General features: G+C 42.0%; 6 protein-coding genes, 2 long non-coding RNA genes and 1 pseudogene across 22 annotated transcripts; 4 read left to right on the top strand and 5 right to left on the bottom strand.

Annotated features, from left to right (window-relative positions):
* Positions 1 to 34839: 34839 nt before the first annotated feature.
* On the top strand, positions 34840 to 37021 carry LOC142937802 (beta-1,4-galactosyltransferase 1 pseudogene; annotated as a pseudogene).
* A 7999-nt stretch (positions 37022 to 45020) lies between these two features.
* amer2 (APC membrane recruitment protein 2) lies at positions 45021 to 47114 on the bottom strand. The gene has a single exon (XM_076080177.1). The coding sequence runs from the start codon at positions 47112 to 47114 to the stop codon at positions 45021 to 45023; it is 2094 nt and encodes a 697-aa protein (XP_075936292.1).
* A 5527-nt stretch (positions 47115 to 52641) lies between these two features.
* LOC142937660 (uncharacterized) lies at positions 52642 to 55724 on the bottom strand. The gene is made up of 2 exons (XR_012949427.1): positions 53760 to 55724; positions 52642 to 53405 (listed from the first exon to the last, which is right to left on the bottom strand). It is a non-coding gene; the product is annotated as an uncharacterized LOC142937660 (long non-coding RNA).
* Positions 55725 to 57445: 1721 nt separating this feature from the next.
* On the bottom strand, positions 57446 to 67463 carry mtmr6 (myotubularin related protein 6). 3 transcript variants are annotated; one of them, XM_076080267.1, is made up of 15 exons: positions 67257 to 67463; positions 65154 to 65285; positions 63303 to 63465; positions 63050 to 63207; positions 62112 to 62240; positions 61149 to 61283; positions 60864 to 60996; positions 60628 to 60737; positions 60326 to 60451; positions 60133 to 60182; positions 59932 to 60025; positions 59732 to 59838; positions 59026 to 59160; positions 58802 to 58928; positions 57446 to 58112 (listed from the first exon to the last, which is right to left on the bottom strand). In XM_076080267.1, exons 1-15 carry the CDS (start codon positions 67278 to 67280, stop codon positions 57753 to 57755), a joined length of 1983 nt encoding a protein of 660 aa, XP_075936382.1. In that variant the 5' UTR covers positions 67281 to 67463; the 3' UTR covers positions 57446 to 57752. The 3 variants fall into 3 exon arrangements, with proteins under 3 accessions (XP_075936382.1, XP_075936383.1, XP_075936381.1); XM_076080268.1 differs by lacking the exon at positions 67257 to 67463 and having other exon boundaries at positions 63576 to 65280; XM_076080266.1 differs by lacking the exon at positions 67257 to 67463 and having other exon boundaries at positions 63303 to 65280.
* An 891-nt stretch (positions 67464 to 68354) lies between these two features.
* nup58 (nucleoporin 58) lies at positions 68355 to 80173 on the top strand. Of its 6 annotated transcripts, XM_076080929.1 has the most exons (15): positions 68379 to 68489; positions 68582 to 68814; positions 69111 to 69274; positions 69410 to 69442; positions 69545 to 69811; positions 69922 to 70084; positions 70250 to 70315; positions 70605 to 70779; positions 71377 to 71456; positions 71639 to 71757; positions 72071 to 72153; positions 72280 to 72481; positions 77183 to 77266; positions 78352 to 78447; positions 78899 to 80173. In XM_076080929.1, the coding sequence occupies exons 2-15, from the start codon at positions 68735 to 68737 to the stop codon at positions 79063 to 79065; spliced, it is 1779 nt and encodes a 592-aa protein (XP_075937044.1). In that variant the 5' UTR covers positions 68379 to 68489; positions 68582 to 68734; the 3' UTR covers positions 79066 to 80173. The 6 variants fall into 6 exon arrangements, with proteins under 6 accessions (XP_075937045.1, XP_075937043.1, XP_075937047.1 ...); XM_076080930.1 differs by having other exon boundaries at positions 68355 to 68814; positions 69111 to 69232; XM_076080928.1 differs by having other exon boundaries at positions 68356 to 68814.
* ropn1l (rhophilin associated tail protein 1-like) lies at positions 78988 to 87696 on the top strand. Of its 8 annotated transcripts, none has more exons than XR_012949449.1 (7): positions 80331 to 80943; positions 81679 to 81816; positions 82579 to 82699; positions 83426 to 83587; positions 84235 to 84410; positions 86413 to 86587; positions 86788 to 87696. XR_012949449.1 is itself a non-coding variant. In XM_076080939.1 (7 exons), exons 2-6 carry the CDS (start codon positions 81686 to 81688, stop codon positions 86574 to 86576), a joined length of 690 nt encoding a protein of 229 aa, XP_075937054.1. In that variant the 5' UTR covers positions 80331 to 80943; positions 81679 to 81685; the 3' UTR covers positions 86577 to 86587; positions 86788 to 87696. The 8 variants fall into 8 exon arrangements, 7 of the variants coding, with proteins under 7 accessions (XP_075937053.1, XP_075937054.1, XP_075937051.1 ...); XM_076080939.1 differs by having other exon boundaries at positions 86477 to 86587; XM_076080938.1 differs by lacking the exons at positions 80331 to 80943; positions 86413 to 86587 and adding an exon at positions 78988 to 79126.
* A 4418-nt stretch (positions 87697 to 92114) lies between these two features.
* Positions 92115 to 105425, top strand: LOC142937515 (ankyrin repeat domain-containing protein 33B-like). Its single transcript, XM_076080488.1, has 6 exons — positions 92115 to 92638; positions 101573 to 101702; positions 101870 to 102010; positions 102156 to 102297; positions 102508 to 102706; positions 103482 to 105425. Exons 1-6 carry the CDS (start codon positions 92219 to 92221, stop codon positions 104025 to 104027), a joined length of 1578 nt encoding a protein of 525 aa, XP_075936603.1. The 5' UTR covers positions 92115 to 92218; the 3' UTR covers positions 104028 to 105425.
* On the bottom strand, positions 101069 to 102669 carry LOC142937516 (uncharacterized). Its single transcript, XR_012949418.1, has 2 exons — positions 101540 to 102669; positions 101069 to 101406 (listed from the first exon to the last, which is right to left on the bottom strand). It is a non-coding gene; the product is annotated as an uncharacterized LOC142937516 (long non-coding RNA).
* A 3227-nt stretch (positions 105426 to 108652) lies between the features above and the next one.
* On the bottom strand, positions 108653 to 120581 carry dap (death-associated protein). Its single transcript, XM_076080524.1, has 4 exons — positions 120388 to 120581; positions 119282 to 119393; positions 113250 to 113292; positions 108653 to 110440 (listed from the first exon to the last, which is right to left on the bottom strand). Exons 1-4 carry the CDS (start codon positions 120440 to 120442, stop codon positions 110321 to 110323), a joined length of 330 nt encoding a protein of 109 aa, XP_075936639.1. The 5' UTR covers positions 120443 to 120581; the 3' UTR covers positions 108653 to 110320.
* Between the last annotated feature and the right edge of the window lie 1315 nt (positions 120582 to 121896).

Here is a 121896-nt window from a genome sequence, read left to right on the forward strand (position 1 = left end):
AGACGTCCGTCCAGCTCCTGCTGACCAGCTCAACTAATGAAGTAACACACAGACGGATAGGCAAAGATAAGGGCAGTCAGGAAGACAGGACAGACAAACAGATGGCAAGATATATGGATGGATACAGAAGAAGATAGTATCTGTGTACTTGTGCTATGGATGCTTTGTTTGCAGGCCTGTGTGTCTGCATATGCGCTTGTGAACGTGTGCATGTGCATTCATGTACGTCTTGCACATACCCATGTGCGCTTACTTTTGCCATGTAGCCTGTGGCAGCATAGGCCTGACTAGTGGATGAACAAGCCTCACAGCATGTAAGCAATCCCCGGCGTGAGTTTCCTTGACAAACCTATTGATTCTATGGATTTCCACCCAAAGTTGTGATAATGATACATCATGGACGGATTTGGCAGGACAGACTGCTGGGAGAGGAGGTGGCAAAGCAATTTGCAGCTGTAAAGTCTAAAGGGGGGACTCTGATTACTAATACCCCAACGAAAGAAAAAGAGGAGAAATATATCCCTTCATCTCTCTGTCCATCCCTCTATCCCGCTCTCCTTGGGTGTCTTGTTTCCTGGTGTGTCGATATGGATGTATGAATTTGTTACAGATGGTTCTGGCACAATGGATTGGCTTTGCTGCTTTGTTAAGGATAAGGGCTGCGCAGGCATCATAGACTTTGCTGTGTTTAGCGTGTGAGCAGCAAGAATAGAGCTCATAGATAAACCCATTGTACGTATGTGTGCCGTTTTTCTTTTCAAGGCTCAGAGCATCTTATCTTAGCGGCTCAATCCCGAGGTGTTTTGCAATATTAAAACTATATTTCACTTTCGGGCTGAAAGGTATTTTAAATAAATGTATGAGTTATTCTTTCCCCACTACACCGCTGTACAGTGTTGTACATCAGCTGTGAGATCTAACAGCACATACACTTTTTGGAGTTGTAGATTCCAGAAGTGATGCAATACGTTCAGTGTAGCAAATCACACTCCTTCAGGATATTAAGATGAAGGTTTCCAGGTATGACTCCAAGTTTAAGGTGCATGTCATGTAGTTTTTGTTTGTATCTTAGTCGTCTGGCATGTATGAAACAGAGGCAGTTGTGCTCCAGCCAGGGCAGGTTAATTCGAGTTTTTAATGTAATTCGGAGAAAAACCTTACAGTATTGGAACATAATCCCCATGAGTGAAAGTATACCCGAATGACTTTTAATTCAGAGCTCCTGAATAAAAATAACTATCTTTTTAAGCCTCTTAAAAAATGCAGAAAAATTACATTTGTGATGCGCCGGTGCAAAAACACAAGTTTGCATGAAAGGCAATAATTTATGGCCCATATTTCACTCTGATTAAAAACCTAAGCAGCGATTATAGCGTCTACTCAGCAATCTTCTCTGACATCAAGGCATGTTTTTTCCTCATTCTAATCCACTACATTATAATTATTCAGTCATTTCAACTTTCATAGGGGGAAAATAATCATCTTTTGGTTATGCAAATGATTGGGCCGTTGAAAAGGCCTTCCTTGGCAGATGGCTGGTATTTAAAATGGGGTATGTGGTCATTTGGGTATTTCTGTCATAAGATAGATCTTTGATTTAATGAAATAGGGGCTTAGGCTCATTCTGAAGAACAAACAATACAATTACTTTATAACCACCACCTCTGATTAGAGTAAGTATATTGTCTCTGTGTGTACATCCATGTGTGAATACTTCAGTTCTGCTGCATTTTATTCAACACTTGGGTGACCCACATACACATGCTTAATCACAATTTTGCTTCGTATCTGATTGCAATTATTGATGCACCTTGTTATTCGTTCATCCTAAATCACTTCTGCAGTGTCATCTGAAATTCATTGCGAAACAGATTGTAGAGCAGCACTTTTCTTTTTTTCATACTCTTTCCAAATTATGAAACAAAATGATATGGACAAAAGGTGCTGTTTTTTTACTCTTATATTTAGTCCTCAGTCCTAAAAGAACAAAGTCTCCAACCCCTTTGTCTTTAACAGAGAGTCGAGCTGCCAGTTGGTTATCCAATCCCCAGCTGTTACAGCCAAATCAGGATAATAACACCTCCCTTTATACCAAATGACCGCAGCGTGGGACTGCCAGCTAAAATTAATTCCACCTCTGACCAGAGGCGAGAATACCCCACTGCTTAACCCCCTCTACACACTCACACACACCCACAAACACACACGTAAGCTCTTACACACACACACACACACACTTAAGCACTTACACGCACACGCAGGCTGATGCATGCATGCACACAAGCACAAATACTGAATATGGAGCAGTCCTCATTTGCACTCGCTGCTCACTATTCAGTCTTGATCACAAGCCTGACAAGCAGACACCAAGCTGCAGCATTTGGCCGAGCTGCTGTGCAGTTAAGCAAATCGGTTTCTTTTCCTTATCCGTCTCTGTAATCTAACACTAAACTTTAAAATGATTAAATAACTAACATAAAGCTACAAATTGCATGCAAATTGGGGAGAGGAGCTAAATGTGGCCTTCTTGTGTCTTTTGAGTCAAACATCAAATGATCAAGACGAGTCACAAAGACGTCGCCTGTCATCGCAGACCTTGATTTGCTTTTAGATGGACTGCTCACCAGAATGGAAACTTTTAACTGTCCCAAAACGCCCATGTTTGAAAACTATTCACACAATGCATAAACTATATAAAAAGCACCAACACGATATTCTGTGAAGAGGTTACTGTATGCTGCTGCTGCTGCTGCTGCTGCTCAGCACAAAGCCTGTTAAAATGTGTACGTATTGAATGGAACACTTGATACCACAGCATTAGCTCCCCTCTCCAGCAATATTGATTTACAACATCGATATAGGCTGGCTCCCTCTTAATACATTTAAACTCTAAAAACAGCAATATGTCACAGCTACTTGACTGTGATTCTTCAAAATAAACACGATGTTCTAAAAACACTGCATGATGCGTGTCTCTTTAGACCCTTGGGTTTTGTTTTATTCTGGCTGGTTGTTAAGTGACCTTTTGTTAACTCATATTTAAGTGACATTCGTTCTCCTGTCTCGGGGCACACTTTGTCTTTGTTATCAAGTGTTTGCAACTATTCAAATTCCCATGTTCTTCATGCTTCGCACAATCATCGAACCAATAGAGGCTCTGCCTTCTGCGGCCTTTAAGGTGTTTATGCGCAGACAGAGGTAGCAAATGATCAAGATTCATTGCTGTTCATTTGTCTTCACAAAAGCAGAGGAAAGGAGTCCAGCTGCTGCCAAATTTGATTCAGGGCCCGGTGATTTTCTGATGAAGATTTAGAGGATGTGAGTAGTGGGAGGTGACTTTTAGGATTCTAACTTGTTTATATGCATAATTAGACGCAGGAAGCCACGAACAGAATTATTATACTATTATGTTGTGTGAGAGCATGACTCTACACTATGACATCAGTCAGGTTGGGAGAATGTGTGTGTGTGTGTGTGTGTGTGTGCGTGTGTGTGTTATTTCTAGGGCAAGTCTAAACTCTGTCATGTTGATTAGCTGTAGGTGTTAACACACTAGATACTGCCTCCTCTCATTCTCTTTCTGACTGATCAATGTCACTCTCTGTCTGGCTTCCTCTTGCTTTTCCTCGCTCCTCTCCATTCTCTCTTTGTCTCTCCACTTTGTATTTGATAAATAAAGCCATTTTATAATTATAATTTTTTATTTATTTTTTATTTTTATTTTTGTTGACCAAATACATTTTGTTAGAGACTCAGACCATGAAAACAAACTATTTAAATTCAAAGTGTGTATGTGTATAAAGATTTTGGGGCACAGTTTTGTGGTGATATTTCAGCTTGTTGCTAATTGTTCCTTTTCAGCTGCCAGAGGGTTACAACCATGCAGGCGTCAACAGATTGTATCCTCTCAGCTGACAGCCTCCCACCAACTGCCTTTGTGCCTCTGCCACTTGACATCTCCATCCGCTGTGTGTGATGATGTAAATAATTACACTCAATTAGCACTTAATTAACAATGCTGAAACAAAAGGACAAGTCCCTGGGCGCAGCTCGTCTTCTCTCTCTCCAGCTCACTGTGCATTGCTCTCTCTCTCTCTCTCTCTACGCACACACACACACACATCAGGGAAAACAAAACATGTCAGCTTTTGACAATGTGCCATCTGTCCTGGAGCCAACAGATAGGCTTAGACACACGCACACACAGATACAGCCCCTCAGCGCCCATAAGACATGCAGAAACACTAATCGGGTCCTTAGGCGAACATAATTACAGCTTGCCATGTTAATTACCTAACAATTAGCGGCCGTCTCTTCCAAGGGGCAATCAATGAATTAGCTTGTGATTCCCATGTTGAGTTGGCAGACAAGCCCTCCCCATTCACGCTCTCCTCACTTCTCCCAATTACTCTTTGTCACTTTTTCTACACTCCCACACATACTGTACATGTCCAATACATACGGTATTGGCACCTACATGGCGCAGCAAATAGGAATTAATTCACACTGTGCACAATTAGCTTATTTCATATCCCAAGGTGGATTGTAAAAATGTTTTGCACCTTCAGTAAGCAAAGTGGTCAAGAATTCCATTTCCCCTTCTGCACCTAACGCCTGAGGGCAGCAGTTTAAAATTCAATGTAGAAATAGGCTGAGGGAAGAAACGGTAAAAAAAATAATCACAATAGAGGAAATTGAACAAATTGGGTGTCTTGTATTGCTCTTTGTCTTTGTAATTCCCGCTCGTTATCGAATGAATAATGAGAAAATCTTGCTGCCGTGATGCGAAATATGAATCTCAATGCCAATTTTGATTGGAAACAAATTGGTGAAGCAGGTGCAGTCCTGAGACTAATGATCAATAAAAAAAACTCATATTTCATCATTTTTAGAGGACCCAAAATGCTATCAGTTTGAAAAATGTGCACCCTTTACCAGAGAAATCATCCATCAGTGCTCCTATTGAATTTCCCATATTAAAACTCCAATATGGAAGTCATATAGGCTGATAACGCTATCAGATTGAAAATTGAGAAAAATTCACCTCCTGCCGATAAATGCATACCAAGGATTACTGCACTTGGATGGTTGCTTCCTCAATAAAAGACAAAAGAAAACGGTTGACCTCTTAGAAGGTAAACAAACCTTTTGCTTTCTCTTGTTGCACTCAAGCCAAGTGGAGCAGTAACAGCATAACTAAAACACTCTCTATGCACCACCGAGCTCCTATATGTATACACGTATAGACCCACACATTATTTGATGTATATAATTTAATTGTGCCTCTTTCTCTCACCCTTATAGAATTTTTTATTACTCCCATTACTCTTCATATTGCACTGGATATTACTGTGGATATTAGAGCAGTACAGATTGGCCTTTAGCTTTTTTTATTACCGAAATCTGAGGCTGGCCACATGCGTTGGTAATTCATTCATCCTGATTGCCTTGTGTTATATTTATATGTTCGTGCAATACGTATCGGCCCTGCCTGTTGTAGCAGCTGCTGGTGACATATATTATATACCATGAAATCAAGAAATGAGTGGCATATACTTATTTATAAACATCCTGCTAAGTAGGGTTGAAAACATTCCAAACTGGACACACATTCTTTCTTTCTCTCACCCTCTTTCAGCACCACCATCACAGACCACAGTGGCCACGCTAGTCCAAGCCACAGACAGCTCTCTAATGGGCCCGGCTGTCTCCTTCTTAATTTGCTGAAATTGCAAAATCAATAGGTGTAGTCGTAGCCGCCCGCTCCCTGTTTTAGTGGGAAAAGATAAAGTCTATGGGAAGGCAATCTTCACTTTCAATTTGCTCCCTGTTCAGCATCGAGGCCGAAGTGCTTATCACTCTACTTAAAGAGACCGTATGCCTGTCTCGTGGTGGGAAGTACTGGTGGACAGGCAAGAGTTCCATTCAGTGTACTGGACAGCTTGAAAAACATCTGTAGTACAACCCAAATAATATCTGCATTATTAATTATTGTCTGCTATCCAAATTTGGACCAAAATACTTTGGAAGCAAAAGTAAGTTGTAAGTGAAATCCTGGTCGTTTTTTGCTTCCGTCTCATTTTATCTTTCAGTAGATTTTGGATCGGACTGTGGATTCAACTTATATCAATATAGATGCTCCACCTACAACTATTGCTCTCTGGATGTGAAAACTTGAATGCTTAGTATCTCAAGACTCTTCTGAACTCTAAGGCGGGAGGGGGGGGGGGGTCTTCTAATTCCAAGCTCACAGGGATTATGTGACAACATCTTGGCTAAATCCTTTACTGTAAGATCTGTTGCAATGTGTCACTGGAATTCTAGTTTTCCATGAGAGAGCAATCCCAAAATTCAGAGTCATCACCTGCGCTGGTGTTCAATGGTTGACTGTTTTAGTGCATGTCATTACATTAGAGCGGGCTTTCATGCATGTGTTTGAAGATATGGCTCTGAGGATAGATGCATGTGAATGCACATTTGCAAGAGAGAGTGTAGATGGTGCGCATTTACGTGTGTGTGTTTTCAGAGACGTGTGCTTTAAGCAGCTCTTGTCTGTAGGATCTTTTGTCTCAGCGAGCCTGGTCGTCCTTTCCTAATCTGCTCTTGATGCTGCATTTACCCATAATCCTTTCTTTCATTAACTGCCCTCCTCGTACAGCGCCACCTTTATTGCAGTCTTTCACTTTCTAATTGCAAAGAGACAAGAGCAGGGGGAGGTGTGTGTGTGTGTGTGTGTGTGTGTGTGTGTGTGTGTGTGTGTGTGTGTGTGTGTGTGTGTGTGTGTGTGTGTGTGTGTGTGTGTGTGTGTGTGTGTGTGTGTGTGTGTGTGTGTGTGTGTGTGTGTGTGTGTGTGTGTGTGTGTGTGTGTGTGTGTGTGTGTGCTGTAGAGAGAGGCTGGCTGGCTGGTGGATGCATTCAGAGCATCTGCATCAGAAGTTGTATTTGCGGAGGCCAGACCATAACTGAGGGAAAAGGGAAGGACAGAGGGTGTGGGTGGGGGTGGGGGGGGCTTTGTGGTTGATTGCAAAAATAATTTCAAATGTTGTAGAAAAGAGCTTAAAGAAATTTTAATCTTGATATTAAGAACATTATATGACGGAGTTAAGAGGGTCACCGCCATGGCTGCTCTTGGCAGGAAATCCATAGAAATTAGAAACAGGATTTTGATGATGAAGATGAGACAGGAGGGGGGGGGGGGGGGGGGGGCGGCAGTTAATGTGTGTGCTTGTAGTACCACCATTATAAGTACAATCGTACCAATTCGCAGAATTTTCTAATTACTTTGCGACTTCAAAACATTTTTCAAATCATCCCACATTATAATACAATAAGCAGATTTACCGGAAGAGAGGAGGAGAGACAGAGGGAGAGAGAGAAAGAGCAGCTACAAGAGAGGAGAGGAGAGGGGAGGGAATAGAAAATGTTTCCAAAACATCCACTGGTGGGATGCATTTAAAAAATTTTGTTTTTGTGTTGTTAGCACGAAGCAAAAAGAAGGGAGGGTGGAAAGGAAAAAGGGGGAGGGAGAGGAATAAGAGAGGAGAGAGGTTCAATTTTGAAAACACTCGTACTGATGCATATTTATGACCGTGTGTCATAAATGCACTTTATGATAAGGCAAATAATTCACACAGCGCATCACAGACATCACTTTAACATATTCTATAAGCAGAGTTAAAGAATGCCTTGTTTGCTGTTTCCCATTTCACAATAACCCTTCCAACAATAGCCCCCCTCTCTGTCCTCCCCACCTGCTCCCCCCCCCCCCCAGCCCGTCTCTCTCTTCCACCAATGAACAGCGGCTTCAGTGAGGCCTATACTTGGTTACACACTGGCCCCTATTGGTAGTCTTACCACTCGGCCAGATCTAAAGTGATGCATGCAAATGGGCAGAGTTGCATTTCTACAAATGGTCAAGCCATTTTTATTTTGTGTATTTTAGACTAAAAAGTAGCATCTGTCACATGATGCTATTTTTATTATGTTGTTATTTAATTTTTTTAATTAAATTCACAAACGAGCGGATATAAAGAAAGGGACTGCCGCATAAATGATACGGAAATGACACTTGAATTCGTATATATATGGTATGTTCTTTTTAATGTTATATCTCATCATGTATTGAAATGAATAGTTTTTATATTGATTTTCTTCCCCTCATACTGTCATTTTCTTTTTCTTTTTTTCACCCAGACATAAATATTTGTTCAGGTCTGAGGGAATGAATATCACTGTCAGAAACATGGAAATTGATCTCAACAGTAATATCCCTCAATTAATGTTGGGAGTTCTCTTTTTCCAGGGAGGAACAGTGCGTCAGTACATTTCTGCAGCTAAATACATGATTATACTTAAGCCCCTGTAGTTAGGTGTGCCCAATTTCCACACACTAACACAGAAGGAACACAAGGTCACACACAGAGAGAGTCGGGGAGAAATGGGCAGAAATGGAGGACAGAGTGAAAGACGAAGAAATGAAGACACGGGGAAGGTGTAGCATGACCACAGTTTTTTGTTACACCGTTTTGAAAGACATTCTAGATGAGTGATCACGAAATAATGAACTTGTTCCCCTTTCTTTGGTGATGGACTCATATTTGCGTTTACCCTAAACATCCGGATTTAGGAAGTAGAAGAAAAATACCAGAAATTTCACAAACTTCAAAACATTAAAAAAATGCAACTTTCTCATTATAGCCTTTATTATGGCAAATGTATATTTTTGCATGTTGGACCTTTAGCTGAACGAAACAAGACATTTGAAGATGTCACCTTCGAGCATGGGAAGATGCAATTGGCACATTTTAAATTTGTTTAAAAATCCCATTAAAATGATGAATTGAAATAATATTTGGCGATTGAGAAAGGAAATAAACGTGAGTTGCAGCTTCAAACTTAAATGGCAATTCAGTGCGAGATGATAACGCTTTTGCAGATGTCGTTTGTTTTAATTTCCAGGATTTTTGCATTAGTGGGAAGAAGCACCTTGATTTTCTATAAACTCAGCTCACTTGATTGGAAAAAAATCGACATTTCTGGCGAGATATTTAATCTGAATGGTTTGTCAATTGATTTTCCAGAAAATAAACTTACAACACCATGCATGTTAATATCATTAAATGAAATTGTATATACTGGGATTTAAGATTTGCTCCATATTGCCCCATCTTTGTAAAATAAATAGGTCTCTAAATCAAGAACACACGTATGCAACGTTTTTCTTTTCTTCAAAAATGCTAAAGAAATAAGATTGAGAGGATTTTCATGATTATTCTGTAAAGTTAAATCAGCCCTATTTAGTCCACAAAATACTTTCTCTGCTTTAGTTTTATTTCCACATTACTTTCAAATTACTACCACAATAATCTAAAAAGATCCAGAACAGTTTCTTAGTCATTATTTCTCCTCTTAAGACGTCTGTTATGAAACTGTTCCGACAATAATAAAGACTTCTGACTGTGGCATTGAAAGGCAGACGTAAAGCACCAAAGAAATGCAACAAAAGCAATGCAGAAGTTGTCAAAAAGGCCTCCTTTCATGCACGGCAGTGAGATTGCATTTGTCACCACACATGCAAACGGCACACACACACACACACACATTTATCCTCAGCTTCTCACACCGAACAAAAACACCAAATGTATACATCAATATAGCCATATATTTGGTTTGCTCTGACAGCTTTTCAACAGTTACTCTTCCCTATGCAAATGAGTCGAGTCTCTCCCACTCCCAATCGTGGTGAAGTGATATGAGCCGCTGAATATAAATGATTGGAAATGATTGATAGACCCTCCCACTTGCCGCCCTCCACAGACAGATAGAAATTCAGACAGACATATGCATCTCTCTCGCTCCTTCCTTGCTTTTTCTTTCTCCGTCTCTCGCTCACGCCGTCTCTGTTTCACCCACTCCCTTGCTAATCCACTCAGTCGCACAGTTTTACACGTAAAAACATGCTAATTGTCAACAAGTTAGAAACCATTAATCATGCTTTAACTCACCCCTGTGAGCCAGGATAACCAGTCAATAATAAAACTCATGCACTCAATATCAATCTCAGTTTAGCTTCCAACCAGTCTCAAAAACTACTATGTGCAATCTTTGCTATAATTAGTTTATTATTAAAATATTTCCCCCTGTCGTAATTTAAGAGAGAAGCCGACAGAAAGAACAACGGTATTTTGATGACTAGCTTAGTGAGAAGTTGAACATCAACTCTGCAGACTACAGGACATGACCGGTATACATGAATAAATCAACTCAATGGACCATGAGAGTTTTCAATAAGTCACTGCAGCCATTTTAAATCCCTCAAGGTGTCAACTTTCCTCCACGTTGAGCCTTAACGTGTGACAAGTAACTGCTGAAAAATCCATCCAACTGGTTCTGCACCATCCCGACTGACAGCACAACTCACCTGACTGTTCGCTGCATTACATTTGACTGCAGCTCTACCGTACCTGTGCATGCACTTGCTGGGATCTGTTCCTGACAAAAGCAGCAAAGCTATGAAGAAACAAGACCCCGTACTCAAGAGGGCCAAACTCGAGCAGGGGGCCTCTTTAAAACACACACAAGAATGAGAGCGTTTACAATGAGAAAGTAACAAAACCACACGGCTAAGACTGGGAATATACAATGCTGTGTTCAATGAAGAGTGAAAAAATAAGAGATAAGGCTATATGGTACACACGGCATGCCGACGCAGACAAACACCAAATATCTACAATAGAATGTATTTACCCGACTGTTTCCATCCGTTCCCTTTCCCAAATGCCCGACTGGCCAGGTGTGTGTATGTCAGTGTGTGTGTGAGCTACCGTTGGAGGGTCTGTGTGTGATTTCTTTCAGACAGGAGACTGGAAATGGGGTAGAAGCCATTACACTGAGAGAATCACCCAGAGCACCCCGAAATGAGGGGCAGGGGCCTGTCAGCACGCATGGATGTGTGTGTGTGTGCCTGTGTGTGCGCGTGTGTGTAGACGGGGTCCAGCCGGTGACCTTCTTCCAATGAGCCCCCCATGATTTATTTACTGTGCCCTTATCCAACCTCTGCCTGCACACACACACACACACACACACGGACAAACACATGATTTCTAGTATTTCAGCGATAAGCTAGAATCTGCAAATGTGGCTTTTTTTCACTCAGGACAGGACAGGCAGGAGAAAATGGTGTTTGGTGCGAGGAGAACAGATCTGTCACCCTATCTCTTACTGCAGTAGCATCTTATTTTCCCCTCCATTTCTCGTCTCTCTCTGTCCTCTCCTCGTTTTAGCTCCTTCTCCAGAGCCAACGTCTGCCTCTCACCCTTATTCTCCCATTCTCGCCCTCGCTGCGCCTTCCCCTCTCACATTTTGTACCGCCCCGCCCGGACGAGTCGAGATGCCATCTCCCGCTTTTCACCCTTTCCTTCTTCTTTTCTCTTTTTCTCCCTCATTCATTCGTCTCCTGTCTCCCTCATTTTCCCTCTCTCTGTCTCTCTCTGCGAGGGGGGTGGGGTTTAGCTGTCGTGGAGCGAGATGAATTTCAGATTGCTGTCGGGCAGCACAGAGCGCTCTCATTGGACAGAATAAGCCAGGGAGGAGAGGCAAAGGCTGCAGAAAAGAAGAAAAAAAAAAAAAAAATGACAATTTTTTTTTCATTGGCTGCATATGACCATAATTGCACCCCCCCCTCCCCCACTCTGTTTCCCTTCTCAGCAGAGCAGCAGCAGGCTATAATTTGAACCACCGGAGCCAATTATGCAGATTAGCTGGCCCCAGGTTGACCAATGACCTTCTCCCATCGTTTACATTTGTTTACAATATGCAAATCACGTCTGGGTTCAAAAACTTGCTAGAGGGTGTCAAAATACCTATAGACTAACGTTGTACTGCCACAAAAACACCTAACCAGCTCCCCCACGAGAATGAACAAGCGCAAATGAAACAGAAACAACTTAGCAGGAGATGCTGTTTGATGAAGTGTTTGGGGTGTTTTGTACAATGATGACTTCAATTAATATCGCAGGGTCTTGTTCTGAACTTCCGACACCGAGTTAATTCCGATATGTAAAAAAATACTCTTGTAATCTTGCTTTGTCTTCATTTCTCTTCACATCCTCTGCTCCTTCCTTCCTTCCTTCCACACACTATCCTTCTCTTCCTTCTCTTCCTCCCTCCCTCCCTCCCTCAATCCATGTCAACCTCTCTCCATTCATGCCCCTCCTTCCTTCAGCCCCCTCCACCACCCACCTCCCCCCGTTGGTACAGAGATGGAAGCTGGTCTGTCTAATTAGCTGTATGGTTTACCTTGGCTCAGTGGGGCCTGGCTGCCTTAGCCGGGTTTAAACAGGGAGATGGACGGGCTGAAACGCTGAAACCCTAGACTGTAATTAGAGACAGGCTCACTGAGGGCACACCACTGCTGACACAGAGCCTCTGTTCCACCGAGCGCACACACACACACACACACACTAGGGAAAGCTTGGGAGGCGGACACACACAAACTGGTCGCATACATACACACAAAATGCATGAAAACAAAAGGTGTGGGCATTAAGTGCACCCATCCATCCAGGCATGGTCACTGGCATAAAAACACACATCCATATGCAGAGAGCTGCCGTGCACTCCTGCCAACAAACAGGAGTGTTTCTGTGTCCCTGACACACACACTGCACCGTATGGTTCGAAATATACATGAGTGCTCTCATTTGGTTCCATCTTTCTTATTCCAACTCATATTTTTGTGGTTTATTTTACTGTGTTGCAGCAAGATGTCCCCAAAAAGCAGTGCCAATTATGTCTTTCCCCTCACCTCATCTATTCTAGCCTGCTCTCCACCACTCGTTCCTTTTTTGAACACTATCTTGCCACCCCCCCCCCCCCCCCATCTTGTCCGATGATTTATTACATTTTTTCTTCTGATTTTAATTGTCCCTCTCTCTGTTACGATTGCATGCTTTGTGGTAGGACCCGTTTCTATTTTCTCTCGCTAGGCAGATTAAAAAGACACACCATCGCAAAACGGCCAAAGACAACACACACACAGTCAATGTCACACACGAGCATGCATGCACGTCTGCAGCTGGAAGTGTTGTGTTTATTCCCCTCAAAGTTAACTTCATCAAAACAAGGAACAAAGAGACAGAGCCAATCAATGAAATTCCTTAATGAAAACTGAAATGCATTTTATTCTTTTCTAATTACACGCATTGTAGCTTATAATTGAAAGGGGTGTATCAGGACTTGAGATTACTTCACACTTGTGCATGTGTGGCTCTGTGTGTGTGTGTGTGTGTGTGTGTGTGTGTGTGTGTGTGTGTGTGTGTGTGTGTGTTGTTGCAGTGTATGTGTGTAAAAGGAGTCAGAGAAAGACAGGCATACAAAGACAAGGAGATGGAGCTGAATGTGGAGACAAAAGTGATATCAGGAGAGGACAGAGGGAAGAGGGTAAAATGAGAGACAAATAGAGAAATATGAAGCAATGGATTGTATCGAGATCTATTTTTCTCTGGTATTATACTGCCCCCCTCTGTTCATGCACAGAACAACATTTACTGTCAGTCTGAGGAGCGTGTGATGAGACCTTCTGTCCCACATCTTTGCAACTAACAGCATTCACACAAACTAAACAGTCGCACTGCATCAGGACTACATGGATAACTTTGATTTGAGTTCATAGTTTGACAGTATAAACTCGATTTGGTTGAGTTTATTGACTTCCCAAGGGAAAGATCTTAGCAGACAACTCAACAGCGAAGACAGAGTCATCACGGAGTGAAAAATGTGTGAAGCCAAAAGAAAAAAATTGATTCGACTTTATTTTTCTCAATACATTTTTTTTCCTTTTTATCTGTCTAAAAATGTGGTGTTTTGTCATGAATTCATGTCAGCACAACAAACCTGCTGTTACGTTTCATTGGCAAATTGTGATTGTTGTTCTTGAGATTAAAGTGGACGGTTATAAAGAGAGCATGTACTTACAGGTGTCATAGTGTTTTAATGTGTTGTGACAACTGCAAGGCACTGCCATCAACATTGTGCATACCGAAAGTACAGACAGACACCTCGTATTCTTTTAGGCGTCGTTCACCCCCAATCAAACAGAGGATGATTAAAGAAAGGTAGATCTGATAGGCTTGTGAGGGAGCGTGTGCGTGCGTGTGTGTGTGTGTGTGTGTGTGTGTGTGTGTGTGTGTGTGTGTGTGTGTATGTGTGTGTGTGTTTGAGAGTACTGTTTGCCATCTGGCCCTAACTGCCCCACAATAACAAATGTTCCAGCTTTCTGATTGGGCAATTAAAAGCAGCAGGGGCACTGTGTTGACGGGTGAGAGTGTGACATCCATCATCTGAAACAATCGGCCCCTACCAAGTAGAGGTGTATATATATATATATATATGTGTGTGTGTGTGTGTATGTGTGTGCATGAAATGGGTTCCTCAAACTAACCCAAGCCCCCTGTGTCTTTATAATAACTCCATGAAATCAAACACACAACTCCTTATTCCCAGGTGATGCACAGTAGCCAGTGGCATCAAAAAAGAAGAGGAAAAAAAAAGAAAATCAATAATGACCATGTGACCAAACCAGGAAATGCTTGGACCAAGGGCCAGGTATGGTAGAAATCTCACTCAAAAACCTCATGGAAACACATGACTGCGGTAGATTCTGCTGGTCGCTGAACATGAGGTACATCCGAGTTACTGTGTACTGTCATGTTCGCAGTTACTGCGAAAGAACTATTGGGAATTTTCAATGATTTTCCTGAGGATTTGAGCTGAGAGTTCTTGTTGCCAGCATCTAGAGGCCATTAGAGGAACTTCACCACTTCTATTCCCCATCAAAGATAAGAGTAAAGCAATTTGCCACAAAATCATTAATATGTATAACTGTCTACATATGTCACAGCTTAATACTGGTATGAATAAAATGATCCATGTACATGATGTGCACCTAAATATGTAGCTTATACTTCTCAAAGCAAACGTGCAGCTCACTTCTTTTTCTCACCATAGAATTAGACTAAACACACACTCTTGCTTTCAATATTCTTTTGTTTATCACTGTATATCCGAGAGTTCTCAATTTCAAATTAGTCACTGAAATATAAAAACAAAAGTGTCAGGGTTTATGGCTCAGAATCTCAGTTGTAAGTTTGAGATAAACTTGGCTTGAAGTTGAGACAGAAACTTAAGTGTGTCTCGTATATATTTATAAAAAATGATGAGCGCTGCTGCTAAAATTTCACAAAATCATATGCTGTCGTTTTTTGTCACTGAGGGAGGGTTACCCTCTCCACACACGGAGAGGACCAGAGAAGAGACAAAAACGTCGTCGGTACCGGTTACAAACAGGATTCAGTGTTTTTAGCTGAGCTAGACCGGAGAATATTTGGTTAAAACAGATCGGTGATGTTTTGCCTTCATTACTCTCCTTGGAGTTTGCTGGAAGTGCTCTGATTAATTGGCATGCAGTTAACACACTAGTCATAAATTAGTTTTAATGAAAACTCAACTCCTGACATTTGCTCCCAGTGTTCCTCAATACTGTTTTGAAAGAAATAAGCGGAGTAAAGCGGCAAACCAGCTTTAAAAGTGACGCAGCTTCTGTTTTAAGTGCTGTGTGGTGGATCTAATTTAGAGTAAAAAGTAACTGATGAACATTTAGAGATCCTTTAAAGTGTTAACTTTGAGAATGGAATTTGATGTGGTCGTAGGCAGTAGACTGATGCTATCATAATTGAAGTATAAATGATATAAATAGATCATTGTAAAGATCTGTTAGTTTGAAGATTTGCTATATACCTTCCAAAGCTCAAGAGATATGGAGCCGCAAATGAAGTCCACTTGATTACGCCGTCAACTATGATCTAAAAACAAACCATCATTGAGAGTTGATGTGTACTTATTATAGAAACTGTGTGAAGCAAAGTGCTCCCAGACAAAATGAACAGAAATAAGTCATATAAGCCAATATTACTAATTTGACAAGTTTCGAGTGCGTCTTTGGTATGCAAAATATATTTAAAAATAAAAAATAAGTTCTTAAGATTCAGCGCATATCCATGAAGGACTTATACTTTTCTGCAATGCAAAAATGAAGCTCAGTATCAAAGTGGAGCCTTAGTCTTAGCTGTTGATTGTCTAAGAGCATAATTAATACAGCAACTAATCCAATGTGCCATCTCGCCAACCCAGAAACGTCCAATCACATTTACTGCTTCAGCTGGGGTTTGAAGCTGCTCAAAGCCCGAGTCCTCAGCTGAGGAGCTCTGAGACCACTGAGTAAGGCACTAATCATGACACCATTAACTAAGAAAACACTGGGAATTAGTCAGATGAGAGAAAAGTTGTGCTTCTCCACAGAGCTTTTGTTTAGTTAATTCCCTGTTGACAGCCAAGTGCTCCACTTGCCTGGAGAAAACTTCCTTGAGAGGGAAAGATTACTTTTTATCCCTAATTAAGGCAGCTTATTTGCATAGCTCACCAAGTCATAATATATGTTAATGTGCATTTACATTGCAGAGCGCTGCGTAGGCAGTTAATGTGGCCTAAATATGTCCATAAATATTATTTTCGAATGTTATTTTAAGCCTTATCGTGCATCTTTTATATATATATATATATATATTATATGTTTACTGTTTCTCTTCATGGTGTTCTTAGTCTCTCAGGTCTTGCTCAATTACACTGAAGTATGGATTACTTACAGCAACTCACATGGCATCTGCAATCAGAATATAACTCAAAACATAACCCAAATCATTGAAGTTTTAGGTCTGTGGTAGATGTGGTTGGGGTAAAATGTAAATACTGTTCAGTGTTTGGGATGAGGACAAGATAGTCATTCCAATGCAATTTGCGTGTGTGTGTGTGTGTGTGTGTGTGAGTGTGTGTTTACTTTGCCAGCAGACCATCCTGCAGACCAATCAACCACTGAAGAGGAAAGTTTCAAATGATACTATTAAATGAGAGGAAGAATATCACAACTGTGTTTTCAGTGCATCTCTCACGGACTGCAAAAGGGAATGAACAAATCCTAATGCCTAACGAATGCAGCAACAGAATCGGAGGACCTGCGTCACGTCAGCAGGTTTCTGCACAACTGGGTTTGTTTGGAAAGAACACTCATCTTTACCAGCAGAAAAGGAAAACAATAACGCTTTTTATACCAGAGATGCATATGTTGCAAGAATCATAAGTGGCCACAACGTGGAATGTCCTAACTGGCCGCGAGCAATGCTTTGAGCATAACTTTTGTCAGACACAAAAAGTGCACTCAGTAGAGTGCAGATCTACTGCAGGTCTACTTTTTGACATTACGTGTGTAAACGTGTAGTTAATGCCCAATAAAAAAAAGGCACGGCAGATAAGTGTGAGTCCCCGCAACCACGGGAGGTTCTTGAGCATGCAGCCATAACTGACCACCCAAAATATTATGCAGTCCGCTGCAACAGCATGCAAGATTAGCCTTGGACAGACACGGAGGTGCACAACATGAGCGATCGCATGATTCTCCTGGCAAAGATAACAAACGCATCACATAGTTAACATAAAGCTGTCGACACCCTTCTAGAGCAGCCAAGTTAGCTGATAAAGACCAAAATGTAGAGTATATTGGGCAACCAAAAAGTAGAAAACACAAAAAGTAAAAAATAGATTAAATTGTATAAGAGGAGCACAGAATTGCGGGTTGTTGATACAAATTGACTCACCCTATTCATTCCTATGTCTCGATTCTGCTGAAGTAAAGTGGATGCAAGGTCTATGATCTTTCCCTTCTCTCTGGTCATTTGCAAGCCTCAATTATCTTCCCCTGAGTGATTTCATTTGGCTTTGAGTGGTTCTGAGAGGAGAATAACAGCAGATGAGGCCAACTTAAAAACCAGGTATCTCAGAGTTTCCTGTCCTCTTTATGGATATTAAGTTTAGTATTCTCCAGCGAGCAAGGCTCTTCTGAGCTACCGCAAATGGTAAAAAGCTGGGGCATTCTGTTTTTACACAAAGAAAGAGAAAAAGAGAGGCAGAGATGGGAAGAGCAGCAAATGCGGTACATGAAAACAATAAGCACTTCCCTCTCAATCTGGGGTAGTGTTAGAGCGGTTTTCTGGTAATTGGCTTTGCCTAAAAAGATGGGGAGATTGAAGAATGCAGCAAAGATGATAGAGAAAGAAGAGCAGGCCTTCATTTTACAGAACATGGGGACAGGAGCACTAGAACAACAGCCGACCATTTTCTCCTCAAGTGCTCTCTCGTTTGATTGCCCCTCCTGCCCTCCCCTCCACTTCTCTTCCTGCCTACGAGCAGTGATTTGTGTGCCTTTCTGTAGCATTTGGGTTTCAACACCGGGAAGTCTGAGCCACAAAGGGCAATGTGCACGCATCTGTGTATGCGCTTGTCCACATCTACAACAAAGAGGATATGCGTGCACTCGCTTCTGTGCAGCGTGACCGTGTGTCCACAAACTTTTCTGTTTTCACCCATGTGGCAGAGTTAGAGACCATATTCCATCTTCAAAACATTCGGCAGCACCGTCAAATGAGTCACCCCTTTCATCTGCTTCCACTGCTCTCGGTTACTCCAGCTTCCACGCCTTGCCTAATGGATTTTCAAATGCAGGTACATGATTTCTTTCAAGACTTGACAGGCATTTTCCTTTGTGTTTAGAGATGGGGATCAGGCCCTGAGTGGTTCGCTGGTGATGGTGTTGTCGAAAGATTCTGCATACAGAGTAGAAACATTTTCCCTGAACTTGTTTGGAAAGGCCAAATGTGAGCCTTCGTGCACATTTTTCACATCTGGCCAAACAAAGGTAATAAAAGCAACTCTGAAACACTTCTGTCTTTCTCATATGTACAGTTTTTGTTTGTTGTGGGCTATAATCTTGTATTGAACAGTGGACTACATATAAAAAGGTGTATCAGACAGAACTAGAAGTTGACTGTTCAGGATCTTCTCTCAGTATTTTTTTCAAAACGTAAATTCTAAAAAAAAAACTGGAAAAGCACAAATCCCATTACTGATGGTTAAAATTGGAGTTTCACGATGCAGGATAACAGCTCCTATCCGGCTTTTAAGATAGATCTTACTTACCGTATTTTCCGCACTATAAGGCGCACTTAAAAGCCTTTAATTTTCTCAAAAAACGACAGTGCGCCTTGTAATCCGGAGCGCCTTATATATATGGATCAATTGGTTAATTGGTTGATCCATACTGGTTGTACACGGCGCTCTGTCAAAATGTTTCAGTACAACTGGTAAACTACAAAGCCGCACCGCGGTAAACAACGGTACTGTGCTTACTCCTAGTCCAACACCACTTGTGTGTATAAAGACCCCAAAATGGCACCTTTCAAGAGACACGCTTACGACGCTATTCTATTCTATGCGCCTTATAATCCGGTGCGCCCTATATATAAAAACAGTTCTAAAATAGGCCATTCATTGAAGGTGCGCCTTATAATCCGGTGCGCTTTATAGTGCGGAAAATACGGTAATATTATCAAAAGTACAGATTCAAAGCTGAAATTGGATGTTATGTTGTTATGAAATAATAATTTAGCTTTTACAATTTCCTACATTTTGACGGCCTTCTCATGATCAAAAATCATTCTGAGTCATTTCAACTCTGGAGAAAACCGTGAGTGTGGTCATTTTGCTGAACGGTTTCTTCCAGAATGTTGCACTACTACGCAGTAGACTCTAGAATATGTGCAGACATCATTGACTGTAAATGTATAGCACAAAGTCATTATGGTCAGCATCAGATAAGCTGTGACAAGCTGACTTGCGGTGCCAAATTCGTGTTAAAACCTGGATGTAATTGACTGTGATTTCCAACTGCCCTCTCTAAGCCAGAACGGCACAGTCTCCTAATTAACTAGAGAGCACTGACAGCCTGGTGCCACCTCCATTTGGTCCCCACTTGAAACGAGTGCCATGTCCTGAGGGTTCCTGTCAGACCTAGTGCTCCGTGAATGGTATGACATGTCCCTTCATGTCTCCAGTCATATCTCTCTCTCTCTACTATTTTCTTCTAATCATGCTCAGGAAGAAAACGAGAGTGCGTTTGGCTGGAAGGAAGAAACAGACTGCGTCTAGTGTACATGTGTGTGTGAGAGATATAAAAATGAGAGAGAGAGAGAGAGAGAGATGTTCATAATATTGTCGTCTTATCTGTCTCTCTGTACTTCATTATCTGCCTGGCCTGGGGAGTGATGTCTTCCTAAATCAGCACTGCTGCAGCCTGCGGGCTGCCACCACCGCCTTCACACTTATTGCAGCACACAATCAGCAACATCATTTATTACACACACACACACACACAGAGAGAGACACACAGACAATTAAAACCTTCAGAACTCCTGAATAATAAAAGGCAATATACATGCACAATCTGTTGAACACATTCAGAATGCTAAAGGGAAAAAAGGCAGGGAGCTGTCGCCCTGATGCAAGGCTTGTGAGGCAGACAGAAGAAAGAAATATGAAGAAAATGTCCAGTATGTATAGTGGAGCAGCCATCTAGCAGATAGGAGCATGTCACTAATGGAATAACTAGATTGGTAAAAACCCCATTAATTGTGCTGAGGGTGATGAGGTTTAATTGAGAACAAGGACCAGGTCACTCAGAGAAAGGCTTTTCAATATTTTTATGAAGCTGGAGGGGGAAAGAGATCACAGCAAGATAGACAGTGATGTTGAGGCTCATTTAAAGGGCGAGTCCAACCTCACACAGTATTGACGTAGCTCAGCTGGTGGATTAATACCTTTAAAGCGTTCAAAGTATATTAAACTCCTAGTCTGTGCCAGTTTAATGAATTCCACTTTGAGAATAAATAACCCAGTAGCGATGATTGGCTACATGCTGGCTACAATGTTGCACCTCGTTAGATCTACTGCGAGGGAGAATTAAACTATGAGTATAAAGGAGCGGTATTTAACGTTCTCAACATTATTATAGCAGCAAACAACTATTTGCTATTTAAAGATAAAGTGGAGTAATGTCTATAGCGAAAGAATGAAGTCGCTCCCCCTCTGTCATGTTGCTAGTCAAGCTTCTTTTAAAGCATGTTAGTGCATGTGAGACTTGGAGAGACTTGTGTATCTTAACGCTGACCTGTGGGAATAGCATGTGAATTTAGTTTCATGTTACAATGTTGCTTGTAAGTGAAGGGCGCCCTTTCACTGTAAGTTGCTCTATGGCAGTAAAGCGTGCCAAGGTTGGACCACTTCACGAGTAAACTAGACCCTGCTTGATTTATTGAACGTTCCGTTCTTGAATGCAGTGCCACCCAATGCCATTCCCCAAAAATGTCCCATTCCTGTGCACCAACTTTGCATTGATCAAATAACTACCCGACCGAGTTAAGACAATATAATAAGATGATTGTCATTAACGGCATGAAGAAGACTGCAATACAGAGCCAATATGGATACAAATTGTTGGGCTTGACTGGGTTGTAAAAAGATGTATTAAAAAGGAACAGTGTGTAACATTTAGGGGGATTAATTGGCAGCAATGGAATATAATATTCATAACTATGTTATAATCAGTTTTCGTTAGCTTAAAAAAGCCATTTATATCTTCCTAGGGAGCGTCTTCCATAGAGTCCGCCATCTTCCCCCGTCATGTTTCTACAGCAGCCCAGAAAAGACACAACTTAAAGGACTGATAAGCCCTGGCGTTAATATTAGTACTTTAAATTGTTTTGATGTCACTTATTATCCCGCTGCAGCGCGCATTTGCTCTGCTCTCTCTGTCGGGCTGAGCTCCTCCAACTACACACAAAGCACAAGCAGAGAGGCTGCCGTGGTGAAGTGAAGGATACTCGTTGACGGCAACTACGCTTGTTACTGTATGTGCAATAACATCTTTTGCGAGTAAAAAGCCAATACTTTATCAATACATCTGTGAACATGTAAATCGGAAGTTAAACCTCATTCAATCGGCCAGTGCCGCTATGTTTATACAAGGACAGCACGCACGATCGGCCAAAAACTTTATTTATTTCATTAACATATTACAGCCCTATGTCAGTCTCCATTTATCTTGTCACCTCCCCTTATGATACTTTTTAATAAAAGCCAGAGCACCACTTTTAAGGTTAGACACGTTTGTTGTTGTTGTTTTTCTAAACCCACCGTTAAACCTTGGACAACCTATCGCTCTCCCCACTTTTGTGACAGAGTACACTGACGTTGGCACCTAAATTTAGCAGAAGGACTTTTGTCCTTTCCTGACAACTGACTCTTGAAGTCCCCTCAATTACCCTTCACTAAACCTGGATTTACAGAAAGACATTTGTCAAAAAACTGCAAAAACATCCCTCCAGAGCAGAAGTATTTAGTGTGTTTTGCTAAATCTCTGTGCCACACTGCAGGATCCGTCGAGTAGTTTGAGGTGCATCACAATCAGCCTAATTGGACAGGTGTTTGCAAGCCATTATGATACTAAACCGTTGTGTCAGTAGAAGAGCCCCAAAACAGCAAGATGCCCCCAAAAACCTGCTGAAGGATTAGCTCGGTTGTTAAGATGGGAGAGTCGGCTTTTACGTGTCAGAGTTGAGAGAAATTAAGATAGGGGAGAGAAACACAGAGCGAAAGAGAGGGACGGAGATTAAAGAAGAGCAGCACTCTCAGTGTGTGGTAAGCCACAGTCATCTCTTGTCAGCCACCCCTGGTGGGAGTATATGTACCCCACACAGAGAAACAGAGACAGACATTAACACTCCACTCAACCTCAAACGACTCATTTACCCAAAGAATTTATACACACACACGCACACACACAGAGAAAACAGCAGTAGACTGTCACTTGCTCCTGTAGCCCATCAAAATATGTGATGCAAAATAGGTCTTTAAACATAACTGCACATTTGCAACTAAAATTGCGGTCTTTGTTAGTTGTGATTATTCTTTTCAATGCATTTAATAATCTAGTTGGTCCTCAGAGCTAAAGATAGCGTATTTTGTCCAACCATCAGTCAAATACATCTCATTTTAAATGATATGAAAACAGACAAAAGCAGCAAAGCCTCACATTTGAGAACCACAGTATATGTTTGGCAGTTTTGCTTGATAAATGACTCAAACCACGAATAAATTATCATAGTAAGTTTTCATCATCCGATATAAACTTTTAGCATTTAGAAATAATCCCTCATGATTTAATTGAACCCACAAGTGATTCCTGCAGCAATGTAGGAGTCAACGTAAGGGGTGAAAGGTCAAACTGGAAGATATAGAAGTCCTCTCCTTGGGGTTATAGAGTGATCAGGAACACACTTATCCACCTCTAAAGAGATGTACACAAATGCATACTGAAACACACACACAGTAACACATATTGTATCTCATCTTATCATTGTATGAGGCACACAAGCCTGGAGTGAGGCACTCATTGAATAGATCCTTACTGATTTCACCTTGATGACATGTACTGTAGGGCCATTTCAGACTCTCAACAACTCACTCATGTCACATCTCCCTTACAGGCACCTAAACCCTACCATGAACACACACACACACACACACACACACAGCTTCAATCTTCAATGCACCACATGCACAAACCAAATGCACAGTGCAAACCCTCTCCCCACCATTCCAAGCTCTCCTAAATGACCTCATGAAGTAGGGTGAGGCTCTTCACACATCTAGCAACAGTGGTGGAAACAGAGCAAAATATCCCCTCATTGATCGGTTGACGACACCCAAAAGGTCAACAAGGCAGCGTTCACAGCAGGCTGAATGGCCCGAAAAAAGGTCCTGTTGGCAACCGATGAGCAAGTGAGAAACTCTCAGTACTCGCATGAGATGAGCTAATAGCTGGTGAGTAATTTCAAGCATTGGAAGAGAGATTATTTTTCTTCTTTCCTTTATGTCTAGCATAACTCATGTGTCTGGTTTGTCTGATGAACTGCTGATCTTTGGTAATTTGATGCAATTTAATGTTTAATTGGACTGGTTTTTATTTAGTTATTGATCACATCATTTATACAGTACAACTCTTGAATATGTGCTCTTTTCCTGTTCATGTCCTGCCCCAGGCCTACAATAATGTTGCCTTTCTGCAACCATTGGCGTATAGAGTGGTACAGGGATGACATATTGCTGTAGGCCATGCCTGGATGTTAGCATCGCACTTGCCAAAAAGGCAATGGGATTTTTCCATCTGATTTCGGATTCATAAGTTTATGATGCATTTTGTTGCATTAGCTGTCCACATAAACGGCTGGCATTTAACTAGCACCATGCACATGGTAACGCAATTTTTTTTCCTTCCACCTCACCCATGTAACTACAGTGCTCTGTTAACATTATGCTCTGCCAACTTGCTGCTCATGCTGCACAGTGTTAGCGTCTCTCTGCCACGCATAATCCACAGTCTCTGTTACTACTGTGACAGCTTCAAACTGTTTTATATGCGAGTTTGTGGCAGGAAAAAACAGTCAGAGGGTAATTTAGCATTGCTTTTTTGATGGGTAGACTTCCCATATAAGGCCCGTCTGTGTTCGAGGCATCCGTCTTTAAAACAATCTGAAGCTCACAGTGGGATTCCAGACTATACACTCTTAGCCAGAGCATACACTACCTGGCTGTGTGTGTTTATACATGTGTGTGGAGACTATGCTTAATCACACGTGTGTGTTGTGCGTGTGATTGAAATGTTTAGAAGGATAGAATAGTGACCTCAAATATAATTGAATATACAACAAAGTGCACAATCTTCCTCAGTATCTAGTACCTTTGGCTCATGTTTTGGGTATGAGTGATGCTGGAGATGATCTAGAATATCACAGTAATGGTGTGTTTGGGTCTTGGCAGAGTAAGGGTGTTGCGATCATATCATTTCCTGCATGAATTGCATCATTGGAGTTGATTTTTATATTAACTTCAATTATGTTTCACACATAAAACAAATGTAAATTTGATAACAGCTGGAGACCATTTACTGATCCACTGTGTATGAACATTCATCATTTGCAATTAAACTTAGCCACTATGTACCATTTGAATCAAAAAGGTAATTTTTTTTTGGGGGGGGGGGGGGGGTTCTATCAATGGAACCTCTAGCCATTTCCTAAACGCTCTTAGTAAGTAAGTATCCCAAGAAAAGAACAATGTAATCTGTAGCAACTACAAAGGGGTTCTTCACTGAGTTTGTAAAACAGACGACTCTGATTTGAGAGGCTGGAAGCTATGGATATATTACAGCTCTATCAGCTCATGACTTTCTGCATTTTTAGTGAAGGTAGTAGTAATATCACCATAACTTCAGAATGTGTAATCACGCGCCCTGCAAGACACTTTTGTTCAGGTTTTGGCAGATGAACATTTGACATCTAATTCACCATGTGTTCATGGATTTAGATTTCCTGGATTCCCAGGATGTATTCATTTCTTTGTGTGTGCGTGTGTGAGCACATGCTAGGGTATCTGTGCATTGTGTGTGTTTGCATGCATGTGTGTCACTAGGGTAATTAGAAATAGGAGGACGGGTGAGATCAAAGCAGGCACTTTACACTCTCCGTTTCAATTCTGATGTGAGTGTGTGTGTGTGTGTGTGTGTGTGTGTGTGTGTGTGTCAGCGTGTGAGTGCGTGTGCGCTTGTGTGATGATCTCCTCCAAGCTTTGATGCTGTAAGCTCCGCCGGTTAATGTACTACGGATAAAAATACTACACCATGTAATCTGGCATTTATCCCTCGAGAGCAGAAGCCCAAAATGTGACACATGTCAAGAGTAAGGAGGTAGGAAAAAAGGGGAGACGAAGACCAAGCGGGGGGAGAAGAGGAGGAGTCATGGAAGTAAGAGACCAAAAGACTTTTAGTTCTTCTTCCTCTGCTCAGATGAGTCAAAGATTGACAGAGATTTTTAACTGTGCAGAACATTTTCCATTAATTATTAGAATTAATTCAGCATAGTAAAATGAAATACAACGCTAAGACAGAGACACCCAGTTCCTTAGAGATGCATTACAAGTGTCCTTATAGACTCTTGAGAGTTAATGCAACACATTAGAGGCGGCAAAGACAGAGCCAGTCCTCGAATTGAGTGACATGAACTTTATGTATTAAGAGAAGAGATCCACATTTTTTATTTTTTACATTTTTTATCTCTCTAATGTTTAACTGTGACAGGTTTTGATATACATGTACAACTATGGCCCAAGTTCAAAAAGCACATAAATAGTTTTGCAATACTGCACACACACACACGTACACACATTATGCTGATGTATGCTTGCATTCAGAAACATAAAAACTTGGTGGTTTGATAATTCCCACCAAGACAGCTCAAAATAGAAATGTCATCCCACGATGACCATCATCAGGCTATACTGTACCAATGATTTAGAGTAAGCTACAGTTCAACACTGAACCAGTGCTCACGTATTAGTGGAGAGACAATAAGCAATAGAACATACAGTAGAAGCAGCATTATGTGATGAGAAAGAAGCTCACTGCACCTGCGCTGAAAAGGCATAGCAGCACAACACAAGAACGCAAATGTGATCAAATGTGATGCTTCAGCAAAGAGTTGCCGGCACAATATCTCAGAAACTGCACCGTGACCAGTGTGTGACAGCGTGTTTACATCCACAGTAAGCGAGGCAGGAAACGAGCTGCCACGGTAGCAACAATAACACAAGACTTCATAGTCCACCGACACCTCGGGACTATTGCTGGTATAGCAACACAGCAAGCGTCCAAATGAAACATAATACATGCATGCATTTCCTTACCTGTTAGAAGTGATGTAGTCTGGATATCGTTAGCAGCAGTATGTTCCTCTCAGGTCGATAAAGTCAAACGTTAGTAAACTAACATTATTGTTTTGCATGGCACCTGCTGAGGCATCACAAACCTTCGGAAACATTCGCTTGTGCACCTTTTTAAATGTTCCCCTTTTCGTTTCGCCGTCTCCTGAAATCCTCCATGATGACTGTTGACGTCCGACGACGGCCCAACGATGGCCCCCGCGTGACCTTTATCATTAGCCTACATTACATTACATTACAGTCATTTAGCAGACGCTTTTATCCAAAGCGACTTACAATAAGTCACGGCAAAACTTTTTGGTGTCGTTGTAGAATAATGAGAAAAAAAAGGCAGTTCATTTAAAAAGCAATTTTACATTACGTGTGGCTCCGTGACTTTAAATGTCCAAGTAAATCACGGTAACGAAGAATGAAGAAGGGTGGAATGCAGCTTTTGGCTACTTTCGCTACTTTTTTAAATTAACTAATTACTTGCACCTGTTGTCTTTCTGCTATTAAGTCAGAATGGCTGCTTTGAAACTGGCCTATCAAACAATCATGACATAAAACTAGACAAATTAAAACCAATTTTAAAAAAGAGGCTCTATGTTTTATTACTTATTTATTACGTATTTATGAATTTAAATGAATGAATGATATTTTTTTTTTATAATTTTAGCTTGGGTTTAACTAATTAAAACATTAGCAATTATGATATTAGGTTTAAGTTCTGCTTTTGTTAATACCAAAAAGGACATTTATTGCAATTTAACTCTTTATAGGAATATTTCGACATTTTGAAAAGAAAATGGGTTTCTTACTGAGGGTTAGGGGAAAAGCCAGTTTGTTTGTAGTATGGTAAGTTTGTATTGTAGTTGAGGCTATCAGACTGGAAACAGGGGAAAACAGGCAGCCTGAATCTGTCCAAAGGGAACCAAATCCGGCCACTAGGATACATGTTGTAGTGACAATCAGACGTTTTATGGGGTGATGTTAAGGCCAAAAAAATAATGCTAATGCTAAGGTCTAGTTAGCTCGTTGCGGACGGTTGTTTCATACTAACCATACAAACATGTGGTATCAATCTTCTCATGCAACTTTTGGCAAGACAGCGCATAAGCACATTTCCCAAAATGTCAAGAGTTTCCAGTAACTAACTATTTAGTAGCAATGGGCAACCACACGGCAGGGCCAGGGGAACCACTTCTGAGGCTATGTAAAGTCAACAGGAACTATTACATCAAATTCATAGTGAACGACAGCGTTGCTGAATAGATATTCTCATTCAGCAGGTTGGGAATAGGGAGGACCATGTCTTAAAACGTTGGCAGGCGAATAAATGAGCATGGAGGTCTATCTACCTGAGATAGAAGGGACCTGCGCTAATGAAGAGGGAAATGAGAGCGCGAGTGTGTGAGTGAGCGAGACAGCCAGTGTGTGGGTGTTTGAGGTATCAAGTGTGTGACTGAGCGAACAAGTGCAGGAGAGTGAGCCTCCACAGAGCTACCTATCAGGGATGGGAGAAAAAGATAGTTAGGCGTGAAGACCATACGTCAATGGGGCCTAATTGAGCGCTTCTCCTTCCTTCTCCACTTGCTACTGACACATCGCCCCAGGGCCAATTGGGATATCGCCGGCTTCACGTCACGTAGAAAACGAGAGCGATTGATGATAAGGGGAGCAGAGGATAATGCTCGCTGTTTCTCCTTCCCTGGGTTCTCGCCCACAGCCCTTGTGACTTCAGGCTGATGTTTCCCCTAACTTTTGAAGAAGCGAAGTTTGCCAACTCAGCTTTCTCCTAAACACTGCAAATGGTTTTGGCCTGAAGGCTCGAGTGGCAGAATTGTGACCACAAAACTGCTCTATCAAATACCTGGACAGGCTATGAAAACCTGGGCAGAAGATTGGAAGAATATACTCCTCTTTAGCAAGGCACTGAAACTGAAATTCTAGTAGAGTATGTGTTAATGGAAAAGATAATCCAAAGGTTGTCTCTGCTCAAAATGTGTAACCCGCGTAGACATATTTATGTCATTCACCCTCTAATAATCTTTTCCTTCTCGTGTTTCAAGTGGTCATGTCTGCTGTTAGAGATGAGGTTGAACGTTCATGTCCTCATGTTTTTTTGGGACAGACCACCAGTGAAGATAAATATAGCCTTTGAGTCCAGTAATGTGGTATGACTAGTTTAAGGTCACCAAAATAGACTTTATTTGGATTTTCCTACTTAGGGTCATGCCGCACAGGCAACGCAGGATAACATGTCCATAAAACTGTGTAATGAATAAGTTAACTGGTCATTTATATTGCTGTTTAACTGTTTAACATGCTTGCTTTGTTTGTACTAATGGTTCTATAAGACGAGATGAGTCTTAAAGACACTGCACTTACCCAGTAACAGGAGTTTGTTTTGTCCCAGTGTTACCTAAAAATGTTTTAAGTCGCATATGTATTGTTAGTTGTTCAAAAATAAAATAAATAAATTATAAATAAATCAGTAACAGATACTTATATGTACGGTTACAAAAGATATAACAGTTTGCAACCATGTTAGTTTGGGTAAATAACCCAACAGTGTTGTGAAAAATAACTCATTAACTTATTATCACTGGGTCAAAACAACCAATTGTCTTTGGAGGTTTTCTACCAATGGTAAAGTTAAATCAGTATTGCAATGAGGGTTCATTTAAGCAACATTAAACTCAGCTGATCATGATCTATATTTTAGGCTGAAAATGAAATAAAAATCTCATTTAAACTGATACTTGAATAAGGCCTCTCAAAAGAGACACAAACAATTCAACCGATTTATTCGATTATTTTCAATTCAAATAACTTTCAAATCATTACAGTATGCGCCTATGGAATGAAAGCTTCGAAACATAAATGCTGAACACATCATAGAACAGATTTTGTCAGATCATTTGAGCAATGAGAAGCAGGTGGAGTGCAGAGCAAGGTTGAGAGGTGTGCACACAATACACACTCCCATACACCCACGCACACACACACACACACACACACACACACACAAACTGCTTTGTTCCCCCGGGTAGACCATGGAGCCGTCAAAACCACTCTGATTCTGAATTAGCTCTGATTGGCTGTCATTGCAGTGTGTCCCACACAGCTGAGACCACTCAAAACCACACACACACACACACACACACACATACACACACACACGCACTCACACAAACACACTTTTATGGTCTGGGTATCATGTTTCACTAAACTGCTGAGTTCTCTAGGCTGTAACTAGGGCTGTTTTAGGAGCTGTGGTTGAGTATAAATGTGTGTGTGTGTGTGTGTGTGTGTGTGCTCACATCTGTCTATATGACTGCAGTAAATGCATGTATTTTATTTATTCAAATTTTCAGATGGCTTGGCAGTTTGTCCTGCCTTTTGCAACCTTTAGATATTCTCTGAGGAGCTATAGGCTAATACATTTTGACATATTTCACATATTTCACAACAACAATCTACCCGAACATCAGTTCAGCGCAGTTCAGTATCTGGTGAAATGGTTCTGTGTCACCACCGCAGAATTCATGCAAAAAGTCTTGGATCTGTTGAGTGAACTTCTCAAGAGAGAGTAAAGGAAAGCATTTGTTTTGACATTGTACTCATCTATTTAATTAAGAAATTATACAGATGTTCACATAAACGTTGCTCTGACACCGCAAGCATGCATGCTAAGTAAAAAGCGGGTCCAAAAAAAGCAGACCCGCCCACCTCCAAAGGGATTCACAGTGCCAGCAAAGACTTGTGTGGCTAAATCAGCGGGGTATACCGGTCTTGCTAGCTCAGTTGGGGTTGGATGTCCATCCAACAAGCCTACTTCTCTGGTTAGAAATGTGTCTTGGTAAGCATCATTCCTATTCTGAAACTCAAGCTGGGAGCAGCAAAAATAAGCAAAATAGAAACTGGGAGGAGGTGTAAAAAGAAAAAAAAGAAAAGATTCTATTAAAATGTGCAAAACCAAAGCTGGATTCCATCTATAGAGGCCTCGGTGTCACGTTTCTCTACGAAAAGCAGCACATCTATCCAACTGAGTGCCACTAAGAACGGAAAGCAGTGCTCTCTAAGAAAGAGACACGTGCAGTAACATGCATGAACACACTCATCAATGCACGTGGCCATGCACGTAATATGTGCGTGTGTGTGTGTTGTAGGATCCATACAGGATCCTACACAGGCATGCCAAGTAATCTCAGGAAGCAATTTCTCTTCTAGTGCGGCGTGGCTCTTTTTTATTGGTGATGCATGACTAACCTCTACTGGCGATATACAAGGCTGCACTCATGATATTTATATGTACAACTCCCAACCAACAACCTAATGTGTGCCCACTGGTGGTTTGGTCACTCTAGTTCTCAATGCACCAAACTTTTCACAATGATTTTTACAGTAATTAGCTGTATTACACCTTATATTTACTCCAAATAGTAAGTAATTAAGTATATGTCTTTGAAAATAGTTCCTCCTCACCATCCTGTCTTTCAAACATTTACCACAAACCACTAATAAAATGTCTGGAGCTGGAGAAATGCACATGTCTTATTCTAGTTTTTCAAGGGTTCAGCTTTTATGTTTGCCATCATAAGACTTTTAGACAGAATTATGATTTAAGCAAACATTTGACATCTTGGTTGGCACTTCAGGCTGTTTTTCAGCCCTGCAGAACTCAAGTTCAGTTGAGCGCCAACATCAACATATTAACCATGTATATCACATAACTGAAGCGGCAACGAAAACAAAAGAGGAATCCACATGGTGAACACAATGGACCATAGTAAACAGTTCAAACAGGCAAATATGGGACAAAGGAACATCTCCGTCAAAGTCCTGGGAAAATGTTAGGGAATGTGGGAACATTTGCTTATTTTTTTTACCCTCCCCCTACAGCAGTGTCAGCAGCACTGCTTAAAGCCATGGCTTACATAGATAGTATTGGCTGTTGGATGTAGCATTGAATAAATTGTAAGCCCCACTTAGCCTCAGCGAACCTTGATTTAGACACAATGTATACCGATGAGAATAGATGGGAATGATATATGAAGACGAAAATTAATTGTATATGTATGGTGGTGAAGAAGAAAATCCTCAGTGTTTCTTCTTTGTTGTATGATCTTTGCTGTATAGAAAATCACATCAACTGAAACTTTACTCTATTTGCTTTTATTGTATTGCAGTTACTAAACCAGAACAATATACAATCTGAAAAAACACAGTCAGTAGGCACACAGTGGTAGGAAGCTGCCACCAGACAGCTCTCTTTTCCACCACACAAGCTTTCCACCCTTACTAAATTGAACACAGAGTTCTTTTCAAAGCCAACCCAAGGCTCCAATTTTAGTTTCAACAACTATTGTTTTTCATGTTAGACAACACTTGAATTTAAATGACAAAATTCCAATCCACACTTTCATGGATGGTTCATGGATTATATGGAGCAGCATTGCCTCCAGGGGCCAATAACAGAGATTTGTTTGGGACCAATTTGATGGTCTATTAAACCAGATTATTCTGTTCAGCCATGGTTTACACTGCACCTTTAAACTCATTTGCAGTGTCTTGCTAAAATAACACAAGTGCCACTAGGGGTCACCATTTGTGAGGTTTTAAGATATCCTGTTGCACATTTGGTTTAAACGAGTTCATGAGGGAAGCTTGTTATGGGTGCAATATGAATGGCCTTCGAGGTTGGTGAATGGATCTTAAGTTAAATTGTATTTACCTCTGGTTAATGCGAGACTACTTGTTATTACAGAACAATGTGCTAAGCAAACAGCTGTGGATATTTAGTCTTTTCAAGCAAAGTGTTGAAATAATACTGGCAATATTAATCTATGATTATACAGAAAACATTTATGCTATTTGATTTTAAGCCAAGGCCTTCTATTTTAAATACTGATTTATTTTGCTGCATATTTTTCTAAAGATTCTCTGTGCAAATCAAAAGCTATGTGAGGTCCAAATGTACCTCAGCTGGAAGGAACCATAGGGTGAGATAGACGGGAACTCATTTCAATCCACGAGAGTCCTTCCTCAGCAGCTCTCTGAATTTTAATGGCAAACTTCGGCAAAATTACTAGCACGTAACAACAGCCATCAACAGAAGTTTAGCATATTGTTTTGCAGTTTGTATCTGACGTTGTTGCTGTTCAAGTTGTTGCAGAATGAGACAAACCTTTCCTCTCATTCATATGTCCTTCCTTCTCTTTGCATTAAGTTCTTAAAACAGTCATCCAACCAGTTCTAAACAGCAGCACTTCATTGGTTTGTTTGGCTATAAATTGAAATAATCTGAGGCTTTGACATGAATGCTGCCTCTGTTTATCAGTTATGGGTGATATGGTCACATGACATTAACACTGGCTGCTTTGTTTTCAGTGCGAAGTTTGTGTACTGATGTCACATGAACGTCATGTATCTTCATGCTGCATATGCTGTGTTCATTTTCTGGCCCTAAAACAGTTACTCAGTTGAATAATTATAAAATTGAGACAAAAAAAACAACAACACAAAATTGTATTAAAATTGAAAGAAATTTGAACAAATTTGGTAAAATGGTGGTCCTGGCATCATCATATCTCCCAGATCAACACTGTGAGCAACAGCACGTTTCCCCCATATGTCTGTAGGGAGGTGGTCCTTTTATTCACACTGAAACCAAAATACTACCTCCATGTCACACCACGCCCTTCAGCGTATCTCTCAGGTGCTGAAAGTGTGAAACCTGCATACAAATTTGGATGCGGCAACTGATTTAGGATGAGGTGGTTTTCTGTCACTCCATCTGCATAGTGGCTGCGACTTTTGTTAACTCACATGAGCTTAAAACAATACAGTCAATACATTAATACAGTGCTAAATTGGAACAGCTGGTTTGTGAAGGCATCGTTGCTGCTGGGAACAAAGGGAAGATGCCAAAGTCAGTGAAGCTGACAGCCTTCCCATTAGTATGCATAGAACTAGTTATTTCATTTTGATGACACATCCCTGATCGAAGCGGTGATATGCACATGAATAGGAAGTCAACCGCAGTGTGTGACACCTTCTAGTCATTCCACAGAACTGCAGCTGACGGAAATACCCTAAATCCTGTTTAGCAGGCTGCAGCGTTTTAAAGGTTTAGCCCACCGAGGACAGACAGTTTCTACAAGAACAGTGGCAATAGATGTAACCTCAGGGACGTCAATGCGTTTCAAGGAGCAAATAAGTTTCAGTACCTGGGATGTATCTCAGAAAGGATCTGGCTGAGGAAGTCTATCAGGGTTGAGAACGTCTGCTAGGTTCTTTGAGGACTTCTTTAAGGGTTGTGGGCAACCTGCCAAGTTTCAGCACATGGGAGAAGTTGGCCCTCATGGCTTTCTGCCAGAATGGATTTATTTTAACCCAAATCATGATATTTTTCTATAACTAACCAAGTGAGTTTGTTTACTAAAACCAAGGAGAATTCTGGCATAAAGGGCTTTCTCTCAGAAAGCCCTGAAGTCAAACTTCTTCCATGTGCCAAGTTTCACAAAGGATACTCAGGACATCCGATACTGTCAATCGCCCACCACTAGAGGGCCCAGTTTGACAACAAAAAGGAAGCATTATTATATTATTTAAAGTAGTTGTACTGTATTTTTCAAAAAAGAAATGTATTATCCATTAAGTAAGTAATTTATTTGTCATGGTACAATACTTTTGTATTTGGTTATTGTTTCAAATAAACTAACACCACTCTTAAACTTGGTAGATAATATAGAAATGAAAGGAACCAATATAATAGTTTTATAGTCATACTCAGACAGCAATAAACTTTCAATTGAATCATTGAGCTGTTAGATCTGGGAAACGTAAGAGGAAACAAAAGAACATAAATCATGATGAATAACTAACAACAGGTGCAAGGCCCAACCTGATCAGCTGACGTGAACAAGGAAGCAGCGCCCAAGTAAAGGAAAAACCTGTTGGGTTGCTCTTCTGTTTGGGAAACATTTGACTTGCAAAGAGAGTTGCAGGTAGCAGAGCGGTAGCAGAGCTGTAGCAGAGCGGTTAAGTGTACAGTACTCAACTTCAGGGCTCGCAAAAATGATGCAAAAAATCTTTATAGGACTGGTCCTTTTAGCTTTCCTCAGTGTGGCGTGTTTTGTTCTGGTTCTATATACCAACGGAGACTACACTTCATATATTTTTCGAAAGCAACATTATATTGCAAATGGAAACGACGCATGTTCCCAGGGGATAACAGAACTTGTTCAAACGGCTACTAAAGTCCTAAATGTCACTCACGAAGAGACACAGACGCCACCCACTGAGAGCAAGCCTTTGGGACGCTGCCCTGACAACCCTCCAAATCTTGTGGGTCCATTGCTTGTGGAGTTTGATTCCAAACGGACTTTGGATGAGGTGAGAGGACTGATCGGTCGTGCTCTTCGGGAAGGAGGACGGTACAAGCCAGCAGTCTGTATTGCCCAACAGAAGGTATGTGGAGGAATGGAGAGACAAATGAATAGATGAACAGAATAATTGGAACAGTTTACCATGATTTTAGATACTTGGAATCTATTCAACTCAAATAAGTGTCAAAACTTGTATGTAAACTTGTAAGTAAACTTGAGTGAAGTATGTCTATTTATATAATGTAAGAACATAATGATAGGTAAATCAACAACAACTTGTAATTGAATATAATTTATTAAGGCTTCATTGGCATAGGAAAAATATGTTTACATTGCCACGGCCATGTGAAATAAAAACAAAAAATGTATGTACAATAAGTAAAGGTCTATTAAAATACAGAAATGTGTGAACAGAGCTGTGTAGCATTGCAACAGCGTAATAAAAGATACAAATGAAGATAAGTAAAGTTTAACTTAAAAATGCTATACATATATGTTTACCTGAGTAAAGATAAGTCACAGAATAACCGATTACTGATTATAAAAAGATAAAAATAAACACTGCAGCATTTTGATAGATTCATTTAAAGGTAAGGCTTATTTTTGTATGTCCACTATGTCTATCTACAGAGATCAGCACAGTGCAAATGGTAGGTGCATTATTACACAGATGACTGACAGGTTTTGACATGGTTTTATTCGATCGGACGCAATGTTCCTGCCATGAGAGCTCACAAATCCTGCTGCTGTGTTTGCACATTGCTGTATTTCACCCTGCAAATATAGTGAAATCATTTAAGAATAATTCAAGTCTCTCACAGGCAACGCCCATGAGCCTGTCGTGATACTGGGCTTGTATTTACTTCAGTGGGGTTTTCTCGTGTGTGTATTTAGCATTCAATTCTATATCTAACACATGATGACGTGTTATCCATTGTTTCATTTTTTTTCCGTTCTATTTACTCTTCTTTGGAAAAAAAAGTAAACAGAGAGGATAATAAAGTAGGCCCACCATTTGAACTCACTTAAAAAATACTTCCCCACATTCTATAATTCAATGCTATCAGACGTACTCATATTATAAGGGTTTTAAGGATTTTACACACCGTATTATAAGTTTAAGTTACTAAAAGGAAAAACACCAAAATCATAATGTTTGGGTAAAAGCCAACTAACTTATTTCATTTGTTTAGGTGGCGATCATCATCGCATTCCGCAATCGGCATGAGCACCTTATTCATTGGCTGTATTACCTTCATCCTATATTGATACGACAGCAGTTGGACTACAAGGTGTATGTCATCAACCAGGATGGAGAAGGCGTGTTCAACCGGGCTAAACTGCTGAATGCAGGCTTCGTGGAAGCAACGAAGGAATATGATTACGACTGCTTCGTCTTCTCTGACGTAGATTTGGTTCCGATGGATGACCGTAACCTCTATAGATGTTTTGACAATCCTCGACACTTGTCTGTGGCTATGGACAAATTTAGGTTCCACTTACCCTACAACGGTTACTTTGGTGGAGTGGCTTCGTTGTCTAAGAGCCAATTCTTGAAGATTAACGGCTTCCCGAACACGTTCTGGGGCTGGGGTGGGGAGGACGACGATATCTATAAACGAATTATCTACCGTGGCATGTCCATTTCTCGACCTGACACGGTGATGGGAAGGTACAGGATGGTCAAACATAGCAGAGACTTGCAGAATGAGCCTAATCCAAAGAATCCTGATAAACTGAGCCTAACCCGACGTACCATGGATAAAGATGGAATTAATTCTCTCAAATACACAGTCAAGGAGATTAAGAAGGATATACTGTACACGTATATCAATGTGGATATTGAGGCTCCGCTGAAGAATGGTAAATGAATGAGGATGGAACCTGTGGCTCTTGGACTGCTGTTGACCATTGATTCATTGGTGTTTCAGTCTCAAACAAAAGGTGAACTAGAGATTGCATATTCTTAAAACCTCTCGAGCAGCTGTTTGTCTCGGTGTAGGGTTGTATGCAAACCTGTGTGTGTGTGTGTGTGTGTGTGTGTGTGTGTGTGTGTGTCTAAGTGAACTACAGTGTACATAATAAAGTAGAGAGATTCTTTCCAGTTTGTTTCTCAGTTGCTTTGGCACAATCCTGACATAACACACAGATAATTCAAATGTAGAAGCACATGTTTCTTTAAAGGTATACTGTGAAGCATGGAGCTACTCTTAGTGATGGATTCAGAGACAACAGTTTGCTCAAGAAGAAGGAAAGATGGCGGTACATGGGCTTTTGCAACGAAGCAGTGCTCTACATAACTCATGTGGTGAATTAACTTTGTTTTGTGAACTGTAATAATGTTTTAGAAAATGTCCTAAACTATTGAGAAGAACTGTAATGAGATGTATGGCCACTATGGTCCAGCACTGAGCTTGCCCGTGAACATCAAAACTAAATGAATCTTGTAATAACGATATGTCTTGACTATAAGCGTCTTTCAAGTCACCCAAGGACACTTAACAAATAAGGCAGTCAATAATAATAAAAGATGACAGTGGAAAGAAAATGTAAGATTAATAAATTATAATGAGCACACCGCAAATGTTGTCTGCTTGCTCAGTGACATTTTGCTTGCAAACCGGAACAAACATTATTTACCATACCACCACTCTATACTCAGCATATTTAGAGGTCTTCTTTACTGGTATAGAAAACAATATTTCACCAAATGGAAAGTTTTCTGGCTGTCAGTTGCAGTTTTGAACTTTGCTGGGCTGTATTACGTTCTGCAAGGTTCATGCAAGGCTTCTGTTATAATTGTCTTGGCTCATATCAGGTGACGTGTATTAGAAACACTCGTAACCAAAGTGAAAGCAGGAAAAGTATCCACAGTAACATAATAAGGGCATTTCAGAAATGAAGTATGTAGTTGTTGTTTTTTTCCAATTACTTTTATTTTCTAAAATAACTAAGACTTTAAACTGTGTTTTTCATGTAGTTCCAGCTTAGTTTTCTGTGTCGCTTAGACTCTTCCTCCTCAGGGTTACAAAGAGCTGGAATGATCTGTTTGAGTACAGTTTCCAACTCATATCAGATTGTATTACTAGTTTTGTTTCTCCCATTATTCAGGTTCCCTTCCTAGCAACAGGTACAGTTGGAGGCCCTAAGGGTTAGAGAAACATGACCTGACCAATCTTGTTAGTACTTGACAATGTAGTATAAGAGTCTCCTGAATGATGATACTACTTATATTAATATGTTCACTTCTTTCACTGTTTCTGCACGCATTGTAAAAGCTCAATATTGCATAACTTTGTAAATTTAATCTTATATTCTGTTTTTAGGTTTACTTTGTAACATCTGCCTTTGGACTACAGATGAAAAATAGCCTCTTGGCTAACTCTGGCGCATTTACAGCAATGTGTGCACTGTCTCTTGTCAAATAAACCAATAAATACAATTTAAATGAGAGGCAACACAACCCAATTTGGAAGGGGGACCAACTAGCCATCATTTATCTTGTGATTCATAATTCAATTCATATTCTACTTTGCTGCTCACAAGGTCCCATTCAGTTTGGAACACATGTTTCCTGTCGCTTCATCCCTTCAAAGTCAGAATATGTCATTCACCAGTAAACTAGTACACACCAGATTTGGCTGCGGTGCTATAAAGCCTTTCCCAGTGTGCCACTATTCTGCATGCTCCCGTCTTCCCATTCACAGAGGCAACAGCTTGTCTGCTGATGAATTATTGACAAGTGAAAGGATTACACAACAATGCCCTCAGAGGAACCGTGGCGTCATACGAAAGGGAGCGAGAGAAGTGCGGTGGGGTAGAGGTATAGGGTAGGAAAAATTATGTTGGTAGTGGAGGTGATGCTGGGGGCTTCCCATGAGGTTGCAGAGGTGAAAACCGGTGGTACGAAGTGGAACCTCTAAATGACTTGTTGACGTGTGCTAAACGCCTGACTACAGTGTATGTGCATGTGCACTACAACATGTAGGTTAGTGTGTGTTTTTATCTGTATAAATGTTCAACTCCAATCACGGTTCTCACACACTGTGTCATCAACCCCCCCAAACACTCGCCCATCCTCCTTCCTGCCCAGCCCCCTCTTTTCATTGGTTGACCTAGTGGAGTTACTATGGGAACGACTGTAGAGAAGCTGCCATGAGAAATGTGGGGTACAGCTTTTGAATGGTGCTTAGGGCTCCATCACACACACGCACATGCACACACACACACACACACACTTAACAGGGCAAGGAAACCCTATACCTATCATCATATTATTTTTAGAAATATCAGTACGACTCTACTCCGTGATTGTATTTTTCTCCACCAGCATCTGTATTTCAATTCTAGATAGAATTTCTGTTTATATGCAATATTATCTTCTATAAGATAAATGTCTATCAACTGCACTACTGTGCTTGGTATTAAAACATAAACACCCAATTGAATACTAACACAATATAGTTTCGTTAAAATGACCGTAGCTTCAAATTGAAAATCAGCAGACACCAACTTAGCTTTGAACGCAGACAAAACATCTTACAATCAGCTGAAAGACATCCAAACATGAGCTGGAAAGTAGCTTATTACAACACACTCATAATTGATGATACAATAACCGAATGAAAAAGCACTCATACCTCTCATTTTAAAGACCATGCTACTTTTTAAAGAAGAAACAGCACATTCATATTCTTAAAAATGAAAAAAGTAAAGCGCATAAGCAATAATTCACATAACAGTATAACAATTCACCCGTGTTCCTTCTCATGGGTTTGCCCATGATTTTGCCACTTCAGCCTCTTCTTGTTCTTGTGTAGCTTAGTTTAGCTGGGGGCTAATATCAGCTAATGCTAGCAAACAATAGACAGGTATTGCAGTAACTTACATTACTGAGTCAGTTTGCTGATCTAATGACTCTTCTCTTCTTGTGTTACTAATACAGAAAGCTTTAGCTGTACCATTATGTCGTTATTGCCACTTACGGCTGTTGTTCGTCAAAAGCTATACCAGCTGGCTAAAAAGCTTCATTCAAGACCATTGAAGCCAGACAAACCCTCACTCATATCTTGTTCTCTCACTTTTCCTTTGCATTTCTTTCTCACTCCCTCACATGTTTGCTCTCTTCAACAGCTCATATAAGAAACGCATTGTTCAGCACAAACTTAATGCTCCCTGTCTGTCGTGCACTCTATACCAGATTAATGCACCAAAACAAACACGCACACACAGGATCCAACATGGCTCACAATGAGGACGAGTGTCCACATCCAGCACACCGAGCAGCAGCAGATTAATGATGAGATCAGCCGAGGCACACGCGTGCGCGCACCAGCACACACACCATTCCATTCTCACTGTCAGCATCACTAGCTTTGATCTGGTGGGCCGGTACAAGTGAGTGTTATGGTCTTACGTAAGGCTTTTACATAAACCTCAGTGTGCAGAAACAGAGAGAGAGAGAGAGAGAGAGAGAACTGGATAGAGGGAGGGGGGTTTGCTGCACCATTACAAAGGGGATTCGCACTGCACCAAATCCTCCTCCCACTACACATGCATTTGCACCCACACCACAACAACATATGAGCTTTCTCCATAGCAACATGTGTCATCCCCAAAACAATGAGACCCTCCCTTGCATCTATATTCAGGACACATAGAGGCAAACACACGGGTTCCATATCCACAGGCATCATCTGCCTGTCTTTGTCATCATTTTGGCTGTCTGTCCCCGTCTTTATGCATCTTAACCCACTGGAGACCAACAGCAGACAATGACACATCCATCAGGCTTTCATCTCAGCAATCAATATAATGTATTGATAACCTATTGCTCCCAAGCCAAGCAGACCTCTCTCCAAGTGTGACGCCACAACACAAATGCCACATGCCGCACATCAACAAAAGCACCCCTGTTTCGCACCCTCTCTCACACCCAACCTACTCCTTGGAGATTCAAGCCACCAGGATGTGGGGGAGGAATGATTGAGGGGGGGTGGGGGTGGGGGTGGGGGGGGGGGGGGGGGATGAAAGAAGGACTCTATTTGATTTTGCTCTAATTATACCTCTGACCTTGAAGTGTATGGATTATTGTGTAAATGCAGTTACAAAGAGTCAGGAGCTCATCTATCAGCGCAAACAGTTTTATTCATTAAATATGAAAAGTGGAAAGATTTCACACTGTGAACAGACAGACGGTTAAAAAAAAAAGAAAGAAAAACATAATGTGCTTTTCCATCACAGCAAATGACCACCTAAAGGCCCAGATTTGTAATCAGAAAGCGTCTACAAAAACAATAACAAGGAACTGATCCAGATGGCAATATGACGGTCTCTGTGGTTGATGTGTTTAGGCCAGTGCAACGGATCAAGGTACCCAAACTTTACTTTTCACTGTCATACTTGGGAAAAGTGGAGAAACAAGTTCTACTAAAACACCAAACTGCAGCATGTGGGAAGCAAACGAGGAAGAACAAAAACAAAAACCTGTTTAACATAATGATCATTCCTTGTCCAGTTCATAGCGCCCTACTTTCTCTTAATCTTACCAGCAATATAATTTGATTGGTGACAGTGTCATAAAGTGAATTATAATTTTTAGACTCTCAGGGCAACTGTTTTGGTTAACAATCAACAAGTGTCACCACAGCTGTTTACAAAACAAAAATACTCTTTTTTTATTTTTTTACCAGGAATACTTTAAAGGTTTAAATTGTTGCCCATTTCAATCATCCCAAAATCATCCATCCATCACTCTTTTGTCAATCAGTACTCCAAAGTAGGGAGAATGAAAGCTATTGCATACTAAATCTAAAGAGCAAAGAGCACAGTGTAGGCAGAGAAAACATGAACGGACGTGATCCTTCTCTGCTCCCTATATGACCTTTAGCCTGCCCTTTTTTCATTGGAGGAGGAACACACTTACTGAAGACCTGGGATCAGGTTACCCCATGGCCTGTCCTGCACTACACCATTAGAAGGTTGAAAAGATATCTGAACCTGGAACAGTGTTGTGGATCAATCATCACATTCTAAATGAGACAGAAAGCTATCATGAACTAGAATGACCCTCAAGTGTCGGTTGGTATCCTTGTGGTTAGGATTAGAGAAAACTTGCATCATCTCGAATGTCTTTCCCTACAAAAAACCCCTCTCTGTAACTGAAGGGTAAGGAACACTCTGCTCTCTTTAACTTGTCTCACTGAATCACAGACAAAGGCCTTTCAGGACTGCAATACACCCCCTCATTCTTAAAACAAATGGTGCTTTGCGAGGCTCAACAAAGTCATTTTTCAGAGCGCGGGGGACTTAGAAAACAGTAAACTCCACCATTTGTGTTGCCCCCACAAAAGAGGGACAGAGAGGAAAAGAGACCAACACAGCTGACCAATGATCGCCAATGAGACCAAGCTACATTCAGATTCACACACAGCTGCGGGGGTTCCTATAATGAAGTTGTACAATGTTTGCCAGTACAACAGCATAGAGAGTGAGGGTGAAGCACTCTGAGCTGATATGGCATTAGTCCCCAAGTTCTGCTTTGCATTTTTTAGCTGCGATCCAGTCTATGTGACTCAGAAGTATGTTCTTTCTGGGTCACATCCTATTTTAAAACACTTGCAGGCATATTCTGGCTCTTGTAGGAAATTTGGGTTTAGAACTATGTTTTAGGAAATTATAATAGAAGTGTTTAATGATTCATAAATAAGAAATCATAATTAGAAGTGTCTTGGAATACATAATTAGAAGATTCATAATTGTAGAAGTGTTTTAGAATTTGTAGTTACAAGTGATTTGTAGTTAGAAGTGTATCTTAGTAGAATTTGTAGCACCTTTAGCTCTATGCTTGTGAAACTTGTGAAGGTTTTTGCCAAAAGTTGCAAATCTTTATCTTTATATAGAATGTTTACCATAGAAGTGTTAAGCATAAAAGACAGTCATTGAATGTTTTAAACTGTAAAGAATAGTATGTTGGGAGTAAGGGACAGATAGATTTCTAGACAGGCAATTACAGGTCATACCCGTGCGAGGGTCCTGCGAGGAGGAGGAGCCAACTGGATTTAGCCAATAGGAACTACGGACATTATGGGAGGTTTTTTGAACTATGTAAGGCGGGAGAGAAAGAAATTCCGGCCTCTTGCTCCTGTACCACTGAGTGGGTGGTAACGACTATTGGGGTGAGCAGGTCATATTCGGTGTAACTGTAAATAATGTACTCCACTATGCAATTGTTTTAGCATGAGAGGTATTAAATGCTTTGTTTATAATTGAAACCGGTTCTCTTTGTGTAAGAGGCTGGATTACATGCGGTTTCCACACAGTCTAGAGGTTCCATGAACCTAACACTCTCTAAATCTGGCAGACAGCAAGGATGCCTCCCTGTCATCCACTCACATCAGCTTGTACAGTATGTTAGTAGTAAAGAACAGAAAGCAGAGCATTAAGAAGATGGAGCAGTCACAGTTTAAGATCCGAGCAGTATGACTTGTGACGAAGGAGTCTACTGTATAGAAACAGTAGAAATCCAGTGAAGAAGAAAGTACTAACTTTAAAAAAAAAGGTTGTTTGTGCACATGTCCTTGGAGAAGAAAGTCATCCAGTGTAGCTATGAAGACAGTGCCAAAGGTTGAACCGTGTGTGTAACTAAGGTCATTCAATAATAGATGATGTTCCCTGACCTTTGTGCCTTGTATGTGTGGCACTGCATGCGGAGAGGGAGAGAGAATGTTTGTGTACCTGTCTGAAATTGTATGTGTGTGTGTGTGTGTGTGTGTGTGTGTGTGTGTGTGTGTGTGTGTGTGTGTGTGTGTATTGAAGCATCAGTGCAAGGGATCCCTCCAGGTTCAGTATTGCGACAGTTCTGCAGGTTTTTCATTGGTTATTCAACAGTTGTAAATCCCAGAGATTGACATCCTATGGATACACTTTGAGTGATGCAGTGCGGTATAAGTGAAATCCAGATGCAACAGGCTGAAGCCAAACTTAGTCCGTCCACAATAATAATAATAATAGCCAGTCAAAACAGAGAGGGTCTCCCCCTCCCAAAAAAAGAAAAGAAGATATTGCGAAGCCTTCTGTCGTGCAACTTTGCCGCATTTGTAGCTGCAAAGTAGGTAAATAATAAAACCAGATCTCAGTGTTCATTTGTATTTTTGCACATACAGTTTAATAATCAGTGTGCGGTCAGATAAATACCATCTTCAAAAAGCAAAAAAAACAGCCAAACAAAAAATGGTGGGTTATTCCAGGCCATGGGTCTCGTTGAGTCTGTTTAAGGGAAACGAGGAGGATTTTTTTTAAACTTTGGCTCTAAAATCAAAAGATTAGGAGGTAATTTGTTACAGATTAGAAAAGAGGACAATTTTAGAAAAAATAACATTGATTAGATTAGGTCCGTATAAGCAAATTATGTTATGCCGTGTGGTGTTCCATAACAAAAATGTAAAAGATAAAAGGTGCTCTGCTTTTTTCCTTTTTTTTTTTGCAGTGTGCAGTCATGAGCTGTCAAACTCTCAGCAGGTCAGGAGCTTTTCCAGGAAGTTACAAGGCAAATGTGTCTATAGCGAGTCCATGGATTGTCAAAAGTCAACCTCTTAAGTTCCCGTGAGGGCTGTGAAGTGTTAACCCAGCTTTTTGAGTCTCCTCGTGACTTTCTCAAGTGAACAAAACCACCTATTCTATCCCAGCCTGTCGTCAGCTAAAACACTTGAGGAATGAGAGCTTTTAAGATTTCAGAGGAATTTATAGGCTGTTAACTCTACAGCTCAACATTTTTCTCGGTCTGGGTCTTTTTGGCTCTGCATCAACAGCACTGAAGTACACACTCAAGTCTTTTAGTAAGTGGGCGAGAATCCCCCTATTTGACAGGAGCTACTTCTTGTGGGCACTTCCTCTGGTTGTGCTGCCAGGTTTGTTTCCAGAACGACGGACTGGCACCTTGGATACAGGGATTCTGGTGCGAGCCGGGGGAGGTTCCTGGGTCTTTGGTGGAGGGGATTCAGCCTCTAGAACAGACGAGAGGGCTGACTGGCTTACAGAGTGGGGAGGTGGGGAGGTTTGTCTGCTGCTTACTGGGATCTTGGATTCCCGAGGAAGGCTTGTGCTGCCTTTCATTGACTGGAAGGAGGAGGAGGAGGAGGAGGAGGAGGAAGGAGGAGTTGTTTGGGAGGTGGGGCTTAGTTTGTATTCAGTGGATGGAGAGGGAGTACTGTTTAGATCTTCATCTCCTTCCTCATCCTCTCCTACCTCTTCAGGGTCATTGTAGAGGTCGTACAGGTGGTCCCCGGAGCAACTGTCGCGTGATAGGGCCGTCCTCTGGTTACGCTGCAGCCCGCTCTCGTCAGGTGTCGCTGTGGGCGTTGCGGAGGGTGTGTCCCAGTAACCCTCATCACTGAGTGGCTCTTTTTCTCCGGGCGATGTGGGATGACGGCCGTGTGTGTGAGGGATGGGGGGTTTAGCTGCCCGGCCTCCTGTTGCACCAACTACTGGAATCTTACTGAGCCCCAATGCCTTCACCGGGGGTAACTTGCGGTCTGCGCTCCTGTGGGCTGAGAGCAGGAGGCTGCTGGCGGGGTTGGACGGGGCACGAGGGGGATAAGTAGAAGTTGGGGTGGTAGAGGGAGTTTGATGTGATCGAGGCAAAGCAGGAGAGTTGTCCCCTGTTGAGGGCAGCATGTGCCAGAGCCCCTGCATGTCTGCATCGTCCACTCCCTCTGGACTTGCCATTTCTTCCCCTCCGCCCATGTAGGCCACCACACCACTGCCAGCTGGGTGCTGCTGTGGTGGAGGCGGTGCCCGGGCCCGGGCTGGGAGGGAAGAAGAAGGCACTGAGCTTGTGGGAACAGAGAACATGGGCTGGGTCAGGTGTGACGGTAGCAGGGGTTTGGTTGGGGAGCCACGTGACGTGGCACTGGTGATACCAACAGCTCTCCCAACGCCCGCTCCCACACTCCCACCTCCTCCCCCACTGCTGCTGCTGCTGGTGCCACTGCCCCCGTTACCCGCTGGACCTTCCTCGTCTGCGTCAGCAATAATGTCACCACAGCCTGTCAGGGAATCAAAGCTCTTGAGGGATGTGACATCAGTGAAGAGGAGAGAGCAGAGGCGGTCCACCGAAGGTTCTGAGGGTGGGTCACCCGTGCTGCAGCGATCCAAAGGGGGTGTAGCGAGGGAGGGGGTGAGGCTGGATATTGAGGCTTTGGCTTTTTGGATGGGCGGGCGCAGTGGCGAGTCAGTGGGTGTGTAAGGAAAGGGGGAGTCTGGCTCAATAGAGTGCTCTGGCATGGCAACACAGTGTGGGGGTGTCATGGTAACACTAGTAGTGGGAGTCTCCGGGTTAGGTGATGCCTCTGCATTCCCACAATCCACTTGGTGATGATGCGGAGGGGGTTCAAGGGTGAGCGTAATATCCTTCACCTTTTCAGAGTCGGCAATATCCCCATCCTTCTCCGTCTTCTGCTCCACCTCTTCCCCCTCACCCTCGTTTGTTTTTTCCTTGCGTCTCCATCGCATGCTGCTAAAAAAGCCCTTTAGGCCCCTCCCTCTTCTAACAAGCCCTGCCCCTCCATTTTCACTCGACCTAAAAGTCCCACGTCGGAGTAGAGAGAAGAAACTCAGGGATTTGCTGAGGGACCTCACCGGCCCTGCCTCCAGGATAGCGAGCCCTTCCCCTCTCTGTCCATCAGAATCGTTATTAGAGCTCGTTAGTCCATCGTGGGTTTTGCTCCGAACGAGCTCTACTGATGCCGCCGAGCCATTTCCATTCAAAGAATTCCCATTGTCAGAATTCCCGTTGCTCCCGCTGTTTGTAGCCCCTTTGTTCCTGAAGGAGAAGAAGCTGGCCATCCCAGGCCCGGTGCGCCGCTTTCCGAAGAGTTTGAAGGCAGCTTTGTTGATCTTCCCCGTGGGCTGGGGGTCACACTGAGGGGCCACCGGAGGCTCCACACACTCCGTCTGCACCTCCATTATCTAGCACTCTATCGTCTCCCTCAAGCAGCCTTTCTCTCTCTCTCTCTCTCTCTCTCTCTCTGACCACACATACACTCACCCTCTCTCTATCTCTGTCTCTCTCTCTCTCCACCCTGTTGGCTGGTGCTCTTTCACTCCCACTCTGACTTGCTCTAACGCCAGCCTGCTGGTTTTCTCTCTCTGCTTGCCTCCCTCCTCTCCCTCTCTCTCTCTCTCTCTCTCTCTCTCTCTCACACAGGCACACACACACACACATGCTGCTCCTTACTGTATCCATGGCAACTGGGTGGGCTAAGCTGCTTTCGTCAACGTTGGCGGGGCGCCAGTGTCTGTCCTCCACACCCTCCCCCATCCTCATCCTCCTCTCTTCATCTACCTTCCCTGTCACCAATGCACTGTTTGCTCTTTTCTTTTAACTATAGTTCATAAGCACCACATTCACTGCTTCCATCCATCCATCCCTGTATGTGTATGTGTGTGTTTATACTGTACATGTCCTAATGTGTTTGGTAAGCATGTAAAGATACACACCCACTAATGAATTACGACGGACTAGACATGAGCTCAATATGTTTATGAGCTTTCTCAGTGGATCATGAGACAGAGTGGAATGGCTAATTATAAAGACTTCTCACATCGAATCGTTTAGATTTGATGTTGTTTATCAATGTCTGTGGAAGAAAAATCTAACAAGCGAACGCAAACTAGCACAAGTTTAAGTTTTAGTGTTTTGAATAAGTTCCTAGCAGATTTGTCATACTGTGAGGTAAGTCATGTCAAAGCTTCGCGCAAATGGTAGCTTGACATTATAAATTCATCAGCACTTACTTACTTGACCCAGTCCTGTGTGTATGGCTGTGTGTGTGTGTGTGTGTGTGTGTGTGTGTGTGTGTGTGTGTGTGTATATATGTGTGTGTGTGTGTGTGTCTGTGTGAGCATGGAAAAGCTCAAAGTAAACGATAATAACCATGTCAGAAGCCTGTATTAGAGGACTCAAATACAAGACCTGCTGATCAACAGTATGAGTGGGCTTAAGCGGGGATATGGATTTAGAAATAAGCATTCCAGTGCTGTTGTGCGCGCACACACACACACACATACACAGCTCAGACATCCCTCAAATACAGTTTGTTCCAGACATATAGGCCATATGGCCCCAAGCCCTCTTCCATATGGACACACAGTACCAGGTGTCTAAGAGCTAACACATCTAATTGTCATCCTATCATCCTGTGTGTGTGTGTGTGTGTGTGTGTGTGTGTGTGTGTGTGTGTGTGTGTGTGTGTGTGTGTGTGTGTGTGTGTGTGTGTGTGTGTGTGTGTGTGTGTGTGTGTGTGTGTGTGTGTGTGTGTGTGTGCGTGTGTGTGTGTGTGTGTGCTTGTCCATGTGTTTGTAACCACGTATGCAGCCAACAGCACAATCTTTCTTTTTACATTAGCTGTACTGTAAGCATCTACCTTGGCAACAAGCAGAGTTTCTGTGGGCATGTAGAACAGTGAAGTGTTCACTAGCTGGAGGAAAAAGCAGTGTTTTGCCTTAATGTGTTGCCAAGTTTCTGCTATTCTTCTTTTCTTGTTGTCTTAAATATACATAATATATATGTAAAGTGTTTTAGATTTTACACGATGTTAAGGAAACAATGATTAGCAAATGGTCTGCAGCAGATTCACCCAGAGTTCCCTATTTTTTCATACTGAGCGTGTTCCACTGTGGGTGCTCTTTTTACTGCCTATTCTATCCTCCCAACCCCCCAATGAATCTCCCTGATACCCCGACCCACTTACAAACCTCCTCTCCCCTCCTTCCTTCCCTCCCCTGCTCCTTTTCTCTCTCCTCCTCCTCCTCCTCCTCCTCCTCAGTTGCTTAGGGCACAGGCTCTCTTCTTCCAGCCCACTGCTATCAAACAATGTCTGCATTCATCCGCCCAAGGCAACACACACACTCACAGACATGCTCACACCCACACAAACACATTTTGAGGGCTTCCCCAGAGTGGAGCGCTGAAGCATATCTTCCTTGTGCTGGCCCCCAATAAGAAAGATAATCTGTCCGCTCAGCCAACAAGTCAGTCACCCAGCCTGTCTGCCTGCCAGTCAGTCAGTCGCCTAGTGTGCAGGTTTTCAGGTACATCAGATACTCAAGCAGAATGCTCCACAGCCGTGCTAGCAGGTCAGCCGGCTGTTGGATGGACTTGAAACTGACTCTAAGCAGCAGATGGCTGGCCAAGACTGTAGACTGATGATTGGGCTCACTTATCACATGATGAGACAAAGGATTTTGCTAAGTTCTTATGGCGGAAATGCACATCGTCATTCTGCTTAAATCATTCCAACATCAGTAAGGTGTTATATTTGTATATTCAGATAAATCTTGTAGCCTGTACTGGCCTTCATAATCTATTTCACAGTGCTGAACCAGGTTGGATTTGGTAGGAAAGCAACAGAATTTAGAGGACAATACCTATTGACATTAACCCTTACACTTTGAGATACATATTAGGCTTAACTATCAGAAAATTAAGATGCTACTCCTCTATGTAACGGTGGTCCACAAGCATATTATGGTTCATTTTACACAAACGCAAAAGAAAAGGTGCTTTTGTCACAACCAAATACTAATTTCTTTCTCTAATTACTGTGAGCAAAACTATAGACACATGCACACAAGCAATAGAAGAAGCACACACAGCCCACCCACCCCCCAACCCCATCTGTCTAAATAAGGTTCCCATTTCAGCCCCCTGAGTGAAGCTCAGTACTAAGTGGGACAGTTAGAGGACATTTTCTCTCTCTGCCTCTCTTTCCTGCTTACTGTGTTTTCTAACAATGTGGCTTGTCTGAGTGTTCGTGCACAGTGTGAGTGTCCTTTGCACTATACGCCTGCGTGTGGCTGCTGACTTTGCTTTTACACTCTCCATGCTCTGCTAAAGAGCCAGGATGCAAATATTGATGCACTGTTAAAAGCACATGCATGAAGCAATGGATTGATTGATGGACGACTATATTATGATAATATGCTGAACACCAGGTGTATTCTTGATCTGGTGACAGAGTGAGCATGAGTTAATTCAAATAATATTCATAACTTGCCTGATTTTCCTGTATGTCATTCTTTGGAATTAAAATAAAGGTGCACAGCATAGGCAAAATTGTTCCAGAGATGCAAATTTCTAGCTTAACGAAATGCATTTGTCTTTTTTCTTCACCGCAGCTTTAGTTTCAGTACACTCTGCTCCTCCTTGTCAAGCCTTTAATCTGTGCTGAAGCACTGCTTGTGGCAACACGCCAGCTAAAAAGTTCATAGCTGGTGTTTTTCATCATCTGCTAAAGTTAAAACACCTGCTGACATTACTGGTTAGGGTGAGTGAGGCATTGCCCATTGAGCCAAAGATTATTGAATTTGTCATGTAAAACGCCCCATATTACCTTGTATGAGTGACAGCATGTACAGTCGCGGGAATATCAGACAATTGACCTGCTGAATTGTTGCATTTTAGTATGTAGCATGCTGTGATTTGAGCCAGTGTTTTTATCCTGCGCAGGCTGGTGACGCAGTAACATGTTAGTTGTCTTTCCAAAGTAAACACGGTGGTGGAGAGCTGAAGCCTTGAGAAGTAGAATGTGCTTGTAGCATCATATCCACCTTTGACAGCATTGGCCAACTCATATTTGTCAGTCATTAAAGGTGAATGACAAGGAAACAAGCTTTAATTAAACAAGATATTGAATGATGTGGTGATAGTAGAATGCTTTAAATCAAGATCAGGTGTGCGTGGGAGTGTGTGACACATGTCAAAGTTGAGACTAATAAAATCAACAAATTGCCAGCAATATGATTGAAGCATTGGTACAATACAATAGTGTACACACTATAGTAAAAGATGGATAATGCAAACATGGCACAGGTGTAGCTGCTTGTCCATCGTTTGTCGGTTATACAGTGCAAACACACACCCAGTGTGTTCAGATCACACACACATTCTTCATTATTATCACTCGGTGTCCTGTTGATCAGGTTGTTTAAGGACACAGAGTCTTCCAGCTCCAGATTAAGCAATAGTGTGTGTGTGTGTGTGTGTATGTGTGTGTGTGTGTGTGTGTGTGTGTGTGTGTGTGTGTGTGTGTGTGTGTGTGTGTGCGTGTGTGTGTGTCGGCGCACATGTTCATGTTTGTGTGTAAAGTATTAAACCCTGAAGGATTACCCCCCTGTGCTCTTTTGTTACTTTAGTAATCAACAGGGAGCCGTTCTAACTGTTGTTGAGCCTTCTAAGTGCAGACTCCCCAACACTTTTACATTCCAAAGGCTGTAAACAATGTCTCTATGAGCATGTGGGCCCAAAGAACCCAAACTCAATAAAATAATCACATATTAGATACATAAATTACAATAAAATAAATAATAATAATAACCAGAATAATTGTCTAGTCCAGCTATGTTGATCTTTTCAATTAAATATTTTCGGTGACAACTTTTTCTGCACATTATTGACCGTTTTTGCAGCAGACTGTGGCTCATCATAGCATGAAAATCACATGTGTAAGTGACAATATTAACGATGGCTCTGTTCCATTTAGGTTTACCAGTTCCAGAGTCCTGGTTTTATGTATGCCGGCTCAACACCTTCGCTTTTCCGACTCTAACAAGTCCAAATTTCTGCCATTAAAGAGCTCTATACTTTCTCCATGTGCATGCTGCACAATAATCATAGAGCAAAAAACCCAAAGAGATGCGTCATGTAGCAGAGAAACACGTTAATGAATTACACAAGTGAGTAGCTGGATAAGTGTAGTTGCACTACAAACACATGTCATGTGCATCCTGCATGTGCAACATCTACATACGTGTGTATACAGTATGCATATCAATGTGGGCTCTTTGTATATGGACATTTTGCATACTACTAGCGTTTATGTTGAGTGTAGGTACAGTAGTCCCTCCTTGTCCTCAGGAGTGTTCTCCCAGCATGGCGTGCAGTACTCTTCTGAATGATTCAAAGCCCTGGGAGAGCCCACAGCTCCTCAATATTTAATGTGAGGTAACATGCACAAGTAGGCTATAGGAAGACCTCTCCAACAGAGATGATATTGAGGTGCATTAACCTGACTTAAGGCTTTGTCAACATTACAAATAGAAAGCATGCATCATTGAAAGCTATAACGCCTTAAAGCAAATAATTATTGTTCTTATTAGTACTTTGATGTTTCAACTTGAATGAACACATCAATGCAAGCAACTCTAATAAATAAACCTACACTCTAAACAATTTCACCGTAAAATAATGGTAACTTACTGGCAGTAGGGACGCCAGTAATTCACGTTTTTTTATGGTGAAGCTACCGTAATTTACTTTTACGGTACCTTACCATATATTGGATTACGTTATATGATAGTAGGATAACTGGGTTTTATGGTGATTTTAATGTATATGCCAGAATATTACCGTTTATTTACAAAGTAAGGTAATGCACCCCAATACTTTTGCATTTAATTCGCAACAAATAAAAGAATAAGAATAGACATTCAATACATAATTGTTGCAGTTTATTACATGTTCTCAAGACAAATAATAAAGGGACATTTGTATTACATCACAAAACTCACACTGTACTGCATGTTTAGAAGAAAACTAATAAAATCATAAAATCTTTAATGACCGGCTTAACTGAACTCATGAGGATAACCTCAGACCAGTAACTACCACTGAACAACAGTAGCATACCAATCCAGGGATAGGTAACTACCGATGAACAACAGTGGCATACCAATCCAGGGATAGGTAACTACCGATGAACAACAGTAGCATACCAATCCAGGGATAGGTAACTACCGATGAACAACAGTGGCATACCAATCCAGGGATAGGTAACTACCGATGAACAACAGTGACATACCAATCCAGGGATAGGTATCTACCGATGAACAACAGTGACATACCAATCGAGGGATAGGTATCTACCGATGAACAACAGTGACATACCAATCCAGGGATAGGTATCTACCGATGAACAACAGTGACATACCATCGGACACTTTTTGATCTCAGCGTCACTCCCTGAGACACTGAATTAAAATAGCATTAAGAGTGAAACGCTGAATTAAAATAGTATCAAGAACAGTGTTATAGAACTGCATCACAGTCTAGCTTGTAAACAAGTCTTATACACATTTATAGTTAATTTGAACTGCATGAACTCACACATGAATGAAAACAATAAAGAGAGAGAACACCTTAAAAGAGGACTTGACTGCAGCGTCTGGCTGGTATCCTCAATCTCTGATGACGAGTGACTGTAAAACAAACAAAATAAAAACTTTAGAAACACAATGTTCTGAACTTTTGGAAAGTTCTATGACATCCAGGATAAACACACTTAAAATAAGCTTTGGGTGTGCAACTGTGGGTTTGCATGTGCCTCACACATGTTAACATATCAGTGCAAGTCTTTGCAAAAAGCTAATACAACAATACCATACAGTTTAAATTAACAGACTTGCCTATACGATGAGCTGATTACGTTAGGTGACGAAATGAAGCTAAGACAATGGACCACAATGGACTAACGTTCAACACTAAAATGAGTTTGATCTAGTTTTAATGTTGCTCCTGAGATAACACACAGGTAACGTTACTGTTAGCGTTACCTCAACTGTTCATCGTCTTGAACACAAAACAATACTGGAGACTTTGAATTTCGGCTTATAAGCGTAACTTGACCTCGGCTCCTCGGCTGATCTCCACATGGCTGCTCAGAAGGATGAACTGAAGCTGTGCTCCAAAGTCACGTTCACGAGCAGTCGGTCACGTCTTGAAACTCAAAAATGACTTTTAGGCAATGAACAGTTTGACTAATACAAAATATTCTATCGTCATTACAGACACATTAACCTACAATCGACAGTACGATGTAGATGGATTGTGATTCACTGAACTTGTATAGAGAAGCATATTTCCACCACAATACTGTATTATGCTGATAAATTACAGTAGTCTGCTGTTATGGTTAATTGACAGCATTGACTGTTAATTTACATGTGAGGGATGAACTGTATGTTACCGTTATTATAAAAATCAGAAGTTAGAGAAACCTTTGCGAGAACAAGAGAGTTAAAATATGAATAAAAAGTGAATTTAAGGTGGCTAAAAACCCTATTCTTCATTCTTCTAAATGTGTGTTTACTCTGTGCATCACTTATTGTGTTATTTTTCCTCTGATTGTAAAGAGAAAGGAGCTTTGGAGAAAGCTGACACATCACACTGCCAGTCCATCTTTATTGCAAGTTGTTGTAGCTGCTCATAGACATTGGTTCGTCTGAGGCCAGTGGCCACTTTGTCTGATTGCTGTGTGAATGTGTGTGTGCAAGCACAAAACTCTATTTATTCTGTTGGGATCTGGCCCTAGTCTAGAAGCACCCATGCTCCGTCCTGTCATACAACGTCTGATGGAAACTCCAAGATGAATGACTACACCTCCCAGCACAGCCAAAACTTGATCCTGGCCCCCCATTGGCCAAGAAATGGCCCCCCACTGTTCGAGACCTGGTTTATAAGCGAGCAGGAAACGCCATTCGCTCTCTTCCGTCCAGACACCGCTGGTGTAAGGAGATCCACAAGGCTCTCTTCACCCCGGACACGCGCTGGTGTCAGGAGGTCCACAAGGCCTCTTCACTCCGGACTCGTCCAGGGGACAAGAAGATCCACGAGGAACCGCGGCCTCATCAAATCCTATCAGGTCACATGCAACATTCGCTGGTCGAACAGACTGTGTTTTATTTTGAGTTTTGGATCCTGTAGTGCGAGAACGGATAACTTCTATGCCCCGTTCTCCCACCCTTTTTGTGTACACACCGCCGGCAGAAGGTAACAATCGTTCCTCGCCGAAGATTTCCGGGAAGGACGACCCAAACCTCGTCCCTCAGCCGAAGTTAAAAAGCCCCTCTCTGCAGCGAGGAGGCCGAGTCTGCGCCAGCCAGCCCCGAGGCCGCGCCACCGAGAGCCAGCGGCTACTCGAGGACCGAGTGATCCCCACCACGGGAAACGTACCCCACCGAACAAAGCTTCTACAAGTAAGAGTTACTGGTATCTGGGCCTAGCTTAGCTTAGCATAGCATTAGCTTAATTTAGCCTATTCGTTATGTCGTTGTTATTCCTGTATCTTGTTACGTTAAGTTACGGTCGTGTTATAAAGTGTTATTGCGCAAGCATCGCGGACCACGGAGTCCCGTTATATTGTGTATTTCCTGCTGTAACTGTTTGCATTAGATCCGTCGCTGCTAGTGGATGTGGAGGTTGTGATTTTATCATTTCAAAGACCAAAACCACGGTGGCGGAGCCTCGTCTCGCCGACCGAGTTTCGGGGTGATAAGAGAGCAATACTCGCATCTCACCGCAGTGATAAAGATGTGTTTGTTTTGGGGATTCTTTTATTTTGTTTTTGGTTTTATTCTCTTCTTTAAATCGGCTCTGTGAGTGAGATCTAGAACCGCAACTATCACCGTACAAGCGTGACCGGTCGGTTCAGAATCCGACCGCAGAGTTTACGAGTGATCAGCTGTTCCTCACATTCTCACTGCAGCACCGAGCTCCTCTCTCTCGCTCTCTCTCTCTCTCTCTCTCTTCCTACTAACCCGCACACACATAGTTCGATTCACTGATTTTGGGTGAACCTCTCAGACACGTGGTCGCGTAATCTATTGTCCCAACCCACATTGTGCGCCGTCCCACGTGGTTACACGTAGCCACCTCTCAGCTATCTTGTCGCGGGTCAATAGACTCCGCCATCTTTGCTTGTAGGCTCACACGCCCCTTTTTAGGTTACGTACCATCACTGTTTGAGTAGGCCCCCCCCCCCCCTTTGTTTCCACACACACACACTCACACATGTACATATATCTATATACATATCCTTACCCCACTTTATTCATTTGACTTTAGGTATTAGACATATAATTGTATGATAGTGTTGATTTTGATAGTACTTGATTTGATCATTTATTGTTTTGATTTAATAAACTCTGTTATATTTTAAAGAGCAGTCGTCTGTGATTACTTGTGCATGTGTGTAATAATAACTGGATGTAGTGGCCTGTGCTCGAACTTAAACCTTCACTTTCACTCTGAATGTGTAATAGTACTCAGACTATTGACATTATGAGTGAACGCTAATTATGAGACTTAGTTTTATTGTTTGGTTATTGGTCCCTGTTCGCAGGGTGGTGCCCCGTTGTTATTAATAATCATTAATAATTGTTACTGACATTAATATTTCTATTGATGTCAAGAATTTAGTTTCTTAGATGCTGATAAACCAAACACGCTCCTCTATGTTCCCAACAATTCCTAGGACGATAAAGAGAGTGGCGCTTCAGAAGGAACTAGTTTACTGCTAGTGCTGCCAGCACAAATTCCATAAAGTATGTAGAAGCACATAAGGTGGGGCCTCTGTTGTTGTGAAGTTAGCTTTGTTCCCTTGAGTGCCATGCACGACACAAATCAAATTAATGTAGATTATCATGAATTTGCAGATACACACACACACCTACAAACACACACACACACAAACACAGTCTTTCTGCAGCAATCTGATAGAGGAAGATGTTTGCCTGTACAGGAAATTCAATCCAATAAAGATCAAATCCTTCCTGAGCTCCGATATGAAGCAAAGTTACAACCTCGGTCTGGAATGAATTTATTATGGTCTTTAATAAAAGCGGAGCCAACACACACACTCTGGCTTGAATATAAATATGAAATTCAGACCTAAATTAACAATCCACATCCCGAGGGCAGTTAATACAACCTCGTTAAAATAAGGGTGTATAAAAATTATAATGACAAATGACCAATAGGATTTTGGGATCAATGCACTTTAGTAAGTCGGATTATCAAATCAATGAGAGATGTAAAATAGGATTAAATGATCAATGAGGAAGACAGCTGAACCTCTTCAGGGTCTGATCGTCACAGTTCATTTGTCCATTGTGACAGTAATAGTTAAATGACCAGTGACTACTTATATAAAAACTGCGTTTAGTCAGTTAGAAGTGAGGCCAAATTTTGGCTCAGCATAGTTTCCAGTGCCAGATTATCTTTGCTGATGTAGAATTTGATGTTTTATTTTTTTCAATCAGTCACATTGACGCAAAATCAGCTCAGGTCACAAACAACATTCAGATTAGGCTGGTTTCAAGCCTTTGGACCAGATGAAATATTACTGGTGCCAAAAAAAGTGATTTTCTGTGGGTTTTCATGCGGATAAATACGAGTATTTGTTGAGAATATCGAGGTCATATGTTTAGGATTATATAAAAAGCTGAACAAACTAGAAGAGTCACTATTTTTTGGATGAATTTATTCTCTTTTTCTATTCATTAGTTCTCTATAGTGCTTTTCAACATTCATAAAAAAAAACAAGCTTTTTTTTTTTTTTCCCTATAGGTGCAGTATGACATAATAATGACGCTTTCCATTGAGATTTAGACTATACACACATACAACTTCATTCATTCTGCCCATTCAGGACCATTGCGCAATCAGCAGGTTATCACATACAGAACGACGGCTTCCCCTTGCCACGCACACACACTTTCAGTAAGCCGCGCCTTTCCCTCAGCATCCCACAATCCCCCTGTTTGGTCTCAGCAGGTCATGCGTGCCACTCCAAACTCCAGGCTGACAACCGCCGGCTCCTCTTTTGCCGACTCGCTGTTGTATGTCCCTTCCAGCTCTCCGTAGCTCTGCTTCCTGCTCTCGGTGCCGCTGCTGCCCTCCACTGTCCGCTCCGTGTCAGTGCTCTCTGTGGCCTCCTCGCCCACCTCCTCCTCCTCCTGCTGCTCGTCCTCCTCCTCCTGTCGCTGCACCTCTTTGTGGTTTATGGGCGCCCCGAGAATGAGGGAATCGGGACGCGGCGGGATGCTGTTGGAGTTGGAGCGCTGATCTGTGGTGGGCGGAGGAGGGTTAGAGGTCACAGTGGGGGTGACACCGAGCTGGTGGAGCCGCTGGAGAGACGACAAAGAGAAGGACGTTTTCATTCAGAAATGCAACATGTAAATGCAGTCATTTACTCTTCACCTTTTGACCGTCATGCTCTAACTAACATTATCAGTTTGAATATGAAACGTGTTTCAAGATTGATATTTATATTCTGATATGGTAGGATAGATTTTATGTGCATCCACTAAAAATATTTTTGGAAAGTAAAAGGATTTTCAGTAACTTATTTCATCTCATCTCAAGAGAACAACATTGATCATAACGAGATAATTACCCTGTTATCCCAAAGTTATGCTGGTCCACCATTTGTTTCCCCATTGTCACAAGAAAAACTATTTTGTTAACCACACAAGTAAAAAAACAAAACAAACATAATTGAAACTATGGCTTCTGAAGAAATGGGATTTCATTTATAAAAATAAAAAGACAACAGCATATATCCACACAGAATGAAACAAAATACACCGGCAACAAAGTGTTTCTTCAGTGCCCTAACTGTCTCATTATTATATTTTGACTCATTTGGTATCATTGATCTTGTTGTCATTTTAGTTTTTTGTGAAAGCTTTTGTCTAACTTGTCTTTAAGGATCCCCACGGGCACGAGACGGTGCATTTTAAGGGATTATTTCCAATTAAGAATTTCCAATTTCCAAATAGTCTCTTCATAGATAATGACGTGTGTAGGAACTCACATTCTCCAGTGCTTGCAATGTGCTCTCTGCCTTGCGGCTGTTCTCCCTCAGAGTTAGAACGGTTTTGAGGATAGACTGACGAGGGTGCATAGACCGATCAAACTGGTGGTACATGTTCCTCCAGAACCTTGGAAACAAAAAACATCCGTAAGATGCCAGGGTCAATTGAAGTATGGCTTTTTAAATATGTAACAATAGCGGGGGGGGGGGGGGGCTGTACTGACTTGAAATGGTAGGGCAGAGTGGAAGGCTCCAGCACGGGGTGTGTTTCAGAGTACGCAGTGCTGTAGAACGGATTCAGGTAGTTCTGTTTTTCACTCATTAGAAATGCCCACAGTGAGTGGGTCCGCTCTCTCAGCCTGAAACACAAAACAGCAGTTAGACAGACACACAACACATTTAAAGACAAAGAAGGTTTTCAAATTAATTGATCTACTCTCTCTCTTGCTTTCACAAGTAAAAACGTACTTTTAGCCACTATATAGCTGGTGTTTGATGACATACGTCTGGACTCCCATTCATTGTTTCGACCCAAGCTTTCCCATTCGTTATCATCCAACTCTCTCAACAATGCCCAACACTCATTTGAAACCATTGCTCTCAGCCACAGTTGAATCACAAATCTAAAAAGGGTCACTTTTCAACCTGGACCATCTTTTCCCCATGATTTTCTGTCGAAGTGACTGATGCGGACAAGGATTTTTGAAATTGGTCGAGTAATGAGGGAGAACGCTGCAGACGGCAGCCGCTAAACGGGCAGTAATGTTATCCTATTGGACATAACTGAGAGCGACCAGTTCAATGTGGATTGATGGTGTGTGTCTGTTGCATGTGTGGAAATCAATGTAGAATTTAGTGAGCACACAAACGCTATCCTGTATGTCGTTATCTGTGCAATAGAAGCAAGGCTGCACAGAGCCTTGGACTCACCGCAAGTCCTCTCTCTGTCTCTGATTGTTGCCAAGGAAGTTCCCATATTGACAGGAGTGGACGTGCTCATGAATCTGCAGCAGGAACCACTCGCTGAACTCAAATGCCTACAGAGGGGGAGGGGGGGGATCATTACATAAATACAATAAGCACACTGCATATATGACGCATAAGTCTGCGTAAATACAGCTCCCACACACCTGCGGAAACTGCTCCGTCAGCTGCCAGACACACTCCAGGAACTGAGTGAAGATGGGGGACACCTCCTTTGGATCCCCGTCCAACTGGTCACACCTAAGGTAAACAATTCAAACACAGTAATAGTCACATGATAACCATTAAAGAACTAAGTAGTATAAATAGTACATACGCTGGCTTATTTGATCCAGTTGAAGCCTCACCTGTCGGCATACTTGTGGCCAAAGGAGATCCAGTCTTTCTCTATCAGTACCTAGACGACAAGTGTGAGGATAGAGCACATTTGAAACAAGAGAGACACTAATTAGCAGAAAAGTCAGCTCATATTATTTCACTAGTGCCAAACTGTGTGTGCATATGTGTGTGTGTGTGTGTGTGTATGTGTGTGGTCGGTACCATGAAGCCCTTGACAGTGCGGTAGTAAGGGTCCATGAGCAGCGCCCCCAGTGAGCAGACCTGGGATGTTCTGTCCCATCCGTCTGAACAATGAACCAACACACTGGCTCCTTCCACTGTCACCGCCTGGGGTCAAAGGTGAAGACAGACAGCAGAGGATTATGGCATTAAAAAAAAATAAAAATAAAAGATAGTAAGCAGTCCTTGAGATAAACACTTCAATAAATACAATGTTAATGTGCAAAGAAATTCATATCTAGAGAATCTAAAATCAAGGAGCCAGGAAAGGGGAAATGTGCTACCTTGCTGAGAAAGATAGCTGCATCTATGACAGCCTTGATGTGCCGCAGCCAGCCGCAACTCTCCAGGCCAACCAGGTGGTCGCTCATGGAAAGAGACCGAGTCCCAATCACTGAGAAATACACACAGTCACTTCAGAAAAAAAAAAATCGACGACTTTGTTACCATTAAAGTGCCCCTTTATAATCTACGACAAATGCAAATGACATTTGTGTTTGTGCAGCAACATGTGTTAAACCTTCGAGCAATTTCTGCAGGCTGGTCCTCATTACGTGGATGTTCTCAATGCCAACGAACTGGAAGCGGATGTTGGAGTAGTTATCCTCGTTCTCGTAGCCTTTACCCGCTGCTCGATTAGCGAGCGCATTCAACTGCGGGACAGAGAGAGCACACATATGAAACTAAATCATTTCCAAATCATCTGCAACTCTGTTTTTCAAAATGTTTATGTAGCATTGAACCCAGTTCTACACACACAGCACATTTAAAGCATTTCAGAAGAAGGTTTCGGTTCGGCTGCTACCTTTGGCCTGGTATCCATGACGTAGACGAATCGGCTGTTGTGATTGGCCTTGCTGATGGCCTGCAGCATGCTCTCATCCTCTAAGCACCGCGCGCTGAAGCCAGAGAGAGGCTGACTGCATCGACACACTGCCGCCTGTCAGGGTGAAAAGAGTACGCTGATCAGAACAACAATTAAAAAGTACTGCTGCTAAATTATCAACTAAAACTGGAGCTTAGTAGCTGAAAAGATGTTGGTGTAGTTGCGACTGGTGATGAGTCTGTGTGCGTCGTGAAAAGTCGATTCTCTTTTGCTTATTCACCGCCTCAGAGACCAAGGCAGTGCACACTCGAGGCAAAATTGTTTTCGTCTTAAAAATATTAAAATCCCCTCCACTGGTGTAGAAAAGAAAAGAACAGAGTGAACTGATTTAATTATTTTTTAAATCTCATTTTACCTTTTATAATGTGTCTCTGTTGCACTTTTAATGTTTTAAGTGCTTTGAATTGTCTTGCTGCTGAAATGTGCTGTATAAATAAACTTGGCTTGCATTTGACATTATGCCCGTTACTACCTCCCCATGAAACTCACCTACAAGTTAACAACTACACCTCCCATGAGTCTGCCAAAGCCAAAACAAAAACTAAATATTTATTAAATCTTTATCAAACTGAAAAAAAAAAAAAAAAAAAAAAGAGTTCAAATTGACTTTCTTAGTTTGGATTATGGACAGAAAACAGCAGCATCGTCTTTCAGCTTTGCAATCCTAAATAGATCAATGATAACAACGAAGCTGTTTTGTGTTTTTGCTACAGAGTGCATAGTTTGTTTGCCAATTCAGGTATGGGCACGTTAGAAAGAATGCGGATAGTAGGTCTGCTCTCTACTCAGACTTGTTTTACTAGTTTTTATTTTCACATTCTCTCTACAAACCAAATAAAAGAAAATGTATGAAACAACTGGAAAATGGTACTCATACAGTACCTTCTTTTCCTGGTAGAAGTATGTGAGTACAGGAAAGCGTCCTTTGCTTCTGAACTTGGAACTCCCCACAATGATGGGCTTACTGGCTGTGATGGGAACATACAGGTCCCGCGGATATGTCTCACACACCTGGAAAACCAACACACGCACACATCACATGCTGCCAGACGTCTCCTGATTTGTGAGCATCAGAATTAGTATTGCTCTGAACCGTGAAACATGGTAACTAAAATCATTAGTCGATCGTTTTAGTAGTAAAAAAACGAATTATTGTACTCTAAAAACGAATCTGTGCGTAAACATGTTGTGTTAAATGTTAACAGTAATGGGACACATGCGCCCTCTGCTGGACATGTATGCATAATGTTTTCATAATGTGTCGTACTGTCTACCACCACTCCCTTTATAGCCAGGTTATTTCAACTTCGAGGTGCCTTGCCTAATGTTTGAGCAGGCAAGCCTAGAAAATGTACACAAAGCACAATAAAGTATTACCAAGTGCCAATTTTTATTTATTGATTTGTTCCTCTCTGTAATCATGTCACGTCAACAAACTGTCCAAGCCGGTCGTCTTTGTTGCAGGTCGTGTTTATGGCACACAGAGCCGTGCCAAGGTTCAACAGGAAGTCGAGCTTAAACTGGCCAGAGTGCATGCTGACTATCATTTGGGAGCTTTTTTTTTTTTCTGTGCTTAAGCACATTTTACATAAAACTCTTAACAACACATACCATGAAACTGTAGAGACTATGTGCGTGTTCCTCTTTTTCTCAGCACACAAAAGAATCATTTATCACTGCAGCATCAGAGGCAACAAAAAAAAGCACCAGGAATTGCCAAAATATTCTCCCCTTGAGGATTTGTCTCCAACGGTTGTATTTTAATTTGGCGCTTCAGATGAAGAACGCTTACGGTTTACAAGATACAGCTTACTATCTACCTTGTAGTCTCTGTTGACGTTCGTGAGCTGCCATTGGTCGCAGGGGACGCCCATCCTCTCAAACTCCGCCCCGAGGTCGATGATTTGCCACCCTTCCTCTCTCTGTTGGTCGTTCTGTTTGGGGTTGTAGGAGAACGCGTAGAGCTCCTCGTAGGATACTGCACGAAGGAGAAAGGGAACCAGAGAAGGAGCCTTAACGAAACGCGGACGGAGAAACAGCACAGATCTTCCACAGACGAGCTGAAAAACCCACCAGGCCGAAGGAGACGCAGCAGCGAGCTGTAAATGTCGTGGCAATCTCTCTCCCTCTGCACCACGAAATGAACCAGCCTGAAGTTGCGACACTGGATGACCAGAGGACAGCCTGTGGCGGTCAGGGAGAGCTTCTCCACAGACGCTATATGGTGGTGCAAAATCTGCAGGGGGGGGGGGGGGGGGAGCAAAGGGGCAAAAGAGAGGGACAGTTCATGATCTTCAGTGAATGGCTTTAAATTCTTAGTATGCAAAGGTGCTGTTTTGCCTGTACTGTGTAGAGTAGGAACTATGGCGCCTTGTAATGTTGTCAGTAGTCCGTATGTCCCTGGATTTCTGCAGGCTGGTTCCTCCTTACTCATTATCAGCGTATAAACCACCACATTCAAAAGACATGAAGAGATGGTCAACATTATTTTCTGCACCTTCAGTAATGTCCTGTACACTAAAAACGTGTGTCAAGATTAACTATACACGCTTACCCACAAGTAACCTCAAACAACATGACTTACAAAGCAAAGCCAGAGTATGAACGTTTAACTATTTAATATACTATACATCCTGGCACTTGTTCACCTGCTGCACACCTGCATCTGTCATTAGGACTAATGAAGAGCATCCGACACCCATGTTCAAATCATTGTAAAAAAGAGCTTTTGTTAAATGGGCCTTCATGCCTGCTGTAGCATTTGAAGCTCCTAATAAAGATCCCTAAAGTAAATAAGAATGAGGAATAAACATGGTTCGCAACGTTGAAAGATGCGCGAGGATTTCAGGAACAGGCACTTTGAACAGAGCAAAGTTGCAAAAAGCTTGCAGTTTGCTGCACATTACCACATAATCATAAATGATTTGAATGCCATGACGTACATCACCATGTTCTATGGGGGCGTTGGCATCAGCATTGGTAACGACCAGTGAAACACACGCACTGTTTAATATCGTATAAAGGACAATAACATTCTAACTCTCTCTCTCTCGCTGACCAACAGACTCATTCTGAATTGCCTCCACGACTACAGACACATACAGTACGCTGGCACATGTTTACAGGCAACCTACACGCAACCATAGCACCAAAGAAACACAGTGTACAGTAGGAGACGACGCTCCACACGATACCACCGACAGAGCGGAAAAGAAAACGTTCCCTTTTCTCAGCATACAAAGCAGGAAGGATGGTGGGGAGGAGGTCGCGGCCCAGGATCCGCTTCACATTTCTTCCGTTGCCATTGTAACAGTAAAAAAAGGTGACTGTCAACCAATCAGGATGACTGTTGCACCCAGATAGCAATAACCCAGTTCTCACGGTGCGGTAACAGTAATAATTCTCTATCAGATGGAGGAAGAAAACCGGATACCTTGCTACTTTATAATGAGGCGTTTCAACCTCTACCCAATTTCCTCTTACCACACACAAGCTTGCAAATGATCTCCTTTTGCCCAACACACACACCACCACCACCACCGCACACACACAATCCGCCCGGGTTGCAGACTTCTTTGTGGCGGTCACGTGCATGTCTCTTTAAAACTGGCTGCACATTCAGAGCCAAAGATTTGTGACGGCAGCAGCAGCGATGATTTGGCAAGAAGCTCCTGGCAACATTACGTTGCCAGGTCCTTCCAGTGTGTGAGTGCAAATATTGTACAGTATAGACTAAATGTTAATAAATAGGCTAAACGCTAAAAAAGTGGGGCGCATGGAGTAGTAGCCATGAGACACTGTTTCCACTGTAGACATCCTCCCAGTCTCCCTGCACTAGTGTGGCATACAACACTCCGCATGGTTGGCCTTACTGTAATAACCAAAAGGTGCATTGTGTAAGCAGCCTCCACCGAAACCACTCACCCAGATCTCCTGAGCGGCAGACGTGGAGTTGTTTGAGCTGCTCTCCACAAAGATGAGATGTGTTGCTGTGAGGTACAGCGTGCCATTGGTGAATTTGTTGCTGAAGCGATCCAACAGTCGCACCTGCTCCACCTGCAAAGACACACACACACACACACACAAAGCAGTAATAACAACATTAATGAGCAGTTCATGGTTCTTAAACATCTTCAGCTGGGTGGGTATACTGAAAAGAAGGAAGGTAGGGTCTTGCTAACAGAAAATGGCTGTAAGTGGCGCTTGGCACCGGCTCCAGCTGGCACACTACCTAATCCTGACCACCTGGGCCCAACTTTCAACTGCCAGTCCCATTATAGAGTCACAAATGATTTCTGGACCGTGGAAGAAAGTCTAATTATGGTTTTGACTGAACATTTGTGACGAATGTGATGTCAATGTGCACGAACCATCTGGGTCCTAATTTTCTGTTTGACCAATTGCTGGCACCTCCACTCAAACGCAACTATTGCACTTCTCTATTTTCTCCTTTCCCAGTTATTGAAAAAGTATTCTCAAATGCTGCAGGTGTGTAGCCTTGCAGTGAGCCCAACTCATCCACGCACATAAACAAGCAACGTGTACTCAAGTCACACTTTTCCACTGGCCGTGAAGAAAAAAAAAAAAAAGAAGAAGTAAGCCGATTGTTACTAGCGACCTTTGCCCTGTGTCTAAAAGGCTAGTTTGACAGTTAGCAGCGACTGCAGCAAACAGTCCAAATCCATGATTCAGCACATTAGCAGTTCTCTGGTTGACTCAGACATCCTCTCCTTTGTTTCTGCTTTCCGGTCGTTCTCAGATAGGCTATCTCTGTCTCCCAGCATCCAACGGGACTCAGCTTTTGCATAGGCAAGCTACTCAGCACATAGAAGTCAGGAGTGTGTGTGTGTGTGTGAGTGAAAAACAGTGAGTTAGTTGCTTAAGAGAGTTGTTAATGTTTAATATCTGTTGTCAACTAATCATGCAATCTCAGCTACGCCTCAAAGTACTTTGAATATTCACCAAATAGCTTGGAAATTGCATACTTTTTTTCTCAAGTGACAACATATGTTTGCTTTCCTCCGCTGTCTTATTCAAGCAAACAACCAAGGCGATTTGAGACAATAGGGCCACACCCAGTCTGCTGGCAATCACACCCACCTGATCCCAACACATGACTAATAAGGTCCCTGATTCTACAGGACATGATGTGTGACTATCCTGGAGTCTCCAAAATCAGGTGACACAGCTTCCTTTCAACATGCACACCCTTCACATGATTACACACGTATGTATGTGTGAATATTTTAGGTGTGGGCCTAAAGCATGTCCCAAACTGGGAGCTATAGCAGCTTATGTTTGTTCTGTTTTACGTGTGTGTGTGTGTGTGTGTGTGTGTGTGTGTGAGAGAGAGACATAAAGGGGCTTCCACTTGCAGGTCACTTGTGCGACCCTGTCTTGCAGAATAACAACAAATGGACCTCGAACAATCAATCACTGTCTGAAGTATCCACCCCACAGACATCAGCAGCCACTTTGTATCGTTTATAGTGATGCTCTGCAAGGCTTGTCTGGTCTTCAGTAAGGGATTCCACAGTTTGGCAAAGCCCCAATCCTTGGTAGTTTTGTTTAAGTATGTTTAGGATAACTGTCCAGATCATAAAAAGTGAAACTATATTTACAAACACTATCAGACATACAGGTACGCAGGCTATTGTGTACCTGATGGGTCCATCAATATGTCGTCATGCTTGAAGTTTGGTTTCTCCTCGTGGTGTTTTTTCACATTGCTTGGCAGTGTAACTTTAACTCAATCAATGAAAAGGGCTTGCAAGTAGTAGCTATTTGCAGTACAGGAAAAAAAAACAACAACACCACACAGCTCATTGATGCTCGTCACGTCTGACACTGCTATCTGCTGGCGACACTGACTGCTCCTCATCGTGCCATCACATCCACACACATTCACACGCGAGCATTAGCTTTGATATCTAGTGCAAGTAATCGCACTAGAGAAAGCCCAACTAAGACGGGCCGAGCAGCTGACTGTTTCATATCCATTTGCGATTAGCTGGAACTGTTAGCTACCTTTGGCGTTCGGATGTGCTCCATTTCACCGAGTCGGAACAGCCGTCAGCGACCGCAGAGCTTCACACGACGACGTACGGCGATGAAGTTATCATTGATAACTCGTTGGCTCAATTTGCTGCACAAATTGCCGGCACTTTTGTCGGAGGCATACGTTGTGTGTTTATTGTCAATTATTTCTACTCCTCCATCCGCGTAAAGATCCTGGCAATAACGTCAGCACTTCACGTTGCGTACTTTTCAAAGTAAAAGCACGACTTCGTGTTGGTTTGTAACAACGTGGATCACGAATGTATCCCACTCTGTAAGATGTGTATGTTTAAGTTTGTTTTGCCGCAAGCACAACTTTACCATTTAGGAAAGTGCGCCATGCATGCAAATACACTGGAATAATAATCGTATTCAAAATAGACTTTTGTACTCATGCAGATGTAATCTTAAAGCCCCCAATTATTTCAGTTTATATTGTACCGGCAGTGGCCCACTTTGCAAACTTTGTAGTCTTTGATAAGATAAAACCATAATTTCACTCATGAGTTAATAACAAATGGCAGGGTAGAAAAAACAACAGTTGTCATGAGGGAATGCAGTTAGCAAGTATTACACAACAACACACAAACGTGTTTGCAATTAGTACAAGGGATGGTGCAAACAGGAAAGAAAATAAATGGTATGACAAATTTGCTTAATGTATTTCACGATATATAAGCAGTATAACTATAGCTAATATAGTTTATATCCGGTGTAAAACACAACTGAGTGAGTTAGAAAAGACTAACGTTAAAACCAATAGAAGAACAGAAAGCTTTCTCAAATAAAATGGACCGTGTTTATAATACAGAAAATGACAAGTGAAATACTACAAAAAAGATATGGCGTGTCAGAGGGAAACAGTATTGTGCAGATAGGGTTTGAACATTATTTTACAAATACTTGGGTGTTACCTGACCTGTCTATCATACTCTTTTAACAGGTCTCAAAAGGCGTGTTTTATTTTGAAAAGCAAGGTCGGGTTTTTGTAAAGGGGTTGGACGTTGGTACCTTGCGCATGTGTGAGGCATCACGCGACACAAAAACAGCGATTGGGACGATGGGGAATGTAGTTTAAAAAAAACTTTACCCAAAATGCAATAGCTTTTGGGAAATACCAGGCGCGGAATAGGAAAAGTAACACCATGCGAGAACTCATCCTGCAACATTTGACAGCTTTACAAATCTAAAAACGAATTTGAGGTGCGCGAAAACACAACACGACAGCTGAACATTTACGGAATTGACAATAGCATTATTTGGGGAAAAGCCGACATTTTGTATTGTGTGTTCAGTAAAGGCGACAGCGCGGATTTGGCCCTCACGCGGGCATCGTTCAAAGCTAACTAGCGCGTTAGCTGGGATGCTGGTTTGCTCTCTGAGCGTCTTCACGAGTGGCTGAAGACCGACTCGACAGTTGGTGTTGAATGTGTACCTCGTGAGACAAAATGTCTGGCTTTAACTTTGGATCGGGGACTCTTGGTGCCACCAACACTGGTGGCGGGTTTGCATTTGGGGCCCCAGCCAGGTAATTATACATTTCAAAAAGCCGACTTAGCTAACGTTAGCATAGCCCGAGTTGACCTGACGTTAGCATGTAACAGTTCTCATGACTTGATAACATGGTCTCGGTTCCTGTTCGTTATCCTTAAAGGTACAGACGTGGGTGAAGAACATTGCTATGGAAGTGAGGGTTGTTGCATCGTATAACGTTAGCAGTTTGCATTACTGTGATATCCCTTACGTCCTAGTTTGCTACTTGACTCAGGGACCATGGAAGAACTGTGATTATGTGACAGAATTTTCTGCACTTTTCCTCATTAGTGCACCTGCGGCCAACACGGGTGGCTTCTCGATCGGATCTGCTCTGGGATCAGCAGCCACGACCCTTGCCGCCCCCCCCAGCACCACCAACCCATCTCTTGGTCTTGGAGGCTCTCTCTTTGGTCAGAAACCTACTGGATTCTCTTTCAACACGCCTGCCTCAAGTAATAATGTCACACAGATATAACGACAAACCTATTGCAAAAAGTGACTTCCTGTTTAATTAACCTGTCTGCTAGATGCAGCCGTACAGCTTATGTTATATGCACCTCTTATGTTGTGATGTTGTTCTCTTTTAGGCGCCGCTGCACCCACTGCAGGCCTTACATTAGGTATGTTTGTGTTTCTGGGATATTTCTGAAGTAAGCTCTTGGAAAGTAAATAAAAACGGGTTAGAACCTTTATTTCTATGTACTTTCTCTCTGGTGCCCCAGCCCCCACGGCTGCGTCCACCGGCTTTAGCTTGGCCTTCAACAAGCCCACCGCCTCAGCGACACCCTTCTCCCTCACCACCTCTTCCACCCCGTCGTCGGCCGCTGCAGCGGCAGGTTTATCCTTTGGCTCTGTGCTGACGTCCACGGCTCCACAGCAGCCCGCAGCAGGCTTCACCCTTGGTCTTGGCGGCGCAACAATGACCACAGCAGCGGCCTCGATGGGCCCGTCGCTGGGCGCGAGTCTCTTCTCCAACACTTTGGCGACAGGTGAGACGCAAACAGACGAGTTGGTGCCTTTGCACAGCGCTAGAAGTAGTTCTCAGCCACAATATTGCACTGTGTTGTAACCCAGTGTTTACGTTTACCTGGTGTTGCAGGTTTGGGTCAGACCACTCTTGGAGGCGGGTTGACGCTGGGTTCTCTGTTGGCTGCGTCCACAGCAGTATCAGCGGCTCCGGCCCCAAGCATGGGCCTGGGTGGGGTTGACTTCAGCACTTCCTCCGAGAGCAAGAGCGACACATCATCTGGAGCCAATGCAAAGTAAGTCCTGCTGACCAACATGTGCATTGTTATTCATTAAATGGGAACACTAGAATTGTCCAGAACTGTACATGCTATATAGTGAAATACTATAAATAATATGATGAGTGGCTTCATTTCCTGTTATGTACACCTGATGAAAAGCATTCTCTCTTTCTCCCTCAGGGACAGTAAAGCGTTGAAAGATGAGAACCTGCCCCCAGTTATTTGTCAGGATGTCGATAATTTCCAGTAAGTGTTGTTATGTGTGTATATAATGTGACAGGATTTGATCCAGTGACTATCAGGTCACATGCACGGGCACATTGTTTGGCAGAATTGTCACATATTTGTGTATAGATCCAAATAATAACCTGTTTTATCACTGGTGTTATTGTACCAAAGTGGACTTATTTAGCCTGTGTGTTGGCTCACATTTCGTATGTCCAGGAGTTTTACCAAAAATCCATATTTCACATTGATTTGAAATACAACACTAATTGAGTAATTTCCAATTGTCTTCCTTCTTCCTTTCTTATAGAAAATTTGTGAAGGACCAGAAACAAGTTCAGGAGGACATCAGCAGGATGTCATCTAAGGGCATTTCTAAAGTCCAGGATGACATCAAGAGCCTCAAACAGCTTCTCTCTGTCAGTGCCAGCGGCCTGCAGCGCCAAGCTCTGGCCATCGACAAGCTAAAGCTGGAGACGGCACAGGTAAAAACAGTACACACACACGCTCAAGTCTGAAAAGTTATGTTAACTCAAGTCTTTTCAGTCCTGACACATTTTAGATCGACTGTCAATATGAGCATACATCACATGAACCCTTGATTTCCTCAAATCCTGTTTGTTTTTTAAATGTTCACACACATTGATGCACATTTTTAATTGCAAACTACTTATATAATTTACAAGAAAATGCTCCAGTGGTATACCAAGATGGATATGTGGTATTTCTATCTTAAGGTATAGCTATAGATAAATCTAGCTATAGCAGATGGGACTCAAAATGAGAGGAACATGGTTGTCTAGATTGTTGACCGTGTCTGAGATATATATATATGTGTATATATATATGTATATATATGTATATGTATATATATGTATATATATATATGTGTATATATATGTGTATATATATATATGTATATATATATATATATATATGTGTATATATATGTGTATATATATATATGTATATATATATATATATATATATGTGTATATATGTGTGTATATATATATATATATATATATATACAGTATATAAAATTGTGTCTCTTTGCTTTCCTCTTTTCCTTTGTTCTCAAGGAGCTGAAAAATGCAGACATAGCAATACGTACACAAAAGACTCCCCCTGGACTTCAGCATGAGAACACTGCTCCATCAGAGTAAGTAAGCCACCAGAAAGTAGTCCTGAAGCAAATCAAAGGGGAATGTACAGTAGTGTCAGCTTCTTGGCATGTGAATGTAATATGCGACTCCTGGCTAATATATCAGGTGTTTTCTATATATATAACGGCTTCATTCGCCTTTATGGATTCCACAGCGATTAATTGTTTTCTGTGTTTAGTTATTTCCGTAGCCTGGTTGAGCAGTTTGAGGTGCAGTTGCAGCAGTACCGGCAGCAGATAGAAGAACTGGAGAACCACCTGACCACGCAGAGCAGCGGCTCCCACATCACTCCTCAGGGTAAGAGGACTATTGTCTGACTTGTCTAGGAGAAAGTAAAATGTGTCTTTGTCATTTCCAGGTTTTAAATCAGCATTGACTAATATATTTTGTATTAACATTAAAGCTGATGACGGTGTAATGTGAAATCGGCACAAACGGCAAATTCCTGATCTGCTTAGAACCAAGTTAAACACGCACATTAACGTGGAAATATAAAGACTTTGTTTGTCATGTCTGGCTCTTCCTAACCATTATCTGTCCGACCCTTATTTCTTCATTGACTCACCTTAACTGTGCACTGAGATTATAATGTTGTGTCTGGTTGTTTCAGACCTGACCTTGGCGATGCAGAAGTTGTACCAGACGTTTGTAGCACAGGCTGCCCAGCTCCAGTCTGTTAATGAGAATGTCAAGGTCAGTTCTTTCCCAAAAATGATGTCCACATTGTCCAGATTCTCAGCAAATTCTACTTCAAATGTGTACACCATGTTAATCCTACCCTTCTTTTCTTTTACCCTTTGTTTGTATCTGATATCATAGATCTTGAAGCACCAGTACCTTTCCTACCGCCGGGCCTTCCTGGAAGACTCGACGGACGTCTTTGAATCCAAGCGGGCATCTAACAGGAAGTGGCAGAGTACTCCGCGGGTCACCACTGGGCCCGCCCCCTTCTCCAGTGTGCCCAACGCTGCAGCGGTTGCAATGGCAGCCACGTTGACCCAGCAACAGCAGCCAACTCCAGGTCTGACTGCCTACAAGTTCTAGAAAGTTTTCCTCATCTCACCTTAAAGTACAGGAGGGAGAGAGAGGACAAGATGAGTGTTTTTTTAAAGGATGGGAGTGGAAAGGTCAAAAGGGGACGGAGGAGGATTGGAAACAATTAGAACAACAAAAGCCTTCGCTGGCCCCGAGCTATCGTGGCTGTACTTTCTCTGATGAAAGAAACGCCGAGAGAAAGGCACAGACGAGATACATTTGTTACTTAACTCCGACAGGAAACCTTTGTACTGCCTTACCATCTTGTTATACTTGCACTTAAAAAAAAAGAAGAAGAAACTTAAAACCTACAAATGTCATACAAACCCTTTCAGTAATGCCAAGGACATAATAACTTACTTTACCTAGTGTCTCTCTTTGACCTCTCTAATAGTACATTAGAGCAGGTATATGGGGCTGACTTAGTGAAGCGATTATATAACGGGAGAAAAAGTCCATCTCAATTTTACTCACTTGAATCTTGAAGTTATGATTTGAGTTTTATTTAATGAATGCTTGAATTGAAGGTGGTCGTGTGAGGGGGTTAGACGCGTTAGACACTTGCTCTGCGATTAGGTCATTCAGATCTCTGCTGTTGTAGTTTGTTTTGTTTAAGATTGTGTCTGGTTGGTCCATAAGGTGTAAATTCATTATAAAGTAGCTCCTACTCTCTTCAGTCTAAGTGTCGAGAGCTCCCATCGATCACATGGCATGAGCTTACTTTACTGAATATACAGGACTCTTTTTTTTTATCAGCATTGTTCATTGAAGCATCACGTTTCTCTGGTTCGGGGTCTTACTCCGAACCCAGTTTAAGCCAGGACCCACATTTCTAAGCAGCCGTACACTTCAATAGTTAAACTAAAGGCCTACATCTACTCTTATTCAAATCAGCAAGTCCTATTTATTAATAGAAAATAAATGTACCTTAAATGTTCACATGATAAATTATTTCCATCGTCTGCCAGTAAAAACAAATATATTTATAAAGATTATCCAACACAGTATTATTATCCAGCATATGCAGACAGGTGAAGACTGATGTTTTTATTTCACATACTGCCTACTCGCAGATTGGCATCAGAGGTGTGTTGGGTTGTTAAATAAGCCAGCACACTAATGCTATAAAACCGAATGAAGCAAGTCCTATTGTTTCAGTCATGTTGGCGCTCCATGGCACACAAATTCACTTTTTATGACTGTTATGAGTAGTGTCCGTAATGGTTGTTGCCACATCTCTGAGGTGTTAAACAAAATGTCAGCCTTTTCTGTAGGCTTTGGTTTGTAGGCTGTTTTACTGGCATATCAGGGCACTCACTTGCTATGAGCTAACTAAGCTACTATGTATATTAGCATGTGTCTGCGTGTAGAAAAAATATAATTTAAACATTTGAGAGCAACATTTTAATTGGATGGGGTTGCAATGGCAGCATGGTTTTAAATTCCTCACATCATTTTAATTTTTTATCTGCACAATTCTACTTAGACTGCCATCAGATCCAAGACTCACCAGTCGTTACCCAGACACTTTCCAGTGTCGTAATATTTGAACATTCACATGCCGTTGCTCTCTTAGCAGGACACGCAGTAGCTATTCTGAATTAGCGTCTAGCTAATTTACATACGTGCCAAGTCGGGATGGGAATAATTTACCACCCATTGCTTAACCCCAATTTGCAAAGAAGAGCCCCTCATGAACAAGTCCTATTGCCACAGTAGATGATATCCCCCCGTGTGGTAGACACTACCGTGGTGCCTGCTGAAGATACTTTTTTCTGTTTATATTTTATTTCATACAAAGCCAAATCCATCTCTGATCATCTGTTTGATCATTTGTTTATTGTCACACTGTGTTTTCTGGGTATGCGAGCTGTTTAAAAAGGCTGCATTGCACTGTAATTTATTTCAAACTCATAACAAATCTGTTAACCCCACAGTTGGGTATCGGTTACAAGATTGCCTTTTCACTGTCTATTCCCATATCCCTATTGCCAAATAGTGGTTAATAACTAGTATTTGACTCGGTCATTTCATTGACTAAGCCTAATCACAAATGATTGTCTTGGTCTCTTCAGTATTTATTGACCTATTTATTTCTATTGTATTTTAGTTCATGCGTGTAACTCTTTGTGTAATTGGAATGGCATAGTGGCAGGTAGCCAGCACTTAAAACACTAACCATGCAGCTGGATATACTTTGGGGGCATAGATCAAATGTTTGGGCCAAAAGCTCGATCAGATGTGTGCCACAAAAGGTGAAAGGTGCCAAAAGACTCAGGACTGAAAATATAGACTATTTAATAACCCGAACTGTAGTTTAAGCGAAGATATTGTCTTTCCTTTAGTGCTTTTGCTCTGTCTTAGAATGGAAGTGAGGCTCATGGCCTTCTGAAATGGCCCCGGTCTTTGTCACTTATTGCTGGCCTTAATGAATCGGTGTGAACAAATAGCTTAAGTCTATTGATGTTGAAGGTTAATTTTCAATAGCCAACAGTGGCAAACATAGTCGGCATTACCTCACAGTTCAATACTACATCTGGTTGGTTCGGTTATCTGAGGCCACACCACTGTTACTTGATTTAAGCTAGACCACCTAAGGGCTACTGATCAGAGTAAAGGTAACAAGTCATTTCAGGTATTTTATCCAAGGCGCTGGTACTTTGTACGGACTTCTCTTTCTTGAGAAACTTTTGTAGAATTGGTTGAATCCAGTTTGTTTGGTGGCTCAGAAAGAAGAGTAATGGTTTCTGCTGCTCACACTGGTCCTTCAGCACCAGTAAGATACATTGTTGCCAAACAAGACCCAGACAGACTGTGGTCAGGCTGTTTGTCTACATCTCTGTATTGCTTGGCCTGTGATTTCCCAGAATTTTATGATGAAAGGTCTTTGAGTTGTATTGATTGAGATACTGGTGAGAATAGTTTTGTGTTCCGATTATAAACTGGTGAGTTCGCTCTCCAGCACTGATCTGTATATTGATGCTCGACACAGTGGTGCTCGGTGAACCCAACCTAACTCCAGTCCTCTGTTAAACAACATTTTGTAGGATTGAGATTCTGTTGGCCAGATTCCCGAGTTGTCCAGAATTTTGACTTTTGTGTTGTTTAGCTTACACTTTACCTTTTTAGTCTTCCAAATCTCTACAGATGCACTTGGCACAGTAATGACATTTGGGTTATGTAATACTTATTGATCTGTCGAAGCTGTTTGGACCTAGAAGGTGATGGTGGCTATTAAGCCAGCGTGTTGGGTATCTGCTCAATATCTGTCAGTAATGTGTGTGTGTGCAAATGCTGACTGCTGTATTTCCTTGAATGTTAGTGAAGGAATCAAAATGTGAATTTTTGTGTTTTTTTTGGCGTATGATTGACACAATACAAGTGCCAAAATTTGGCTCCAGTGCTCAACTCAATGTGAGTTATTCTGAAACTCGACAATGTTTCAGAGTTGTGTATATGGTATCTTATTCTGTGATGTTGAGCTTCAGCACAGCAGTTCTCTAAAATGTTGGAAATCAGCTGTTGGCTGTCAGACTGTTTTGAATGTTTTTATTCTCTTTATTATTTCCGTGTGACCATTCATCATTTGCTTACATTTTGCCTTTTTTAGTAGTGGTTTATGTGGCTTGCAGGAGGTACGGTTGTGTTTTGGGTGATCTTTGTGATCTCTGAAAAGCGCTACATTTGCTAATGTTCATGTGAAAACTAGACTGAATCTCTCTACAATGTGTTAAACAGTCACGTAGGTCAGACTTGATCCAGCAAAGAAAGGTGTTTGTAGCCTGTGGTCATGTGTAGACTTATTCCAAGGTGCAGTGTTTGTGTTTAGTAAACAACCACCAACAACATGGCTTATTATTTCTCAGAATACACTGGTGAAAAGTGTTTCAACACAAACCACGGAAGGTTATTCGGGATAGCCCAAAACGTGACCCCCATTGACTGCCACAGGCTGACTGTACCATGTCACTGAGTTTCCTTTCTTTTGACCCGTCACACTGAGGCAGCCGTAGATGCCAAATTCACCTTTCTTATCTAAATCTCGAGTGCTTTTACTTGCAGATGAATGTTTAAACCTATATAACCAATGCCTGTTGATACAGTATATCTAATATATAATATGGTGTGCCTTTTTTAAGCTATACTCAATAATTGTGTTTTTTGGCGTATGCTAGTTCATTCACTCTCAGAAATCTTAACAAATTTGGAAACTTGTCAAATGCAGTAGCAGTTAGCAATTAACGATCAATTCTGTTCTAAACTGTTTGTTTGTGTTTCATGTAAGTGGAATTGCATATTTGACAATAAATCAATTTTTAAACAAAGAAACGTTTGTCCTTGTTTCTTTTTGACTGAAGTTGTTTTAACAATGCAGACCAATTGGAAACATTACTAAATTGTATTACTAAAAAGAAAAAAAAATTGCATAGAAGTAAAAAAAAAAAAAGAAAAAGACAAGTTTCTGAGTGAAAGAACTAGCAGCATTTCTCCACAGTTTGTCGGCAGCGTGAACACAAATACTACTATGTTAAATTGCTTTTGTACAATCTATTGCGGACGTTCTGTATTTTTACAGATGCATTTAAAAACTATTGTATTGGAAACCTACATATCTATAATTATTTTTTTTACCACGCACACAAAATGCATTAAGAGGAGTAAAGCCTATGCTCTCTCTGTGCCTTAGGGACCCAGGCACCCTTGGGGGCAGGGTTTGGAAACCCCTTTGCCTTGGCAGTGGGCACTAGCTTGGGCTCTTCTACCCTTGGAGGTATTACCTCTGCCTTTTAAAAAAAAAAATTTGTTTCGCCCTTCCCTTGAACACTTTACCATTTCCCACATGCCTCCTAGCTCTTGCCAAGCAGCCTTTCTGTTTGAGGTGTTTGTGTTCTCCTGTGTGAACGGTAGGCTGTGTGTGTGTGTGTCTGAGAGAGCGGTGCAGTTGAAGCTTGGCAGTGTTTTTCCTGTTCTTCCTTGTGCAAGAGTTGAAGTGCGTTCACACCACAGGTAAACTGAGCAGCCACAGGTCACTGCCTTTTCACGTGACCGTTCTTTTTCCTTAATGAGGAGATATGTGGTCAAAGAAATTCCCCGAACTGTTTTAATACAACAATGCTCTACCTTTGGATGTCAGCTGGCAAATCTTCTTGGCCACAACAGCCAGTTAAGAGTAACTTGGCAGCGTGGTAACAAGTGGTCTGAACGCACACCATGTTGGTGTCATAGTTGGTGTATTTGGTAAAAACGTTCATGTTACTTTCTTCCCTGTGGTCTTTGCTTTGCCATACTGTGAGTACTGTTTTGTTCTCCAGTCAGAAGTAAAGCTGTGTAGGGCTCTAGTGATTAGGTTGTGGCATTTGTTTTGGGTAATTCTGTGTCAAATCAGATGGAGGTTTTTGTTAAAATTTTAGCTTTTTGTTCAAACTTTATTTATTTATATTCATATATTTTTATTGATATATATATGAAAAAGCAAATTGGGTGGTTTTAGGGCCCCAGGCATTCCCCCAAAGTATATACATATGGATGTTTCCACACTTCTGGATAAAAATACAGTAATTGAAGGATGTCAAACCAAATTTCAAGGGCTCTTACATAAACAAAATTCAAAGTATGACAGGCCAAGGTTGCAATTTGTTGACTTTTTTTTCCCCTTTTTTTTTGGTTTCAAATAAAGGTTTGAACAAAATCTAAAATGTAAACAGAAAACTCTGATTTGACATGGAACGGCGCAGATATGTTTGCTAACGCCACCCTTTGTGTGCTCCCGAGCCACTGCTCCTTAGAATTAGATTCATTCCTGGTGTGGACTGTGTGCATAGCCCAAACTGACTTCCATGTCACTCTCTCCCACAGGTTTTGGTGGTGGGCCAGGATTTGGTGGGGTGGGGACTGGGGGGTCTTCTTTTGCCTTCTCCACCAGTAAGCCCACAGGAGGCAGTCTGAGTGCAGGTACATACATATTATTCATACCCCCTTCACACCCACCCCCCAAAAACTTAGTACAGTCCTGAGTAGTCTTGTGTTTGCACGTGTTCCTCTGAGCATATTTCATCGGAAGCGGTTGGACGAGCTTCCTGTATCAAGCTACTCGGAGCAATGTACAGATACAGTATAATACGCTTCTCTGGTTTCCTCTCTGCTGTAAGTAGGCATTGCCGACAGCATGCTCCTTTAGATAGTGTGGTAAGCCTTTTACACAAGTTTGCTGGCAGTTTGGCCAACAGGTTTTGGGATGCGGGGTGTCACACCACGTGGACAAAATCTGTTCACAACTTGAATCTGTGTATCATATGGACATCCTTCATTTTGATCCTATATTTGCTTGATTGCTTAAGTTTTCTCTAACATTTCTTATGTCTTCTTTTCTTTGTCCTGCGTCCCCTGTCTCCTGCTTTTCTAGGTTTTGGTAGCAGCAGCAGCTCGGGCTTTAACTTCAGTAACCCTGGCCTCAACCCCTCGGCCGGCCTGACCTTTGGCGTTTCTAACCAAGCTGCTACAGGCTTTGGCGCAGCACCCCTCCTCCAGCTCAAGAAGCCCCCTGCTGGGAATAAAAGGGGCAAGAGATAGAACCAAAAACCCAAACCCCCAAACCCTGTGACTGACCGGCTGACTAACGGGTTTGTGGCGGGTAAGGCCTGGTCTCCCAAAAGCATATAAGGGTTTTATCAATCACCATCCAACGACAACACAACGAACTTAAAGCTGACTGTATTACTTTGGTCTAATCAATACTCGGCCACTCTGAATACATGTAGACCGTGGAGTGTATGGAAAGATTCAAATGGTGTTTGCATCATTTTAAACCTGAATTTGTGTCGACTCTATAATCTGTAGCGCTGCAATGCTTTTAGGGAAGCCAGCCATGGATAGAGATGGGGTCAATTACAAATGGTTCAGTTTTCTGTGAGGACTTGCTTTTGTCTGAATATTGTACAAGACTGATGTGTTTTTGTGCTTTGAGGTGGACAGTCCAGTTGCTGTCGATCGCATAACTGCACTTGAACGCTTCTCAAATGATGACTCGGCCTCAGCCTCGTCCAGGGAAGGAGGAGATAGCGTGAAGGGAAAGAAGTTCAGTTGGTTTGGAACAGTGTAGTCGCTGCCTAAGGTGTCAATCGGGACTATTATCTGATCCCAGATAGTTGTTTTTTAGGCACAGGAGAGTGTCCAGGGTGGGCTTTTGGGGAAGCACAGTTTTATTTTTGTATCAAGTGGAGAAAGAGAAGACATATGGGAGGGGTAAAAGGGCACCAGCACCTTGGGATAGTCTATTATCTAGTCCATGTAACCGGTGTTGTTTTGCTGAAGTCCATCCTTCCATCATTGTTTAATAGTTACTTTGAATCTGAAAGGGATTTTACGAGCAGATTCTAGCTACGCAAACTTCTACATGTGCTAGAATGAATGTGCACTCGTCGGTGTATATGACCTGGCAGTGATCGTGTGAATGTGCATGTGTGCCTATTGCACAAGTATGAATTTGTCTCTCTGGTCTGTCATCATTGCTGACTTCTTCTGAGTGTCGGGGGGGTGGTTGAGATATTCAGCTCTTTTTTAAATTGTCCATTTCTGTTTCAGTTACCAAATACTGGTAGTTGCACTATTGTTTTCTAATCACAATCTGTGTAAACTTGTATTTTCAAGAAGCTGTTTAATAATAAAATCTTCAATAGGATGTTTTGCCTGTTTATGGCAACACTTCAGTAAATATGCGTGTTGACACAGAATGGTGTCTGTCATGTGTTCGTCAGAATGTGCGTCGCCTGGTGAAGGACAGTTTGGACTTAAATCTGACAATGAAGACGAGAGTCATGGTTTCACCAGTTTTTACCACTTTTATGTCAACATTTCCACGGCCTGTACCCCTTACACCTTCCTTGGCAAAGTATGTAGTGCCTGTGTAAAATGGCAGACAAGTGTTGATAGTTGTGCTGAATATAACAGGACCACTTATTCACGGGGACGTGATGCATCATCCATTCCACTTACTTAAAATGAAAGGCCTATATTAGAATTTACTAAGCCATGCAGATTGTCAGGTTTACCAGTTGTGGTCCCATTGTCTGAGTTAATGGAGAATTGTCCTCAATTTCATCCTTTTATCTAACATAAGTCCAAGCTTTCCTTCTCCATGACACATTATTCGTGTTAAGTGTTTTTTTTAAGCAGTCAGTTTGTCTTAAGTGGTAAAATAATGTTTTTTTTATTATTGTTTGAAAGAGTAATGTTAAAATAATTCAGTATTGTCATTTTATATGTCAAACAAGGTTTAAAATGGAACAGTCCTATTTTCCCTAACACAAGGGGGCGATATTGCGCTTCACGCGGCATTACAACTACCCTAAAGAAAACACGAGATGAAGACTGTTTCCTATGCGATGACGATGAAGCAAGACGTATTTTAGCCGTCTGCATTTTTCACACATTCATTATTCAACAATCCAGGTAACGTTAAAGTTTTTACAGTTAGTTCATTCAAAATGTCTTTTGACTATATGCCAACATTTGCCAACTGTAGGACCGTTAAGTATATAGATATAGCGTTAGTATTTATTTTAATCGAGCAAATGAGACCTACAATAATAACGCTGTATTGGGCTTTCCATAACAATAAAACAGGAAGTAGAAATCTTTATTTCTACCACTTCTCTGCTCTTGAGCTTTGTGAACTAACGTTAGCTTCCGGTTAGCTGTTATACGGGCAACTTAACGGTAACTAACGCGGAGTCCTTTGTTTAAGCAACTTTTAACTTACTGTAAAATGCTACAACTTCCGGGTGGATTCGGAGACATAACGCTGATATGATGTTCGGCCTTTTACTTTCTTGCTGAAGGCTTCTTCTCATTCAACTAACGTTAACGCTACCGAATTAAATTGCCGTATGAACGGCGTCGTCTCCTGGCTCCTTTTTTATCACACAGGTGTGAATGCATCACGCTGTTCTGTATATTAAAATGAGGAAATGCATACCTGCAGATTTTCAAGCTTGTATCTCTTTGTAAAAGCTTTCATGGGTCTTTACCTCCATATTCCTCTCAAACTTATTGAAACGGCACCATTATATCCGAAGAACCACTATTACATTTTTATGTTAATAGTGAGGTTATTATCACTGCCTAAAGTTTTAAGTACCTAGCGAGCTGCCACTGCTAATTGGACTGTATTGCAATGTTTTATAGTGCAGCCATGCCTCTTCCGGACACAATGTTCTGTGCCCAGCAAATCAACATCCCTCCCCAGCTGCCAGACATCCTCAAAGACTTCACCAAGGCAGCCATCCGCACACAGCCCAAGGACCTGCTGCCGTGGTCTGCAGCGTAAGATTTAATGTGTGTCAGTGGTGGTGTGGTAGAGGGTTAGCGATACATGTGATTTATTTCCATCTTGATATCTTAAACAGCACCATAAACAGTGTCTCCAGGCAGCATCACAGGCCCCCTTTTCACCTGTGCTGCTCTCATCTTTGCATTTATTGGCTGTAATTGAATCCCAGGGGCTTCCATGTCACTGCAGCGGTTAAACTATCTGACTTTCTCCAACTAACAACAAAAAAACAAGTACTAAATGGAGTCTATATATAAAACGTCTGTTTTTTTTCTACCCCTAAGGACAGTCCTATCATCTGTTATTTTATTCACCCATGTAGCTTGGCAGTGTTTACAGCAAAAGACAGTGAAATGAGAGCCATATGGTGAAACAAAAACAAATCGAATGTCTCCTGGGTTACAAGATGTTTGTATGCTATCAAAGCAACACCAGGCTCTGTCTCTCCTTCGAGATAATCAAAGTCAAGCTGCCTCGAAATTCACTGCAAAACTATTATTTAGAATTATTTAAACTGAGGTAAAATTAGCCAGTTTTCCCTTTAGCACAATAGGAATAAAACATACGCATGATTTTTTAAAAACTGATAATCCTCATTCTAATGCCAATTTATGCATCTTTTGACATAGTCTGCTTTTATCACTTTAGTTGATTGGCATGGTTAGGAACCAGGGGAGATGAGTGACAAGCAGGGTAAAGCTAAGCATATGTTTATTGATATATATATGTGTGTGTGTGTGTGTGTGTCCTCTCAGATACTTCAATGCGCTGTCTAAAGGACAGCGTCTGCCTGTGAAGGATAGGCTGGAGACGAATGCCTCACATAAGACAGACACTGGGCTGAGTCCTGGTCTACTCAAGACTCTCCACAAACAGGTGCCTCCTCTACAGCAGGACCACACCTTAAATAAATGATCACATAATCTTCATATTGTCGCTGTTGGAAGAAAAACAATGTATTTTCCAGTTTGTTCTACTGCTTAGAAGCTGAATGTCCTGTTGAGGTTACATTTTTACTTTTATTTTTTGGTGCATCTGCATAGTGATGCTGTTTCCCCCATGTGAATCATTATAGTTTAATGTTATTGTGAACCTATTTCTCCTCACCTGGGGCATCTACTGGGATCTTAAGTGTGGTGGGTTCATTAAAAGAACTTAATAGTTAATATTTCCTACAACACTTAAGCATTAGTCTTAACCTTGTCAGGCCTTGTCTTTATGGCAGCAATATTAGTATAACAGAGTTATTAAAACTGTTTAATTTACACAGTTTGAAAAAAGAAACGTCTGCTAACTTTATGGCCACAAATCTACCACGAATACAAAATTGTATTGTCTGTGGACATTATAGTAACACAGCGGTAATGAACTCCTCCTATGCCCATATATCCTTGCTGTGTCCTAATTACATGAAAGTCCACCATCAGTAAAGGCAACCCTGCTGACAGACAAAGGCTGTCTGATTCCCCATTCAATAATGCAGTTTATTTCAACAAATAATGCTGAATAATAACTCGTGATTCATCTGGTAGACTAGATAACCTCCTTTATTTTCTCCTCCTCTACCCACCACCACCTGCCACTCCCTCCACCCAATCCTAGCTGTCCCCGTGTGAGACATGCAGCAAGGAGGACCTGCAGAAGAAATGGAAGGGTCTGTGTCTACCCGTGGATCAGCTGGAAGACCTGCTGTTGCTGGGCAGTTTTGACTCAGACATCGACTGGATGGAGTTTTTCGCGCTGGGCTGCGGTGCTCTGGGAGGGGTAAGATGTTATATAAGGCCAGATATAAATGCTAACACCATTTTATACCACTCCCTTTGAGCATTAAAACCTACTGTGAGGCCAAGCACAGCTGGAGACCCTGAAAGAGTCTTTTTCTTTTTTTTTGGTTCATCTCACAGTCCAGTCTTCTAGCGTTTAGACTAGACCCAGACATCTGTGATCCAGACTTCAAGGCCCATCAAGGTCCCCAGACTCCACAGATAAATCATTCTCTGACTACTTGAATCTTCACAGTGCTTTTAAGTAAATGATTTTGTTTCAAAGTAGCAGATAGAGCAGAGACAGATTAAAGAGAATTCTTTCACACACGGAGAACTTTGCAGCTCAGCACGAACAACACAATGTGCTCAGTGTCAGTAGTCTTGGAAAGGATGCTGCTGTGTATGAGACTGTTGAACACTTTAACCACATGAGGGCAGCCATGTTCTACATGTTTTTTTTTTGGGAAACCGTCCATGAGTTAGTGTGTGTGTGTGTGTGTGTACGCATATAAGTTACGTGTATTTTTGCAGTGTGTGCTTGTGATGCTCAAACGGGACGTGATCGTCCTTGAATGCTGAGGGTGTGTCGTCGTAGCTTTGTGCCTATTGTCTGCTTCTCTTGTGTTTCTGCAAAAACTTTCTCAGAGCCTCTTGAGTTCCCTTACTTTTGCCTGTGAGATCCTGATGGAGGATGAGGAGGGCGGTGCTGCGAGGATCCCGTTCGACACCTTTGTCAAACTCTACACCTACCTGGCTCACCTGGACGAGGACATGTCACAGGACCACATTGATAAGTTCCTGAGCAGCCTGCAGGCACAAGCGTAGGTGCTGTGTGGGTGTGTGTTGGTGTGCATGACCATTATCCTCACCTTCATAGCTGTCAATATGATGAGAGAAAGGAAGCCTACCTCACTACATCGACATGCAATAAGCACATTTGTCTCATTTGAATCAGATCTCCTTGGATTCAGCTCCAGTCAAATCTCATGCTGTCTATGAAGATGGTCAGTCGTGAGATAGATAGAAATAATAACTTGTAAGTTATGCTGCCAATATGTTTTCTGCAGTGATTACTTTGGACTTGCCCAACATTTCGGCCTGTACGTGTCGGTAGGCTAAGACACAAAGAGCTAAGCCAGATCGCTCTGACTCAGATGGCGCTGTGAGATTGTAATATTCACTCTTGTGAAAATCCTTGTGCTGCTGAGTAGAGCTGTTGCACTGATAGACTGGTTTCTCTGCCCGACAGCAACAAGCAGAGCGGCATGATTCAGGTTTCCAACTTCTCCATCAGCAGGAAGTGAGGGAAGAAGAGACGGAAAGCAATGGACGGACAGGAAGGAAGTGATAGAAACAACAAAAACGACAGTGTTCTGTTAATAAACGGGCAAGCTAATGCTCCTTCAAGCACAGCTGTTGTTTCATTGCCTAGGAATTGGCCCCATTAGTTGTTAGCGTCAGACACAGTGGATTGTTGTTCGTCATTGTCCAACAGAAAAAAGTTGCTATTTTGAGTCAGGTTGAAATCCTTTAATGAGCAGCAAGAGAGTCACAAAGCTGGAAATATAATGATAATATATACTATGAGCTTTTAAATTGCAAAGTATATTAGACAGAAATATCCATTGTGGATTACACCTGGGATTCGAACCCATGCAGTTAACAAATTAAAGTTGGAGTTGGAGCTTTACCAGTTGAGCTAAGACAAATACAAGCTTTTATTTGGAAAATGTGATATTAGAGAAAAATATTCATTGTAGATCACAGTGACTTATGACTGTTATGGCTTTTCTAAACATACTTCACTTTGACTTTTCTCGACATACTAAACTATGAATTTTTCATGATTTTCTTTTAACATACTTTACTATGACTTTTTATGATTTTTCTAACAAGTACTCTTTATGAACTTTTTAAGGAAATATAATAATACTATGAGCTTTTAAATTCCAAAGTAGGATATTAGACAGAAATATCCAATGTGGATCACACCTGGGATTTGAACCCATTCAGGTTAAGAATCGAACCAGGAGCTGAGCCTGACGCGCCACCAGTTGAGCTATCGCAGCACTCCTAACCTCATCTTTGACGACAATCTATACCATGACCTTTTTTATGACTTTTCTAACAATTACTCTTTATGAACGTTTTTGAAATATAACACTTTGAGCTTTTTAATTTGAAACCAGGATATTAGAGAAACAGTCATTGTAGATAACACCTGGGATTCGAACCGATGCAGGTTAAGAATCAGTTATTTTCACAACATTATATATATCATGACTTCTTCATGACTTTTTAAAATGTACTTTATGATACATTTTTTTCGACGTGCAATTGTATGACACATACTACACTCTGACTTTTTTATGACTTTGTAAACATACTTCAATGTCACTTTTTTTTACATGACTTTTTTGACTTACTAAACTCTGAATTCTTATGACTTTTTTCGAGATTCTATACTATAACTTTTTACGACTTTTTTCAACGTACAATGCAATGAATTCTTTTGACTTTTTTCGACATACTAAACTATGTTGACTTTATTATGACTTTTTCAAAAGTCATAAAAAAGTCATTATATAGCTGTGACTTTTTTGACATTTGTATGGCTTACTATACTATGCCTTTTTTATTATACTTTAATGAATACAATACTATGACATTTTAGGACTTTTTATGGCATATTATTATCTATGACTTATTGATGACACTTTTCATGACCAAGCAGCACAGCTCCACAACTGTATGCTCCATTGTTTTAACTTGAATTATGATGTCATTACAAAGATGTCTGTTGCTTATCAATCTCTGCTCCAGGGTGGACCTTGTTGCACAACCCTTATTCTTTCCTCAAGTGTTGCTCATAACATCACATCTCCAGAGACACGATGAATGTAGCAGAGCAGTGTGAAAGAGCCAGAAGAAGAGAGAGAGGACACGGAGGCTCCACGTTAGCATTCCTCTCGTTAGCTCTTGTGTAACAGGTTTCAGGGTAAGAATGAGGGGAAACATGATTCATGCTGTATTCTGAAGTTGCAGAACACAGATATTTCATCACTCAGTTCTACCACTGTATTCACAACAGCTGTACTCACTTTTGTTGACACCATTTACTAGGCAATTGGGTTGTATTATTCGGATTGTACTGTTCAAATATATTTCCTAGATGTCTAACAACATGCTTTGTTTTAGTGAGCTCCAATGCGGGATGATAAAACCTCTGGACTTCAGCCATTGGGAGGATATGGACTCGACTCCTTCTTATCTTTCAAACTTCACCAGAGAAACATCAAGAGCTGATTAAGGACGATGAAAGACAGAAATGATCAACCATTATGTTTAACATTGAAAGCTGAACCGAATCCTAAAAGATCTTTTGGTGAGTGCAGGATGCAGCAAGTCGGTGGGACCAAAAAAGAGATTCAGCTGGAAAGGCCTGCCCCTACACTGGATCTGATGGAACTAATATGCTAAAGAAACATGGATATTATGCCACTGACATCACCCGTAACTCATCAAGGGATGTTTTAGTGCGTGGATATGGGGTTTACAACTCACTATTATCTTATAGCTGGGGCGGGATGAACCAGCTGAAACCTCCAGTGCTGCCTATTACAGTACAGGCACTTGTCAATCAAGCAAACGACCCCAAAGCATTTTTCTCTTTAAGCCCAATTATCTTCTTAATGGAACCATGATCTCACAATCCCCACTGTGACACACATTGGCCGATATAAAATAAATGAGATCTGAGACCTGAAATCCTTGTGAAAAAAATATACAATCACTTTGTACTTCAAGAGAGAAGTTGGAGGAGTTTTCCACTGATTTCTACACATTCTGGGGTTTCAGTATCAATAGAGGGCTGACATTTTAAGACACCTCTGAATTGGCGTAATTTCTCGGCCTCACCATTACAATGATGTTGTGCGTGCGTGTGTGTGTGTGTGTGTGTGTGTGTATTAAGGGTCTTATTTGCTTAACAGTATAGATTTGATTCTATGTCATGTTTTTTGTGTATTTATTAGTAATACTGATTTCCCTATAGGGTCTAACAGCATTTGTGGAATATGCTAACAATACATAAAGTTAATTTGTCAAGGCTGTGTTCAGGAGTTGTTCTTACACATATGAACACACTTCACAATAATAATCTAATTAAGGGTCATTTGTGGCTGATTAAAATGAGTAAATGACCCCTTGTGGACTATTACATTTCTTCAACTGGAAGCAAACCTTTCTCTCTCCTTGATTAATGTAAGTGTTGTCCTATAGCTTATGAATAGACCGCGTTGATTGTCCTGGCGTCATTATCTGATTAACAATATGAAGTGTTTCTAATCAAGCTATTGATAATCACTACATTAGGCCTTTGCTGTGAAGTGGAAAACATTTTCAGGCAAATCCTAGATACAAGCAGCCCCGTTAAAACCTTGTTCTAAACACTCAAGACATTTTTAGGCACACGTTCACTTTATCATCCCACGCCTACACAAACCTAAACAGTTCAGTGCTTGTGTCAAGAGCAGACTCATAGGAGATCTTTGTATGGTACTCCTGCCTCAGGTATGCCATAGAAGAGACCATGGTGTGTTGGGGTGTTTTGGCTGCTTGTGGTCTTTAGGGGTATAAATAAACGACTGAATGGGGGAAGGACAGCAGGAGCTTGCGTAAACCTACCCGACCAGGACCGCGGTAATTTGCTCATTAGGTGCATGTGGGACGCAGGCATTTCTGAGCCATACTAAGAAAGACGATGGTAGAGAATCGTATTTATGATCAACTTTGAATAAAGAGGCTTTCACAGAACTGGTTTTCTCAGTGAAAAGACACATTTTGCTGCAAAGTATGTGGACATCCATTCTGTGCTGATGATCAAAGACATATTTAACACAACCACTCTGTGGACATTCTGCTAAGTGAGCCTGTCCCACAGTGCCTCAATGTCCGAGCAACCTGTGTGCGTGTGAGCTTCTCACTGGTGGACCCAGGGGCAGATTTAAAGTGGCTGTTAGAGTTGGGTCCTGATGACTTGTGGAAAATACTGTCTTCCCAAATGGCAACACGTATTTTATCAAATAGCATGCAACAAAGAGACATACAAAGACATCACCAGTCATACAAAATACTCCATCCTGTTTTTACTGGCACATTGAATCCATCACAAAAATGCTCTTATGTTTTGGGTTGAATATTAAACCTAACAGCTTTGGAGTACCGAGCTCTTGCTAAGTATAGTCGTTTAAAAAAAGACTTGAATATATAACGGATCAGGAGCCCAGTATAGACCAGTACATGACAGACACACACACACACACACACACACATTTACAGAAGGGTTCTAGTGATTATTTGTCTTCTTTGCCCATGTTGAGCTAATGCAATTGACTCTGCAAGTGATGGTGTTGCTTTTTTCAGCATGTCTAAGTCTCACATGTGCACATAATAGAAGGTGATGCATGTACATCAATGTGAACACAACAAAACTAGCCATACTACAGAACTCTACGATAACGCTATATGTTGCTGTGCAGCAGCAAGTCTGGGACATTGTAGGCTACATGGGACAAATGGGATCTGGGATCATGTCTCCATATCAGCAGGCATCATCTGCCCCCATGAAGTGTACTTGAATAAACCACAAATGTCCCGTCAGCTGTGTCGCTGCCACTGGCCTCGGCCCTAAAGTGAACCTGTGAAAGATCTAATGCAGCTCAACCACCAGCCTTCTTAAGTAATTCATCATTTCCTTTCATTTTGCCAGAGATAAATGCCCCACTTAGAGTGTCAGATAAACACTGTGAGCACTAGTGTTTTATTTGAAGTCATAATATGTCTTAACATCATACAAAGCAATACAAAAACTAAAACCGATGGGACAGGGAATAATATTGAGTAATATAAAAAGGAAACATGACTTGTAATGTGGTTAACAGTCTATTTGCAATGTTTTCAATTCCATTTTGCAATATTGAGGCATCTAGAATTCTGTTGAATTTCTGCAATTTAATTGACTCTAGTTATTCCGTTGTATCTTGTTAAACGCTAGTTTATCACCGAGCAATATTATCCAATTTCCTTTTTACTGGCAGCGTATTGTTGCCTTTATTGCGGCTTTGTTCGACTGCTCATTTCACTGAGTGGCCCTGGAAGACACAGCTTTGATGCAGAATACACTATCAATAAATCAATGAAATACGAGCGACTGAAATCTTTCATTTTCACTCCAATAAAATGTGATTTTTAATTATATATTTTACATTAAATACTTAAAATCAGAACATTTTTATGTCAAAATGTTTCTTTGAGTATTTAAATATATTTTATTCAAAGTATTTATATGTTTACTAGGTCCACTTATCTTAAAGTTATGTGGTCTAACAAAACAGCCTTGCAATATGTTCATTAGTGGATGTAACGGTGGGTTGTTGTTATTTAGGAGATGTGGATTCAACTATATATGTTGTGGTTTACCTGAGTTGTATTCTGTTATAGGAGAGGGTATAACACATTTTGTCTCCCCATTTTACATCAATAAGTATAGACTAAGTATAAGGAAATATTTCAGGTGAAAAGAAAATAACTGTTTTCCAATGCAAATGCAAATAATGATGCGGGCATACTGATGATAGCGGCCTCAGAATAACACACTTGACTATACAAGATTTAGTGTGTTACAAGCCAGCTTCAACACATCAAAAATGGTGTTAACAACCTTCACACTAACCCTGACTTCACCAAAATCATTTTACCTCACTAACATGTCAACCGAAGATGGAAAGCACTATTTCATCCCTACCTCCTCTGGTGATTGTGTCTGTGGCTTGACCAGACGGTAAAACATTTCACAGATATATATATATATCTCTGGAAGTGCTAACACTGACTGTCACCCGCAACAGCAGGCGACTGATACCATAGAGATGGAAGAGCCACAGGAGAGCCGAGCTCTCAGCAGGGGGTAGATGAAGGTATAATAATAATGGGTACACACAGGGACTGTTATGCACTCGGCTTTTTCACAGCAGGTGGTGTCAGCAAATTGACGTTATTAATTACTGATAGAAAAGGGAACATTCTCTGTAAATCAGTCTGTTGCCTGCAAGCAGAATATTTAGGACCTGCAAACTTCACAAAAAAAACTCTGCAACACATTCTCGATGTAGATGGACACACGCCATCCAGTGACAGCAACTTATGATAATCTCTTTCTTTGGTGGTGACAACAACCAGATATATAAAAGCTACCTTGGGTACAAAAGAGCATGTGGTCAAACAGAGGTGGCATACTAATGACTTTTCTAGTTCCCTATTTTTGGGGTTACTATTAGCCTAAATAATTTTGTAGTATAGGATCTGGTCATGTTTTTTTCTAAAAAGATTATAAAAGATCTCTGTTGAGCCCCCACGATCGCTTATATTTTTGCCCAGTCGATGAAAGATGAATTTTCCATGAGATGTAACTAGTTATGTACACAAGCCAAACTCTCTCCATAGTTCAGTGCCAAGTAATGAAGCCCGATCGATGTCTATTATTTTAACTGGCCAGCGGCCAAGAAAATGAGAGAGAGAGAGAGAGAGAGAGAGAGAGAGAGAGAGAGAGAGCGGATGAACAGAACGTAATGAGGGTGTAACTGTAAATCAACTCAGAATCGTAAATGGTCAATAATGTAACCCATGTGCCATACTCATTTTAATAATGCGCGTCCCTTAATTGTAACATATTCTGCCTGCTCAGCCTGAAAGGGAGCCCTATGTTGAGCTAAAGTAAAGTGATGATTTGTAGATATTCACATGACTCATCATAGGCGCTACAATGCTGGTTTCCCCTTGTTTTTTTTTTATGAATCAGATGTAGAGTACCATCAATTCATACACACTGGGGGTTTTCCCTAAAAGGGTTTTCATTTTCGTTTTTCAGTGTCACTTGAAACCACAAAAAAAAATTGGTAGAAAGACACAGAAACTAAACCATTTGCAAAATCATCATAATGTAAATAATATAAGAATATTAAGGTTTATTGTAGGGTTGCGTTCAGCAGAGAGATTAGAATTAATCTCGAGAAAGAGAGAGAGACAGGGGGAGAGAGAGAGAGAGAGAGAGAGAGAGAGAGAGAGAGAGAGAGAGAGAGAGAGAGGTCCCAGTCCCATCTAATCGGATTAGGCGACTATAGGTTAACAGCCTGTCTCTCTCCGCCCTACATGGGACGGCCGTGTGCGCAGCACTTGTACTATCTGCGGTAGCGTCACTTTTTTGCAAAAACCCGAAACGTATTTCCATTCACGTGTTTTTTGCCCGAATCGCTGTGACTACAACGCAACGTTGTTTCGTTTTGAGTTCGCGCGAAAGAAGATTTCACTTCGTGGGGCGTTCAGGGTCTCAAACGTGCATTATGTCAACTCTTTGAAAAGGACTAATGGTAACTGCACGCGCAACATGCTTAACTAGAAGGCCCATAGCGTACCACGGGTCAAGGAGTTTGTGTAATTTAGGCTCCCATAGGCGATACAAGTTTTCAGGGCAAGCTACGATACTTTGGTTCCGCTCTCCAGTCCCATGCCAGCGCCCCGCGTGCCAGGCTGCACTCTACCCCGAGGACAGTGCCCTAGGCTCGGGGGTTAGATGGTGCTGATCACGGACGACAGGGATGGAGGAGGCGTTTCGTCGGTCCGGGTTAAACAGCTCCATCAGCAGCATAAAGCCGGGGGGAACATCACCCAGGTCCACCCGACTGTTGTCGAGGAGCCGCTGTACAAATCTGACGACGAGAACTACCTGGGCTCGTGCGAGGAGGACGACGATGATGCATTCGAAGAAGTTGACTTTGAGAACTTGGAGGACTGTCGGAGTATCGCGTCGGACGACTCCTTCTACCCGCCGGACGACGTGTTCGCGGACTCGGAGCGCACCGCGTCTCCGGAAAGCCCGGAGCCGCTGTCCTTTTTCCAGGCGTGCTGCACCAACAACGCGGCTATCGTCCGGATAATGATGCGGCATGGAGTGAAGGAGGAGGCGGTGAACGAGAAGGATAGGAATAACAGGGTATGGCATGCAGCCCACTAGGACCACTTTTGAGTAAGCTAAACTTCACACAAGTAGCGTGATTTAGCTACTGTAATAGAGTACTTTTAGTCCACTTTATCACAAAACAGACTTGTGGGATGGACAAGGCTTTGTTGATGTTTTTAGTTCAGTAAAGTTAGCTGAATTAACTCTAATTTAATATGGTATTTTTGGTTACATAACTTATGGAGAAGTTATGCAGCAAGCTTATTAAATGGTCTTGCTCAGGGGCACTACATCTTTTTTGCCTATTAGCATCAAACTTTCTGGCCTCTCACTGAAACACATACTTCAATAAGTATGTATCTTAATAATTGCAACAATTAACAAACAATCAGTTAACAGTCAAATATCCCTATGGGACTTTAAAAAGAGATGTGTGTTGAGTAGCCTGTTTGTTACCAGGTTGCCAGTTGGCTTGAACAGGCCACATTTTTTAAATCTTACATGGGTTTTCTTTATTTCCTTGTTTCCAGTCATATTTATAAGTTTACACCTCTATCCTGAATCATTTTTCATACCAAACTGGTATTTGCTGACAGGTCTGTGCATGTGTGTGTTGACTGACCTCAGTTTTGCAAGAGGGAGGAACTTCAAGCTCTATAAAAACACAGAAGTCTCACGGTTAGCAGAACACTCAATCCTCTGTGTGTGTGTGTGTGAGAGAGAGAGAGAGAGAGAGAGAGAGAGAGAGAGAGAGAGAGAGAGAGAGAGAGAGAGAGAGAGAGTGTGTGTGAGTGTGTGTGTGTGTGCGTCTGCATTTCTTCCTCTGTATTTGGATTCCATGTGGTAGTCCGATGGTAAACACAGTAACTACCAATGAGAGGATGGCAATAGTGTGTCTGAGAGCAATTCAAAACCGTATTACAAAATGATGACAAAAAGATGCATTTTAAAGCCATGAGTTAGTTGACTGATTTTGCAAACATTGATATCAATAGCAATGTGTGATCGTTTATGTGCAGCTTCGATCCGTTGACTTTAAATTATATGAACAAATTCATATTTTTCACTAAAGGCAATTTATCAAAAGAGTTACCGCTTATTGGAAGATGATTGGACATCTTGTCCGCTGTGCAATCAAAGCACGCATCCCCTTTATGTGCATCGCTTCACTCCTGCCAAAGTACTGCAGCCCATGGGCGAAGAGATGAATCCATAATGATGGAACGCCAGACTAGTTTTCATTCATCTGGACATTTTGCTAATAGTAATTGAATTAACTGGCAATAGGCAATATGCTGAGGACGGATATTTGGCCTTGTATCTTGTATTGTTGGGACTCAGAGTATTTGTTTACATTTGACCATTTTAGCCCTTTTTCTCATGACCAGCACTTTCTTTTATCCCGTCACATGTGGAAGATAACTGTAGTTTTCTACCATTGACAACCAAAGAGCTCCAGCAGAGAAGTTCGGAGTGCCATTGCAGTTTTCTTAGGTAATCGTGTGTGTTATTCATTTACTTTCTCCTTTGAAAATTGTCCCCACCCATCTGTGTTTTCATATTACTCAGCTTACATCACAAATCTGCGTCTCTAACCTCGAGGCTACCCCCCCATCCATCCGAGTCCATCATCATCGCTCACCATCTGTCCCCCTCCTTATCTCTCTGTATGCATGTAACAGCTGATGAGGTCACGGGAGGGAAGAGTAGTAATGACATCATTGGAATGTAAAGATTTCTCTTCTCCTCTGTGTGACGTGCACGATAGATCGGATTCATTTGGCTGGCACACCAAAAATGCTTGGATATAGCTTGTGTGAGTGTGTGTTTTGCACGTGTGTGTGTGTGTGTGTAGCAGTGAGCGCCAGTTATGTGTTAGCGTAGAATAGATAACCAGGATGTGTGCTGTAGTGCATTCGCCATTTGCTTTGCGATGACCTGCGACCTCAGGGATGTGCACGGACCCAGACACAATGCAGTTTAGGAAACCCCTCCATTAGAAACACATGTTGATATGAATCTGTTAAGCTCGTCGGTGCTCGTGTTCAACATCCTGACACGGACGTCAACATCCTACCAGAGCCGACAGCCTGACGATGTGATGAGAAGACAGAGAGGGCTGTTACATCCCAGACTTGATTTTGTACAGAATGTACACTATTTAAAATAGGCTATATTCTAACTAAAAAGGCTTGAGACGCAGACACGTTTGTACCTTTTCCCGGTCTAGCCAAAGTATTTGTCACACACATAATAGTGAGTTGCCTCTGTTTTCTGTGGTGCCTTTCGTGAGGGAGGTCAGAGGTCAGGGTCAGCTGCAGAATGGCAGCCCAGAACCTGGAAGGGATTCTGTGTTTTACATGAAGGTACTTCAGCAAAGTCAATGCAGGTCTAATATTTCTTTTTAAATCTACTTCCCTGAACTTCTACTTGGCCGCATATACATCGTTTTATTCATGAGCGGTTATCAAATAACAACAAATGTTTTTGCTGTACTATACTATGACTTTTTAATGACATACTACATAAATCCACATTAAACACACCAGGGCTTCATCTAATGATTTTATGACTATTAATTACTTTTTTTTTAAATCATACTACACTATGAATTTATTATGACATTTTATGGCATACTTTGCCGTTACTTTTGACCATTTCTTTATGACTTTTATATGACATTTTATAATACTATATTATGACTTTTAAACAATTATTTTATGTCATACTAAACAATGACTGTTAATGACATTTTTACTACACTATGACTTTATTATACTATATTATGACATTTTAATGACTTTTTTTACGTCACACACACATACTCTGTAAAGGCAAATCATGGAGATATTTTCATTGTTCTAATCTAACATTGTCACATTGAACACCTATATAATATAATATAATATAACATTTTATGGCACACTATACTATGACTTTTTACGTTACTTACAGAGGAGTTACTATACGTTACTTTATTACGACTTTCTATGAAATTTTCTATGACATACTCTGATTTGTTATGACCTACATAAGAGACTGATCTTCAGCCCGGGGTTAATGGTGGTTCAAGTAGTACATTCGCTCTGCTGCATAGAAAAACAAGTTCATTTTTAAGAGATGTGGGTAACATAAGACATAAGATGTGTGTGTTTTGATATCATATGACAAACAGTAACGGGAGAACGTTTTTTTGCAGCAAAGCATCTGCGAACGTCTGTTTGGCTCTTTGGTTAACAGCCAACACATAATTAAATCACATTAATATGGTCGCGATAAAAAGGGGATTGAACATCAACAATCCCTCCTGTGGACAAAATACCTGCAACATGGCAAGGATTAAGGATAAGACACGCAGAGAGGGTAGAAATCAAGTCAGATTCTGCAAAATTCTGCAAAACATGTGTCACAAGAGAAAAGACAAAGATAACGTACTCCCCACTGCCAAGCTTGCGTGTTGAAACTTGATTAACTGTAATCACGATCACATCATAATAAGCCAGCCACAGTGTCCGTCACCTGTGCCCTCAGAAGAATGACAAACTGCCCATGTTTCAACTAACACACCCTGAATGCTAAACATAGCAAAGCAACGTAATAACAAGCCATTATGTAGGTCATAAGTACGTGTATTTAATTTTCATTGTATACGATTACGGCACAGTAATTATAGGCCGTCAGTGTCAGAATCCCGAGAGTATCTTCTCAGTGTTGTGATAGCGGATGTGTTGGATGAAATTTCCATTAACCATTGTTGTAAAAAGTAAAAGATAAATGCAAGTCAGTGAACATCAGGATTATCTCAGGATTATGTGAATATGTATTAATATATCAATATCATCAGGCACCTCTGACCTTGTTTAGGGTAGAATGTGATGTCATGCTCACATGATAACTCAATAAATACGCAAGCGCGGGCACGCACACACACACACACACACACACATAATTCAATCAATTGAAATGAGGCCACCCTGCTCGACTGTTACCCCCCCCCCCCCCCCATCCCCTTCTCTTTCTCTCTCACTCACATACTCCCCCTCTAGATCACAATCAAACTTTCCAAACAGGGTGAGATCTGATGACGAACCAGGACCGATACAGTGCAGTGTAGACGACAGGCAACAGAGTCTACACAGAGTGTTTCAGACGGGCAGACCAACGCACATCAACCATCAGGGCAACAGGCAAGCCGACTAAATGAGGCACAGGGGGGGGGGGGGGGGGAGAAAGAGAGAGAGAGAGAGAAATTTGGCGCTGCAGATGGTAGCAAACATGATGCTGCTAGCAAATACGGATGAGTGGAAAAATCAAAGCGACAGTCATACACATCTGATTTGATACAGTCATGTGAACACTCAGCTGCAGACAGGAGCACAGTTAAACAGGGAGGCTATTGACAGAAACATGGCCCAGTAAGTCTGTGTAAGTGCTTCTGGTGTGTGTGATTGAGGGCGGTCTAGAGAGTATTTGCCCGTGTGTGTGTGTGTGTGTGTGTGTGTGTGTGTGTTTGTGTGTGTGTGCATGTCCTCGCACACAGAGATGTACTGCGAGGAGTGCAGCGTTTTATACTGGGTCTATGCAGGCTGCAGAGATACCGGTTGTCTGCCGCTTAGATGCTAAATTTAGCTTTGGCCAGTATTTGGAAGAAGAACAAAAAGATGCAGTGTGGGTAAGCTGTTTTTTAAAGAAACAATAAGGAAGTTAGATCGGTTGATAGAAGAAGTCACACTGAACCCACAAGGGAAGCAGACTCTTGGTGGCTGTAGCGTGGAGGGCTAATGCTTGACGTTATTAAACTTTTCCATTTTAAAAACCTACACTAAGCAAAAACGACTTACAGTATACGTGAAGGTAATTATTCCGGATCCTCTTTTATTTCAGTGCCAGCTGAAGTCAATCAAAATCAGCTTTATTATTTATCAATTCAACCATGCACTTCTGAAGATGCTATTGCACATACTTTGGTCATGCTTTACATGAATTGATTAAGAAGCAATTAATTACATCGTTGAGCTGGGAATCCTGGAGGTGTTGTGTCTATAAGGAACTTTCAGGGTTACACTGGGTATTGTGTCATACTCACTGGAGCCAATTATTACAGCAGCCTCACATCAACTGTAGGTACACAGTTACGTCTGTCTCCCTCCCCCTCTCTCTGTGTCGCTGACTGATACGGCTAAGCCTTTCTATTCCTAGCTCTGGATATTCCCCAGATTACTTGTGTGTGTGTGTGTGTGTGTGTGTGTGTGTGTGTGTGTGTGTGTGTGTGTGCGTGTGTGTGTGCGTGTCTTTGTCTGTGTATGTGTATATGGGCTAATAATAAGTTGAACAGAATTAGTTTGTCTGTATTCAGACATTATCAGAACCCACTGACATTTATGGTAAATGCAGTTTTAGTTAAATTCAACTAAAATAAATATTCATTTTTGCTAAGAAAATTAAGACTTATGTACTTATTTGATCAAAATTGGCATTACCAAAAATACATTTGAATTTTAAACTCACCAGAATGATGAATCCTCCCAAATTGTTGAATGTTTTAGAGGGACAGACAGCCTAAATTGCTAATGTTTCGACAGCTATGTGAACAAAAATCTACAGCCCACATATGAATGCACAGAAAATAAAGAAAGTGCTACCTACATGTATTGGATTAGAGTCATCTTAATTCAGAGGAGCATGTTTAAGTATCAAGAGATAAAATACCACTCAACACCACAGGCCATTTGGGCTTCAAACGCAACATATGCTACGTAATACTTAACTTTACGAGCTATTATAAAAGAAAATGTCAAGAAAAACTGCACAAAGGCGAGTTTTGCGGGTAAAAATAAGCTCAATTTACGAGAGCGGCTACAATCCAGTGTAATGGAACAGAGAAGATTACAGTCAGGGAGGGCACATGTCTACGTCCATCAGAATAAAGTCATGAAAGCTTTGCGATTGCCATAGTGTGCATCTTCATTTGGCCTACATACAAAATGTATAATCCTCCCAAAAACCATCGGTGTCGTAATCAAAGTCTCACTTTACATTCTTCTGACTCTCACACACACACACACACATGCACTGCACACACACACTCATCCATCCCTGGAAGTACCTCTCGTGATTGTTTCGGGGTTGTTGAGCTACCTGGTAGTGTTGTTATTTTTATCCCCTAAGCCTCACATTTAAGGCATCGAGTGGGTAATATTGTGGAGCACATGATTGTCTTTTCCCCGATTAATGTGCGTCCCTGCAATCGCATGCTGTGTGTGCATTTCGCTGGTGCTCTTCTCTCAGGTCGAGCCACTGGTTAAGTGCCTCAGAGAGCCAATAGATGAAACAAAAAGGTCCAGATAGGGATGTGTTGAGCAGAAAACTACAGCCTGGGAGAAACAGGTAGAAAGTAAGTTAAATGCTTGAAAAAAAAAAAAAAGGACAGTGCCAGACGACTGAGATTGCTCCAGACATGCTGCAGGGCATGCTGCTAAAGCACAGCACAGCAAGGCAGGAGGCTTGCCAAGAATGTGTGTGTGTGTGTGAGAGAGAGAGAGAGACACAGACAAGGTCAGCATGCGTGTGTCTAACCAGATAAAGCAATCTGGAGCTGTGCCAGTGTAAGTGAACGTCTTCCAGACGATCCATCAGTTGCTCCGCAGGACCTCTCTCCACCTCACCTCTCGCTATGCTCCAGCACCAACGTGACTACATCTCCAGCCGGCTGACAGCCCGGCTCCTTCCAGCCAAAGGTTTAAGTTTAGTTTGTCTCACAGGGTGAAAGAACAACAACGTCTACTGTACATGTGCTGCACAGCCTGTCCTGCAGACTAAACCACAATCCCTGTCTGATACAGATTAGTAGAAATAAAGGAAGGGGGGGGGGGGGGGGGGGGGGGGGGGGGGCACATGTTAACGTAACATTACAGTGACATTATAGATTTTTTTGCATGAGGTTTTTATGTTTTGACTTTGATGAGTGGCAATATTGTTTAGAATTTAGTGTGTGGAAATGCAGATTTAACTTTATTCTATTGCACACCTTGTCAGTATAATGTGTGTGTGTGTGTGTGTGTGTGTGTGTGTGTGTGTGTGTGTGTGTGTGTGTGTGTGTGTGTGTGTGTGGTAGGTAGACGTGGGGGAGGTTGGCACCAATTTTGTATGTTGTCTATAAACGTTCCCTCTCTGTACTAATCTTCAGTCATTATTATATTTTGTTCATATCAGGGAGACAGAACTTTGGATCACATCCACAGCAGAGTTCAATAGAATAATTAACGGGAGTAGCACGGTGTGCTCGGGCCAAGAGGTGCAAAGCGGCAAGTAGGTTTTACTCGTGCTCTTATGAAGGGAACATCATGTCACAGAAGAAGGTTCACGGATAATACTTCCCTCTTTGTAGCAAAGTTTGAATTGATTTCCTAAGTCTGATTAATAACTCTTTAAGGCGAAGGTCTGATGTTCACAGCAACTGGCTGGTTTATAGATATTGCTTCTTTATTAATCACCGTGCCTGTGCTGTAAAACTTGAAAAAGCACAGGACGTGTACGTTCACCACGCCTTATTCTTTTACATTATGTACAGTATGACATACCCTGATGACACGTAACACGCAGGGTTGATTTTCACCTTTAGTAAAGTTAATTAAATATCAAGGAATACATTCAATGGAAATAAAAGGCCTACACTATTCCTGGATTATGTTATGTAACATAATTCTTTTTTTTTTACAAAAGCTGCGGTGAAGAATTGAAGTTTTAACATCAAGAACATCGTGTATTTGACTAGTTCCAGTCGAAGGTTTAAGTGTAGTACATTACCGTTATGCCTGTGATGGAACAAAACAGAAGACACCTGGGATGACTTTTGTCCCTACAGGTGTTTTTTTAAGATCTAAGTCACATTCATTCTCATCATATTATATCATGAATTTTGGCTTCCTGTATGAAAGCTCGGCATTTATCCACCTGTGCTCTGAGTGAAAGTGAAAGACACATCTTTCTAACAGAAATATTTCATGTATAAACATACTGTGCACATGATATGTCAACTGAGAACTCTGTGTTCCCGAATTCAGCTTGCAGCTCCCCCCCCCCCCCCCCCTCCATCTCCTCTGGTGGTGAACTTGTTTGTCTTGGCCAGTGAAGTGTGCACCTTCCAGAAAGTACCCAACTTTTACAGGATTTTTCCAGGACAACCGAAAACTCACACTGGCAGACTAACATTTACGCTTACGTCCACAGACATAAAAGGGCTCTTACTCCGGCACGAACGCACAAAAGTACACAACAACATCAGACGGGGGACTCGTTTTTCCACTCAGTTCAAGACGGTTCCATTCTTTATGAAAAGACAACAGATGTCACCTTTTTTTTAAGGATATTAGTTTGGAAAGATGCACAGAGGTCTCCTGGTCTTCTGGTTTCTACCAGGCAGCAACCTCCGTTTCTGAAAAGTAAAGCCGATGCAGAAGTGCCTTAAACGTGCATTCTTTTTAATGGCCATCAGGGGGCGACTCCTCTGGTTACAAAGATAGGTCCGATTACAGAGATCGAAGACAAAATGACCCTATTTACTTATTACCTCGGTGCACATTGTAAATATGAGTTTATGGTCTCAATCACTGGTTTCAATTCTTCTGCGATGCAGACCAAATGATGTTGTTCCTTGAGACGCCGTTGTTTGGTCTGGGAGTTGTCCGTGTGTTCGTCATAGATCGTTAACCCTTTCACAGTGTGTTTTCACTTCATGAAAGTTAATTGCAACATCTTGGTTGCCAATAAATATCCCCCACGTGGTTTCCAAATGGTCTTTGCTGACGGTCAGAAACGTCCCAAACACAGCAAAAATAGGAAGAAAAGAGAAGTTGGTCAGAAGTGATGATTGAGAGGGATTCTTTTCATATCAGTCCATACATTATTTCTTTAGGAAAGTGTTGCATATTGTACCTTTAACTCCTCTCCTGTCCCTTTTTGTCTCAGATAGGGCTGTTGGTCGCGTGTTACCAGGGTTATGTGGACGTCGTCATAGCGCTGTCTCAGTGTCCGTATCTGGATGTCAACTGGCAGGACAGCGAGGGAAACACAGCTCTCATCACAGCTGCTCAAGCAGGTAACACACACACACAGACACACACACACACACACACACAATTAACTGTACGCAGGTGTTTTTGAAACAGAAGGACCAGCGTATGGATGTGGATCTCGTGTGAATGCCTTGACTATAGACTGTGTTATAACGTACAGTAACAACCGTCCGTCCCTCTGTTCTTCAAGGCCACATAACAATCACCAACTATCTGCTCAACTACTACCCGGGGTTGGACATCGAGAGGAGGAACTGCCACGGCTTCACCGCTCTGATGAAAGCTGCCATGCAGGGCAGGGTGGAATGTGTGCGCTCGCTCATGATGGCAGGTGAAGAACACATGAGAACACCGAGACAGATAGCAGCATTTGGAAATCTTCAGTCATTTCTTTGCTGTCCTCTTCTAATCTTTGTGTGCCCACTATATCCGTTCTTTGACATATTTAACCTTCTTTATAATTGTGCCACCACCAGGAGCTTCCCTGAATGCCAGGGACCTCGGCCGCCACTTCACTGCCAGGGAGTGGGCCTTCTTTACGGGCCGCTATGAAACTGCCTGGGTGATGACGCGCCTGATGGAACGGCCCTGCCCGCACCAGTACTGTGAGACATATAGGTAAACTCATGGCTGGCTCACATTGTTTCTCTGTCTGCCTGTCTGTCATGGACAATATCATCAACCAATATCTGAAGAGGTGGTGTAGCATTCTTGACTATAACAACTCAAAAGTCGCCTTGAGAGAGTCTATGACTTACTTCATGATGGTGAGAAGAGTAAGCCCTACCTACCTGTGCAGTGGATTTATATCTAATTTCTTTTTCCCAGTCTAGAGTGGCGCCCGCTGGCATCGCTGGCGGCCAAAGCCCAGGAGCCCCGTGGCTGTCTGAGGCGCCTGTCTGACACCGTGAGGAACATCTTCAACATCTCAAACGTCACCAACCCTGAGGATCAAGGTGTTATCGACCACATGGTTTCTATAACGACGGCCATGAGGAGCCCAGTCATTGCTGTGGCATGCCATACAGTGAGTAATAAGGCTCTAGATCATGTTTACTCTTCATTATCCAGGTACTCATTGATCAGCATCAAACAGTATCCCACCAGATCCATCAACCCCAACCCCACATGTTACTCTATTTCCCCCTAACACCAACAAGCATTCTGCAACTGCATGCTGAGATAAGGTTATGCAGGTAACTACTCTTTGTGATAGTTTTCTCTTTTAAAGCCGCTCTCCTCTGCATTATTCCAGTGTCTGTACACACTCAGCACAGTTGGAGGTATCAGAGCTCACCTTCTTATCTTCAGATGGAGCCAACCATTCTTGTACGTTGTGGGAATCACCTTCCACAGACTCCAAATGGGACTAAACAGTCAATATTTGTGTGTTTTTGTATCAGTATGCAAATTGCTTCTCTTATTGTTCTTATCAAGCAGTAGAATAAAGTAGTACTACCGCTGCTGCTTCATAGACTCAATGTGCAAACAAACTGATGATAATATTGTGGTAATTGTGCTGTTAAAGGATAAATCTGGTGCTAATTTATCTTTGCTTTAATCAATGAATTCTCTGCTTTTTCATGGGATTTGCACATAATAATTAAAGCATATAATTAACGGCGGCCTTAGCTGATAAGCAGGTTATTCATGCAAGATTACAAGTACTGCAACACCGCAATCAAAAGGGAAACTGAACATAATTCTGCTAATTATTACTGCTATTGCTACTGCAGTGCTACAAATACTGATATTATAACAAGTAATACAAGTGATACCAACCAGGGGCTGTTGTGTTTCAGGTGTGTCCAGACAGCCTCCCAAGTGTGGGCAAACGGCGGTATGCAGTCCCAGAGATCATCCGCCAGCAGCGCGCCAAGGAGCTCCGCTCCATCAACCCCGACAGGGTGGACAGCCACCTCAAACTCTTCCAGAACTCCCGGGTCACACTGGTGGCCAAGAACTCAGCCGACCGCCGGGCCAGCCTTCAGCCCCAGAGCCTGGTGCCTCGAGACCGGAGCTCCAGCCTGAGCACGGTGGCTTATAACGAGGCCCTGGAGCTGCGGAGGACCAGCCTGCTGCCCATGCACATGGTGCTGAGGAGGAGCAGCGTCAGGCCGGGGTTCAGCATTCCCAAAGTGAGGGTCTCCAAGGCCCCCACGCCCACGTACGAACCAGAGAAGATACGGAGGAAGAGCAGCTTCAAAGACGGAGGGGGGCACCTGTTGCAACTACCAAAGTGGCGGTACAAGGAGCTAAAAGAAGAAAGGAGGAAAGCCGAGGACGCAGAGAGGAGGAGGCTGGAGGTTGTGACCAAGAGACACCTTGCTGCTGGGAAAAAGAAATAATATTGCCTCAGAAGATGCCATGTACACTTCAAAAATCATTGTAGAGATTTGGCTTTAATATTTTTCTACAAGATATGAATAAGCAGATGTGTTCCTAAAAGAGGCTGCAAGGGGGATGCTAGTTGACTTTAAAATGTCTGCTGCAGCTTTGACAGCATTAAATGCACACTGCTCAGTGTCCTTCATGATGTCAAGCAGCGATTACCCAGGGGATTTGATACTTGAAATGCTTTTAATTAACTTATTTTTCATATTTATTGCTTTTTGATGGATGGCCTAGTCTATCTTTGATTAAGCTTTGGGTGTTCAATACAGCAGTGTGTTTACACTGAGTTAAGCTGTATCGGAGCAGAGGACACTTATTGACACAAATTCTCTCAAACTGTAAGCACAGCAGGAATCAGTGGAGAATACCAGTAGGTGTGTCATATTGACTGAGAAGGCTAAACATAAGCTTATATATATATATATAGATAATGTCATTTGACAGCAATATTTCAGACGCTTTTTGTTCTGCTTTACAAAGACTTACCCATGAATGTATTTACATATACAGTTTATATGAGATTTGAATGCTTTTTGATGAGAAACTTTGTATTTTTTATGAAATATAGACTTTTTCACATACTGATGTAATAACAACTATGTTTTCTAGTCTTAACGTAAGAGACCAACACTGAAATGTGAAGCACTATTACTATCTCAAATGTTTACATTGCAAAAGCCCATTCATCGCGCCGAAAGCGCCTCTGAGACTGAATTTGGTGTGTACAGGGTATATTGATGCTTTATTACACTAATCATTTCAAATGCCTCCACTATGTTCTGTTGGAAAGTTAATAACACATTGATGGGATTTTTCGTACTCTTCTTGATTTCCATAAATAGGGGTTTAATCTATTAGCAATTGCAGAAGGCAGTTATATGACAGAATAATTAGAATTGAAGTGATAACATGTGGACCCTCTGATAAAAAACAGTCGACCCATTATTGAGCAATAGGTCCGCTCCCCGTTTCAACATTAGAACAGTGAAAATAACGGCTGTGAGTTTAAAACGCGCAGAGCCACGGGCAGAGCAGGGATTTTGTCAGGATTTCTTTCAGAGCACAATTTCACGGTCCTAACTCCTCATGGCTATTGCAGCGTAAGTGTCATCCACAAGTGTGTGTCTAATAAACATGGTGATGAGTTGCTTTGGGTCACTGCACAACAAAATCATTTCTCCAAATAAACCTCGTTGGCTTCAGCGCGAGTCAGCAGTGAGTTCTGCACTTAAAACTGGAAGTGGTCGCGGGATTAACAAATTTAGCATCAACATGAAAATAGCTTTATGCTGGCAATGCAGTATCATGGCCAACAACGTCTACTGTTTGCAGTTTGTTCTGAGGCAATGAATAAAAACGACATTCCTTTGGAATACACTTCTGTGTTAGTGTTTTGTGATTGAGTACGGAGCATTTTCACAAGGCTTCTGCAGGACTTCTGTGAACTGGAGAAACAATTCTGAAGTTGAGATACCTTTATCTCATCACATACTTATATTTATGACAGGACAAGTCATATCAGTCATCTATTCCAAGTTCACTGATATAGAGTGTGGGGGAATGAACATTAGTGGGTTGTGTGTGTGTGTGGGGATGGGAGAGACAAAACCTATTAGCCCCGAATGCATGAAGTAATATTTAGGTCATGGTTGTAGCTCTAACAGCTGTTGGCTTAGATTGTAACCTGAGATTACGAGGCGCAACAGGCTTGGTCAGCGATTCCCCTCCCGCACTCTGACCCACATCCCTCATAGATATTCAGAAGTGGCCAAATACACAGGGCCCTATCCACTGATCGTATGGCAGCCATTATGTCATGCCGTGATGCTAAAGGCTGGGATTCAGACGGGATGACCTGATTCTAGATCAGCACTGGACGAGTGCTTCTGTCAAACCTGTGAATTTGGGGGGGGGGGGGGGGGGATTCTTAGTTGGGGCCCTCTGCTGGTTGGTTTTTAACACTTAAAGATTTCTGCATGTAAGATGGAGTATATCTACAAGTGGCATTGACATGAAGTGTATCAATTACATAAATTGCTTATTATCAGAACAATTATATTATATCACATAGAACTATTGCATTGTTCTTACTTCTTTACATGATTTTTTTGTAAAATATATCACCTTTTTCTAAACCATTAATAAGCAATAATTGTGTTACTTTTTACATGTGGCTTTTTAGATTAACACAATATTGCAGCTTCATAGGTTATATGATGTGGCAGTTATTACATTGTCACTACAGATAGTTCTTAAATATGATAATTAATAACAAAGAAAAACCCCCGTTATATATGTGCCATGAAATAATCAAGAAGTAAGATGAAGCAATCTGCGTGTAGCAGAATGTAAGTGCTACTCGGAAGTTGAAAAAGAAAATTATAAATGAGTTGATTTAATTATTTAATTTCTCAAGAAAATCGGAAGCTTTATTTGTAAAAAATGCATGCTCAAAAATATTATCCTTATGGTCCACAATGACTATATTTTCTTCGGCTTAAGCAAGAACGAAGTGTAATCTATCCCCGTGCTGAAGGTATGAGAGCACGGGGATTTCTTTTTTTTAAGTATTCTGTGAAATGATACCGTGATGCAATCAAGGATAAAGTAGGCCCCTCTTAATGAATTCCATTTCTGAAATGCTGAAAAAGTATGAATAAATGAAAATGTCTCACAATTAAATCAGCATCAGAATGATCTCCAACGTGTGAACTACAAATGAACTGCAAGTGGCGGCGGTGCTATCACTGATAGAAAGTGAGGAAAACTAGGCAGAGAGAAGCTCTCTGACAGAAGCTCCCGGGAGCTTTGATAACACCAAACGTACTGCATTATACTTTCCGTTAGTCATTTTTAGGAACGACACTACAGAAAATAGGTTAGTTTTACATAAAAATCCTGTCAATGCTGTTTGAGGAGTAAGATATGATGTGACGCATGGAATATGAAAAGCAAGCAGTTTGGTTTTGGTGAAACTGGAGCCACAAATGTCACCGTGCATTTGTCATTTCGACCCTGATGCCTTTCCAAAAATATCCTGACCTAAATGACTGAAGCACCCTTTACTCCCACTGGTGCCTGTTGACCGAGTAAACCTCAGCATTGGTGGAATGTTCTCAGGCGGCTGTGTCAGAGAAATGACCAGTCTCAACTAGCTGAAGCCAGTTTTAATGTTCCTAAGCACCTCAGGCTAACAGCTGGTGGTGTATACTCAGGGCTAATAAAGTGACCCGAAATGACGACTTGGGTAAAGTGCCTTAAACTGTAACCGTGACTGTTTTTATGGAAGAAGAAACTACAAAAACATGATTCTATCCTAAATATATAAACATAGAAGGGCAGTGCCTTGCTCATGGGTAATTGTTTGATGTTACCAGGCACCAGTACCGACCAGAATAGACCACTGAGCCAGTCGATGAGTGGGTCTACCGGCGTAAACAAAGCCGTCACTCTAAAGACTTCAGACATGTGAAAAGCTGAACCTACATTCCTGTTATTTGATATTTAATAGACGTCAATCTAGAAGGCAAATTTAAAGAGACCATGTAATTAAACTTAATTGGTATTCCAAAAGCACTTTAGCACATTTGTACGGGCTGTCATAGTTACAGGTGAATAATTCTTGGCAGTGTCACTAATATGTGCTAAATACTGACTTGATGTTAACTAGCCACACTAGCAATAACATGCTATCAGAGTATTTAAGAATGAATCTTGATCCAACTTACTGTCTTCATTCTCATAGAACTAGAGATTCCTGAGCACGGGCAGTGCGATACATTTTTTAGCAGCGTTCTCGCTCTCATTCTGTTCTCCCAGTCAGTCTAATGCGGCATGGCAGGGGATGAGAGTTCTGCCACATTGAGAGGACTATATAAAACCGTGGAGAGTCAAGGAGATTGTGTCTGCTTTAATGGGGTGTTACAGCTTGCTGACAGAGGCTCGCACCAACTAAGCCTGCACTGGCTGGTTTATTGGGCTAACATAAACTGACAGAACACCTGGTTGCAGATGCTTGTGTAAAGATGGATTACACGCACTAACACCTGCTGCATGCTGTGTGTATGCGTGTGTGTGTGTGTGTGTGTGTGTGTGTGTGAGAGAGAGCGAGAGCGGAGGGAAGAAAAACAGTGGACAGCTCTTGGAGAGATGCTTCGGTTTCATTTCAAAAACACCACCTGAGCCTTAATCCCTCAGCGCAGGGTGCTAATTCACCGTGGGATGCTCAAATACTCCAGGTACAGCACACGATCAGTCAAGTAGGACTACTTTGAACCTCAGAACTGTGTCATTGGCCGACTGAAAACCTTTTTTCACATGACAAATTCCACAAAGCCAGCCTCAAGACAAGTTTTCGTCAAGTCGTCCCTCATTTCATTCAAATAAAAAGGCCGTTTTTTTTTTTTTTTTTCCAAGATGGTATATATCTTTATTTACTATGACAACCATACCTAATACCCAAGTCCACGCAATGGATAAAGATTTATACAGTTTGAACAATTTACTCAAGAAAAAGAACCGAGAAAAATAAAACTCCATTAAATTACCATCGGAAATCATTCCTTCTTGGCAAGATAAATTTCTCTCTTTCTTTCTTTCCTGGAAACCTGAACATTAGTGTTGCAACAAATGACACTTGAGTGTAAGGGGATGGGTGATTAAGGATAAGGGTGGTGTGTGTCTGTGTGTATTGATATTTCGGGGAGCCGATACTGATTATTATACCTGCGGATATCCTGGCAAGTAGAAATCAATGTATTGTCCTTGCACACTGACAAACTGTCACATAGTCAACATATTTGTTCTATGGAACGTTTTTTTTTTTTTGCCCAGCGATTGCCTCGTCACCTTCATCGAAACAGTTACGAGCCTCCCTGCTTTTTGAGCCGCTTCTCTGCAACGCTTTGATCGGCAATGGTGATGTTCAGGCTCATGTTAATAGAAACACAAAGCATCCTGCAGCTGCTTCACAGTATCTTAAGATTTCATCACATTTCTGGATATACATTTTCATCCCTGTTGACTCTGGTGCGAAGCAAAGAAAATGTAAATCTATGCGAGTCAAATGAGACAGAAAAAAAAAAATCCTGAGCAATGAGGCACTGATGGGATACTATTACCGTGAAGCGGGATGAGTTTGCGTTCAAATTAACATTGCCACGGAAGGATGGGCATTATTTCAGCTCCGACAAGGCAGGGGAAAAATAGAGAGTAGATCAAAGATCTGTAAGACTCGTCTCTATTAAATAAAAAGGTAAGAACGGTGACAGAGAGGGGACTGTAGAAAAAGCTCGACAGACTTTGCTGTGGCCCAAAAGCTATATAAGCGTATCTAGCCTTCTTCAGTCACGACACTAACGGCATGCATCAAGTAGATACTTGGGTAAGGACAGCCACCATAACAGGGAAGTGGGCAATTTGTATGCATCTTGGTTCTCCTTATTGGGCATCTATAATATTGAAATGGCCAAATGGAATGCTCGTCAAACTTGCCAGTGACCTCAGCGTTGGGGCTAACGATCGGTTGATGCCGTCTTGTAATTAGCTACTTTTCCTCTCTCTGGTTCATGCTGTACCGTGCAATTTGGTAACGGTCTCAGTGATCCACACATGGAAATGCGTTTTGCATTTGAGAAGCTGCTCTCTGTGTGCTCTTTTTTTGGTTTGTGTTGATTAATGTAAAACTGGTGTCCACCTCCTGATTTAATTGATTGTTTTTTGTTTTTTTTGGTCTGAAGATCAGAGGTAGAAGGCTGGAGCTTAGGCTGAGGCGATTGGTTGGCCTGATTGATGGGTTGCTGTGAATGGCTGTTTTTGCTGTGATGTGGTAATGGTTGGCACATCGCTGGGGTAAGAGCCCCTCCCCCCTCCCCCCCAACATACCTGATATTTCTTCAATAATGCTTAATCCTAGAATGATAATTATAAAAGACCACCCGCCCATGCATACCACCTTAAGACTGTACAGCTGTCAAAACCATTTCTCTTAAGGAGAGGACACAAAAGTGCAGAACTTTGTAGTGCAGCACCAAAGCAGCAGGGGTGTGAAGATTGGAACTTCTAACGATGGCTGTATTCGCATTGGGTGTCATTTGCTGATAAATTGCTGATATATGTAACGAAAAACTACTCTGATTATTTAGAGGAGATCTGCGCCTGGTGGGCAAACATCTCTCATCCTGTCCGTTCCGTGGGGAAGGCCGGCTGGTGGAGTGAGCGTCGCCATCGTAGCTCGCTGCCTGCAAGTTCACTTGCGGGGCTGGTGGATGTGCTGGTTGATGTGCTGAGTGGCCGGCAGCTTGGAGACACAAGGCTGGGGCTTCTGATGAGCCACCTGGGCGGCTGCAGGGGTGAAGTCCTTATCACCCTGAACAGAACACACAGACAGTCACAAGTCTTTGAGGCGGCACGATAACGAACTGCACTGTTCACAGCCTCAGCCTGGCTGGGAAAATCAAGATCCAAGCAAAAAGCTTTACAGATGATACCGCGCATGAGCTTTGCTGCGTCACACCTGCTGCAAATCTACTTCACAGTACGGCAAATATCCATCAATCTGAGGTTAGCTATTAAACAGGAGGATAGTGATTGTCACCAGTAAGAGGCTCATTATCAAACAGACAAAACATGTGTGAGAAAGTATGTTTGTAATACAAAGTTTTTGCAGTTGGTTTCCGAGCCCTTTATGCCCCATTTTTTAAAATCCTTTCCCTCTGATAATCAGAACAATGAGGAAATCCCTGAGAGTGAAGGGTAGAGCACGGGGCCCTCACCCGTCCCCGCTAATGTGCTCCGCAACCTCAATCTCCCATTCCAAGAAAAACACCCAAAAACAGACGCTCGCTTCTAAATCGGGTCGAAGCAGGAATTCGATTACTCACAGGGGAATGCGGAACTTTAATCAGAGACTTACTACAATCATGACTCCATTCCCCCCTTCTTTCTTTTTATCTCTACCTGCCAGCATGCTCAGCCATCTTCCTCAATGCTTCTCTTTCTTTCCTTTCTCACACCTGTTCTTCACTGCTTGGTGTCTATATTTTCCTCCCCTTAATTTACCTGGTTTGTTTTTTTCAGGCTACACTTCTCTCTCACCTTCTCCCCCCCCCCCCCCCCCCCCGGATCCCATTTGTGAGAGAAAACACGAGTGGGGAGATGAGCTTCAGAGCAAATGCATTGCACATAACATTGATTACACTGCAGCTTGCATGATGAAGTGGATTAACATTGTTAAGTTTTAATTCTCTGGTATTTAGTTTAGCTGATTTTGTCCAGGTGTTGCCATAATAATGTGGATATTACTTCTCCATCACAAACAAAATGACAGAACGAATGGTTTCCTCACTATCGGATTTCTTAGGATGTCCATATGGATACATTTGCATAAGCAATTTAATCAACGTTCTACAAACACAAACACTGCCTGTCTGTCTATCTGAACTTTACTACCAGCCTATCCTTGCTTGACCCTAATCCTCTCTGTATGTGTTGGTTTTGTACTGTATGCGAGGCTGTGCACACTAGCTCTCCTGCATGTGTGTGTGTGTGTAGGTGGGCACAAAACATTTAGTGTGTGTGTGTGTTTCTTTCATTTAAAGCCAATTCCACAGCTAACTGGATGGGATGTGGATGGATTTGACCTCCTATTGCCCTTGTTCTCTCTTCTGAAGCTCAAAGCTTCTCTCTCCTCCATCTCCTTCCTACTGCAGAGGTATGGGAGGGAATGCAACTAATTACCAGTATTATTGCACCAAACTGTGAACAGAAGTCATGATGATTGGCAAGTCTGGTCTCCTACCTCCTTTTTATACCATTTAGTACACAGCTATAATACTATTTCTGTGGAGAGATTTGTTTTTTTCAAATCAAATTTCGATAAAAACACAAAACATGCTCCAAAAGGAAGACATCTTAGAAAATGGAAGAATTAATGTAATAATAATGTAGCAAACTTCCATTTTAAGATGTGTAGAAGAAGGTGGAATAAAGACGATGTAAGATCATTCATTTCTTTCCATGCATTTTAAGAGTGTGGCTGCATTCAATGTGGGTTTTTTTTTCTGCTAAATTATTCTAAAGAAAACTGTCTTACCCAACATGCATTTAGGCATGTACCCAATATGCTGACCGGCTAAGATGTACTCCTCAACAATGTATTTCTACTTGGATTTCATGAATATAACCGTCAGCGTATAATAAAAAAAAATAATCATTGACATATTTTTCTCGTCTTGAGATATCCGGTCCCTGATATTTTGCTGAGGTATGAGGACTTAATTTGACGCTGGGATAACGGTGTGAGGTTTCTTTGGGGACGGTAAAGAACAGGATTTCTGAAGAGATCTGATCGCAGCAGGCAGGAGGACACGTGTTCTGAACCACAAAACCCAACTGTGGACAGGGGGCCGGAATACATGCATTACCTTAAATAACTGCCTAGCATTAGATGCCCTTTGGTGGAATCATTTTAATACCAAAAGACCTGAGGATCCTATTCTGTCCTTTAAAGAGAAAGAAAAGATAGAAAATATAGAGCCGGGAAATGTCTTGTTTTTTTTATAAGAAGTCTCAGCAGGCTACAAACTGCACACACACACTGAAGTGTTTCACTTGGCTCCTAAAAGGCTTTTCTGAGGCTTTGTGCAGTGCTAGCCTCAGGGTTTGATGGCAGTGATAGAGGGCGAATGGAAAGGCTAGAGGAGGATCGGGGGATAAATGGAAGGCCTGCCACCTTGCTGATATCACTGCAATCTTCCGCAAACAATCTGCCTGGTGTGTGACACACACAAGTCCTTCCACAGACTTTGACCCACTTTTCAAAGTGGCAGGTCAAGCCTACACATACCACCACTACCACCGCCCCTTTTAAAAACAGCTTTTAAAACAGACAAACTATCAATCAAACTCACAGCATCATCTTTAATTATAGATATTTGATTCCTGATCGCAACCCTTCTTTACTTTAGTACAATTCTCTCTGTTGGCACCCTCAACCCTTTCTTCTCTTGCTCTGCCTTGCGATTCCTTTTCTCTCTTGTTCAGTCTCAGCACTAAGCCTCCACCTCTCCCTGCAGACCTCATGTCCCAGATATAAACCACCTTATCATGCCTATTTCAACACTACTGGTGGTCTTTTTATGCGTGTGTGTGTGTGTGTGTGTGCATGCGTGTCTCACCTTTGTCACCACTCCAGACACGATCACGGGGACCTTTGGTGGACTAAAAAGGAGAATAAAAGAAAATGAGAGAGAATATTATGATGAAAATTTGTTCATAACAATATACAATTCAGTAAGTGTGTGTCTAGTGCTTTATTCTGTGGTGATTTGTAATTTAATCGTATTTTGAGCAGGCTAGGGGTGCATCTTGCTGTATGGCCATGTTTACAAAAACTTTACCAATCTGGCCACTTCAAAACCTCCAAAAGGGACACTGTGCAAAAATTTGAAAACCCCAAGTTGTCAAAACACATAATATCCACAGTCTTACTCTCTCTGGCAACACACACACACACACACACACACACACACACACACACACACACACACACACACACACACACACACACACACACACACACACACACACACACACACACACACACACACACACACACACACACACACACACACACACACACACACACACACACACACACACACACACACACCTGCCAGCAGCCTAAATAGCTCCCATTCATCCTGGCCAAACACTGGGGCTCAGAGCTTCTGGATGGAAAGCATGACAGGAGAGAGGAAGGGAGGCAAGGGGGGGAAAGCTGAGCTATGACAGGAAAAGAGAGTTAAAGAGGAGGAGGCTGATAAAAGGAAAGGATTTGGAAAGAAGGAGATGAAAAAGAAGTGGAGGAAGGAAGAGGGACGAGGGGGTGAAGCCAGGTCAGGGCAGATGGAGGGGAGAGTGGAAGAGGCGAGAGGGCAGGGAGGACAGCGGAACGAAATACCTATATAATAACAGACTGAGAGGAGAGGAGAAAAAAAGATGGAGGAGAGGGGGAGGCAAGAGCTCACTCAGACATGGAGAAACGGAATGGATGGAGGAAGAGAAAAAGATGAGGAGGAGGAATGCGGAACCCGAGGAAAGTATCGACCTTGACATGACAAACGAGCGCCGTCGAATTTTACAGCGTCGCCCCCCCCCGGCAAAAGAGTACAGTTGTTGTAGCCACCTTCAAAACTCCACTCAAAGACATTAGCTATAGCAGCGAGCATGTCCAACTTACGACTTACCTCATTAACAGCATAAATATGTTGAAAAGTCCCTCACAGAGACAACAAACTGCAGCCTCAGCAGAGAGAACCCAAGCACTCGGAAAACAACATTTGAAACATCTGCTACTTTCTTATTTATTTTATGATCCACGCACAACTTTTTAATCGCAATCAATTAAGAGTTATGGATTTTCAACACATCTGGCTAACCTCCCTCTCTGCAATCAACATCTTGGCACTGAATAGCCTTCTGCTACTTATCTTAATGAGAGTATATACACCTTGCTATTAAATTAATGCTGGGATACGTTGAAATCTCGCTGATCATTTCCTCACGAGCTACTTGTCATAATAACGTGGGGTTGAGAGGTTCTCTATTAGCAAGTCAATTAGCTATATGGGATATTAGCGCCGCGAGTGTTCCTCATTCAAATTAATGCTTTTGCTAGCTTGCCGCTAACATTTGACTTGGCTGTAGAGTTTTAAAAATGTTAAGGTTATCGGAGGAACAAGTAGGGGAATAAATGTGCATATGGCGAGTGCCAGATGAAGAAAAAATAAAAACGCAAGTGTGAATAATGCTTCCAGGAAATTCATGATTCATTCACATTTATGTGCAAGAACCTGGAGGCTGAACATTCCTCTTAAACACAACTGGCAGAGTGCCACAGCGAGAAGGATCTGCTTTCATTACACACATTATAGTTAAGTGAAAAATGTCCTGCTAGCAATACAGGATAGCAGATTTCCAAATGGACTCAAACAGGCCCTTCTAGCTCTAAGCTAGCTCATTAGCATTCAGCTGCTACAGCCCTCGTAAAGCCGTTTTTCTGAAACACAAATGTAGAAACTTTCTTTGAATGATATCTTTTCACGAGGTTTTCCGCTGTCAATAGTCATTTACACTTGTGTTTTACACCATGCCGCAGTGACACGCAGCACATGTACAGTAGCTTCACTTTCCATTGAAGCTACATTGAGGTGAGACGCAGTGGGGTTGAGGCGAAAATTCACGCAAAGCTGGATACGTATTCCCATGCTGAGAGAGCGTGGGCTGGCATTCACCTCACGCTGGGTTGTCACATGTCTGTATTCTATCGAGTGTCGATCTCCACCGTGCAATCTGAAGATAAAGCCTGAAATATTGAAAACAGACTTCAAAGGGAGGGGAGGTATGAAAAAAAAATCTGCACTGCATTTTAAAGCATGCATGGCAACAAACTTTGCACGTCGTTGTTAGGATAGGACATGAAGGCTAGAGAGACAGAGAGCAGACATATGAGACATGACTAGACAGACGGACAGGAGTGAGGAGTGTAAGCCTGTCAGAGGAACAGACGGCCAACACGCATCTAACTCCTTCAGAAAATGATTCTATTTATTAATTTTTAAATCAGACAATGAGCTAGATGAGAGCTTTTCACCTGACTGCTAATGAGAGGATACGACACAAATGAGATGCTACCGACACCTATTTTTCATCCGTTCAATCCGTATGGCAAAATGGAAACGAGAAACCCAGAGAAGGACACACAGAGAAAGAAACCATGAGTGAGGGTAAGGAGAGACAGAAGGAACCTGCAGGGGGCAGTAGAGAGCTGTTAGGACTCTTTGGGAGGAGTCGCTTTGTGCCAGGCGAGTTAAGAGTTAGAGGAAAGGAGAGGAAGAACGAAGGAGGGGAAGAACGAAGGAGCAAAAGAGAGACGTAGACACAGAATGCTAATTCTAGCTAATAACTCAAAGAGTGAAATGTACATTAACGGTGTGGTGTGTTCTTCCCCGTCTTTAGCTCTGAAGCCACACCTCACCACCACCCCGCCCATCTCTCTTTGCTTCAGCAGAGCAGGAAGTTTGTTGCCGTGGGCGAGGTGGTGGTTGCCATAGAGACTGATGCATGTTGCCCGTCTCCGCTGCTGCTCCTCCTCCTCCTCCTCCTCCTCCTCCTCCTCTTTCCTACCCTCACTCTCTTTCTTCCCTCTCAACTTTTTCGCCATGAGCTGTCAGCTTACTGCACATTTCGCAACAGTTCCTACATTCAGGATATGTGCGCAGCGACTTAGTGAAGCGTGCACACACAACACACACACACACACACACACACACACACACACACACACACACACACACAGCACCGCCCGCTCTTTTTCCAAGGCTCTGGAACATATCCACCTCTCACCAAAACATGCAGGAGAGGTGACATGAGGCCTACGATCACCCTCCATTCTTCCAGTTGTTTTTACAAATGAAGCCAACAGTCGACGTGTGAGCAGTTCATAAACCATGTGTTCACTTTTAAAAAGAACGCAGCAATATGTTAAGTGAATGTGTTCATCTCTTCACCTCCCTCTCTCCTGCTTCTCTAACTCGCACTGCAACATCACATTTTTACACGGTGGAGACGACATGGATTTACCTGGATGTTGGGTGGATTTATTCCTCGTGCGTTTGAAAAACTCATTCACCAGACAGTCAGTGGGCGGGGAGCCTCTGCTGGGTCACCAGCTTGCTCTGGGCTTATGGCTCCCCCCCCCTTTTTTTTTTGCCTGCATCTCACCCCTTCCAACTTGTCCGCTACTACTCCCTCTCTTCTACCGACTAAAACCTTTCCTCTTTCGTATCTTCATACCGCCATGGATGGCATCTCTCGCTTTCCATACCATAATAATTCTCCCCCTCTCATCCTCGCCATAATCCCGGCCACATATCTCTCCCCCTTTGCCCCATCTGTCCATCTCGGCTAGATTGGCTACGGCAGGTGTTCCCCTGACTACAACGCTTCACTGGCTGCTGCTAATGCGAAATTTACCCAGTAGCCACCTGCTAGACGTCCATCAGCGTGACACGGACAGGGACAGACAGAGTGCGCGCGAGTGAGAGAGTTTCACTGACTGCATTTACTGATGGAGTGCAGTTACTCAGCCTCTCTTTTAGGATGGGCTGACAGGTCATTTCTTTAGTTAAAGATAAACATTTCACAGGCGGACGGTAAACCTGCATTTACACAGCCAGGCCAAGAGGAGTTTATCAAGCTAAAAGGACTGAAATTGTTTTCCTCAGTGATTAAATGCACTATTTGTCTAATATATTTTCACAGCCCAAGGAATGATTCCTCTTCTTTGACTGCAAGCTCTAAAAGGAAACATTTGGAGGAATAAATACTCCGGCAACTATTAAACCCCGTGTGGCTCCGGTGAGACAGCCGGACAGTTTACACACGAGGGAAAAGGGGTCAGACATATTCAAACCCACAAAATGCTATATTGGATTTAAAAAGCATAGATTCGGTCATCGTCTATCAGTGCTACTTTAAGACTGCAATGCAAGGAATAAAGGGAAAAAGGACGATGAACTTTTATTATTGAACAAATCATAAAGTATCTATTTCATTGAGAGCTGAATCAAGTGGGTTGATCGACTGAAAAGTTGTTGCACCTTCTTTTGATAATTGATTATTTATTTTTAAAGCAAAGATACAAAACATTCCCTGGTTCCAGCTCGTTATCCTGCGTTTCTGTTCCATATCATTGTCAACTAAATATCTTTAGGTTTTGGTCTGTTTCTCTTATTGTCTGGAGTGTCCTTTCTTTCTAAACGGCAGCCTCTACCCTTGAGAAGTATAAGCCAAGCTTGCATGTTGTTTTTGTGTTTCTACTTGACCTCACTTTGTTGCTCCGTCTACTATTGCCACTCATCTCGGCACAAAGGAAAGGGGAGCAACAGGAAATGACTCAATGCCACAGACAGGCTCGATACTATTCCTGCTCTGAAATACAGGAAAACACCCAAACAACAAGCACAGTGGATGCAATGTATATTTCTGTGTGTGTCTAAAGTACAGGCACACAGAATATCTTGACAGTTGGCAACGTTCTTGAACCCTGCTCTCGGCTACGCACTTGCTCGTCAGTTCTCATTTATCACCTCCGATTAGCAGTAACACACACACACACACTAACTGATATGTGGCGGGAATACGCCACCTGTACCAACAGAGTATTGAGTAGACGTATGTGGGTGTGGAAGCAGACACACACACACACACACACACACACACACACACACACACACACACACACACACACACACACACACACACACACACACACACACACACACACACACACACACACACACACACACACACACACACACACACACACAGAAAATAAGCAACAACTTGCACCACCTCAGTGAGTGACCTCAGTAGAAACAAACATGTAAAAAGAAAACACGCTAATATAAAAGCACAATTATTGTCGCTCGCGAATAGAGCCAGGCTGATATTAAACATGCAAACCGAGGCTGTTAAGAGCAAACAATAGCGACTGCTGAATGGGCTGTTCCAAGTTAATGCTGTAATTATGCAGTAATTATGTTGTTTACCGAATTAGCTGGCAACAGCACCCAACAAGTCTGCTGCAAAACTGCCCACAGCACAGCCTTACAGAAAAGCGGAAGAGCCTAAATTGCTTAGTTGACAATTTGCAGGGTGCGTGTTTGACTGTATTTTACAACATACGAATCACCACGGAGTCACAGACGGTCTCTCAATCCAACTGCAGAGAGTACTGAAGCAGTTCTAGCATCGCAGTAGATGTATGTGGCTCGTGCGTGTCTTTGCATGCACAGATTACTAGACAATGGGCCCCTGGGCACGGATGACAAGGGGCCCCCCACCACTCCAACATAAGGGCAAAACACACGGACCTAAAGAGACATAAAACGGCTGTAAACAATGCGGCCATTTAGTTTGAAGGTGTTTCATGTCTTTTTGCAGTCCCTCTGTATCTCCTTGTGGTCCTTTAGTCTCTCTTTGTAGTCATTTTGTGTCTATTTGTGTGACTCTTTGTAGTCATTTGATTGACTCTCAATCAGAAATGTTATGGCCACTTAAGACTCACAGGGGCCTCCTCACCCCTCGGGCCCCCTGCATCGTAGGCCTTTGCAGTGATCTTTCCGCGACTGTGTGGGTGTTGTACCTGCTGCTGAGGTACTCCTCCTCGTCCTCCTCGTCCTCCTCATTTTTCTGTGGTGGTTCTGGAGCAGCTGTCGGCAGGTGCTTCTGCACTATCCTCATACCTCCTGCTTTTACTGCAACACACCGAGGGACACACATGCACACCGTTTACCAGAGGAACTGAAGCAATTAGCAGATTTCATTAATGATGAAACAGCTGATCAAAATAGTGAGAAAATACAAAGAGCCCAGATATTGATGTAAAAAAACATTATATGTGTTATAATGCACTGTAGTGGCCATGTAACCGTTAGGGACTTCAACTTTATAATAAACTTCAATGCATGACTTCTATATTTACAGACCTATCCTACTTTTAATTAAGTAGCACGGTTAACATAATGAGTTAGACATCTGTCCCTCAACTAGAACGTCTGTGTGGTGGCAAGCAGCCATCCTGATGAAGTGTCCTTGCACAAGTCCTGGAATTGTAAACAGCAAACTAGTCAGCTGACCGTGACCTCTGACCCCACTGCAGAGGGGCTGGTTGTATGATTGAGATTGTCAATGGTCTCCAAGTGTTCTTCCGTCTGCATTGATTACACCTGCATGTTGCAGACTGAGTCCCATGCGCTCTGGGCCTCCCGCTTATCACAGATTGGGTTCGAGGGGCATTCGTTATCTTACTGTGCCGTCACTCCTGCAGCCCCGTGACCTGCCACACTGCTCATGTCCACGTACACTTAAACTGCCTTTTCCTCCGCCTCCGTCCACAGACTGGAGCCTACGACCTACACGTCATCGCCATTCAACAGCATTAACCGCTACGTTGTAACTAAAACCTTCACGTTGGACGGCGATTGCCAATCGCTACAATCACGCCAGGTTTGATGACGATGCTGCAAGATATCACGCCAACCAGGAAGTAACGAAAATGTGCGAAATTGAGAAATACGGCAGATTGCGCTGCATGCAAAGACACGTTGTCATTCAATGGCATCGGCTCATGTAGTGACTGCATGAGCATTAATCATCAATATGTTTTGGTTTGAGACACTGCAGAAACACAGGCCTGGTAAAAGGAAGCTTTCAAAAACAACACATCATCAGCAGCACAAGGAGCTGTACCTGCAGGGAGATGTCCTCCTTTGGTTTCCACTTTCTCCTTCGGCGGCGACGACATGTCTCTACTGATCTGGAGTCTGCAGCGAGAAGAACCCGGAGCGTCTGACAAACACAATTCCTGATTTATTCTGCCTCAAATTGTGGACTACACTTCACTCTGTAACGTCAACGTGGCTTTTTTTTTTTTCTCTCCCTGAGCAATGTTTAGAAAAGATGCGTGATGACGTGGCAGAATCGTCAGAAGCGGAAGGACGTAAGGGGCGTGCTGACGTCGGCCCGTAGCCAGCGTCTGTGTGCAATCCGCAATCTGAGGATGTGAATTGCTGTGTGTTTTTGAATTGATGAACACATAGCAGTTTCAGATAGTAGCTGAATATAACAGAGTACATAGTTTAATATAACCTATATTAAAAAAGGAAAAAAAGAACAATCCCCTGATTTCAAATGTCATTATTTGCATTAATATTAGCATTATTATTGTAATTACTATTACTATAATGTCGAAATTTTATTTTTTTATTTAGTTATGTCTCGTCTAAATGTAAATTGTTATATATGTGTGTGTGTGTGTGTGTGTGTGTGTGTGTGTGATTGTGTCCACAAAGGCACTGTCAAGGTAAGTGCTTCGTGACAGAAAATGACACATTTAGTTGCACTCACAAAGTAATGCCTGATCAGATATTATGCAAATGATGTTAATTGTGGGAATAAATACTGTTTTGCTCCAATTGATACATTATTTAAATAAGAGCAGATTGCAAAAGTTGAAGGACACTATTTTAAGTGCCTAGTAGCTCTCCCTCTACACAGCCTCAAAGACTGAAGCATGTATAAAGCCGAGACCTCTTCTAATGAAGCAGCCAGTTTCCGTCTCTCACCTTTAAGCCCACTGTCGGGCCAAACCAGCAGCAGCAGAAGCATCAACAGGATGAGCAATAAAAGGCAAAAGAGACAATCCAACAGAGAGAAAAGACAAAACTGCACCGTGTGTGTGTGTGTGTGACAGTGGTGACCTCTCTGACCACCTACTTTCTGCGCTCTAAGTCCACAGTGGCTCATTAACTGGCTAACGTGACAGCATCATTGCAGCGAAGGTTTTATAGGCAACCGAAAAAAGTAAAAAGAAAAAATGAAACTAAGGATAGTTTCAACTATCTGACTATACATACACTAGAAGATTGAGAGCATATACTGTATGTGCAGAGTAAAATATGGCCAAATCTATATGTGTGTTAATGGTGGTGGAGCAGCTTTAATCTATTGTTGTCTATACTGCAATGTGCATTATGTGATAGTTTCTAGGAATAATGAATCTGATGAGTGTGCATACATCTACAGCACATAAGCTCGTGTGATTGTGTGTGAGAGTGTGTGGTCACACCGATGCGTGTTGACCAATTGGCAACTGAAGTGGCAGCTGCGTACTTCACCATCAGCAGAAGTAATGTTCGCTGCACTCACAGTTCACACACACACACAGAAAGTCATTCAGCTGCACAAACACCATTTTTA

Source organism: Anarhichas minor, unplaced genomic scaffold (assembly GCF_050575085.1).
Source record: "Anarhichas minor isolate MPS153535 unplaced genomic scaffold, ASM5057508v1 ptg000074l, whole genome shotgun sequence".
NCBI lineage: Eukaryota > Metazoa > Chordata > Actinopteri > Perciformes > Anarhichadidae > Anarhichas > Anarhichas minor.

What these genes read in the sequence shown, in the direction of transcription:
- amer2 (XM_076080177.1), bottom strand. Translation starts at nt 47,114, where the DNA reads ATGGAGGTGCAGACGGAGTGTGTGGAGCCTCCGGTGGCCCCTCAGTGT.
- mtmr6 (XM_076080266.1), bottom strand. Translation starts at nt 63,714, where the DNA reads ATGTTGACCATCTCTTCATGTCTTTTGAATGTGGTGGTTTATACGCTG. An exon ending in ACTTCTACCAGGAAAAGAAG is followed by an intron (nt 61,284 to 62,111) that starts GTACTGTATGAG and finishes TCACCCTGACAG; the next exon opens with GCGGCAGTGTGTCGATGCAG. An exon ending in CATTGCAAGCACTGGAGAAT is followed by an intron (nt 58,113 to 58,801) that starts GTGAGTTCCTAC and finishes TCGTCTCTCCAG; the next exon opens with CGGCTCCACCAGCTCGGTGT.
- nup58 (XM_076080928.1), top strand. Translation starts at nt 68,735, where the DNA reads ATGTCTGGCTTTAACTTTGGATCGGGGACTCTTGGTGCCACCAACACT. An exon ending in TCATCTGGAGCCAATGCAAA is followed by an intron (nt 70,085 to 70,249) that starts GTAAGTCCTGCT and finishes TTTCTCCCTCAG; the next exon opens with GGACAGTAAAGCGTTGAAAG. An exon ending in TAAAGCTGGAGACGGCACAG is followed by an intron (nt 70,780 to 71,376) that starts GTAAAAACAGTA and finishes TTTGTTCTCAAG; the next exon opens with GAGCTGAAAAATGCAGACAT.
- ropn1l (XM_076080938.1), top strand. Translation starts at nt 81,686, where the DNA reads ATGCCTCTTCCGGACACAATGTTCTGTGCCCAGCAAATCAACATCCCT. An exon ending in CTGCTGCCGTGGTCTGCAGC is followed by an intron (nt 81,817 to 82,578) that starts GTAAGATTTAAT and finishes GTGTCCTCTCAG; the next exon opens with ATACTTCAATGCGCTGTCTA. An exon ending in TCAAGACTCTCCACAAACAG is followed by an intron (nt 82,700 to 83,425) that starts GTGCCTCCTCTA and finishes ACCCAATCCTAG; the next exon opens with CTGTCCCCGTGTGAGACATG.
- LOC142937515 (XM_076080488.1), top strand. Translation starts at nt 92,219, where the DNA reads ATGGTGCTGATCACGGACGACAGGGATGGAGGAGGCGTTTCGTCGGTC. An exon ending in CATCACAGCTGCTCAAGCAG is followed by an intron (nt 101,703 to 101,869) that starts GTAACACACACA and finishes CTGTTCTTCAAG; the next exon opens with GCCACATAACAATCACCAAC. An exon ending in CAGTACTGTGAGACATATAG is followed by an intron (nt 102,298 to 102,507) that starts GTAAACTCATGG and finishes TCTTTTTCCCAG; the next exon opens with TCTAGAGTGGCGCCCGCTGG.
- dap (XM_076080524.1), bottom strand. Translation starts at nt 120,442, where the DNA reads ATGTCGTCGCCGCCGAAGGAGAAAGTGGAAACCAAAGGAGGACATCTC. An exon ending in GAGGAGTACCTCAGCAGCAG is followed by an intron (nt 113,293 to 119,281) that starts GTACAACACCCA and finishes TCTCCTTTTTAG; the next exon opens with TCCACCAAAGGTCCCCGTGA. An exon ending in TGTCTGGAGTGGTGACAAAG is followed by an intron (nt 110,441 to 113,249) that starts GTGAGACACGCA and finishes TGTTCTGTTCAG; the next exon opens with GGTGATAAGGACTTCACCCC.